This window comes from Platalea leucorodia (assembly GCF_965183815.1).
Source record: "Platalea leucorodia genome assembly, chromosome: 8".
In the NCBI taxonomy this organism is placed as follows: domain Eukaryota; kingdom Metazoa; phylum Chordata; class Aves; order Pelecaniformes; family Threskiornithidae; genus Platalea; species Platalea leucorodia.
In genome coordinates this window covers 41397577-41540915 of record NC_138830.1, presented here as the reverse complement: position 1 = coordinate 41540915, position 143339 = coordinate 41397577, and the positions used below count along the sequence as shown (strand labels likewise).

At 42.1% G+C, this 143339-nt stretch overlaps 4 protein-coding genes across 17 annotated transcripts; 3 read left to right on the top strand and 1 right to left on the bottom strand.

Moving 5' to 3' along the window:
- Positions 1-38952: 38952 nt before the first annotated feature.
- On the bottom strand, positions 38953-57994 carry LOC309594261 (uncharacterized protein). 11 transcript variants are annotated; one of them, XM_082319765.1, is made up of 9 exons: positions 57920-57994; positions 57318-57409; positions 54015-54098; positions 52204-52281; positions 50831-50905; positions 47154-47267; positions 41259-41354; positions 39462-39524; positions 38953-39210 (listed from the first exon to the last, which is right to left on the bottom strand). In XM_082319765.1, the coding sequence occupies exons 5-8, from the start codon at positions 50873-50875 to the stop codon at positions 39486-39488; spliced, it is 294 nt and encodes a 97-aa protein (XP_082175891.1). In that variant the 5' UTR covers positions 50876-50905; positions 52204-52281; positions 54015-54098; positions 57318-57409; positions 57920-57994; the 3' UTR covers positions 38953-39210; positions 39462-39485. The 11 variants fall into 11 exon arrangements, 7 of the variants coding, with proteins under 7 accessions (XP_082175891.1, XP_082175890.1, XP_082175885.1 ...); XR_014228994.1 differs by lacking the exon at positions 39462-39524 and adding an exon at positions 49560-49640 and having other exon boundaries at positions 38954-39210; XR_014228991.1 differs by lacking the exons at positions 39462-39524; positions 50831-50905 and adding an exon at positions 49560-49640.
- Positions 57995-58126: 132 nt separating this feature from the next.
- CNEP1R1 (CTD nuclear envelope phosphatase 1 regulatory subunit 1) lies at positions 58127-67466 on the top strand. Of its 3 annotated transcripts, XR_014229007.1 has the most exons (8): positions 58127-58239; positions 60576-60647; positions 62873-62946; positions 63291-63400; positions 63538-63592; positions 63860-63960; positions 65177-65341; positions 67333-67466. XR_014229007.1 is itself a non-coding variant. In XM_082319889.1 (6 exons), exons 1-6 carry the CDS (start codon positions 58215-58217, stop codon positions 63899-63901), a joined length of 378 nt encoding a protein of 125 aa, XP_082176015.1. In that variant the 5' UTR covers positions 58127-58214; the 3' UTR covers positions 63902-65125. The 3 variants fall into 3 exon arrangements, 1 of the variants encoding a protein (XP_082176015.1); XR_014229008.1 differs by lacking the exons at positions 65177-65341; positions 67333-67466 and adding an exon at positions 64387-65126; XM_082319889.1 differs by lacking the exons at positions 65177-65341; positions 67333-67466 and having other exon boundaries at positions 63860-65125.
- Positions 65727-89422, top strand: HEATR3 (HEAT repeat containing 3; the record flags this gene model as incomplete). The annotated part of the gene is made up of 15 exons (XM_082319888.1): positions 65727-65846; positions 67333-67505; positions 68301-68388; positions 69339-69451; positions 71262-71371; positions 72152-72292; positions 73057-73340; positions 74058-74148; positions 77177-77334; positions 78362-78444; positions 78703-78839; positions 81299-81387; positions 82228-82371; positions 82473-82649; positions 83587-89422. 15 exons carry the CDS (start codon positions 65727-65729, stop codon positions 83704-83706), a joined length of 2028 nt encoding a protein of 675 aa, XP_082176014.1. The 3' UTR covers positions 83707-89422.
- Positions 89423-91397: 1975 nt separating this feature from the next.
- On the top strand, positions 91398-134401 carry TENT4B (terminal nucleotidyltransferase 4B). Of its 2 annotated transcripts, none has more exons than XM_082320253.1 (12): positions 91398-92089; positions 113901-114024; positions 119243-119289; positions 122158-122278; positions 123323-123430; positions 126707-126835; positions 128105-128318; positions 129203-129329; positions 129434-129537; positions 131387-131433; positions 132003-132167; positions 133506-134401. In XM_082320253.1, exons 1-12 carry the CDS (start codon positions 91545-91547, stop codon positions 133683-133685), a joined length of 1911 nt encoding a protein of 636 aa, XP_082176379.1. In that variant the 5' UTR covers positions 91398-91544; the 3' UTR covers positions 133686-134401. The 2 variants fall into 2 exon arrangements, with proteins under 2 accessions (XP_082176379.1, XP_082176378.1); XM_082320252.1 differs by having other exon boundaries at positions 131246-131433.
- Positions 134402-143339: the final 8938 nt, after the last annotated feature.

Here is a 143339-nt window from a genome sequence, read left to right as displayed (position 1 = left end):
CCGGGCAGCAGCCATATGGACCGGTCCCTAACAGCAGCCAAAGAGCAGCCTGTCACCAGGGTCTAGCCTCTTATAAACATTTTACACGGGCAAGCACACCTTGCCTAAAAATCCCTGTATTGCCAAAGGCTTCCACGCTACTGGTATATTCCCAGTAAACTAACAGGGAGAAGCGACCTCTCCCCACCTCTGTTTCCTCATAAACCAAACAAAAATAATAATCCTTGATCACGTTTCCAATCCTGCCAGCATTAGCCTGTCACCTACTACTACCGCTGCTTCTTAAAAAAACATGCACCAAGTGGAGATGCTTACCCTTTGCAACAAAACCTTCTCACCCTTGAGATTTTCTCCACCATGAAAATCACCGACAGCTCTGGCAACCAGTGCTATGAGGCTGGTGCTCACAACTGCAGTATAATGTGCCCCCGCTCAGCCCCGTCCCTGCCCAACATCCCTGTCCCAGGGGAACAGCCGTGTCCCCTCTGCCTCTGCACCCCCAGAGCTGCTCACGGGTCCAGGAAAGTGAAGTCCAAACAGCAGCTTCACGTTAAACCAAGCAGCTTGAGGACGGGCAGCCAAACTGCTGCTGTCACCTCCTCTTCCAGTTCCTTCCCACTGCTCCGAAGAAAAGAAAACTGAAACACGAATCAAGTCCTATTCTACAAAATTAATAGTTTCCACTTGCTTCTTTTCTGTGTCTGCTTTCACTCTGTAATTACGCAAAAAGACATGGCGTACTGCGTGGTGCTATTGATTAACAAACCCCACAGCTGCACCGACAGACCCCCAGGCAGTTTTGAAAGCAGCATTTTAAAGAAAGTTTGTTCTTTAATATTGAGATATTTATGATCCCCCCTCTGAATCGGTGTGATAACGTGAACGAGCTTGTGGTGGGGAGCAGGTGGCAGTGTGAGAACATGCAGTTTTTATTATTGTGTGAAAAACTTCTGTAGAAATTAATAGAAAATTATCTCCTCGCTGTTGAATAATGTGGGATGATGCCAAAAACCCAGGGAAAAGATCTCATTCTCTATTAAAATCAGGAAGATTTGTCAAGTAGTTTCTATAGAATCTGCCCAGGTTTTTACAGATCTCTCTCGGTTTCATCTCTCCACAGGGTTTTGGAAGGGTCGCAGAATATTTCCCTATTATCAGCCCCACTGATGTCCTGTTTAAATCCTATGATTGGCAATGTTTATTCTTCTCTTATTAGGACTCCTTTCTTAGATAGAAAGGAATAAGCCTTATCAGCAATAAGGCTTACAGTCAGCTGGGCAAAATAGGAGAGGCCAGAGGGTATTCAGAGCGCTGCGTTTGTTTACATTTATTTTTAGGTTTTTTTTTAATCCTAAAGCATATTTTTAAATGCAGCAGTGCAAATTCTCAAAATATGTATAACTGTATAACAATACCACTTTAAAAACTGCCCTGCTGTTTGTTTATTTAATTTGGTTATCTTGCTACGCTGACCAATATTACTGTTGTGTCCTCCAACTGGGCACTGAACGCCCAGGGCCCCTGCGCGCAGTGTTGAGGCAGTTGAGGCAGGCACAAACATCCAAGAGATCTACGAAAAACTCCCACACCTGAAGCCTGCACACTTCCCTGGGCAACCACCACTGCGGTCTCAGGGCGAGCCTGTGCCACGGGACCAGCCTCCCGGGGACTGCTGGGTGGCTCTGGGCTTTCTTGGGTCAGCAGTGCCATGGGGGCTTTGCCGTGTCCCGGTGTGGCATGGCACAGCACAGCATGGCACGGTACAGCAGCACCAGGGCAGGTGGAACACCGGCACGCTGCTGCCCAGGGCGGTGGGGACAGTGAGGCAGGCTCTGGCCAGCGGCAGTGGTGGGCTGCAGTGCCGACTGCCCGTGCCTGCAGCCCTGGGGGGAAAACCGAGCCCAAAGTGGCCATCGGCTTATGAGCCATCTCCACTCAGGGAACAGCATGATGTGACCTCCCGGCACGTCTTCTCGAGAGGGGAAAAAACGCATCCCCATGAAGACATGCCGTGGGAAAGGAGCCCGGTGCATTTCTGAGGCCGTAGTTCTGGTGCCGTGCCCAGGCCCGGGAGGCAGCTTGGGGGGCTCATCGGCGGCACAGCCAGGGGCGCGGGGGCCACGGTGGGAGCAGCCGGACGGGCCACGAATTCCTGCCGGCGGCCAGCCCGGCGGGGCATAGCAACGGGAGCCGGGGGAGGAACATGAAGCAGCGGGAGCTGTGAGAAAGCCAGCGGCGCGGCGGGGCGAGGCGGGGGCGCGGGCAGGGAACGGAGGGAGGGGGCGAGCGGAGGAGGCAGGGGCGGCGAGGCTGGGGGTGCGCAGCGCCGGCAGCACGGGCTCTCCCGCTGTCAGCCAGGAACGGACAGCCTCTCTGAAAGGAGTTTTACACCATCCTAACTCACCGATTTGTGTACCGCTTTGATTTCTGCCAGCCCATGCCTGGGCTCAGTCCCCTTGGAGCAACCCACAGCCTCTTCTGAGCACAAAAGAGGTCTGGGTTCAAGCAGCACACACGCCTGCTGCATTTAGGAAACCCAAATGCTACCAACGCGTTCCCAAGGAAAGCAGCCGAAGCCAAGAGCACGTGATGGTGCTGGCGGCCGTGAGCGTCGGCCCGGCATCTGCCGCCAGCCCCGGCCCCATAAGAGGCTTTGCTTTCGCTTTGTGTGTGGGGCGGCCACGGGGGCCCCACGCTCGGGCTGAGCTGGCCGGGGAGGGAAGCTGCCTCCGAACAACCAAATGCAGCCCCCGGAGAGCCTGTGTCGCACACGCACGCTCGCTGCCGCCAGCCCCACAGCGGGAGTCGGGGGCCGCCTGCTGCTCTCCCCACCGAATCCCACCACTCCCAGCCTGAGGCACAGATTAAACCACCCCCCCATTTTTGGGCTGCCAGTCTTTCGCAACCCCGCTTTCTTGGCCAAGGATTTGTAACGGCATCGCTCCCAGGCGCAGACCGCGGGGGCCACAGCGCTGCTCCCCGTGCACACAGATTTCTTTGGAAGCGCCATGGCACTGGGGTAGCTCCGCTGCCTGGCGCAGCCATTGCTGTTTTGCACCGGGTCCAGCTCCCAAGATGAACTAGCCCTCGCTGGAAGCAGTCATTGCTCTGCCGCTAGATTTCATGTCAGAAAAGATGTTTTACTGCACGTGAGTGTTGTTCCTCTGCATGAAGAAAATGTTAATCAAACTGCAGAGAAGACAAAATAGCTGTACAGATACATTAAATACGTAGTTACTATATGATAAATAATTAATAAAGTTAATCTGTTTGACCATACTCTGCTCGAGTCATACCCTTACAACCAATCAATAGCAATAAGACATAACATTCTTATGAGGCTTCGCTTTCTCCAAGTGCTGTGTGATCATTAATAACCAATGGCTGAGTACTCCCAGTACCGCACAGGCCAGCGAAAACTTCGGGAAGTTTTGATTACATGAATGATCCTGCTTTTAGTTGGTGAAATGCTACTGAAGTGCCCTGGCATATCTAGCAGGCACATCGGCTGGGGTTTCCCAACCAAGTTGGGGAAGCTAATTGCCGAACTCCTGTTGACTTTCAGCAGCAATGAATTCCCAGCAAATTCAGGCCTTTCCAAAACCTCAGCCTTCATATTTTGAAAGCTACACATACATAGTGCCAGGATTTTAACACTTTCCTAATTTCATCCATGAACATGGTCCTTTCCTATATAAGAAAGTAAAAAGACGAAAGAACGTGGTTTAGGAGCTGCAGAAGTTTGCTTAATCGTATAAAGTTTACAAAATTTGTATAAAGTTTACAAAACCATGGCTACTATTTCTGTTTCAGCACTAGCAGACATCTGCACCTGAAAGAGCTCTCGGCTCGAGGCTACCACAGGGCTGCCAGTCATTTCAGAAGGCAGGACAACTGTCCTGCTTTCAGGAACTATTTTAATTTAACCCCTGAGGACACACAGCAGTTTGTTCCTTCTCCAGCAATTTGGAGAGGGAGATTTGCCCCCCACAAGGTGAGACATGGTATGTGGCACTGGCGCTCCTCCCAGGCCACTCACCTTGCTTCCCCGGCTGGGCATGCACACGGGGGCAGGAGCACCAGCCCCTTGGAGGCAGCAACCAAGCTGAAGCCAAGACACTGAGTTTTCCTGCAGACCACCTCCTTCCAGCTGGTCCAGGCTGCCCACGGCCACAGCTGCCCCCAGGCTTTCAGTGGGGTCTGCCATGCCTGCTGACTGCTGCCTCAGGCACCACCATGGCAGGAGGGAAAAGATGGATTGTCCCTCCGAGGGTCCCTGGCACCAGCCCTGGGATGGCCCCGGAGGTCTGCCTGAGGGTTTTATCCCCCTGCTCTCTGTTTCGGGGGAGCCATGCACCCAATCCAACACCACTGCCCTGCCACATTGCTCCTGTCTCGGTCAGGGTGGCATCGGGGCGGGGAGCTTGCCTTTCTGGGGCATTTTTAGCAGTCACCTGCCCAATGACTGCAGGATAAAGGCAGCCTGGCTGGATGGGAACAGGTCGACTGTTCCTAAACCCCAGGCCATTGCCCTGCTACAAGCCCATCCTTCTCCTCTGCAGTTAACTCCGACAGTGCACGTGAGCAGGCCCGCAGCGTAGCTGTGCTTGCACTCAGGTGCATGCCCTGCTGCAGCCCATCCTGGCTGTGGCTCTGTGCTCGCATGGTGCAGATGGCCGTTCCCAGCACTGAGCGCTGGGGCCATGCTGGAGCGGCTGAACTAAAGAGCCACAGGAGGAAGAACACAGGAGCTTTTTAGAAATATGTATTTTTACATCAGAGTTCTTTGTATATATAAAAAAATCCCACCCTGCTGTGCTAGGAGAAAAAAAATCCTGTGGGCATTTCAGACCTACCTATTTTATTAATGCAAACAGCCAGATTCAACATGCGAGCCAGCCTGAAAAACAAGAGGCCAGGAAGGAGGAACGTACCCACAGTAAGCACTCGGCAGGCCCTTCAGTCACATCGCCCCTAGCCGGGGATCAGAAATAGAGATGGGCAAGTGATAGCAATGCAAAACAAAGATGTCTGTAATTTGGAGTGGGGTTTGCCAGCTCTGCCTGGGGCTGTACTATACCTGCCTTCTACTTACTGATCAAATGACCTGAGTGTTCCTGGGCAAAACAGTAATGGCAACCATGTTTTGGACGTGGAAAATGTTCATGGCAACTGCTGCCTACATTTGCACACCTGAGCGCATACACTCAAAACACGGCTGCACACGCCTCATCCGGATCTGGCTGTGACGCTACAGGCTTTACACAGTCAGTTGCTAACTGCCCTGTAGAGTGTTGGTGTGAAATATTCATTTAATAGTCCAGTGTACAATTTCAGGAGATTTCAAACGATTTCAGAATAACCACGTTTCAGAAAACATCTGTAAAATGAACTCTAAAGAAAAGACATGTGAAAACTTTAAACCCCGACTCATTAAATATTCACAGTAATGTATTTGCTCAGCTCTAATCAGTGTCTGAAGAGGACTGGTAAACGCTGCTTATGAGCAATTCAAACAGCAGGATGGGTCAAAGTAAAAAAGAAAGTGAAATCCCAGGGTATCAGCAGTCAGTACAGGGAATCAGTTGTCCAGCAACAGGAAAAAAAAAAGGTTGAGATAAAAGGCTTTCCCAGATAAATACAACCAGTTCATTCTGATGGCTCACTCTGGAGGTCCAGACACCGAAGGTCTCCCAGAAAGAGCCAGAGCTCCAGGTGCACTCCCCAGGCACATGCAGCAAGAAGGCACCCGTCTGCTCTCGCAGGGTGCTCTCATCCCACCCCCCATCTGAAGAAACTGGGTGCCTTTGAGGTCTCTGCCTCTCTAATGCTGTCAGAAGTTGGTACAGATATGCACGCATGCAAAAAGGCGGCAGAGTCCTGTTTCACTACAAAACCACGCTGCAAAATCCTCTCTCTATTTTTAGTTAGTAGAAAATATGCCCATGCAGGCAGGGCACAGAGGACCAGAGCAATACCAGCAGAGATGGGAGCTGGAGCAGAGACAGAAGTTAGGCTCTGGAGTCAACAGAAGTGTGACCGGGTTTTTGGTGAATATTGTATGGCCTCGGGGCAGTGCTGCGGGACTCGGGCTCTGTGTCCATGTGAAGTGCAGTTACCTCTAAAAACTGTGCATTTGAGCACATGCCATGAGGAAAACAAAGCTCTCAAATCACTCTGACTCAGTTTCACCACTGAGCAAATGGAGCCGATAGCTGCTGCGTCTCTCTGGGGAATGCTCCGCAACTCAGGCTGTATTTGGGTCATAAGAGACTTCAAAGGTCCTTTGAGCAAAAGCACTAAAGTGCTGCAAAATACGACAGGCACTGGTAGACAGCGACCTGGCAGTAAGGCATGCCAGAACTACGAAGTTCTTCTAATCTTTCCTCCCCAACCGATTCTGTCAGCCCTGCAATCACTTTTGCAGCTCCTTGAACTCTTCCCCGCTCTCAGTATTTTTTTTTTTGTACGCGATGGGGTGCCCGGACCCATCATGCTGTGACCTCGATGAGATCCTGACACATGCAGGTGGTCTCAGAGGGGTGCGAGCCCCGGCCCCACTGGCACCCCCTGCTCCCAGCGCCTGTGGGCTGTGATGACGAGCCGTGTGTCCCTCAGGAGCTCAAGACCTCACATCAGGAAGAAAAAAAATCTGAAAATTATGGAAGAGGCTTGGACACTGTCAGAAACCAAGCCATGGAAAGAGCTGGCAAAGAGTTAGTTACTAAATATTTTAAGACCAAATAAACCTGACGTTTTAGAGGGCTCTGGTCCATTATTTTTGTTCATATTACATATGCATCCTCTGATATATACCTCCACAGCCATAAACACAAAACATGAGAAGGACAGAGAAAGAAAAATCTTGCTGAACAAGGGAGTTACATACTGTAGGAATGCAGGAGCCTGTGATCTGCGTTATTTCTTTGCTTAAGGCCACCTAGCAACAGCGCATAGGTTAATCCTCCACAGACTGAACAGACAGCATCAGCCAACAGGAAAACAAAACATCTCTGGTAGAAAAAAATCAGAACAAGAATTACCCATTTGCAAGAGGGTTGTAGGAACAGGCAGCAACAAATAAGAAAGAGGTATACATGACACTCCTGCAAAAGGAAGATTTCCCTGTAAATAGAGTTATTGTCCACCTTGTTATTAAAAATACAAAAAAGAGCTTTACAACATTTACAGAAAACCTCTGCGGGAGCTGCAGGAGCCCTGCTCCACAGGGAGCTGGGGGGATGAGCTGGACCGTGGTCAAGGCTGGTTGCCATCTTAGAGAGCGCCTTTAAATGATAAATAGAGTGTCCTCTAAAACAATAAATAAACCTCTGGAGCTCTAACCCTTCTGCTAGGGGTTAGCAGCACCTGCAAGGGCAGCTTCAGGTCTCTATGAGCATCTCTTGGACATTAAGACATACATACCATCACCTTAAAGCCATTGTTTGCAGTGGCTCAGTCCCCTCTTTGCAGCTCTGCCAGGCTCCCCTGCACCAGGACATTCTGCTAAAGGGGCCTGGAAATACAGAATTGACTCACCAGAAGATCCCCACTGTGCCAGGGCTGCCCTGCACAGCGGCTGTGCCCTAGAGAAACACCCCGTGGGGCTTGCCAGCACCAACACCCACTGCTGCTGCAGCACCTGTGCTTCGGCAGTGCATGGGGGGGCCCTGGCAAAGCTGCAGCCCAGGAGCTGTGCTGTCCCCTCAGCATTGCCCCTGCCTGCGCCACCCCTCCCACTCCTCCAGGGGGCAGCCACCAGGGATGGAATTTTGGAGGAAAATGCTGTGGGAGGCCACTGCTCCTCATCAGCCTGCTGCAGCGCACAGACTGCCTTCCCCTCCGCCCCGAGCTGAGCGTCACCTGCTGCTCATCAGTGCCAGCACAGCCAGCATTGTCCCCAGGGAAGCTTCTGACCCAGCTTTTCCAAGGGGTCTTTGTGGCACGGCACACCTTCCTGCGCTCGCTGAGGGATGGCAGCCAACGTGGTGCCGCGCATACCTACACGTCTGGGATGTGATTTATTAAGGGGTTTATTGTTGCTCCTTTTCTGCTGTTCGCCAACAGATGGTAGCAGCACTGCTGCTGTCATGCTGGGCCAGGAGCTGCTCGCAGGAGGAGAGGACTTCTGCTCTGAAAGTTTTCCTACCTGATGAAAAGTCATGCTTGCCCACCCCCTTGCACCTCACTAGCTGCGCTTCCAGAACCAGCTCAGAGAACAAAGCAAGTATCTCCCAGCACAGCATATTCTCAGTTCAAGGCTCTAGGGAGGGACATGGGCAGCTGACAGGGTTGTGGCTCTGTTCACTGAGGCTGGTAAATCAAAACGTGTTCAAGTACACCAGTGACACCTGGGCTGGATGCCCCAAATGGTGACTCCTGGGCTGTGTGGGGCTGCAGCAGCACACCCTGCCTGGCTCTGCCCACAACCAGCCATTCCCAAACGGTGAGCAACATCCAGCTTGAAGACAGGCACCAGCAAGGCCCAAATTAATTACTTCATTTATTATTTACAAATTTAATTATTGGGCAAAATCTGAGCATTTCCTGCCACTGGCTGCACTGGCCGCTCACACCGGACAGGGCCCCGAGCCGCTCGCTGCCTTTGCTGGGTGAGCACCGAAGCCAGCTGGAGCTTTGCCTAAGCAAGGTCTGGCTAAGATGGAGCTAAGTACAGACCTCAGGATTTGGTCTGCGGCGAAGCTGCTCTGCGGAGGAAAAACAAACAAACAACAACTCTGCTCTAGAGGCTTCCCCTAATTCTGTAAAGTGCTTTGAGGCTTGCGAGCGACTCTGTATAATCAATAACACCATTAACAAAAAGGTGGCCGAATGGCAGCTACCTCTGATTAAAATAGAGCCCTTGGTGTATTGCAGCAAACAGCTATGTAGCCATTTCTCTGATCAGACGCAGGTCTTTCCTAGTGTCATATAATTCATGTTAAAATCACAGCAATAAGGCAGACTTCCTTGCAGCTGTTCAGAAGTCTTTGGAGGCTGCCATTATACTTCACCTTTTCAATGCTTTATGTATTACAGCTTTATTTTCACCTAAGGCTGTGATCCTAAGCTTCCTCATAGCCTTATCTACAACTCATATTTCAAAGCCTAATTTTCCTGCCCCCAAACGTAGAATAAAATAGCTTGCAAAAAGGGCTGCAAGGAAGTTGCAAGTTCTGTGGTTTTACAGCGTTTCTTCATTGGATCTGTATAGGTACTATTCCTCACGGAGCCAAAAACTTCCTGGAGAAGTACTGTAGCTAGAAGATATTTCTTGACCTGGCGTAACACTCTGTCCACCCCAGCTGGTGGAGAGATTATGAAATTTTAATTGGACTGAGAGCAAGATATCACTGTAATTGGAGCCCAAGTGCCTGCATGAGCCCAAGAGCTAGGACTTGCTGGAAATCCTCGACAGCCGCCAGCGGCCCCAGTGCCTGAACATGCCTGTACCCCTGCATGGAGGCGATACGCATCCTCCTCTCCGCTTGTGCTGCAGCCACTGGCTTCCTTCCAGAAATAAAAGGTTTTGCAAAGGAAGGATGCTCAGGCCCATCCAGTTTTCCACCTCTCCTGCGCTGGCATGAGCAGCAGCACGAGGGACAATGAGAATATCCTAGCTCGTCCCAGCATGAGCTGCTGTCTGCCCTTGAGAACACACACTCCTCGTCACTAAATGACTCTCCGCTGCAGCGCTGGCAGCAGTCTCCTGCTCCGCTGAGCTGCGGTTCCCTTCTCCAGTGCCTGGCCGGCCAGACAAGCCTGTGTGGCTGTGTGTGTGAGGCAGCCCCACAGTGGGCACAGCTCGCCCCGCAGTGTGGTATTTCGGGTCTCCGCACAGGCTGCTTTTGTACCACCGTCTGGCAGGACATAAACCAAGTGCCAACTTCCACCACCTCTGAAAGGTAGGCAGGGGCCGTTGGTTGGCAAAGATGGGCATGCTGGAGGAATGCAAATGGTGGGATTATTTATTGTTCACATAGATGCTCAGCCCGTAGCATGTCGCCTGGCTCCATGTAATGGTACAAATCACGCAGCTGAGTCAGTGATCTAACTGTAGACCCCACAGCTCAGGGACTCAAATGATCCCAGAAAGACCATGTTCAAACATTCATGCCCAGATGACACTTGCTCCAGTGCATACTTTTTAAATCTTTGTCAGCCATGATGAGAGATCATTCTGCATATGTCACATATAAAATGAGATCTCGCTTTTACCAGGAAGACCACATTGAAGAATCTTCAGGAAAACAAGGTGCCACTACAAAATAACAGTCTGAATGCTTAGCAAAGATTGTCTTCATCTAAAGGTCAAAGCAAACTTCCCTTGCATAACATTCTTTTTTTCCAAGGTAAGTACAAATCCAAGCTCTGAGGTAGCCAAGTGCTCCCCCTTCCTAATAGCCATCTGCTAATAGAGTGGCATGCAGCTCTCCTCACTCTGGCCATCCCCGCTGCGATGTGCTTATCGCATTACTGCCACTCTGAGAAATCGTGACTCCTGACATCGGCGCTACGAAGGCAGCTGTTGATGAAGCACTGTCACTTTACAGTGCAGCTCAGCAAAAGCTTTGGCTTCATTTCTACCTGTAACGCCATAAAACCTCAATGGGCAAACGGCACCACATCAGGGCAATGAACCAGCTTTGCCTAATGATTTCATTGGCAATAGTCTTTGTTTATGCCAGTGTGAGGGACAGGATATCAGGACCTCCCCGACCCTCTGTGGTTGCTGTACCAAGGCCCCGCTCCGCATTGCTGTCTGCTCTGTGCTATTCATGGGATGGGCACTGCCATGGGAAGGCTCTGGCATTACTGACAGGCTGTGCACTGTCCTAAGAAAAGGAGTATGTTTGAAAACATAACAATGAAGCAAGGAAGCAGAAGGACAATTTAAAGTGGTTGCATTGGGCGGAGGCATCCTAGGGGACACCTGAGCATGCTTTCTGCTGCAAGCTGCTGTTCTGAAACTGCTGGGCAAGTTCCTGGCCCTGACTAAAGGCAATGGCACAACTGGGGTTTGCTTTGGTCAGATGTCCAGCACCAGCGCCAGAGCACGCTTGGGGACTAAGGATGAAATTTAATTTGGCTTATGATGGGCCTGGTCTCCTTCAGCATCAGGACTGCTGAACGGAAAAAATAATTTAAAACAATATGCACTTGAAGGATTGACTGAGATATAGCATTCATTGGGGCAGAGCTGGGAACAGCGTGTGTGACCTCAAGGGACGTCCTGTCCCATTTAGTGTCGGCCTCCTCCCCACGCTCTCTCACCTCCCCTTGGTCCACGTCTTCCATCACATCCCAGCAGAGCTGCAAACCTGTGCCCTCGTGCCAGGCATGGCCAGGCCATGCTCTGCCTGATGCCCCCAGCCAGCCTCCAGCCCACCTGCACAGGAACCACAGAGGGAAAGCAAACAAAATAACCTGTAAGAAAATGCTTCGCATTTTTGTAGCAGTTTTCGTCTGAACAAAGCATTTTGCAAGCCAAGCTGAATTCAATTAATGAAGCCTTCATTTCTTAATTCATTAAGAAACAGAGTCTCCTTTATGATCTCATAATTGAAATCAAGTTGTAAGATATTGACTATATTCACTTTTTTCTCTTTTGTGAGAAAATTAATAAAAAGGAATATTAAAAACCTCAGTCTGTATTGAGTGGGAAGGGAAGGAAATCCACTTCTTTGTTATAATAAGCTATTTATATTTCTGCTTAAACATTTTCCAGTTGTGCCATCCAGCAGCATCCTCTGTGAATCTGAAGCCAGAATGAGGTCCCTGTCCCGGGAGCGCAGTATGTCATTTGGGAAGAAAGGGGCCTGGAAACTCTGATCTGCAGCCAGCACTCATCCTGCAGTGCCGGGGTGGCCCAGGAACGGACCTGCCCAAGCAACCAGGGAGCGAAGTCAGACAGTACCAACCCCCCAGTTAGCATAAATAATTGGTTTTCCAACATGGAGGCCCCCATGGTGACTTTCCCATCGAGGAACCATGTGCTACTAAGAAAATTAAAGGTTGAAGGTTCATTACTGGGACAAGTAGAGCACGAACTTTTGCAAAATGCCTCATCGATTAGCATCATCTCTTGACCTAAAAGAGAAACTCTAAGGAGAGCTGATAAAAAGTTGATTCCTGCTGGGGTTTATTGCTATTAAGTATTATTATTATTGATTTTGGCTCATTATTTTCCTTTATTAAAAAAAAAAAGAGGAGGAAAGAAAGAGTTCAATGGGCTTTCCATCAGCCTGGCTCCAGGTAAGGCTATTCACATTGCAAGGCAAAATAGAGTTGCACATACAGATGCTATTAATACTTCCTTTCTAATTAAATTCCACAAGAAATTGTGCAGGATATTTCTGTCCCCATACTCATTCTAGTCCCATCATCTTTTGATTAACTATCCTCATGCACTAGGAATTAAGGTGTGACCTCTAACTTTTTTTGAGAGAGATGTGCTGTTTTTAATATTAACAGCTCCATCTTTTCATTGTTCCTTGAGCAGGGTTGGGAGGAGAAATATAATTACACACAATGGGGGTATAATTCATACATTAAAAGTGACATTAAAATGATAGGTAGCAAAATATAACAATATAACAGCTTGTCTGTCACTCTTTTATGGATTGCTGGCACCCTCCAACCCCATTACAAACACATCCCTGGAGGAAGCGCAGCAGGGAGACGTGAGTGAGATTAACGCCAGCGGAGACCTCATGGCGCTTGGTGCCACAGGGTTCCCTCGGCAGGGATATCCAATTTAAACTCGGGTTGGGTCTCTGCTTCCCACAGGCGCCCCATCCATGAGCTGGCTGCCGCAGCCCATGCCACTGACACCCGTGGATCCCACTCTCCTGGCAAGGAACCGCCCCAACATTGCAGACTCCTGAAGCAGAGTCCCAGCGCTCCCATTAGGAGATAACGTTATGCGGTTTGATGTATCTGGGGCATGGGAAGCCCTCCTACGAAGCACACAGGAGAGCAGCTCTGCTGCCCGCAACATTGCCTCCTTCCCAGAAAAATGAGCTAGCCCTGGCAGAAAGCAAGCCAAGCACCCATCACTGGGGAGGCACATCGAAAGGGCTGTTTGCGTGGAGCCAGGCTGTGGGTACCAGCTGCCCATGGGGCAGGGGATGCCCAGGCCCAGCTACAGCTCTGCCGCAGGCGACATGCCTGGCCTGGTGAGTCGTTTGGGCTTTGCCTGCCTGTGGAAGCTGCAGCCCAGTTTCACTTACACTGCCTGTACGTGGCTGCAGAGAAGCTGGTGCAAACCCCCGTACATGCAAATTTGGGGATTTTTTTCTGCTTAGCTGCAGGGTGCTCCCTGCCAGCATAACCTAAATGCAAAATGCTGTTTGGAAACTGAATTAGGGCATCATCTGCTGAACGCACCAATGTCCGGCGTCCTTCCCCTCCATGTGGCTGCCAGGCACCCCTCCGGGGCTCCCACACTGGCGCACAAACAGACGGGTTTGTGCGTGGCCCCAGCCAGCCTGACTTTTGATCTGCCCTAACGCGACCCATTTGGGCTGAAGTGAATTAGAAAATATCTACGCCGGTGGGAGCCGTCCCCCCTGGCAGGGAGGTGCAGCCCCCCCGCAAGCCCAGGGAGCTCCAGAGGAGGATGCTGCCCATGGGCAGGCAAATTGCAGCTCAAGCGGTTTCGGTGTATACCTTCCTCAGGCCGCAGACAGCTTTCATCTGAGCACAAGGGTTTTGGTCAATGATCACCATGATTTATCTAGTATGAAAATCAAATTAACTTAAGCATATGCTTATATTTAAGTGTAACTGACTCCTTGGTTAATCCCCACAAAGAGAAATCTGCAATCGCTCCTCTTGATAACCTTCTTGTGACATCAGGGCCACGCTACATTGCCTGCTTGAGCTTTGCAAAGTCCCGGTCTTCACATTCCTTAAACACAAACAGTAAATATTGCTTCTGAAAGCAGTTAGCTAACATTCAATTAAAATTTTTTTCAGGTCCAGTTTTGAGACCTGAAGATCCTGATGGATTAAATACAACCGTAAAAACATCAGTGGAAAATGCATCTAGGGCTGTTACTGGGGAAGTCTGAAAAGATGCAGCTCCATGTGGGAAGGAAGGTGAAAATCCAGAAAGATTCAGCCTGAAACCTTAACACAGCAGCCAGAAAAAGTCCAGCAGCAAGAGCTTCACTGGATTCACAATATTCTAGTTAAAATATGCAAATCGTTCATTTTTGCCTGGATAGTGAAATGTGTATTTTAAGATAGGCCTGTTTTGGAGAGCACCAGCCCTTCCTGCTCCCACTTCTTACACCCACAAGTCTCATTTAGACACCAGTTAACGAACAGGGAGGTGAGACCGTCAGAGGTCCCGCTGCAGCGAGCAGAGTTTCCTTGCCCTGAGTCACCCTGCAAATTTTACTGCAGGATTTTTGCAACCATTGTATTTGTTTTCAGGAAGATGGACAACAGGAGGCCTCCATGCCCGGGGTGCACACCTTGGTCTCTCCAAGCCCTTCCCAGCCATTGCCCCACACCTCGGGCCCACTGATACAGTTTATTTCTCAGTGCACAGGAGCTGGTTTCATCCCAGCTTTTTTTTTTTTTTTTCTATTTTGTCCCTTTTTTCTTTTTCCTTTTTTTTTCTTTTTTCTTTTTTTTTTTTCTTTTTTAAACATAGAATATTTTAGTCCATCCTTTAGCACTCCTCACTGTATAAACATAAGGAATTAACTGACACCAGAAGCAAGGTTTTGCTACGTTAATTACAGCAGCCCCAGTTCTTTTGGAGCTGCGTGGAGCAGCGCGCATCGCAGCAGCCCCTGTGGAAAACGGATCACCGACACCGCGCTGCGCTTTCTCAGGCTGCGGCACCGAAAGCAACCCGAAGGAATTAGGTTTTCTTGATGTCTAAAATTAACTGGAAAAAATAGTGCTTGCTCTGGTGGCTATCCCAAGTAAGAGCATCGGATGCTTTTTGTGGCAAAAAATTTAAACGGGTTTGATCTGTAATATCCACATCAAGGAAATCCACTGTCGCCACAGCGCAACAGCCTGCCCAAACAGCAGGACACAGGTGACTGCTTCAGCACCCATCCCTCTCCCGGGACCCCCATCCCACGCGAGGTCCCGCTTTCACTCTTGGCTCATCCTGCAGGCCCAGGCCAAGCACCCACCCTAAAATGGGGAACGAATCACTCATTAAATAAAATTGCTTTTGATGTCACCATAACTTTCAAGTCAGCTGGCAAACTGTGGTTATACAGATTAGAGCAGTCACAGACATGCCATTTCAGGCAGCACAAACATAGAAACTAAAATTAATTTTTACCACACCACATTGTGATAAACGGACGTCCTGCCAATTTCTGGAAACCTTCAGAATGGTAAATGTAAGTCTGAAAAATAATGCACTCCTGGAAAACATAGGACAGTTGGGATATGAGGTTAAATTTTGTGATTTATAGCCAGCTGTAATTTTACGCAGTCTTTGAGTTACATTCTATTTTCCTTTGGCTGCTGGTTACTGTAGCCTGCTTTGTTGGCTGAAAAAGTAAAACGAGGGTGGCTCTCATCTTGAACCTTTCTGGGAGTAAGCTGTTTTTTAAACAACAAAAATTTAAAATATTGGGGTATGCATTTATCCCAAAGTATTTGTTGTTCTTTTTCCCCACGCAGTCATACCCACAACTACCATTTCACACTCCTGAATGCTGCACAGCCTGAAGAAAGACTATTTAGTGGTACCCATACCACGGATAGACCTTCAAAGTGCTGTACCATCATCCGGTGCCATTGCCCCAGGAAGCTCTATGCGATGGGCAGCCCAGTATGATTGCACAGCACAGGGAGTAACAAACTAGAAAATCACCCCAACACCCCAGCTTTAAGAAGCTCTTTTACATTAAAGCCTAAATCTGTCTTTCTGTCTACCTAGTAATTATGCCAAGATTACCACCATGGCACTCAGGAAAACAGGCAGCTAGGAAGTCCTTGATAAATTTATATATTTATTATATATAATTATATATATATATATATATAAATATATTTATATATATATAAATATATAAATATATATAAATATATATAAATATATATAAATATAAATATATTTATATATTTATATTTATATTATAAATATATTTATATTTATAATAAATATATAATAAATATTTATAAATATAAATAAATATATAAATATATTATATATATTATATATAAATATATATATAATAAATATAACACTACCTTTTTATTTAAAAAAATTATATAGTTAAGATATTTTTGAGCCTCATGCTTTCATTCTCAATATATATATATAAATATATAAATATATAAATATATATATATAAATATAAATATATTTATATATTTATATTTATATTATAAATATATTTATATTTATAATAAATATATAATAAATATTTATAAATATAAATAAATATATAAATATATTATATATATATTATATATAAATATATATATAATAAATGTAACACTACCTTTTTATTTAAAAAAAATTATATAGTTAAGATATTTTTGAGCCTCATGCTTTCATTCTCCATGAAGCCTTTACCTGGATATGCACATTTTCACGTTTTATTGCTAACATAAGATTTAAGGGCGTATCTAAGGGTTTAGGCAGTGGAACTGGAAAGCTCTCCACGGACTGTGAGTTGTTAGCTGCAGCTTACAGCAGCCGAACACTGAGCCTTTGGAGTAAAAAACAGGGGACTGGGTTTATTGGGGGTGGCCCGCAGCGCCGGCGGGGAGCAGCGCCACAGGGCATGGGTCTGGCCCTGGTGCATGAGCCCCAAGGGGTGTGTGGTCATGTGGTGCCCTGGGCACCTACAGCTGCTGTATCACCACCATGCTGGCATGTCACTCCATAGCTTTATTTATTAAATAGCATCTTCACAATTGTTCTTTTTGCACATCCTAACGTCCTCAAATGACTCGAGAGGGCTGTTCAATATATGTGGCTTGGCAGAAAATAAAAGCTAGAAAAAAAAGATATAATGCTCTCTTTTTTCCAAGACAGCCCTGGGTCAACCTCTACGCTTGTTCATTCGAGGTTTTTTCTATACACCTTCCACTTGCAATCACCAGGCAGCACTCTGACATGGCCAGGCTGTTCAGCCATACACTTGCGAGAGCAATTTCAGTGCACAGATTTAAAGGCTGCTTTTGAAAACATGTCTAGCAGACTGAAATGTAATCTCCTCCGTAGGGCCAGGCAAAGCTCTTGCAAGCTACTGACAAGCACAAGCATTAGACTGAACATCTCACAAATGCAATTAAAATACGTCAGGGTTTCTGTGCAAGACGATGGTGCTGGAGCACCAGGAGTGTGAGAGCAGGAGGTGGCTGCAGCCTGCAGGCTTTGTACCTACATGACGCCCCGCTCCCTGCAGAGGGGACCAGATTTCTTTCACCTCTGTGCAGCTCTGAGAAGCCAACTCTGATGGTATTAACTCCAGCCACAGACAAGGCTGGGTCCCCTCACTCCCCGGTGGCGCAGGGCGGCAGCCAGCATGCGCCCCAGAAGCTGGAGGGTGCAGGTCCAGCCCTAGCTGTGCTCTCAGTTCAGCTGCTGGCGTTTCCTTCTGCTTGAGTGAGGTGAGACCTTTGAAAAGGAGCTTGAAGGAGGTGAGGGGAGCCCCAGACACAGTCCCCATCCCCTTCTCCCAGTTGGAGAAGTCAGCAGCGGAGTACAGCTGTCAGCAGCAGCAATGTGAAACACCAGCACAACCACCTGCCCACTGTGAGCCGCAGAAAGTCCAGAGGAGAACAGCAAAAACCATAAGCACCTTAAAAACATGACCTAGGAGGACAGGTTTAATAGCACGACTGTATTTGGTCTACAGGAGAAGAGGCTTGGGGAGGACATGCTTACAATCTCCCTGGAGGTTTTGCAAAGAGGAGCAAACCAGTCCTGCTCCAGGTCCAGGGCAAGGATGATGCACTCTAACGGCAGCAGGGCAGATTCGAGCCTGGTGTTGAGAAAGAACTTTTCCATCAGAAGTGCAGGAACAAGACATCTCCAGAGATGCTCCAGCCCTTTTCTCTGTTTCTTTTTCCCTACCAGGTAAGGCAAGGAGCTAGTGATAGTCTAGATACATCTAGTCCTGTTTCACAGCAGGGGGACAGACTGAGCTGTTCCTGATATCCCCTCCCAACCGGCGCTCCTGTGGTTATCTGGTCCTAAATCTTCCCAAATCGTTTCATGTCGAAGTTTGTCAACACAACTGCTTTAGTTTTAAGTGGATAATCCGCTCAGCCCTGCCAAGCCAAGTAGTGCATTTAAGAGTTACAGGCTCCTCATTTGGGAGTTTTTAAGACTGGCAGGGTTGTGTGCTTTCTGATTAAGCAGGGTGGCAGAGACAGACAGCCCTGTGATGCGAGGGCATTGCCAGCAATGAGCTCCAGAGCTCACCTCACACAATTTACATTTTCCTGCAAAATCTGGGTGCAGCCCCAGGTAGCCAGAGCACCCCACTACCACTGCCTGCCAGGAGCCAATGCTTCGTGAAAGGAAGGGATCCTGAGGTGGCTGGAAGGTCGCACATGCTCACAGGTGACAGGCAAACAAGACAAATCTGGAAAACAGCTGATAAATCCTCCTCTGCGTAGACAGCACGGTTTTCCATTTTGCCTTTGCAAGCTCCAGTAGACCGCCTCTCCCATACAGTAATAATGAGTCCGTCTTTTGGGGAGGATCACTGCAAATGAGCTGAGTATCTGGATCTCCCACAAGAGTCAATGGCAGTCACAGGCACTTGGCTCCTCTGGAAATGGATGGTGTTTTACCTTTCCTCTCGTAAGGGCAAGAAGTTAACAGGGAAACCAAGAGGATAGTCCTTACACTCTCCAAAGTGCATTTACAACCTGATGGACAGGGAGTGGACACAGAGGACTCCCAGCCTCTGCGTGCCTCCAGCCCCTGGGTGCCCGCAGAGGAAGAGCCACAGCCATCACTGCCAGCGGTCCTGCCGCAGGAGGGGAGAGCACGCTGCCCACCCACCCCGGCATTTCTCACGGCACATCACATTGCTGCTGTTAGCAACCCAGCCCCTGGGCCAGCACAGCCATAGACCTATTGGGCACATCCTGCAGCTTCTTCTAGCTGTGATAGATCTGTTCTAAAAACACATTTCCTCTTTACAGAACTGTTTAGTGGTTCTGAGTAATTATTCCCTGTGATACTATTTTCCATAGTTTTAAAAGTCACTGATTTATTTTACTGCTGTCCATCTATTAGGTTTTCATCTCCTTAGGAACACGAGTACCAAGAAAGGAGATGGTGCAGACTCCCTGTGATTGTAGAAGAAGCATCGGCAATAAAAACTTGCAGCAAGTTTTCATTTTCTGCTTTCTTGAGCTAAGTTTCTGGAGAACTGACATCCATTTGTCAAAAGGCATTATTATGAAGCAATACCTATGAGTGCCGATATTGACTTACTGTCTCTGTGAAATTTCTTCTCATCTCTTTCCAACAGAGCTGAACACAAAGCTGGCACCGTCTCCAGGGAGCAATTCAAATAAACTTTTAAGCTAGTACCAATGCCCAACACACCTCCTTCCAGGACAAACAAGACTTTAAGAAACTCGTTGGGAAGAGCTGTGCAAGCGCTGCTGCGGAGAGCTGCAAGACACCCCCTCCTCCTGTCTGGAGGGGATGCTGCTCTGGGGGCCATCGTATGACGTCTGGGCAGTGGTCACCCAGGGGACGAGTTATCGCTTTCACCCACACGCAGATCTCCCAGGAAACAGCTAAACACCTTCTGCAGCACAAAAACACCCTCTAAATTAAGAAGTTGAGCTGAAAAGGGACATAGTATTTTCAGGACGTGCAGCCAAAGGAGGTGACCATGCAGCAGAGGGCAGTCTGGCTCATGGCACACAGGTGTGTATTTTCCCCCCTTTTTTCTATTTGGCTGAGCACCCCAGTGCCTCGGCAGAGGAACAGAAAGCCAAGAGTCGGGCAAACCTAAGCATGCCATCTGCTCCAGGCAGGCCAGGCTACTTCAGGTGTGTTCTGTGCCTTCTGCCATGTCCTTTGCACGGGCAGTGCGGGCAGGCTGCCATCCCCGGTGGGCAGCGGTGAGGAGCCAGCGCACCCATGCACCGAGAGCCCGTTTTATGGAAATGGCGATCTGTGATCATAGGCAGCCTCCTGCCACAGGGGCAGGAAAAGTTTGGGCCATCTTTTTCCCTTGTCATCTCTGCCTGCCACTATCCCTCCTTGCGCTGGAATAAGGAGGTCAGCCAGACCCACACAATTAGAGGAAATTGTATAAGGTTGACCTCATACCCTGCCAGGTCCTTTCAAGCGTGGGCAGTCTTTATCAGTAGCAGCATAGAAAACACAGAAGAGATGTGCTTATAGTGGGAGAATGAGATTGTTAAGACATTTTTTCCCTCACTCTCCACAAACTAAGATAGTACCTCTGCCACTTGGGTGAACTTAGGTTATTCCTACTCATATCTGGCAGCCCGTGGTTTCCTCCTTCATCTTGACTTCTGCTATTTTCATTCTGTGATGTCTGTACTTTTGCACTATTGGGAGTGGATTGTGTGTGGATCACTAACTTTTGGACAGGTCAGCTATCTCAGCCTGAGCACCACTAGATGGATACTAATAAGAGGAAACGAATACATCAAAGAAAATTCTCTCTTTTTCTCCTCATATCCCTCTCCCAGGCACGCCGCTTTCTTCTGCTCTTGTTGTTGCTGCCCTTTCTTGCTCTGCGTTTATGCTCTGATTTCTGCAGATGGTGCTGTACCAAGACGAAGTGAAGATTGACTTTTTAGGTCTGCTGGAACTACCCAAATGAGCCCGCATGGAGCCTCCCCTTCAAAAGGGAAGATGTAAAAGAGAGAATGGATGCTACAAACCGCGCGCACAAATTTAACAAAACAATTAGAGCCGTGGCTGTTAGGAGACTGTGGGGAACACATCGTCAGAGTGTGGAAGTGGCTGTTTGAAGGAGAGATCTAAACCCTGGAGCACATGGGGGCCTCCAGTCCAATTAAGTCATTTGACAGCTGGATGTGGCCGTAGCTAATATTTGGCCCAGATGGATCTAGGTAAGCGTACCATGTTTGTGGCTTCCTTGGCAGAAGATGAGGTGCAGGAGCCCTGTAAGAGCTAAGCAAACACGCCTTCAATTTGTACAGCTTTAGGAGACCCAAAAGTGGAAAGCTGGGGGGTCACTGTGGTTGCTATAATAGTTTTTCTGAGGACATTGTCCAAACATAAGATCAATTCCTCTTTATTTGGAAGTGATAGAAGCAGGTACAGGACATAGCTGACTGTTTATCCAAAACAACTGTATATTTGCCCTACCTGCCAATAGACTGTATGTAACTCAGCCCAGTGACACTAGCAAGTTGGTCATGCAAAAGTGTTGGGGACCAGTCTCTCTGGCCACACTGATCGTGGCTGGAGATGTGTACGTGTCCCAGCTGCTTTGGTGTAGCTTGTCTCTGAAGGCCTAATTTGGCCGGCAAAATCTTTGCTACCGATGGCAATCCCCAAAAAGGAATTGCTCCAGCCTGACTGCCGGGCTGGCTCACAACAGCTGCAGTTAGGAAAAACCATCCCTTTACCAGTAAAAAGAATACATCGGATTTGGAATCAGCAGGATACAATAAATCTGGATTCCCAAAACACTTTCTACAGCACCATCACATTGAGGACTTCCAGGGCAAAAAGCAAGTGTCTCACATGGCAGAAGGACTGCACTGGGCAAGAGGTCCTGTTTCTGCCGCACTGGCAGATTACAGGAGACCAGGCTCTAAAGCTGAGAAATTTGGTGGTTTGGACCCATGAATTCAAAGTAGTTGGGCCCTGGGAACTTTGTGGAAATCTACTGTCATCGGGACTGAGGACGCTCTCCCAGAGCAGTTTGGGTTACCTTCTTTGGAAATACATGAAGCCAAAAATTCCCCACACAGCAAAGGTCTGCCAGACCACTGAGCATTTGGTATGGCCTGGGGAGCAGGGTGGCAAACCTGCTGATTTCCAGCAGCAGAGTCAGTTTGTGGGGTAGTTAAGGGTGCACAGAACACTTGCCTAACCCCTTCCTGATCTCCTGGCTTTTTCTTTTTTTTTTTTTTTTTTTTTTCTTTTCTTTTTATTCCCCAACTTAAGCATCAGCCATAGCAACAGTAGTGTGGCACAAGGAGTAAGGACACACGAACTCTGCACAGTCCAATCCAAAGTGCTCACCCTGCCTTGGCAACATTATTAACAGGCCTGGGCACAGCAAGCAGTTGCTGGAGGTGCTGTGATCTGCAAAGGAGCCCTGAGACATGGCCCACACCAGAGAGATGTTCCCAAGCTTGTGATTAGACACAGTGGAGAGAAGCAAACCAGAAGTGCATGACAAATTAATGGCTTTGCAATTTGTCACTACAGCAATGGTGCGAGTTCGGGTATGCAGACCAGCCTGGTACCAGCCTCAAGGCACTCTGGGCAGATAATGTACGCAACACATGCTTGAAAGACAGACTTTCAGAAATAATAGCTTTCAAATCTGTTTTCAAAAAGCATAAGCCCTTATTAAACTAATTCTTTAAATTAGTTAAGCATCATTTGTACTACCTTGGCAAACAAGTGAGTGCAGAAACACTAAGGTTTGGTGCCCAGTTACTTCCTAGACTCCTTTACGCACAGGATATTTGTTTAAAGTTGTTTTAATGACCATACCTGCCTGTGCTAAGTAAAACAGAATGATGCTTCCATTAGTGCAACTTGGAGATGGTATCTCACTTGCGGTTTCCGTTTTTCAGGTCCATTAATAACTACAGCCATATTAAATCCCAGCATCAAGGATGTACTCCAGGTTTGGTCATTAACAAGCCAGTTGGAAGCTCTGCCGACTCCTGCAAGGACAGCCTGACCCCCGTGCACGGAGGCAGTGGGAGATGCACCCAGGGCTGGTTCATGTAGCCCTGTGCCCCGGGGCACTGCCGGGGATGGGAACGGGCTGCCCAGGCAAGCTTGGGCATCTCCCCGTGGAGCTGCACGTCACCTTACAGACATACCCTTCAACAGGCAGCGTGTATATAATTCTACATACATGGGTCAAACGCACGCATGACCTGTGGCAGCACAGGCTGGCAGGGGCACGGCCATGGGTCAGGGCACCAGCTGCGCTCCCAAGGAGGGCACTGCCAGCATGTCCCATGGCCGTACGCTGGCAGATCCCAAAAACCTCGTGCCCATGCCAAGGCTGGCCAAGCAGCCGGTCACCAGCTTGTGCTGCGCCTGCCTGCCATCACCCACTTCAGCACAACGGCCCAGCAGCCCCAGCCTTTGCTCCATGCTCTTGGCTCATGTTTGGGTTTCCCAATACATGTTTCATGCAATATTTCAGAGACTAAACACCAGTCACCTCTGACACCGCTTGTTTTTAAAACCTCATTCAATATTGGTATGTGGGGCTGTATTTTCCCTGGTGGTTGTACTGAGAAATTATGGTAGATTTAAATTTTTCCAACACAATTATTTTCCTGAATGTTAGCTGAAAAGTAGTGCATGGGGAAAAAAGCAACAACAAAAAAAATCAAAATCCTAAAGACACTGGGTCAGGAAACATCCTCCCGTGTAGCAGGTTGCTCCCACCCTTGTGTCAAGGATCTCACAACCGCACGCCCACAGCAGATGTCTCAGCCCAGCCATCTTCCTTCGGTCACGATCTAACACTACCATTGCACCAAGTGTGAAATGAGGATACAACAGTTCGCTGAAGAAGGTGATGCCCAACTTTGTCAACAGCACTGGTGGAAATGTTTCCACCTCCAAAAGTTTTCTGTGCACATCAACCCTTCCTGCTCAAAGCAGGGAGGTCAATGCTGTTTTCCAAACATCTCTGGTGAGAGATGAGGCAGGTAGGGATGCGTAACCTGAAATGATTTTGGTGCAGGTGCCAAGGAGACCTTGCGAGGACTGGACCTCAGATGAAGAACCACCTCTGATCCCAGCAGTACCTGCAGGAAGCACAGCCGGCCTCGGCTGTCATCATGCCGCCGGGTCAGGCTGCCAGCCACCACAGTCCCTCTGTGCCCAGGCAGAGACAAGCCAAAACTGATGAAAACTAACCCGGACAACTTTGCTCCAAAACAGCATGGGAACACTCATATGTTCCCATATGCCATTGGGCCCCTCTGGGGGAGGGAAGGGACATCGGGGAGTGGGAACATAGTCCCCACTGCAAGGACATGTTACCTGGGATTTGTCCCCATCCTATTGAGCCACAGGTCACCATTTCCAGCAGTCATTTTTGGAGGAATTGGCTGTCTCGGGGATGCGCATAGCAAGCCCTCGCATCCTGCGGAGCCCCCACAGCGGCACAGCCCTCCCACCGGCCCGTGCTTGGCCACCCCCGCGTCTCTGAGCTCGCCCCGTTTGCTAACATCCCCATTAGCTGGTAATGACTAACATTTAGAAAACATATTTCCTCCCACATGGTTCCAGAGGGGTTTGCAAACTGAGCGACAAGAACTCGGCACAGGGACTGCTCTGCTCTCTGGGGCGAAGCGCCGCAGCAGCTCCAGGGTACACCGCAGCCCAGGAGAAGCCCCGCTCACCAGCACTGCTGTGGGGCAGCGGTGATGCCAGTGAGGGGCTTGGCACTGAGGACAGATTCCTGCACGCAGAGCCACCCCTGCAGGGGAGGTAGCCCCCAAACCAGGCCAGTATCTCCCAGGCATCAGCAGTTGCTGGTGTCCCCAGGCAGCACTGCATCATGGCGTGATCAGTGCCTGGTGGGTGAAGGCTGGCCAGGGACCACCAGCACCATGGGGGGCTTTGCACCACCGGCACCTGCTGCCCCACACCTGCCGCCCCACACCTGCCGCGGGGGCCGGGAAAGCCAGTGAGACAACAACCATGACAAACTTTCGCTACTTTCCCAATTTTCTAAATGTCCAGCCATTAAACGTTTATTTCGAATTCCTTGCCACGGAGTCATTACGCATTCAGGTGGAGAGGAAAGTGAGCTCCGCAGGAGGCTGACAGTAATTCTGCATTAGTTAAGCATTAGCTGACAGATGTACAAAGCAAAGCCATTACTCCCGTCAACCGCTCTGCCCTGACTCCTGCCCCTATTGTGGGGCTCCTCCAACCAACAGCTCCAGAACGCCGCATAAATGCGGGGGACAAAAGCCTGGTAAGAGGGGGGGTCAGTCGTAATTACAGGTGAATGAAATGGGGGGAAGGATTTTGTCTGGAACACAGTTTGGCAAAGTGTTACCGCTGCATTTATTTATTTCAGTGCTTTTCTGTTGAAGCAATGTCAGGGATACAAACCTTTCCAAACACACAGACCATTTGGAGTGAGCATGCCAGAAGTAATGCTTGCATAGACTTCAGGCTGCTACATCTTAACCAAATTTGAATTTCTTTGAAATCCAGCCCATTAGTAATGATACTGTGAAACCGCAAGAACTCCCTAGAAAATTTGGCCTCCAAATAGCTTTTACTAAATCACTTACTACATACTAATCACTAAGTACTATTAATAGGAAAAGAAATACATGAAGAGATCACTGGGTACATTGCACTGAAACAGCCAGGATCCAGAATTGTATAAAAGATCAATGCTGCTTTTCTGCAGAGTAAACTTTAAAAAACATTAAATATATAGAAAATCAATGCAAATTACAATTCCCTATGATTACTGTTGTTGGGTGCAAAATCAAAGATACTTGGAGCAAATAAATTAATTCTCTGTGGTATTTCTGTACACCTCCATCATCAGCCTGAGCCCCCACAAGCCTGAGTGCTGCCCCATCACCAGAGACAGAGACCCCACGGTTAAGAAACATTCTTAGGGCTCTGAGGAAGAAGTCTGCAGTAGAAAAATCAAGCTGGTGTCTCAGACAAGTCCTTGTCTGACAGGCAGACCAAGTCCTTCCTATCACATACTACTAAACGCAAGATTATACCCAGGAACCTAAATAGCATGTGATAAAGTGCTTAAAGATATCGTAAGACAAAAAAACCCCACAGCTCTCTATTCTTGCTGTTTACCAGATGATGTCTATGTTAAAGGCTTTTGCACAAGCAAGTGCAAAGACATGGTGAGAACAGGACCTGCACTACCTGCATGTCAGTCTGTGTGCGGTCCCCCACAAGTACAGAAAATAAGGTTCAGGAAGAATTAAAATTTACCACTTTTTGTGATCCTGATGAGACTCAGTTGAATACTTATTTTCAAACATCCGAACAAGATCTGCTGAAGTTTAAGTGCGATGAATTCCTCCTGGTACCAGTTATTGCTATTTTTGCCCCCAACACTGTCACCGCTGTGCAGTTTCAGCCCTTTTCCTCTCTGAGGATGGACAGCATCAGCAGTGAAAACGTTTCCCCTTAATGCATCTCAGAACAGCTTTTGTCTGCTTTTAGTTTCTTCCACAAACGGGCCATACAACGAGAAGGCAGTGAGGATGGCTGGCGCAGCACTGCGAGCGGGTGGTGCCTCAACAGTTGTGTGCGCCTGAGCCCCCAACAGCACCAGGCTGCCTGCAGGGCTGCTGTGGGGATGCCCTGCCCCAAGTCTAGCAGCTCAAGCAGAACCAAACCTTCTCTGTGAACTAAACTAATAGCAGAAGAAAAAAAAGAATGAATTTTGAGAACTAGAAACATCCTTTTGTATCTCTTCAGTTTTAAGTTTAAATCTAATTCACAGATGAAAGTCCCTATACGCCCGTTGTTCCCTTTAGGATCTGCATGGAAAGGCACAGAACAAAGCAGCTCACACCCACTGGACTTTCTAATGGTCCTGCAGTGCTGCTTGTCCAACACACGAAGCCTGTTTCACCTTCTCTCTCTCCCATCTTTAACAACTTGGACATCACCCACCTTTTAATGACTGGCTTCAATATTTTATTGCCCTGTACCACTTTCTGTTAAACCATCCTTTATTATTTCCCTCCCACCCGCTAGACGCTCCCCCTTAATAAATTATTAAAGCATGTATTTAGATCATAGGAGCAAAGAAATTAGATTACATTGATCCACAATAATTTGCTCCCACACTGTTTCTTCATGAAACAAACACCACCCCTGCCACGCTTCATTCACATTGGACCTCAGCACCAAACTCTCACCTCCACCATTTTCATCAGCTCAGCGTGTGGCTAACATGGGCGGGCACAGGGAAGGGAACACCCTGCATGGTGAGGATGCCTGGGGGCTGGCACAGCCACGCTCCTGCTGGGCTGGTGCTTTGCAGGATGAAAGGAGGCCCCCCCAAGAGGGGGGTATCAAACTTGAGAAGGGGTATTTCCTCCTTCTTGCATGCTTTTTCTCTTTGGCAGCATTTTTCTTAAAGAAGAGACAGATAGATTTTTAATTCTTTTCAAGACTTTCCTGAAACACCAATGTCTCCGTACAGCCCTGCGCCCGCACGGGCAGCTGCGGTACCCTCCAGGGACATTGCGTTGCCACAGGCCTGTGGTGGTGGCGGCGGCACAACTGCGTCCCATGGCGCTGTGGTGGGGACACGCAGCCATGGAAGGGTCTCCTAAATGCAAATGCATCAGGAAGAGATTGTAAGGGAACTTCTATCCATTTTTATCTGTGGACAAAAAAATTTTTAAACTCCCCCACCCCTAAATCTGGTCCTTTTCCAAACCACTCCAGTTATCTCATCCTGGTGTGTCACTTTTTTGACACAACAATTTAATTTCAAACAGAAACCAACAAAACAGCCAAGAAGTGTCACCTGTAGGGTACCACAGATAAACAACACTGGTACTAAAACCAGCCTGCGCCTCCAGTAAGCTCATAGTTCTGCCAACCGGAGGAGTCGAGGTACCCCATCCCATGGGGAAAGGCTGTGACTGGCAGGCAGGCTGGGGTGACCGCCGGGGCCCCCATGGCTCTTTCTGCACGGGACGGGGACCAGCGCAGGCACCAAGGAGCACAGCTGAGCCCAGCGCTGGCTCCCGAGTGGGGCACTGCCCTGCTGGCTAATTGCAGACGATGCACAACACGGGCAAAACGGCTTAGTTTAAACAACTTGCCTCTCTGGGGAAATTCATCTGGACCCAGCTCAGTGTATTCAAAGCAGAATAGCTATTTCTGACCAACTGAACCCATTATCATCCTTATTCCAAGTTCTAAAATTAGCCCAGGCTGAAAGTACAGATGAACGTTAACATTAATCAGGTAACTCGGTTTGTGCCTAAGCACAGGAGGTGACTTTGCACGCCAGTGGGATGAGGGATTGTTTTCCACAGTGAAAAACTATTCCACTTCTGAGGGGATGCAGTTTCCCAGGGCAGACAGACACAGGACGTTGGCATGAGGTGCCCTGCTCTGTCCAGGCCGGCATGCGGTACACCAGCAGCACGGGAAGGTCCTGCCTTCACAGGACTTTGGTGCCACGTCTTGGCCCTTTGCAAGGGGGATAGAGGATGTGTCAACCTCCCCGGCAGCCCCCGTGCACCCCTCGGCCAGGTGACCTCCCAGCCACAGCCACGCTCTACCCTGTGGAGAAAGGAGCAGGTATTTTTCTCTGCAGACTTCTCAGTTCCCCAATAAGATATTAAAAGGGATGGGTTTCACTATCAAAATTGGCAAGAATAATTGCACAGCTGTACAAAATAGCAACAGCCGGGGCACCTCGCTTGCACAGAGCCCAGCACCACGTGGCTGGCTGCCCCGCACAGCACTCGCACTGCAGAGCCTGCTAACGCCAATTTTGTTAGCTTCCCACATCAAAAAATGAAATTAAACTCTTTCCTTCAGAGCCTCACTTGAAGCTTGCAAGCAAATAGTTTTCAAGACCGCTTTGCCACTGCAGGAAGGCAGGAGAGAGCCTGATATGCAAAGGGGGCTTTTCCAACTCAGGAAAGTTTGGAAAAAAACAGCTGTAGTTTAAGTGCTGTTCCATTTATCGAATCTTTCAGTAGCATATTTGGGACATTCTTAGTAGATAAACCAGCCTGTGTTTGCTGCATGTTATCACAGCAAATCAAAGTAACACACAATTTTCTACAGGTTCTGTAACGTCTAGGTGGGTGCAGTGCTTTCCACAGGAGGTGGTGTGCTCCTGGACACCCGCCTGTTGGTCCCACTGCCCCTAAACACTGGGGTCACCCCTCTGGGGCGGGCTGGGGCAGTGGGCAGAGGCAGGGGTGTTTGTTTCTGATTTTGGGGCATTTTTGTTCACTTGTTTTTAAAACTCAGAGGCAGCTGGCAAAGAGCATTCCCCTTTCTGACACAAATCCATTTCAATATTGGAATGGAAATTTCCACCTTTTTAAACAAATTTTTAAACTCATTACATGTTCTCTTATAAATGCTCCAGGTAGGAAGCGGAACAAGGAAACGGCAAGGAAAACCAGAAATAACTCTCTGCCCCTCTCCTCCCCGGTTCCACCGTGCAAGCTTTCAGTGGCAGAACAGAGACGGAGCACAGATGCAGAGATAGAAGATCTTTGATTTTCCCCAGATAAAACAACTTTAAAACAAAACTCCAGTTTCATTCAAGTGAGGGCTGGTGATTTTCCTAGCCTCGTGGTATTACTGAGCCTTCCTGAGCCTCTTGCTGCTGAAGCACGGGTGTGGGCTGGCCTGGGAGCACGGCCCCGCAAAGCTGCTCCTCTGTGCCTGGCCTAAAGGCTGCGGCCCCCGTCCAGCTCTCGCCTGTCGCGCCCCTGACCCACCACACACAGCTTCGCTTGTTCAGATTGCTGCTTACAGGGAGGGATTGTGCGAGATACCCCTCAGTCTGGGGAAGAAACTCCTCTGTCATGCAGCTCTGCTTTTCCTTTCTGTTCTTTCCTTAATCATCTGCCAGAACAGGCTCCATCCTGAATGGATAAAAATACTGTAGAATTTGGTACTTATACAGACAGGTATCAGTGAAATGATCAAGAACTTCTGGCATATTTTTTCTGACATAAGCATCCCGATCTACATGACAACCATCCCGACCTAGCTCAGCAAGACTCAGACGCATTGTTTCAATTTCTCTTTTTGCCTCCCCCCCCGCCCTCCTTTCTGTTTTTGAAGGCTTCCAGCAGCAAACTCGACCTACAACGCCCGCACGGGTCTCGCTAAGCCTTCCTTCCCCGCGCCCTCTGCGGGCCCGCCCGACGCCCGCCCGCTCGGACACCCCTCAAACAGTCCTGCCCGACGCCCGCCCGCTCGGACACCCCTCAAACAGTCCTGCCCGACCCCCGCCCGCTCGGACACCCCTCAAACAGTCCTGCCCGACCCCCGCCCGCTCGGACGCCCCTCAAACAGTCCTGCCGGGAAAAACAACCTCAAACCGCGCGGGGCCCCGCCGCCGCCGCTGCCCCCCGCCCCGCCGCGCCGCGCCGCGCGCTCCCCGGTGCGCCGCTGCCCCCTGGCGGCGGGAGGCGGCAGGGCCGCAGCGCTCCCCGCGGAGGCGGGACGGAGCGGGGCGAGGGCTGCCCACACCGGCACCGCTCCGCCCGCCCGGGCCGGGCCTGGGGAGAGGCGTGCGGGGCCGGGGAAGGAGGCAGAAGGAGCGGGGTTCTCCTCTTTGCCCGGCTGCGCGGGGATTTCCCCCTCCCCAGGGCTGCATGCGCGGCTCCGGGGAGCCGGTACCCCGCCGTGCGGCTCGCTGAGGACACGGGTGGCCCTGGGTTTCATGCAGGGATCTGCCTGCACCAGCACCAGCCGAGGCAACTCAGCACCTCTGGGCTTTCTCCAACCCCTGAAGCAAAGCCGAGCCCACGCGGGTGCCGCTCCAGCCTGGGAACGCCTGTCAAAAACTTTTAAGATAACCCTCAAGCTTCCCATCTGTCCTAACGAGCCTCTCGCACCTCCCATTCGCTTTAGAGTCACAGCTTTCCTAACCCTCACGGCCCCTTCCCACAAAGCTGGGAAACCGGTACCGGGCCCCCTGCGGGCAGGTCAGCCAGGGGCAGCAGGGTGCGGAGGGGTACATTTGTGGGTGAACAACTTAAAAAGCGACGGAGCAGAGTTTGGTGTAGAAAGGGCTGTTTTTCCCTTCCCACGCCCCTTACGTCACTGCTTTAGGACTCAAGGCACGTGGCATCACTTTGAAAGAAAGGCTCAGCGCTGGAGAAAACAAAGGCACTGACGGAACTGTTCGGCAAGCTCCGGAGAGGTGCGACAACCCCAGCAGGGAAGGCAGGAGCTGCAGGCGGAGGCACTAGCTGTGGTTGCTAACCAGCGGCAGGAGTAATTAATAACACCACCTCCGCTATTGCCAGGGATGTGAGCCCGGAATCGTTAGATTATCTACTCTGCCCATTCATCCAGATGACTTCCCTAAAGCAATTAACCCCTTGGAGCTCTAAACTGTAGAAAAAGTATCAGCGAAACCAACGTATCAACAGTGGTTTCGGCAAGTCCCTACAAGGATGGGAGAAAAAAAAAAAAAAAAAAAAAAAAGTTGTTGATTCAATGGGTAACCCCCTGGAACCTGGGGCACATTACAACCTTGTCAGCAAGGGTAAAAAGCTTCCTAGTTATTAGATGTCTGTCCTCTGCCGAGGTACCTGGACACTCATATCACATCCAATCATCTTTTTGTGAGAAAAATCAATCTCTTAAAACTTAACAGCATGAGGCTTGTTTTCACAGCCACAGCTCGTTTCTGTGGTCTCTAATAGGCTCCCAATGTATCTCCAAATCCTCCCTAAAATATGGACTCAAAACAGGCAATTCTAGCATTTTTTTCTCTGAAAACAGCACCCGTAAAAATGTTCTCCCTTCTGCTAATGGAACCAGAAGAAAAATAAGCCATGCAAGGATTGTATTTATTTCCTCCGCTGCAGCACAGCACTAAGTCTTCCAGCTGCAGCTCCAAAGCACCACCTCCCATCTGAAGCACAACTTGCCTTCTCTGTACCCAGATGTGCAGCAAGAGCCAGCTCTTGCCTTTGGCTGTGTTTGCTGATTGAGTCCACTCAGCCAACAGAGTCAGACGGAAACAAAGTCTTTGTTATTTACTACCTTGCTGCTTCGCTGTTTGAAAGTTTCACCAGAAAAAGGGTTTCTATCATTTAGAAGTGCTCAATCTATGGCACACAGGCTGTGCTTGGCTTGACAAACCACTCATCCTGCCCACAGCTTCTCTTGCATCTGACCTTTCCACACAGTTGTCAGTAGCAGAAATTTCAGTAAGATTTAACCCAAGAGCCTAAATGCTTACAGCGAAAGATGAAGAGGACTGAAACCTCACAGCTTCCATGAGAAATGAGTTATCTGCTGTTGCAGTTTCAGTGTAGCTCACAAGAGGCAGCAGATACATTTCCAAGAAGAGTTTCTACTTCCATTCATCCCATTTGTATTATGCGTCTTGCTTCAACACATCTAATTACTTCACACAAATTACACAATCTAGCACTCTTCCCTCCAAAAGTCAGAGAGAAAACCCCCAAGCAGATGTTTCTAAACCGTTTCATAGCTGGTTTGCACTGAACTGCATAGAAAATTGCTACTAAATAAAGTAAAGCAATACAGTAAAGTAATACTGCTACTAAATAAACTAAAGCAATACAATGATGGTTCTGTTTGCTTTTCATACCCTGAGAAGCCTCACAAAGCTTTATGGATGCAGAACAGTGTTCAGGTGTTAGGACATGTCTGAGTTGAAGGTGTTGGTCCACCATGAGGTCTCTCCAACACCCATGTGCAGTATGGCACACTCTCCAATTACAAGATTGCATGTTTAAGTAAAGACACACTGCTTCTCTAATTGAGTGACTACCTGTTTGATAAGGAGCAATGCATCATTTTACTTACCATCAGGGGTTTTTTTACTATAGGGTGTATAACTAAGGGAGTGCCTTCAGTTACCGCCCAGCATTTAGCACACACTGCACGCAGCCTCCTGTTTCCTCTGACTTTTCTCTGACGTTTGCCCCTTGTCACTGAGGTCAAAAGAGTCAGAGGATTTGGGGTCCCCATTGCCAGCATACCAAATTGAGTACTCAAAATAAAGAAATCCTTACACAAACAGGACCCAGTTGCAGACACTTTTTACATGGTTTGCCTAAAGTTACACGGAAAAGCTGTGACAGGCAAGAAACTTCAGGAAGAGCATCATGATTTTTGTGATCTCTTAGCTCTCAGGCTTAGCACAGCCTTAGAGGATTAGAGTCTGTTGCTGACTTTTATCTATGAGGAGCCTTCTAACTTCTGCAACACCCTCTGCCTCTATTACATAAGGTGGCTTTGATTTTAAAACACCCCAGATATATCAAGACAAACATCCTGCGCAAATAACTGAACAATAATCAAAGACAACAGAATACAGCCATAACTAAGGAATATAGCATAACTGTCATACACATCAGGGGTAGGACTGAACTGGAACCTCAGTTCAGCATCTTCTAAATATTTGATATTGCAGCTTCAGCATTGTAAATGTGTCCCCAATACATAAAAAGAGCACTAAACACAGGTTACATACCTTAAATCAACTAGAACTTAACAGTTCTCAGTTACTGACAGTTGAGCCTAAGAGTTACCCAGGAAATCAGGAATTATAATTACAGAGAATGCCAGAATCTGGCAGCAAGCATTTCTGAACGATTAGTTCTCACTGAAGGGATATTAAGAAGCTGCTAAGACATCAAAGTAGTTTAAGTACTGTCAAGCCAACACTGTACATCATTTCATTCATAACAGACCTGAGAATGAAAATTTTCTTCCCTCTGCATGTTCCACTTACATCCCCAACAGTGTTACACCCCATTAAACACTATAAAAGGATGATGAGGAAGAAGTACCAAAGAGGAAAATACCCAATAAAATATGTACTTCTACAAACATCATTAGAAAGTTTACAACACACAAATGAGCACAAAAGAAAGGATAAGGGCTTCAGGCTCACACCATTTATTCAGCCCACAGACCAAGGAAAACCAAGCACCACATAAATAACTTGTTATCACAAGAGGAGACATCTTCTTGCCTGGTATCCACAGAGCACTCTCATCTTCAGCAAAACTCATTAAAACAAAAAAAGCAAACTAAAAACGTATCAAAGTATTTGTGTAACTCTGAAAAAACAGTTTGAGAAAGAATACAGAATTAGGAAATGCTTAAAAGAACTGTATCTAAAAACATTAAAATAGTTAATCATCAAGCTTTTATCATTATGCAGTCAGACACTAAAGCAATAGCACTCATCACTCAGCAACTAACAAGCCAATCAATATTTGTATTTTTCAACACATCTGTTGCAAAGACCAAAGTTTACTGCCACCATATCACAGTCAGGTACATAACCCCCAGCCTCCCTACTCATGCTCTCTATTTGGAGAACACTAGAAATCACCTTCATAAACCAGTAACCTTTCTCTCTCAATCCCACAGCTCACGTGAGTGCTTGAGAGGGACTGAGCAGACAGGTTTCCTCACAGCCCACCCAGGATTCATACCACACCTGGGCACCACAAGGCATGCAAACAGCTAAGCCCACTGCACCCAGCTTTTACATGCAGCCTTTTAACAACATGCACAAGCAAAACTGCAATAATTGAAGCCTGCTTTTGCAGTTTATAGATTACTTTAGACAAACGTATCACGAAGAAGCTCTTACCTGCAGCAGGGCCCTTCTCCCAACGTGCTGCCAGCAGCAGGCAGCCCTGCCAGGTGGAGCGGGTGAGCTGCCTGCCCCTGGCACAAGGCTCACCTGCCCATCACTCGCTGCCAGCTGGTGAAGCAACACGATAAAACAAAGCACAGGCAAAGGGAGCAGTGCACTTTCGTCCCTGGTCTGCAGTAGGCAGAGAGCATGCCACGCTCGTTTTGCCTATGGAAATAAAAGGCAAAGCAAGGGCACTGTTTCCTCTCCCTCGGTTGGGCTGCAGCGGCTACTGGGCTCTTGCTTCTCCTGCGGCACTTTGATCTGCTCGGGCAGGAGAACGGCTTCAGACGCCTCTTTGCCCTCCACGATTTGTGTTCAGTTCCCAAGGTCTTGGTGAAGGCTGGCAGCAAGAGCTGTTTTCCCCGCCTCAGCAGCTCTGACCAGCAAGGCGCAGCGCAGGCGCCAGCCGGGGAGCTGGGCAGCCTCCCGCTCCTCTTCCCGCCTCTGTCGCCTTAGGTGCATGGCACGAGGGAAAGCATCAGACTGAAATGCAGCCATGATGTTGGTACGCTGCAAAAAGAAGTTACGTGCCCCAAAATACACGTTTTAAATGAGGAAGTCACTTTCTCTTGGTTACTCGAACTTTGCCAGATCTCTGCAGAACAACTACAGCTTAACAACGTTTTCATTTACTCCAGATACAACATTTAAGTTCAAAAGCACGTCAGAGTAGCACTGGTGTTTGTCTGAAAAATACTTTAAATCCAAGTTTTCTGTCAGAAAAGTAAATCCAGCTAAAGATGTAAGAGCACAAGATGAAAAATCCAGTGCCTTTAAAATATATCACCACATGAGCCCTGAGGACATCTAAATCAACAGTAGTACTGGCAATATGAAAAGCATTCAATAATTCAAGCACTCTGGGCCATATGTCAGCCTTAACTACAGATGAAAGTTATCTTTCCTTTTTCTACTTGATCACTGGAGCAGGATTCTGGTTAAAATCTCATCTGATACATTTTCTTCTTTGTAAAACACGACATAGGCCTCAAGTGACTACTGCACAACTAAGCAGTTCAGAAAATAAACAGCGGATAGATCAAAGGATGCATTGAGAGTGATCTGGTGTCCACAACACACCTCCTGCGGGCCTCCGACACCGGCCACGCTTCGTATTTGTTCCCATCCTCAGGTGTAATATGAAGTTTTGAAGACCAGGAGACAAACAACTGTTAAAGTTTCAGTCTCCTCCACCCCTGGCCTCAGCGAGCCAGCTGTTTCACACGCTCTGCGCACAAGCGGTAGCTCTGAGGAGAACAGAGATACCTCCAGCAACACACAGGCGACTAACAAATGAGCAGCGAAAGCAGCTAAGTGAGAATTCAGTCTCTCTCCTTCGCTTGCCACCGCCAGCAGCCTAACTCTGCACCGGAGCCCTCGTACTCCAGGCCTGAGGAGACGCCTCCCCTCCCGGCTGCACTGTGTGGCGGGGGCCGGCGGCACCGACCCCTGCCGAGGGGCTGCGCTTCGCCTGCGCGGCGGCCGGCTCCGGCACACCGCTTCAGTTCGGTAACAGACGGATCGACCGGCTCCCCTACACCATGCCTCACCTACCCAGCCGCTTCTTCCATAATGCAGTAGGACTTAAACATTTACCTGGTCAAGGTTCAGTTTGCCTTTCTTTTTTTCCTTTACTCACCTGTATGGTGCTGTACATCATGACTGTTCTTGCACGCTCTCCAGTACTGTGAACGTTTAAGGACCATCGTCCTTTTTAACCAATTCAAAATTGAGCATACCTCACACAAACACCTCATTGAAGGAGAAAAGCGTTTTTATTTGTCTGTAATAGAGTTTAAGACCACTTCCAAGAGTGCAACTAGCAGATCAATGAAAGAAGTATCTAAACTACTCTAAGCTGCTTAGAAGTTTTCTCAGGAAAAAAAAATTCAAAGTTCACAATTCATTTAGTTGACAAAAGTTCTACAAGGCTTGGGTTCGGGTTTTTGTGTTTCAGGGTTTTGTTTGTTTTTGTTGTTGGTTGGGTTGGGTTTTTTTGCTGTATTTAAATGAGTGAAGTTTCAAACACGATTCCCTTTGTGCACAGGCACGCTGAGTTTAGAACTTTTGGGTTTTGTTTTTCTCTAACTTCACATCAGTAAGGCTACTAACTTAAACCTAATTCTCTTGCAAAGCAAACATCCACAGAAACGCCCCACTTGTACCCAAATGCAGGTGTGAATTGGTTTTGCCTTGGTTAGCTCCCTTAAACTTCCTTTTCACATGTGAAGTCAGAGGCTCAAGCTGACTCCTAAAATGGCAACATAACACCCCTTTTCACTTTCTTTTACACACCTCATTTCTGTTCTTCACAGTGCAGGTATATACGTCTTTCACTCTTTATTCTCTTAGCATATTTAGTTTTAGCACCTTCCCCGTGACAGAGGGATTAGGGCTCGTGTGTACAAGGTGCCAGCTCTCCACTCGTGGCTGGAGCCCGCTGCAGGGCCAGCAGGACCTGAGCAATCCCTGGGTGCGCCAGAGCGGCGCTGCAACTTCCTGCTCCCTGCCTTTGAATATGAGAGATTTTACATCATGACAGGTAACTCCTTAGCAAAGTTCACCTCAAAACCTCAGCCTCAAGTGTTAAAAAAGAAAAACCCTTAAATAATACAAGTTATTACATTTAATCTCTTTGGGGGAAGTGGGGAATGATTTTGTGATTAAGGACCTACCGTGGGGCTCAAGAGAATTAGTTCAATTCCAGGTTCTGAAACAAGCTTCCAGGTTCCCCTGGGAAAGCCTATGCAATCTCCTATCTCACATGGACACCGGCAGGGTAATTTGTAAGTGCGTGCAGCCTTCAGACATTGTAATATCAACAGCCAAATAAATGCCTAGGTAGGAGTTAGGTGGGCTGCAATCATTTTGAGGACTAGTTAGCTATCCAAGGAGGGCCCTACCATTAGATTATCACTTACCACAGAAGTCATACTTACGTTTTTAAAAACAGATATTAGAGGGAGTCTTGAAAAATAATGTTATATTATTACTTACTCTTAGGCTGACAGCTAGTTCCTAATGGTTTTAGCTAATGCATTAAGTGAATGAAAAAAGCTGCAAGATAAAAATAAGTTGGCAGACCTCGCAGAAAGACACCACTTAGTTCTCAAGCACAGGACTACTTTCCACAGTTTGCACTGCAGGGAAATTTTGCTCCGTTGAGATCTATAGTTGGTATCGCTTCTTGGCACAATTAAATTTATGAATTGATTTAATTCCTAGAATGAACAAATTCAATATTGAAAACTCATCTGACAACATGAGTTACGATAGAGCAAATCAAGCAAGCACTATCAGAAAAGCACAATACCGATGTCACTGTGTAACCTTCTAGACAGCAAAGTGGTCTACTACACAATCCAGTAAATACATTAGACAGCCTGTCTTGCAAAAACAACAAAAAGATTTAATTAATATACCAATAAGCACACAAATTAGTCAGTTCTTTACTATTCACTATCAGCAGAAATTTTCCCCTACAATTATGAAAAGCAGCTGTCATACATAGACCAATACCAGAAATATATAAAATAAAAACTACTTCTGATTTTTAAAGGCATTGCAATCAGTTAAAAATTTTACTCCTTTCTGAAAAAGTACTGTGCCTATTATGGTTGCAAGTAATACCTATGACGCATTTAATGCATTACAGAAGTTACTTTCAGTAACTTCACGTGTGTTTCATATACATCTAAACTATTTTCTCTATGAAAGTAACTGCCTCTCTGCAAAGGTGGAAAAATCCACGTGAAGTTTCAAGATCAGTGTTTCTGGTGTTGTTTCTTTATGTTCAATCTGTAAGCAATAATTTAACCTTGATACTAACTATTTTTGCAGAGCATCTACCATTTATTTTGCATGTATTAAATCCAAGTATATTTGATATTTCAGTAGAATGGCTGTTAAATATTTTTTAAATCTGGTATTTGATTGGCTTGTATGTAACTACAGATTAAGATGGTTCCTCACATTAATTTACTTGACTGCTTTTCTAACTACAATTATTTCAACATTTTCCTTAATTTTTCCATTGTTATAACTTCAGGTTATAATGGAAGTGAAAACAGTTGAAAATACAAAAACCCCAATCCCAAGCAAATTCAATATTCAAGAGATCAGTATAAAACTGTTTCAGAGCTGTTAGTTATTAGGTGAGTAACACCAACAATTCTGGTTGAGGCTAAAGTCAGTCCTTTCACCTTCATCTCTCTGTAGTGGTTTCCATGAATTTAGAGAAATTCCATCCATCCCATCCAACATGCACCAAAAGCCTGGTCTGACTGGACCCACCCATTCTAACTTGAATGTCAGATGAAGTTGAACCACAAAGTGAAATTGGTGACAACTGTGAAAAACAGGTAACTTTATTTTGTGACTGTTTAGCAGCTTCTAATTTGAGATTACAAAGGTACAACACTGACATTCATGAATATTTGTTTTAATAGAAAAGCCTTCTTAAATTTTTCAGAAGTTCTCATAGACTGGAGTGCGACAGAAGGTGCGATGCATATGTGGTTACAGGACTTCCACTATTGCCAATGGTGTCAACAGTGTCTTCTTAGTCAAGCTCCCCATTGGTGCTGTACCAGTTTACCACGAATAGCTGTGACAAAAATACAACAAATACTGTTAAGACAGTTGTAGTTTCTGTGTCTGGTCACCCTCCCCCCATCTACTTATATCTAAAAAAGCAGTTCCCTTCTTCCATCAGTGAAAGGCTAATTGCCATTTCAATTTTTCATTTTACTGTATTATCAAACCTAATGTTTTGCTATAAACTTTTGATTATTCCATGTCCTCAAATAGGTAATCTAACATGCAACTTCTCACTTCAATGCAAAATATCCTGCTTACCTGAATCAGGTTTCAGGCAAGGGCTCACTGCAAAGCTAACATATTCCTCCAGCTGATATTGTGCTGCAAAATATCGTTAAAATGAAAAGGTCTGTCCTGTCCTAACGTCATGTATACCCATGTTACCACTGATGGGTGCATGTCTCACCAACTCTCATTCCTGTCCAAGCAATGTGTTTCAATATGAATTGGCCACACACTTCTTCCTCATATCTTCCTCCTAAATCATCTTTATTACAAATTAAAGCAATTACTTATTATTCTATCTACAATGAACACAGAGAAAAGTTCTCCTCTTTGTAACCTTGAAGGAATCAACCCATGCCAAGAGGAAGAGCTTTGAAAAATACACAATTCCTCTAATAATCTTTTATAGTTCTGATAATACCTTTCAGATTACGTCAGCTCACAGCTACTGCACACACTCAGATAACTCCATAGCACTGCATGCCTAATAAGCAGTAAAAACATCCACTTCCATTTCGCAACTAGAGAAGCACATCAGTAGATTTTTATATATTATATTTTATATGTCTATAAAATACAGGGATTGCCAATTACTCACACATTTAACCATCATGCTTGGTTATTACTGTAACTCCTACCAAGAAGGAAAAGCTTCACTCCCTAAAAAAGGCTGAAAAATACACTCAAAGCAACCATCACCTTGCCTTGCAAATCAAATCACTGAAGCGTCACTTGTCGGCTCCTCTCTAAGCACTGGCTTTCTACTGCGTACAAGCTCAAGCTAACTCTAAGCCCCTTCCCTCCTCTCCATCCCCTTGTGACCATGGCTGCTCCGAAAACTCCGTTCTAACACAACAGACAACTTACTGACCAACACCACGAAGCTCACAAGTACAGAAAGCAGCTCTGGCAGGCACTGTTGCTAGATTACCAGAAGCCATTGCTTGCAAGAGATATAGGTCATCATGGGTCTAATCCCCTTTTAAATTAGTGGAGAAAATTGTTTTCAGTATCTCATTTTCTTCCCCCCACCCCTCTACATGTCTACAAAAAACAAAGGCAAAGCCCTACAGAAAAGCTAGCTAGCCTTCCTAGAGGCCAGAAGGTATTTCCCTCTCAAGGTCCGCAACCCTGCAAGCAGGGCACATGACTGCTTAGCTAGAGTCATTAAGTACTTCATTTAAACTGCCTGTGATTTACCTTTTCAAGTCTACTCTGAGTGAACTATGGGAATCCAGAAAATGATTCCCCCCCCCCCGAAGAGTTTAAAATGAGCACTTTAAAATGGTGATGTGAGAAAATTAGTATTTCCAGTTTAGCTTTCATTTGTTTCTCCAGTTTTCTTAGAAATCAGGCCTTCTTTCTCTCTCCCAATAAAAAAAAAAAATTTAAATCAGGAAGTATGCACTATTTTTATTTTACATCTACAGCAATATCTAATAAGTTTTCCTATCTATTTTAAATTCTAAATACTCTAATTATAAATTACATTATTGTATTTCTACTGCGAATAACGTTTCATTTTGCTTGGATGGCAACAGTAACAACCACACAGGCATCTATGTGGTAAGCACCCCAGTTATTATGAAAAAGCCAAAGAAACCCACTGCACTTGTACGCTTTAGAAAGCAGTATCTAATTATTCAATACAGAAACAGTATCCTTTAGGCCAAGACTTGCTTGAAGAAATATGGCCATTGTTTTCATTATTTAAATGAAATAAAGTTCTCCTGCTACAATAGATGTACGGTTGTAAGCACTGGGAAGGTTTTAACTAGAAGTGATTTGTAGTTATTAAACTAAACAGCTACAGAGCTTTGTCACTCTCACCTGGCATTGGCAAAAGGCCAGGTGTCCCTCCAAGCAATGGCCATTTTGCAGGTTGATGTCAAGATCATCCCAGAAGTCCAAATCCTTTAGCAGGTGCTAAAAGAAGAGGTGGAAGAATATCATTTGCATCTGACAGTCCTGTTTGGAAATGGTTTTTGTTTTTTATTGTCAACTATTTTAAAACAAACAGTAAAATCTGCTTTTGTTTGCACAGGACACTCTCTTAACTGTGTCTAAAAACACCAGGCTTAAGGAGTGCCACTTACCTATCTGAAAACAAATATAGAAACATATAGAAACAAGCACTGCAGACAAAGCAGTGACACCACACACCAACAGCTACAAATGCCTTAGCCTTTATCATTCATAGTGCCCTACTTTCAAAGATGTACAACCACTGAGCTAGCAGTATAACCTTCCTGTACGTATTTAACAGAGCACACTGACCTGCAGCGTTACCCATCTTAGCATGAGCACACTACAAAGTAAAACTCTCCCCGATATTAACGTTAGCCTGCGCACACAAGTTAAAACACAAACTGACAAATGAAGTACAATTGGTATGAAAAATTAAAGCCAGGTTTTATTTCCGAGTGATTCTGTCATGACAAACATATTAGATGTCATCTGAGGCTGGTTCTAAGCAAGGATTTAATCCATGACCATAATGTAGGTCACTAGTTTTGATACAGTTTGTGCCTAGTATTCATTCCAAGGAATCAGACTCAGCACTAACATCGATAGCTGCCTAGAGTGTACATGTGGTTTCTTTTTACGCTACCATTTAATAAAAGAAAATAATCCAATTAAGCAGATATCACAATAATTTTTGCTGACTTCCCTATTTATTTCAATCATTAAAGCAGTATTTAATTTACAACAAAGCACCACACTCTAATCCTATGCATCCAAGAATATTCACGTTTAAAACCTGAACCGCCCTCGCTGTTTCTGCTGCCCTTTTGGTTTTCAATGAGCTTCAGTAACTCAAAAGAATTGCAACCAACTTGGTAACTAAAAAAGAAAGCTTTGTAGAATGGGAAAAGTTCACAACAGGGGAGGAAAAAAAGCCTTTCTAAAATAGCCAGGTGTTCACCTCAACCCATACCAACTTCAAACAGATGCAAGGACAGTAGTTGAATCTGATTTCAGACTAAGGACATGAAAGATGAGCTTTATATTCTTATGCTTTTATAATGTTAGAATGAATTCATTTTTAGATAAAGAATAGTATACTCCCCTACTCTCCTATTCTTTCACAAAGTTTGCTCTGAAAATAGCATGGCTGAGTTCCAGTCTTTCAACTATTATTTGATCACTGCCAAATATTTGCAAGTTCAGATTTTTCCACATCCCACCCATCTACTTGATTGTAGTTCGCATAGTATCTACTATGTTTTGTTCTACTTTTATGAATAAATGTACTCTGGCAAGTGATCAAGTCAGTCATGAAAACAGCATCAATTACTTTGAAATACAAAACTGAAACAGTATTGGAAGAGCAGTCCCTGACAGTCTATCCCCCAAATGAAGGTTTAACCTGAGGAAGGGGTGACTGGCCTGAGAGAGCAATCCTGCTTGGCAGTGGAAGAGGTGGAGGTTTACTTAAGGTATGGGTGGCAATGCTCGTACATGGCCCTGCACCCTCATGACACATTGTGTCTTCAACTTCAGTTGAAGGCTCAGTTTGTTCAACAAGGCTCAGTTTAAATGAACAAAAGCGGTAAGCAATTCTTCAAAAGACATTAAGAGCACAAGTAGAAGCTTGCAACAATCTCACTATCCCCTTATGACAAGGGGACCCAAGAATTTTCCATAGAGTAGCTCCCAAGATCAAAATGGCATAGATATTCCAAGTCTATAATTTCTATATGTGGCTATTTTTTCTTTTTCTTTTACAGATGTTCTGCTGGATTTTAAACTTTAGTTAAAGTAAGTTTATACACCATTATATTACTGCATTTGGTTAAACCAAGACTTGCATTCTGCTTAACAGACTGATGGATATCACTAACTTAAATGCATTTAAGTGTACAGTGTTATTAAAACTTAAATACTCAATGGCATTAGCAGATGATCAAATACTCACTTTGCAACCATAACTTGTGAGAGAGCAATTGTCCATTAGGGGACTTGTGTATATGTCCTTATAACACGTCCAGTTCTGTGAAGGATATATGTACCCTACTTCAGGATGCACATGCCCTTTAACATACACACTGGCATTGATCTCCAGTGCCTATAATTTATTTACAGATTATGTGGAATGTACCCAAGCTTATTTATATCTGACTTAAAAGATGCTTGAAGTTGTATTTCAGTGGGAAAAAATATTAATACCCTCAATCATATCTTTTCTGGTCTTTCCATAGTCACTTACTGAGTTCAACTCCACCCAATCCAAGTGTTTCCCTGCACTTAACAGAACTATATCTAATGCCCAGAAGCACGCTGTACATCTTGCAGCTCCCAGGCTAGGCAGTCATCTACCAGATCAGCTGCCTCATGTGAAACCCTGGTACACTCCCGCTGCTCACACTCAGAAAATATATTACCAAAAGCTTTAACTAGAAGAGCCAGTGCATCCTCCACAGGCATGTTATGATGCACTACAGAGAAGAGATAGCTGGCTTTAAGCTTGTGTTTTCATCTACTTCACACATTTACAAAAAGATAGAAAAATATAGCTGTTAAGTCTGTGCAATATAACTGAGTGAGATTTTTAAAGCCTTCAGTTCAGTATTGATATAGCCCGCCTGTAGCTGCAGAGGTTAGTTTTGATTTAGCACCAGTATATGAACTTCATTTGAAATATAAATGAAAAGTTGTAATTTCTCCTTCCCACTGTCAAAACATTATTGGTCATTCATGATCTAAAGCTAAAACTGAGATAAAGATTCCCAATTCCATAGAAAGACTTTCATAAACACCTACACCTGAAACAATAGGATTAGTGCAGATTTTTTTTTTTTCTTCTTAATTTCAGAATATTTTTTACCTAACTGGAGAACAGGGCAGTTAGTTTCCCTCCAGGAGAAACTGCCTTTTTACTATTGTGTTCTTGATACAAGAAGGAAAATTCTTAAATTTACAATAAAAAGTTCTGAAACAAATACAGATAAAAACTTTAAAAAGGGTTTTGTTTTGATTCATTTACATAGAATCAATGCAAGAAAGTAAAATTTTAATTCAGCAATTTCTGTATAACTTCCTATCGTTACTTGTTATATGTGACAGTTTGTTGCATGCATTTTATGCCATTTAAGCAGCAATCCAGGACAGATATTCAATCACTCCATGTACTATGAATTATTGGAAATTAATTCAGTGAACTATTTCAAAGGTGTCTCATTTTAACGAGGTCAAATTCTGTCATCAAGAAGTGCAATGAATCAGCGTTTAAGATTTTAATGGGCTGAAAGAAATTTAAACTGCGGTTCTGAATGGGGACTACTTTAAGTGACATCTCTCAAACAAGCTAAACTTTCTTTTGATAGAGTAAAGCATGATTACAGTGCAAGAGGAAAGTGCTACATTGGGCTGTTCAAGAATACAAACCTGTCACTTTTAACTTTTCGGAGTGCATGTGTGAGATCTGACTTGTGGAAGAAACGATATACCTTACATAAGACTGGGTTCTTGTAACTGATTGCCTATAACTCTCACATATTCCCCTGAAGAAAGAAGTTGGTTATATACAAATAAGTCTGTGTCATTGTTTCCCACTGCTGTGCTGTCATCACCATCTTGTATGTGCCAGAAGCCACAAGTATCAAGTCCAGTGTTGTGAGGTGTAAAAAAACCCCACAAAAGTGTGTTCTTTGATCAGATACTTCCTCATATTGTAGAAAGTGTAACTATGATCTCTATTTTAAGCCATGCAGAAAAAAATTTGAAAGTATTTGTCAAAGTATAGTAGGAAGCTGTAATATACATAAAAGGAAGTTTTTTAGTTAGTGATTCCTGTTTGATCATGTTTTAGTGCTAGATTTGAGAGTGAAATACACTAATTGTTGAAATTACTTATATTTAGCATTTGATTATATCTCATCATCCTAGTATACTAGGAAATATTCAACTGAAAAGAATATAGTCTGTTATGAACTATTGCACTGGCATTAGTATAATTTTGTTAGTAGCCTGTTTTTTGAAAAAATACTGAAGATAGAGGGCACAAAAGTTAAGACTTCCATATGTTGATGATGCTAAACATTATCCTTTAAGAATTTTACTGATTATTTTAGTCTTTTAGACTTGGAAGATCGTGTTTCTTACTGAAAGCAATATGGAGACATGAAAGTCACAAGCTCCATTTGCTTCACCAACAAAAAAAGCTTGCTAACACTGATCCTGAAATTACCAATGGGACAGTAGACAGTCAAGCAAGAACTATGGCTTATTTTTCATATACTGTAGTACAGCTACTTTTTTTTTTAAACAGTTTTAAGTGTTTCATTTACATATTAAAGCAACATATTTGGGCTTAAAACAACTGAAAACAAATTGATTTGCCAGATTCAATTCTTTTTAGTTGTTTCAAAAAATTAGAAGTCAATTTATAACCTGCTCTGATTATCCCACATGATCTCTGCATTTCAGACACATAAACCAACCCAGCTGCAGCAGTTGTAGTTCTTCCTACCTGGATTTTAAGTCTCTCTACTACTGACTAAACATTTCAATAGACCACTAAACCATGATAGTGGCAGAGAATTTCCAACTCACATTTGAAGAGATTATGTACCACTGCACTTCCACAACACTTCATGAACTGAAACAGAAAATCTCTGGTGTATTCCCAATCATATTTTAGTATCGGAAGGGGATATGTCAAATAACAGAGGTCAGTGATGAAGAAGAGAATTAAATATTGCATTTACAGTACCAGAATTCAATACAAAGAAAAGCAACTGTCTCAGCTTAAAATAATTTTGTTCATTCTGTTATTAGAAGATGTATGAAGGCAGAATATATGGTCCACGTTTCCTATAAGTTTCAAATAGATTAAATACATAGGAGAGTGATACCTGTAACAAATTTGGTATAAAACACTTTGGGGAGGAAGAGAAAAATGAAAGTTAGAGTATCAAAGCAACAATAAGGAATTCAAAGGAGCTACAGTTTAGATGTCCAGTTCTCTAGATAGTCCTTTTACAAGACTGAATTCTGTGTATTTGAGTGGTTAAGATCTCCGGATTCAAGTTGACCCAGCTCACCTCCAGAAGATGAACAGCAACATAATGAAAACGAATGCTTTTCCAGGATTAGACACACTTGTGATAGAAGTTTGTCTTCTATTTAAGAGAATGTTACTCTAAGAATTCATTTTTCCAAAGTGTTCTAGTTTTGCTTCAAGTACTGAGAACTAGACACTAGACAAAACAAGTTCTGTGCACTTGAAAGTCTTTTTTTATATAGCCAACTTCCATCTTTCCTTCTGTTGGCAACTGTGAAAGGAATCTTTCACATTAGAAAGGTATCTGACATGCATCAAAACCTGCAAAGATTACTCAGGCAAAAATAGTATCTGAAACTACTTTTAGTATATCTAGATTAAGAGATCACAAAATCCAACCAAATGCTACAAGGTGACCTTTAAAACGGAAAACAAATTATGATGGGATTAAGAGCAGACTTCATTCTCAAGTCAATTTTTTTTTTTTTTAGGAACCTAGACAGGTCCCTCATGGCTGTCATACTTGTGCCTGGGAGATGCATAGGAAATTTTAGGACTAACTAGAAGTATTAAGGAGATCCAGAAACATTAAATAGGCATGATCTTCAAACATTATCTACATATTTGCAGGGTCACATTTCTTAACTGGGTTACACTTACCCATGTAATTACCATCTCTGTAATAGAATTAGCTGGAAAAAATCTTAATAGAAACCTACTTTTGCTCCTTGCTGATAGCAACAACGACAGTCAGAAGGCATCTCATTCTTTCTCCATCTGTTGGTAAAACTGCAGGTATAGCTTCCCTCTACAATCATCCCTGGTGCAGTCACCTGCAACCAAGTGAAAAATCAATTAAGCAACAGCACAGACTGCAAAGCTATAGAACATCACTGAGTCTTCATTACTTTACCATTTAACAATACTGTAAAAAAATGATAAAAATAGTTCTTCGAAGCAAGGGTTTTTTTCCCCCCCTTTTTTTTCCCTTGAGGAAATTTGTTACAGACATGCAAGAAGGCATAAGAAACATGGTTAAACTTTGCTGCAGACTTCTCAGAATTAATCTACTGAGAACAGTCCATTAATCTATTCCAACCCACAGAGGGTTATTTTTGTCCCATTCTCTCCTGAACTTTCTTCCATTTTGATGCTGAGACTCCAGTCTCACTCCAAGGGAAGGCAGCGAGAGACTAGGGAAAGCCACCAGACCGCTTTTTTTGCTATAGCCAGACACTAAGAGCTAAACTGCAACATTTTTCAGCTGTGTTACAGAACACCTTTCCTAAGTACTTTAAGAGCCATGTTGAAAGGATACCCATACTGGAGAGACACTAATGTAGGAGTCATGAGAAATGAGCTTGCTTATCTCCAACATATAGCCACCTTCCAATTCTTTTGGATCTGCAAAATATACACACAGTTCTTCCTCACAGGATGTTTTGCATTCCCTAACTCAAGAGATTTTTGTGGGTAAGCATTCATTCTCCTCTCTTGAGCTGAGCGTAGCATGTTCACACCACTAATTCTCAAACACGAACCACTTCTAGCTCCTAGTTCCCAGTCACATATCATATCTCACAGCCCCACCCCAAATAAAATGGACACTCATGAGCTCGAGCCCCGAGAAGCAAGACCTGCTGTCACAGCCTGTTCTACAGCCTCAGTGCCAGATAAACCCACCAACTGCCAGAAAAGATGATACTGTAAGCAAAGCTTTCAGAATTTTGCTTTTGTGCAAGGTGGTAGTCATACACACCATCTACTGCCTATTATAGTCCACACTGCTCATTTCATTTCACTTCTGCTCATTTCAATAACTGGCTGAATTTTTCAAATGCTGAACATGGATATACAGCATTTTATTGGCATGCCCTTCTCAAAACAAATTAAGAGGCAAAAGACACCAGGAAAAACAGTAATTGTCACATTTTGATAAACATTTCTCCAGAATTATTATACTTCTTAATCTTCTTAGCAGTCTTAAAGGAAGACTAAAACAATGAATATAATTCCAGGTCTATTGCTCACCGATCTGTCTGTGCAAAAGAGACAGGTAGCTAAACAAGCAATATCCCTCTTGTACCTTCTTGAAAGAACTCACTGACTGAGCACAGGTAAAATCATAAGTGAATCTGCAATTCAATTAGCAATTATTCCTCACCTAGATCTTCCCACATGCTACAACATTCACACCATTCATTAACTTGTCCTAGATATCATGAGATTAACAACTTCTTTAGATAGTGACAGAAAACTCATAACTATTCTGCTCTACCCTGAAGGGAAGTACCTACGCATTTTTACCATTGAGTTCTACCAGGGATTAAACTTATTTCTCACATTCCTACACTCAGCTTCTTTCTATTATCCCAGGCCCCTTTTATCAGGCAGATTTTCCCATACAGCTAATGCAAATAACTGGTCTCATTGTCAAAACCTTTTTCCCCTCCACCACAGGAATCTATGGTAAGCAACAGGAATTCTTAAAGTATCTGCCGTCCCTGAAGTTCCAGCGTAATGGCCTGTGATAAACACCTACCTGGTCTGCTGGGAAACCAAGAAACCCCTGGTGATACACGAAAATGCTGCAGCAGAAAACCAGACCAGAGATGATCTTCACCTAATCCTAGTGTAGCCTGTAACGCAAGCTCATCCGTAACGGGCTCCTGCCATACTCCCACATTTTATAAGTTCGCTGGATTGCATCTGCATATTCAAATGCAACTCATGTTCCCAAGCGTGCCACTATACCTGGATATACCTGCCAGCTTTCCCTGGGACATGGTACTCTTTATCCTACTGGCCGTGCCTGCCTTTTTGCTGCACTAAGAATGAATCTTTCCATCAGCTTTCAGAAGCCACAAAGCAGAAACATGCTTATTCAATAATCTAGACCACAATTTTTGTGAGCATCATTCAGCAATTCAAGCCTCAACATGTATCCCAGATCCAAAGAGTGGTACCTCCTGAGGATAACCAAAGAGTTATGATTTGTCTGTAATGATTTAAGGCTACTACCACTAGACCTTGAAGGGACACTGAGGGATATTATGAACCTGTCTGTCAACTATACACAAAAGTGCATGCTCTAAGAAGGAATAGGAACTAGTTACAATTCTTACCTTTTTAGGAGTACCGGTATCTCATACTAATCTTCTTACCCTGTCGAATGCTCATATTGCTGCCCAAATAGCTCTTCAAAGCTAAGGAGAAAACATGTTTTGAATGCACTCTTCTCCAAGTTAAAAATAAAAGGCCAGTTCATGCAAAATATTTTTTCTTCCATGCTTATGGGTGGGATTTAAGTAAATCAGACATAACTAAGTGTAAGGAAACACTGCTAATTGAATGTATATGTTTCACCAAGACTGAACTGATGCAGAAGACCCTTCCCCTCAACTCATACAAGCTCATTTTGCATTAGAAGCTAGTTGCTTTTCTTGCCATTCTGCATCTTTTGTTCCTCCCAGCATCTCTAGTTATCTCCTCTATTTATCTTGCCACAAAAGTTTTCCATATTTCATGGGGATATAAAGCATCCTTTCACTAAATATAGACCAGGCTAATAAAATGAAATTTTTGAAATCTATTTTGTGCTTTCCTAGAAGGGTAAAAGGCACATAAGCCTGACACAATGTTTCAACCCGAGATGTTAAATAATTTAGCCTTCTTTAGAAGACTACCTTCTTTAGCATTGAAACTTTTCTTTTAGCTTACAAATTCAAAGACTTAATCAAAATGAGAATATTTAAAACAACAGGCAAACTCATTAGCTGCACTTCAAGAAAACATTTTGGCAAGAGAGATTACTCCAACACACCACCTACATCAGACATCTGTGGCCTAGCCAGTTAAATTGCTAAAGAGAATATATATCTTAGTAAGGTCCTTTTGCTCTTGATATTTAAGTATGCGGTTTTGAAAACCACTCTCATACTTTGGATTGTAAGCACTTGCAAGATCTCTGCTAAACAGACAAGACAGAATGGGTGAAATAAAGCCTTATATTACATTCCTCTTTTTATATATGTGTATTTTTATTCCTATTCTACAGATTGGAAAACAATCAGCAGTAATTGACAGTTATTTGTTGTAACTATTTGTAGTAGTAAAAAATGGACAGGTATTTCATTTCATATGGTTATTCTTATATTTAAAGTTAAATTTTGAATAACAATCTAAGCCAAGAAAACCCATTTAGAAATGTAAAATCAAAAGAAAAATACTTTATATCACAGGTGAGAGTTCAAGTTGCAAATGGAAGTTGCCAACCTTTTAAAATTAGGCCAAATGCAAGTCAGTTTGGTGTTCAGTACAATGATATTCCTGTCAGGCTGTGCATCTCATTCTTTTAAATAACTCCCTAGTAGTTCATTAAAAAAGCGTCACTTACCTTCCTACAAGAGTCAGTATTACAAAGGTTCTTAGAGGACCACATCACCTAATCCCATTCCAACATTTTTCTGAACTGTATGAATAACAAATTAATAACATGAAATTTACTCAACCATAGCTTGAGCTGAGTTAGATGTAAAACTCTTGAGAACTTTTCTTCAACTTATTTCTACAAGTATAAACTATGAAAACCAGAAAGTTAGAAAAATAGTAATTTCCAGGCAATTTGATTATGCACTCAGCATCTTTTATATAGCTAGATTTAGTTTCTACTGGAAAGTAAGTTTCCCTTACCACTAATAGAAAGAAAAAAAATTAAAGGAAAAGGTAACTAATTACAAAATCCTCAAAAATCGCTGGATGACTCTAGAACAGATAAAATCTGCACATGTGCATTCTGAGAAAGAACAGGAGAAAAGTCTTGTTTGCTCTCAAAACAAAGCATAATATGGGACAATAAACTTTTCAAAAAATAAAATATCTAGAACCAAGCCTGTACACCATAAAAGTTGTCAATTCAAATCATTACAAAAACATCTACTCTTTTTGCCACAGACTTAAACTCAGTAGCCAGGTACCCATAACAGACAGTGCTTTGGAATTCAGTGTTGAAGAGTAGAGTCTAGAATTTGAGAGGCTTCAAGGCAGAAGACGTTTTTCTTAGATATTTTATCTATTTATATGACCAGATGTGCTGGTTTTGGCTGAGATAGATAGAGTTAATTTTCTTCGCAGTAGCTGGTATGGGGCTATGCTTTGGATTTGTGCTGGAAACAGTGTTGATAACACAGGGGTGTTTTCGTTACTGCTGAGCAGTGCTTACACAGAGTCAAGGCCTTTTCCGCTTCTCACCCCACCAGCGTGCAGGCTGGGGGTGCACAAGAAGCTGGGAGGGGACACAGCTGGGACAGCTGACCCCAACTGACCAAAGGGCTATCCCATACCATATGACGTCATGCTCAGCGTATAAAGCTGGGGGAAGAAGGAGACATTCAGAGTGACAGTGTTTGTCTTCCCAAGTAAGCATTACGTGTGATGGAACCCTGCTTTCTTGGAGACGGCTGAACACCTGCCTGCCGATGGGAAATAGTGAACGAGTTCCTTGGTTTGCTTTCCCTATTAAACTGTCTTTATCTCAACCCAGAAGTTTTCTCACTTTTACTCTTCCTATTCTCTCCCTCATCCCACCAGGGGGTGGGGAGCAAGCAGCTGTGTGGTGCTTAGTTGCCAGATGGGGTTAAATCACAACACCACATGACTATTAAATTAACATATATTCCTGCTATAGCCTTACAAATATTTTTCCGTTAAACATATAGGATGTTCAAAGCCTTAGAATAATTTGTATTTATACTACTGAAAGTTTCTTACCTATTCAGATCTTCAAAGTCCTTCGAATAATCATCTTGGGAAGGATGATTCTTCTGACATGATTTGTAAGGATTTATACTAAAAGATGTAAGAATATGAGGTTAGATATATGTTACCAGAAAAGTCTTTTAAAAGCTAGAATAATCCAAAGTGTTAAACAATGATAAAATAAGCACATTTAATAGATTTTCATACTATGTTTGTTTTTTAAGGAGTATCATTATATCAAAGTGATGTACTTTTTCTCCTTTACCACTCTTTCATTAACAAACTCTAGGGAGATGTGAAAAAGTCATGTTTCCTTGTTTGGGTTTGCCTAACAAACTGAATGCCTTACGATACACTACACAGCAGCTCAGTCAGTTCCTCCTGACATTGTTTAAAGAAAGCCTAAAAAAGTACACTGACATCACAACAGTTAACTGCAAAAATTTGCAACTGCAGCAGGACATTTTAAGCCAAGATTTCCACTTACACAAGATCCTTCTAAAGCTTTTGCTTCATCCATCGTCCCTCGAATAAAGAGGTACTGAACAGTTTACAGTAGGAAGTGCCTTCATTAAGCATCAGCAACCTACAGGATCTAAAGTGACTTATGTTAATATTTCTTTTATTTGCTTCCCATAATAAGATGTGGCACTTGTACATCACTTACACATTCTAAATTAAGCACGTTTTTTTGATTACAGTATTGAAGACAGACCTTACTGAAAAGCTACATCCCAAACTCACCGTAAGACAAACTTGTACGTACTTGCTTACTTTGACCTGTAGCAAGGGATGTCTTTCACAAGAATAGCTATGTTAAAAAAGTCAGTTTTATCTTTTGTTTTTTCCCCTCTTTTTATATTTCTATTGCAGTGGTTATAAGGATTGTCCAAAACAGAGCTGGGATATGTTGCACTCTATTTGTACTAATTGCTGGACTTCCCAAAGATCCTGTGTTCTGAGACAAGAGACATACAGAGGATGGTGCAGAGGAAGATTATTTAATGCATGTGTTACTGCAAACAAACACATGATAGCCCTAGGGGTGTTTGTTTTGTTTGTTTTTTATAGGTATGATAACCTAACTGAGCACAAGTACTTAAAGAATCCTTTTAGCTTCTAGATTTTATCTAGAAACCTTGTGTTTTTCCTCAAAAGACGATTAACCAAATGCCTCAAGAGAAATTCTCCCACTTCTCTGGTATAAGAGCAGTACTATAGAGAGAAGAGCAAGGAAAGATCACTTAACAGAGGAATTGTCACACTATTTCAGAATACGCTCTTTTGTTAGCAGTTATGGGATGGAGCGACATGAGACAAAAAAAACATAACCAGACTTGTGTGCTTGTGCTTATTTTGTTTGTTTTTAATAAGGAGCACTTATGCTTGGAAGGAATCACTGTTTTGCACAAGTAGTGTCAAACATTAAGAGCACAGGACAAGCAGACAGCTGAATGCAAACAATCCTCAAAGCAGCTGCTGTGAATAGGATCTCAGGCTGATCAAAAAAATGCCCAAAAACATGGCTGGAAACAACAAGAAATACAGCATACCCTGGTGAGCCAACAGGGTATATGGCTCATCGTTTCAAAAGCCAACAAACTTCCTACTCCCACGTCTAGCACAAAGCAGACTAAGCAGAAGAGTTTAAGCAAGTGATCAGATGCCAACTTTCAGGAAGCTGTCAGTGGTATGAATGTAGCTGTAACAGCACCACAACATGTCCTACTGTGCTCTGCACCCATCCCAGCTGGTATTAACACCTTTGGGCTACACGACTCAGAGGCTGCAGCTGCCAGCCAGGGAGGGAGATAGGGACATACCCATCGGGAATGACCAGGCAGACAGGAACAGTGGCCTCACCACCTCTCAAGGGTCCGTGCACCCACAGCGAGGATATGACACTGCTATATCCAAGAGGAAAGAAACAAGTTCAGCTTTCAGTCTTGGGTTCTCTACATTGTTAATAACACATTTGGTTTTCCTATGAGCCTTTATTATGATGGCGTAATATCTCTGCCATAAATCTAAGATTTTGAAATAACATATCCTTGTTCTAAACACATAACTTTCAACCTGAAAGTCAATAAAAGAAAACAACTTTGTCACTCAATATTATCATATGAGGAAGGATATTTGGAGAACTAAAGTACCCCTCGAAACAAGGAAAAAGCAGATGAATACATCTCTTCCCTCTCAGCTTTTCAGAAAGCAAAATACAAAGTGTGGAAGAGCATGAGGAATAAGAGAAGAGGCTGAGAAGACACTGCTTGGGAATTAAATAAGAAGGACTAGGAACTGGAAAAGTTTTAACACACGATTCAAGACTGAACAAGAATCCTATCATAATACAAAAACGTGACAAAGTAGTGAACAAGAAGTTGCTGAGGGATTTTTGTTTAAATTGATATTACATGCCTAATATCCAAAGATTCAGTTTCCCCATATACTACTTCATAGCAACATTTCTGTTACATACTATTCACTTCAGAAGACATGGAGTCTACCTGGATCTATGCCTGGGCTGAAAGTCAAGAAAGTTTGGAGATTAAATAATATTGAAGACAAACAGCAAAGGACAGTCACCACATATTAATAAAACGCTGTGCTAATTAGAGCACAGAACTTGCACAACATTCTTTTAGGCTAGCCTAAATGTGACAAATTAAAAAAAAGAATTAGGCTTCTTGCAGCCAAGGTAACTTATCTTCTGAAGTGCTGCAAGGAATAAGAGGGTGAGTTTTACTACTCCTGTCCAAAGTAGCTAAAAGTACATAAAAACCTCACTCACTTCAGGTGCAGAAAGAGAGCAGAGAAAGACAAACTAGCTTTACAGACTACCTAAATTCAAACGATTTTTAGCATCTCAAGCCATAACTTATCATATTCAATGTGGCAGAACAAGTTTTGAACTACCATTCTAAGAAATGAAAATTAATTTTGTATTACACCAGGACACACACGTTGTCTGTATTTCTACATCTCTACACAACATATGCATAGTGATCCTGTGGATTTTGCTCAGATATCCAACAAAAGGCTTTCTCTTTTCTACTGAAGATGCTGCTATTTAATAAAGTTCACCTTCCAGGATAAACTTTGAAATGTTTTCTATAGGCTTGCTATGAAATAACAGAATGGAGAGAAAAAAATTTTCTGATCAGAATTGTTTTGCTGTCTAAACCAAGAAGTCCTGAATATGGATATATGGATCTCCTTACAAAAAAAAAAAAACCACAGTAGTTCTGTGGATAAATAACACTTCTCAGGGAAAATGAGATGGAATAAGGAAAAAGGGACAGTTTCTTGATAAGATTTTAAGCTTCCAAAAGCTACTGAGAAAAGGAATATAAAGCACTAAACACTATCCACGTATCACTGAATGTAAGTTAGGATAATACTCTTCAAACTTGGGAGGTAGTTACAACAATAAACAGATTTATAAAAATACAGAATTAGTAAATTCAGAAAGACTAAATTTTTTTTAACGGCCTTAACATTAACACAATATCTCTGAAGTAATATGTTGCCTCAAGAGGGAGGGTATGTTTAGAGGAAAATGAGCAGGAGAAGGCTGGAAATGCAATCAAACTAAGAAACAAGTGACCCATCCTAATTATCTCTGATAGCAGATGCTGCTAACAGATGCTCACACATTATGCTCAAAGCACAGCTGTGAGAACCAGAAATAGATACCAAAGATGCTAAACTCAAAAAGATGCATCCCTTGCACCTCAAAAAGAGATACTTGAGATATCATTCTAGGTTGACAAAGCACGTTTCTTCCAGTCACCTCTGCATTATGAAGCAATCCAAATGTACACTAGGCCCTTTTGCTTAAGCTGTTAATTTTAAGGCTTCACAGGTGTTGGCAGAAAAAGATATCAAGGATTATTAACATGTACTAACCCTAAGAAACAGTTTATTCAAGTCATAGTTGTAGTATGATTACAGTTATGTCATCTTGTCTCATTTACCTTAGCTAGTCTCCAGTCAACAGAATTGTACAGAAGAGAGTAAAAGCTACTTGGAAAAAAATTAGGGAAATAAAAGCATCTTAAACTGCCCAAGGAGTTTTACATTACAAACAAGAAAGGAATTACAATTTACTTAAGCATCTCAAGGGTTATTGCTCTTGGAATTTTTTTCCTGATGTAGGTTCAGCTTTTAAGTACCATGAAAGCCTGAATAAAAGCCAGCTCTAAGATATCTGTATCTGTTCAGAAGCAAACCTAATAGCTAGAGCAAGATAAAAGAGACCAGCAGGAGATCTGCACATCAACAAACTCACAGAAGTATAAATAGCCTAGTGTACATTACAACTTTCTGATACTTTCAGGACATAAAAATCTCCAAGGGCTATGCACAGCACTCCATTTTTCAGAGTAGCATCTAATCTCCTGAGGTCTGATTAATTTAAGGTTCTACCAACTACAAAAGTACAGTTGTAGTAAGGAAGACAACATCTACTTCCCAGTCTCCAGTCTCGATTCAGTGAAATATTCTAGTGCTAATACCTACTATAGTCTTGATCAACAGCCAGAAAAAAACACCACTAAGGTGCTCAGCCTTTCCACGTGGCTGACTGAATTCCAACCACCAGCAGCGGGATTGTTTCTGTTGGTTTTTACGCTGGCAGAAGTAGTGTAAACTAAGTAGGCAAAACTATAGTAAGCTAGACTCATAAATGCTCTGAAGAAAATATTATGCCATCATCTACATTCAGTGGGCCATCACCAAAGCAAAAGTAACTTAAGACTTTCTAAAAGACACAATTTTTTGTGATTACACTTAAAACCAATGAAAGCAAAATGACTACAAATCATATTTTCACAGCTTTTCAAGTTCCCTTTAAGAAAGTCTTTACATACAAGTAACGCCCTGCCCACGCACCACAAAAGGAGAGAAGTGATACCGCACCCCGCCCCGGAGAGCCCTGCAGCTCTCAGCGCCTGCTTTGAGAGGGCAGCAACACAAAGCTCTTACTGGACCGCAAAATACCGGTGCAGCCTCCAACATCGGCTAGCTGAAAACAGATGGCAGCGCACACAGTCTTGGTCCCCCGAGAGCTCGCTCATCAAGTTACTCTGTAAGCTTTCATTTAGGAAAAATAACAGTTCGGTTACCTCTGCATCCTAGCCGGGGCAGCAGGAGACAGCAGTAAGGGCCGTGGGATCATGATGGCTGATCTCCGTACGTCCAGTGGGACACTTACAACCTATAAAAAACCCCAACCTTTAAACGCTGGCTTTGGATGCTCACTATTTCGGATGTTACCATCCCCTGGACGACGGTTACCGCCGAAGCACAGCCGGGAGGCGCGGGCCGCCGCGGGGCAGCACGGCAGAGGCCCCGCCGCTGCTACCGGCCCACCCGAAGGGCGGCCGTCCCGCCGGTGCCACCCCGCTCCCCGCCAGCAGGCGGAGGCACAGCCGCCCAGCCGGGACCCGCCGCCGCCTCAGGAAAACTCCGCTTAAATAAAGCCGGGGGTGGAAGGAGCGACGTGTGGAGGCACCTCGCACCCCTTCTCCCGCCACAGAGAGCGGCCCCACGCCCGCGGGAAGCCGCCCCAGGAGGGCCCAGGCGCTGCCAGGCTTGCGAGCCTCATGTCCTGAGGGGACCAAAACTCGGCAGAACGCCCAGGACCTCCCGCCATACATTACCACACGCACGCACGCACGCGCACGCGCGCCCGCCCGCCCGCTACCAGCCGCCGCCGGGCACTCACGGCCCCACCGCCGGGCACTCACGGCCGCCCCTCGGCAACGCCAGCACCGCCGCTTCCGCACTCTGCACCTCACCGCCCTCAAATGGCCCGAGCCACGCCCCTTCTCTCTCCGTAGCCAATGCGAACCGCGCTTGCTGAGGGAGGTGCGGCGAGGGGGAGGCTGGCCAGTAGGGCGCGGTGTTGTTGAGGGGCGGAGCTGGTCGGGGTGCGGGGCGGGCTGGGCGGCGGGCGGCCGGTCGGTGGCTGCGGGGCGGTGAGGGGCACGGCCGGCGCTGGCTGCCTCCGCCCGCCCGCCATGAACTCCCTGGACCAGGCTGAGGGTGAGTGCGGCGGCCCGGACCGAGCCCGGAGCTGCCTTTTCGGCGCGCCGGCAGCTTCCGGCCCCGCGGCTGGGCTGCCCGAGCGCGCCGCCTCGTCCCTCCGGAGCGGGCCCCGCCGCGGCGCTGCCCTGAGGGGGGCGAAGCGGCCCCGGGAGGCCTCGGCTCCCTCTCCACTGCGCTCCCGGGGCCGGCGCTCCTCCTCGGCCCAGACAGGCGAGCTGGGGCGGGGTCTCCGGGGCCCCCTCCGCATCCCGAGGCTCGGGGGCGGGCTGCTGCTGCTCTCCGGCCGCCCCGCGGAGGCGGAGAGCGGGGCCCGCAGGGGAGGCCCGTGCTGAGGGGATCGGCGCGCGGGCCCGCCGGCCGCCTTCCTCCCCTGGGGAGGAGGGAGCTGCCCGGAGGGCTTTGCCTTTCGGTGCCCCTTCTCGACAAGGCTTCTCGACTTTCGCTTGTTAAAGTCCGCTTGTGCTGCGGTAACTACTACTCCGCTCACGGGTTTTTCCGTGCAATGTATTCCTTACAGCTCTGAGTCCCATCTAGCACACTAGGCATTGCACCGTGCCAAGGCCCCTCTTGCATTTGAAGAACGTGACCTTAAATTGCCCTCTCTTGTCTGAGACCATCGATGGTTTGGGTTACAAGTTCTTTGAAGTTACAGTTTACAGGATGTCAAAACCCCGAAAGGAGTTTTTAGTGTCCAAAAATGAGACTGGTAGAGATTTTTAAAATGCATCAGTGTCTCAGACTTAGCAGGTGTTTTGTAGCAGACTTGTCAACAAAAAATGATAGTCTGGCGTTGTCACGGCTTTGTTGCTATGTCTGTACAAGCTGTAGGGATCTAAGAAGTGTGCCTTGCTAGTTACAGCTGCGAGGTGCCAAAGTGATAAACTCGGAGAAGGTTCTTAGAGCATGGATATCCAAAAATAAGTTAAAGCTTTGAGTTCCTGTTTTCTGAAAGGGGTTTTTTCCATTTTTTTATTTTAACACTGTCTACATTATAGGAGTGTTTTCTTGAGAACTTTGTTATCAACAGCTTGATTTTATGCCTACAGGGTGCTATTTCTCAAATAGCAGGTTTTCACGTGATGCCTCATATTCCCCCTCTCACTTCAGTGACTAGTTGTAGGGGTTTGTGCTAGTCAGGGAACGGTTAATTAGCTTTAATTGCTGGCAGTGGCTTAGCTTCCCCAGAAGGGAGGTGGAGGACAGGCCATAACTACCGGGCTGTTGGCAGTAATTAAGACTAGTTAGCTGTTCTGTGGCTGAGTCAAGATGCTGTAATCTTCCCCTATGAATTCACCTGCAAACCACTTAGGAGTAAATTTATGGTCTAGAAAACTGCATTAGTGATGATCATAATAGGTATATCTCCTCTAATCTTATTCTCTAATTGCTTTATTATGGTAAATAATTTAGCAATAGTTGCAAGTTGAAGGAAAAAAATTCCAGAGTGATGCTAACTGAAACACTTCAACTGAAAGTTAAGTTTATGCTAATAAAAACTTAACTCCAGGTAGAATTCTTGCTTTGACTGGAATGTTGTCAAATATTGACCTTGTTGAACAGAAACTTAAATCTAACATAGACTTCAGGTGAAACAGCTCCTTGTAGGCAAACATTAGGTGGTTGGCTAAGATTTTTTTTAAAGAAATTAGGAGTATGAACTTGAAATGCTGCTAGGCATTTAACAGCAATTTCAATGGAAAGACCATGGGAGAATAATGGCAATAAAAAGAAAGATCTATTTAAAGGAAAAAAGAATTAAAATCGTTTGGGCTAGTGTTTGCTGTGGGGTTTTACATATATGTGTTCCTGTGTGTGTGTATATATATCATGACACTAAAAGTTCCTACAAAACAAAGTCATCAAAGCCACACTGCTACAAATAATCCCTTGGACAGCTGACAAATGGCCAACTTCTTTTTTTAATTACCATTATATAGAGAATAGAACTTAATGGTTTCCTGATGTACTTAATACTCCAAAATGTGATACTTTTTTTCTGTGTGGAGGGGCGACTTAAGCTATTCTAAGTCTAACTCTCAGTATTTTTTAAAGATGTCTAAAATACACTGATTTGTCAAGTATATTGATTTTCTTTTCCATAAGTGGGAACATTTCTTGCATTTATTGTAACTCCATCATTGTACTTTTTAGCTAAAGTTGTGTGAAGCTACTTTGACTGTGCTTTTATTACATCTAAATGATCACTGCTTTGGTTTTCTCTGCCTGTTTAAGAAATGGGTGTGCACAGGGGGAAAGTTCATTCCTTTTCTTTTGCATTACAATTTGACTACATAGATGAAGATCTAATTATGCTTGATATACATCCTCCCCAGATCTCAAAGCTTTTGAAAGAAGACTTACTGAATATATTGCATGTTTGCAACCAGCTACAGGACGTTGGAGAAGTAAGTTTGATATTCCAAGGGATAAATAGGATTCTGTCTTTCAAGCTTTTTAGATTTACCAGTGTGTATCTTTGATTTATGCTTGCCCAAACAAAAATCTCTGCTTAAGCTCTCTTTAACATTTCTGTGGCATACATTCAAACACTCTGCAACAAGATAATACAAGATGACAAACTAATACTTTAGCTAGAGTTAAAAAAACGAGGTCAAGATTGAATTGGCTCAAGGCTGAATTATTCTGGAAATAGTTGGGACAGTAAGTTGTTGTATTTGTTTCTGGTTTGGTTTGTTGTTGGGTGGGTTTTTTTTGTTTGTTTTGTTTTGTTTTTGAAGGCTCAGACTTCCCAGTCATTCACTATAGTTACTTGAACTAAATATGATTTGGTTAGATAGTCCCTATAAAATTGAGGGTGAAAAAGTTACAGCAGTGTGCCATGAGGGCAGAAAATGTCCTCATCTCTGTTCTAAAAGGAAAGTTCGAAGGCAGGGGGAAGGCAAAAAATACCCCAGATATGCTGCCAACTTTGGGATCAGTAATCTGTGGTGGAAACTGTTCTAAGATTCTGCTGAAGTTTCCATACTCAAAGAATACAGACATTTTTTAGAACATGTAAAACAGCATCTTTTCTCCTGAGAGGCCAAGAGGTTAATTTCAAATGAAGGAACTGGAGGAATGACTATTTAAAAAGCAAAACCAACACCACCACCCCCCACAGCCCCATTTTTTTCAGAGCAATTGGGAAGCAAGCAGATATTTGTAAGTAGATCTGTGCAACTTGTGCGCACCTACTGTAGGAATGCATTTGGCTTCCAGAATTGCTGTTTACTGTCAGATGTAATTTAAAAAAAAAAAAAAAGTACTGGAAACTTCTAAGCATACTTGAATGAGGTTTGCATAAATAGTATTGTGTTCACTAGCTAACTTTTTTTCCTAACTGCTTGTTTTGCTAGTTTTGTAATTCATGTAAAAGAGGGACTTTTTACTTTCATTATAATGAGGTATTTAATTCAATGTTAACTTTTCCTCCTGTTATCCGGGGAAAAAAGTATTTACATAGAGAAGAAGCTGTGTGCCTTTGATAGATCTTTTCCAACTTTCTTTTGAAAAAAATAACCTGTTAGGGTTACTTTTTAATTTTGTTTTTAATTTTGTAATATCAATAATGAATATGCAACTCAATAGTAAATTATAGCAGTCTTACAGACCTGAAAGTAGTATTTAATGAACATCTGGGTTTTGTTTTCAGGTTCTTCCCTATGAGCCTAAAGGCTGGTGACTCTGTCTCTTCTCTTTTTGTGTGTTGTTTTTTGTTTTTCTTGCACTGCGCCCCCCTTCCCTCCGACTTTATTTTCCTACAGAACTTCAGCCTTCACAGAAAACACTCAGAACTGCCAAATGTCCAGTGAAAGCTGCAAGGCTTCATGGGTGTGGAACAGAATATGAGCTTTCTCTACTTTATATTGGTTCTGTTTTCTTTTTGCATCAACCTCTGTTCCCCAACCCTTTGTAGCCTCTCAAAATCAGTCTAGTATCTTGTATTACTCTAATACGTGTCTAGCATTATCCATTTACAGTGAATGGATTATTCTTCCTAAGCCATTCTGGATGCGTAGAGGCTTTTGTTACTCTCTATGTGCTAATGCTAACATGCCTTCTGACTCTTGTTTAAACTCTGTTTTTTTCTCTATGTCAGCTTTCCTTGCTTGTAAATCGTGTTGATTGGGGCGGGACAACTTAGATGTGCCACTGACGCTGGTGGTGCTAATGCCTCAGGCTTTTCTGATGTAGAAGAGCTAGCTGGCGGGATAGAAGCTTTAGTTTTGCTCTGCAATTTAATGGTGCTGCATTTCTGTTGCCCAGACTGCATAAGCTCAAATAGCATACTTGAACATTTGGTACAACTCTTACTCCAGTCTTCCAACTCATATTTTTGCTAACCATGTTATTTTAGAAACTTTCATTTCTTCAAAGCATCGGGATGTATTTACTTGACAGAATTTAGATTTTGGTACCTACTTGTCCCATCCAGGAAACTTGTACAGAATCTTTACAGTTTCACGCAATAGAAGCTTCTTTGCCTATTTTGATTTCTACCTTCCAAGTAGAAGCTTCTCCTCCCTCAGAAGTGGGAGAAGAAATGAACGCTTAAGAGCTGCTGAAAAATAAATGCTTTTTAACAGGAATGAGGTATACTGTTTATGACTCTCGTTCTTTTCTTTATCAGTGATTCTGATAGTGGTATCAGTCTGCACAGCAACTGGTGCTTGGAACTGGTTAATAGACCCGGAGACGCAAAAGGTAAAGATCTGGCTGATCCCAAACGTAGTCTGTTTCATAGCTTGGTGTTGCAGTCAAGTGGTATAGTATCTTGCAAACCAAACTGCTAATGGTGGTTCTCCTGTGAAACTGGGAGATCATTCTTAGTTAAGCTCTCAAGCTGTCTGGAATTGCTGTGGAATATGTTCTGGGATAATGCCTACCAAAATGCTACACCTTGAATGCTTATCTGAAGAATTGTTCACAAGTACTTAGAAATGGGTAGGAGCAGTATTTGTTTTTTTTTTTTAATTAAGTGAACTAGGCAGCAACTTTCTGTATGTTTTAGAAAGTATATGGTGGGACTAATGCGATTTCTTTCCTAGGTGTCATTTTTCACATCACTTTGGAATCACCCATTTTTCACAATTAGCTGTATTACCCTAATAGGCTTGTTCTTTGCTGGAATACATAAAAGAGTGGTGGCACCATCAATGTATCCTTCAGTCGTGTTTGTCAGGTTAAAAGTGTTGTAGTTACTGCTGTTATTGAAGCCTACGCTAATTTTGTTTTTTCGTTTTTACTTACTCTGTGTACAAGCATTAGCTGCTTTCCTTGACACAATCCACACAGTATAGCAGCCCGATGTCGAACTGTTTTGGCAGAGTATAATATGTCCTGTGATGATGTAAGTTTTAGTGCTTCATTGCATAAACGTTGTTTTTAAAAAAATGCAAATAATTTGAAAAGGCACACTTTTTTTTTTTTCTGAACGGCACTTGTATACAGCTTAACAAATTCTTTGTGTCTGTAAAACTGGAATGTAGAATACTTAGTATTGTTCCGTGTGTCGTTTTAAACTTAGCCAGTAAAATTGAAGTGCAATTGTTGGGCTGAACTTTCAGGGTCTAAACATTTTTTTTTTTTTTTTTTTTTTTTTCCTCCTGTCTTGCAGACTGGAAAGTTAATTTTGAAACCTAGGCCTCATGTTCAATAAGGGCTGTCTTCCTTCAGTTTTTTCCACTGCCATGGAAACCAAAAATGACCTTTTTCAAGGTAGTATGACAGCAAAAAAAAACAAACAGGACTGGTTGTCACTGCCTGGGAGTGAAAGTCTTACACAGTTGACAGTGAAAGTGTGCAATATTACTTTCTTGAATATTTATCCAAATTCTTTGTTATCATACTATCAGTGCTTTTGCTACTTCTGATTACCTCTTTTTCAGTATTAGTGTCACTTTTTTACTTCAGCTAGAACAGAACATACAGGTGAAGTACGTTAATCAGCTATGAAGTTGAACTTGAAAATCAAACCTCATTTGTGTTATGTGTCTCTGTAAGCTATTGTAAATAGCAGATCGATGCCAATGTTCAGGAAAAGAAGTAATACTTGCTGTACCGATTTTTTTGTTCTCTTGAACAGTATTGAAAGGAACACTTACCATTCCCATGATGTTTTACTAGCACACTTACTCATTACAGCTGTCCTTGTCTCCTGGTCATTCTTCTTGGAACTGGTTAAAAGGCTTGCAGAAAGACTGTCTGTCTGTGCTGGAGAAAACTGGTCTTACTGTTTAAGAACTTTGCAAATATATCAAGGGTCACATTTGTCACGTTGTATATATAGTGCACCAGCCACTTTCATTGTGGTCATACGTAGCACCTCGTTTGATCTGGTTCACAACACTGCTATTTTAAGATTTTAATATTTTAAAAATTGTCTTAAATATGCTTGTATCTTCTCGATTGTAAGGTTGTACTGTATCTTAAGTCCACATGACCATTCTGAGTGGATTTTTATGCTGCGATAGTCTGAATATGAAACTAGTATTGCAAATGTGTAACTTCAGATTTGCTGAAGAAAATACAGAGTGCCACAAAATAACAAAACTTGTTATTCAGAGTGTTAAAAACAAGGTGTGGATGTTATATGCATAAAGTGTAACTTCTGAATAGCTAAAATTGTAAAGATTTTTAACAGTTTAAGTTGTTCGAGGTGCCTTTTTAATTGTTTCAAACTCTTTTAATTGACTAAAACTGCAAAGCTGTTGCAACTTCAGTAACTCCTACTACGAGGTAGACTGGCTTTTACAAGCAGCCTATTGATGTAACTTTGTCAGTTGCGACATTAAGAATTGTCTCCTGTAATTTTTCCAGTAAGTCTTCTGCCCATCCATTATTTTTAACTGCTGTATATTTTGTAGGTTAATGTGTATAAAATAAATTCTTTGTATAAACAGATGTTATCTTCTTTTGTACCGTGCAAATACAGATCTCAAATGAACACAGAAGAGCTTCAGAAGCTTGTAGCTGAAGTCCGTAGCTTTCACACCGGAGCAGCATTTCCTATGTTTGAGGTGGTTCTTGCAATCTAAGATACTGACACCCGAGAGAAAGTCCTTCCAGTTTTCCATCCTACAGGTCAATCCTGCCTTCTGTAAGTGCCGTTAGAGGAAATCGTTGCATTCAACGCTTACCTCGTTTGAGTTTTTGACCTGGGGAAACATGCAGAGCAGACACGCTGCCCTGGGACAGACGGAAGGACAGGGCTGATGGCTGGGTTGCAGGGCTGCCGGGGCGAGGTGCGCCCGGGCACGGAAGGCGTTTCGCTGGTGTTGCGCGGTGTGCGCAGCTGGCGGCGGCGCCTCGCTGTCCCTGCCGTCGGACGGCGCGTCCGCGGCGGCGCGGGGGGCGCAGGGCCGCTGCGGGGCGGCGGCCGGGCAGCCGCCGGGGCGCGGGGCGGGCCCGGGCCCGGGGCCGCGCCTGCGCGGGGCCGCACACGTGGGTGCGCCGGCGCCGAGCGGCGCGGCGGCCGCGGAGCCATGGGGAAGAGCCGGGCGCGGCGGTTCCGCAGGGCCCCCTTCTCCCCCGCCGGCCCCGAGCAGCGCCGCGGCGGGGAGGGCGTCCCCGAGGAAGAGCCGGCCGCGGAGCTGCTGGAGAAGGTGCGGGCGAGAAGCGGGGGCGGCCGCCGGCGGGGCGAGGGGGAGGGTGGGCGGGCTTGGCTTGGCGCGACCCCCGCTCGGAACCGGGAGAGCGGGGCAGCCCCGGCCCGGCCCGGCCTGCCGGGGGCTGTGCCCGCCGCTGCGGGTGGGGGTGGGCCGAGGTCTCGGCCCTCCCCGGCGGTGGCGGGCGAGGGACCGGGTGCGGTGCCGCCCGCCCGCCCTCGGGCGAGGGAAGGAGCCGTGGAGCCGTGCGGGGCGTCCCCCGCCGCCCGTCCCTCCTGCCGCCGCCCCGTCGCTTCTCCGGCGTCACGGCTGCGCCCGCCGGCGGCTCGGCAGGGAGGGGCGGCGGCGGCCCTGCCCCGGGCGGGCCGGCGGCTGCTGCCGCGCTCCCCTCGGCCCCGGGCCCGGCGCCCTGTCCGGGCTCTCGTTCTCCTTCCTGACCGGTCCGGAGGGGCTGGGGCTGCGGCGGGGGCAGGGCGGGAGGCGGCTCTGTGCCCCGCGTCCCGGGAGGGCCCTGAAGCAGTTCTCGCAGTGCTTGGGTTCAGCCTGCCCGACTGGAGAGTTTTCCTACAGGTAGTCAGAACGATGTGTCCAAGATCCACACGGAAGAAATAACTGATAGGAAATGCTGAAAAAGGCTGGGTTTGCCCACTTGCTAGTTTGGGTTTAAGTATTACAGATTAAAACTAGTTTAAACCTCTTCCCGCGCATGTGACTTTAGAATCAGAAGTAAAAGTCTGTTTTCCTTTAAGTAAATAAATCCCCTTTGTTCATGTCACCTAACTGAACTCATTGAACAAATCGCTGCTTGATTATTCTTCTGGACTAACTTATTTAGTCATTAAAAAAAAGGGGGAGAGTAAAAAAAAATGCACAGGTGAGGATGAACTGAGAGACCTCTATCAGTTTCAGTGAGGCAAGATCTGATGTACCACTCTTTTCTACTCTGCTCTTCAGCAGATGTTTATCTTTTCTGTTAGGTTTTCAATGAACTCCATGACCTTCCAGGAGAGGCACTTCTGCTGTTTTATTATTTTTATGGTTTGCAATTCTTACATCTCACCTAAACCTCTGTTACAGCACAAGTCAGTGTCGTCTTGTGGTATGGTGGCATATGTTATGTCTGTTATACTTCCCTGATGGTATTTTTCCCCCCACTTTTGTCCATATTTTTTTAAACATGGTTTTCAAAAGTAGATATGAGACCTCACCAGTGCCAGCTATTGTCAAATCTGTGTCTGAACTACGGCTCTCACGTTAAACACCCAGATAAGCATTTATCTAGTCATATAGTTAACGCACATAACCCAGGGAAAGATTTATAAACTTCCGTGGAAGTTAAAAGCTCTTGATTCCATTCAGGAGCAGTAAAACGAGCTACAGTGCTGGGCCTGCAAATCGAAAGGCAGATCAGTCTTTTCACTCAATAAAAACTTCCAGCTACCTTTTCCCTCACCCCTAATCTGCCCTGTTTGTGTATCCCCAGCTGCAGCATCCAAGTGCTGAAGTGAGAGAGTATGCCTGTGCCAGTATTTCCAAGCTGTTGCAGCAGAAGCATGTAATCCCAGCCTTTCTGCAGAGAGACGTTGTCCGGTGCTTAGGACCGTTGTTGATGGATCACAGTTTAGCTGTTCGCGAGACAGCTGCGGGTGCTCTCCGGTAAGCAATTCTTAATAGTCGGTTAAAATGAGGTACTCCTGGCATGGTAAAGAAAAGAATGGGTTCTTGCTGTTAAAAGCTGTGAACTTGAACGCTAGCCTCTTGCTTCAGTTCCGTTCTGAGTAAGTATGCCTGTGTCGGTCAGAGTCCTCGAGAGAGGGGCTTTTCTTGCTCCGATAGGCTGCCATGAGACTTTAATGTCAGGAACAGGGTTTAAGTTAGTTACTACCGTTTTATCTACTCCCAGTGGAATGCGCTGCTTTCCATCCTTATGTTTAGAAAAAAAATGAACAGTAGTATGAAGAAATACAGAGAACTTGAATGCTGTTAGTATGGCATTTTGTGTCTTGATAATGCTGTAGGAGCGGTGGGTTAGTTACAGAATGCACATAGCTGGCTTTTTGAGAAGCTTGTAAATGTTGAACAGCATCATTTTGAGTTGGTATTCTGTGGTCAGACCCACAGCTTGCTTTATTTGTACAAAAATGTAATGCTAATACTTGCTAACATTCATGTTGTATCTTACACAGAGTAATATATGACAGAAGTAATGTTTTAGTACAGATAAGCTTTCTAGTTATGGTAGAGAAGTAAGTGAAATTTTTTTTTTTTCCCTAACCCCAAAGTTATTCTTTTATGTTAGGAAGGTAGAAGACTACAGTTACTGATGAAGCAGATTGATTTTAAAACAAAAAGTACCATAACCTTTAGAGAAGAATACCAAATGCATGGTTTTTTTTAAAACATTCCTGGAAAGTATTGTATCTGATCCAAAGCATTTATTTTTTTTCCCAGAAATCTGAGTGCTTGCGGAGGATTTGAAGTCTGTGATGACATGGTGACAAAAGACATCATGACACCTCTTGTTGCACTTCTGAAAGAGGTGTGTTTATTTTTATTCTGATTTTAAAACTGATCTAGCCATTAAATTATCCCATTTTCAAAAATAGTTCAAATTTTTGTAGCTATTATCGAGATAAGATATTTGGAAGATCTTTTAAAAGAATGTTTCAGTAGGTTTAATAGTACAAAAATTATTCCAGAGATTTCAAACCACTTGCTTCTGCCTCCTGACCTGCTAACTTGGGTCTGCGGCAAGATGTGCTGCCTAGGTTGATTTTTGCATAAACAGTCTGGAGATTTTGGGTCTGGAACATCAGTCAAGACAAATCTATTCTGTCAGTCGAGATCCAGATTGAACATTTATGTTGCAACATTATTCTAGTGAGGTTTTTTTGGTAAAGGGTTTTGTCTAAATGAAAGCTTGGATTTACAGTTGGATAGTTACTGCTATTGTAGAATAATCTGTACTGAATACCTGTTCTTTGTTTGGTCCAGGTGTTGCAGTGCAGTTTGGAAATTGCATTGAATTCTGTCACCTGCTGTCTTTGTATGAGCAGCCTTGAGCAATACCATCATTTTCTGTATGTTTCTTCCCCATTTTAAAATATGGGTAATAGCATTATTGTAAACCACAGCAAGATATTAGCTGAATTAATCTTTGTGATTAGAAAGAACTGTTGAAAATTGCACACAGACTGTATTAGTACGAAACAGCATTTCAGGTTCTAAAATTGCTAGTATTTCTTTATTAAAAAAATTGCTTCTGAAGACTATTGAATGCAAAGCAAGTACTGTAAGAGAAAAAAAAATATCAACGATTCAATTCCATTGTGGCCCAGTTTTCATAGAGAATAGGAAACTAGTCAGGTTTTCTGGTAGTAAACACTTCATGAGAGATCTCTCCATTCACTCTGCTGCTAATGTTTTAAGTTTTTGCTTTTCTTCTTGGCTGGTTTGTTTCCCAACCCTGCTTCTCTTGTTTGGTTGTAGTGTAGCACTGGACTAGATACTAACCAGCTCTCTCCAAAGAAATGCAGAGAGATGAACAAAAATTATATTGAAGACATAGCCAATGAGGCTATTAATTTGCTGTGGAATGTATGGTAAGTGCTGTGTAAACACTGGCCTTTTAGAAGAGCTGAATTAAATTGTTCCTGAAAAAGAGCATGGTAATTGAGGCAGAAAAGAAATGACTGTCCTTGCATGGGAAGATGTATTCAGTTGCTGATTCTGATTTCTGATTGTGTTGCTCCTACTTGTGCCTTGCTTAATAAATGGCAAGCCCTCATTTGATCTAAAATACAATTTTATCTTCTACCATAAATTACTTTTGTAAGTGAAGGATTCTGAAAGTGCACAAAGTTGGTCATCAGTTTTAGGAGAATGACAAAATCTTTTTTCTATTGGTTGTTCATCCTGAGTTCTGATACTGTTTTCTGAACATGTTCTGTCATAGTCTCCTGTACAGTCTGGGTTGTGGGGTCTTGCATGCAATTCCTGTAGATCCTTACCATGATACGGGAGATGGAGAACATTAAATTCTGATCAGTGGACTCCAGTGCTCTGGGAATATGAGGAGTTTTTGTACTACTTCCTCCCTCTGCAGGTCATCCCAAAAGTTAATATTAAATGTTTGGACAAACTATCCCTTAGTGACTGAGGCATTGATACAAATCTACTTAATTATGTGAGAAAGAATGTGAATTGTTCAATTAGTGGCTTACATTGGAAACATCAGGTGAAGGAAGAGAAATGGCAACACTATTAGTACAGAAATGGCTATGAACATTAAAGTGATACAAACCTCTTTGGAAAGTTCTTGAATTTTGTGTTGTTTCTCTTCGTTTTGTAACAGCTCCACATCATTATACACTTTGGTCCATACAGAATTTTGTTCTCTGCTGTACAGTATTTCAGTGGAGCTGCCTCTATGTCTGTCTGCATGGTATGGCTGCTAGCTTGAGGCCTTATTTGTAAATTTATTTTTTTTTTTTTAGGGATTGGAATCTAGAACAGTACAGAAACTGCTTGCTCAGCACCTTACACAGAATACATGACCCCTCATAATTCTGACTCAACAATGTTTTGTGTTCATTTTTTTTATTGCTTTTGTATACATAAGTGCTTTGGAACAGGAACGATAATCATTAAGTGTGCTATAAATCACTTCTGTATTTTGAACTTTGTGGCAATGACCATTAACTGCTGACTTCATTGCTAATGTTGGTACTGATAAAATTGGGGCTGGCATTGATGCTGAGACATAATATTTTCAAAAGTAAATTTTCGAAGGCTCCTGTAGCTAGTTAGGTTCCATGCTTTTTTAGTTTGAATTTGTTTTGTATCAACGTATTAGTTTAAAAACGGGAATATCTGCGAAAACTTGAAGAAACGCAAATCCCACTGTTAGGTAATTAAAGTAGATGTTGCATTTAGCATTGATTTAGCATGCACTTCTGAATGTTAAGAGCACTCATTTTCTGGAGTAAGCAAATATTGATGTGAGGGGCAACAGCCCGCTCTGTTGTTGGTGGGTTTGTGGATGAAGTCTTCCATGGCTGCAGAAAGCCCTGGGCTGGCTTGTAGCCCGTGGCTGTAAGCTGCCTTTTACACTCTGGGCGGCTCTGTCCACATGAGACTGTACTTAGGCTCCCAAATAAACTCCTGAATACCGTGTGTGAGGAAACAGCTGGCAGAAGCCAGCTTTCCTCAAAGGTGTCCAGAGTATTGCAGCTTCTCTTTCTTCATTTTATATAGAGTTGATCATAACCTCAATAACAAAGGAAAGCTCTTTGACAAACGTGTAATTCTTAAGTAGGTTTTTAAAATGTGAGTGAGTACATGTTACTTAAAATGTTGTTACAGTAATTTTTTCCTGGGAAAAGTGTTTTATTAATCTTTTTTATGCATTAGTGAATGCAACAATACCGCAGTATCCATATTCAATAAAGAAGGATGTCTGGAGGCTGTGTTACATTACATGAAGAAATTTTCCACAAATGTGGATCTGGCTATTTCAGTAGGTAAGTGGTAAAAAGAGAAGATAAGGATTTAAAGATTTTTTTTTTTTCTTACATATTTTCAGTGTTACATATGAACGTAACACTGATGTTGCATCCATTGCGTAATGCACCTGCCTCAGCGTTACTTAAACTTCACACTGAATAGAAGACTTTAAATTCCTTCCTGAACACCACATCATTCAGCAGTTGACATCAGCAACAGCAGTTGTGCTTGTTTTCAGTCCAAAGGAGAATGGTTTATTGGTGCTTACATGGGTGGAAAAATTTTGTGGAAAGAAAGCTTCAGACAGAGGCTATGTTTTTCATTTTGTTTTCTGGTTTTCGTAAGAAAAGGTTTAATTTGTAGAGCAAAGGACATAGTCCATCTAAAAAAAACACCCAAGCAACTCCTGTCACTTTCAACATGTTTTTATTAGTAGTATTGTTATTATAGTCTTATAATGGTCTTACAAGTGTATGTGCTCGCAACATTTTTGGTGTTTTCCCTAGTCAATATACAATGGAGAAATTGGATTTTGAGTAGCTGAAATTAATACGGCTAGTCCCATGTCTGATGTGATACTGTCCTCACCTGTTTCATGTACAGGTTTGCCAGAGAATGTCTTTTAATCTAAAACACAGTCTGTGAAGGACCGCGTCATTACAACAGGATGCTGTATGAAATGTTTTTTTCCTGTGTCTGTTTCATTACTCCAGCTTTCAGGAAGATAATGCTTTCTCATTAGGAGAGTGAAAGCTACTATTGGGTTTGTTAATTATCGTTGTTGTTGTTTGCTGCAGCAAACTGCTTGCAGGCAGTGACGGAAGATAATCCAGATCTTCTTTCTTCATTCAATGCTTCTGCACAACACGTATTGGAAACCGTGATGTTGTGTCCGGAGAGCACAATGAAGCATATCCTTCTGAGAACACTGATAGCAGGTGTGCTGCTCGAGGGCGTTTGCTGCTTTGTGATGGAAAGCACGGCAGGTAGAGGAGGGTGGGAAGGACAGAAGGCGTAGTCTTCCCTGCTGTAGGCTGGACATTCGATCATCAAAGTCTATGGATGGTTCATGAGGTTATTTGTGCCTCTTGGGATTGTGTTTTGAAGTAACCAAATACTTGCAACTAGTTTTAAAACTGTCTTAAATGCTTGATTCTGAATTCAGTACTTGCTCAGTGTGGTAACCCATTTTAACTGTTCATTTGGTTTTCAACAGTGAAATGAGTCAATAATAAGCAGTACAAGAATTGTTTTGATAGGTGTAGGTTTTTACTTCCAATTCTCTACCGTGCATTCTTCTTTCCACCTCAAATGGTCAACCATGGTGATTTTTGATACTAGAGTGTAATAAATTAGTTTAACTTTGAGAATCCTTAGAAAATGGTTCTTATGTGGATTTGTTATCACAGGTAAAAAGTGTCACCAAGACTATTCTGCATAAGTATTCTGTGTATCCTTACATGCTGAAATTTACTTAAGCTTAAGATGTAGGGCATAACATAGTTACTACAGATTAGTATATGAAATGCTAAACAGAAAAAAATACAAGTCTGTAGAGAAAAGACTTGAACATTCGTACTGAAATATAAGCACTGAGTATTTTAAGTAATGGAGGCTGTGTCCTTACAACATACATGGCTATTACAGAGATGGGAATTGAGTATTTTAACAGATTTTTATATTTCAACTATCTCATGTTTAGGCACTATCTGGAATATCAAGGATACCATTCCACCAGGCAGCCTGGGAAGCATGGTTAATGCAATCCTGAAGATTTTTTCAGAATCATTAGCAATAGATGCTGGTGAAACAATTATTCGTATGAATGAAGCTGAAAAAAACAGGTTAAAACTTGCTGCAGAGCCAGAAACTGAGGAAAACATGAGCGATGTTATAGACAACTGTGTTTTGAGTGAAGATGATGACATGGAAGAAATACCAAAAGGAAAAGTCAGAAGAGAAAATGACATTTCAGACCTACTTCCAGTAAGTGTGGCTGGCTGGCTCGCTCTCGGAAAGCTTAGTGCATTTGGCTGAGCATCTGACTGGTCTTGACTGAACGTTAGCCAGAGTAGCTACCTACTAGTGTTACTAACCCTAACTCCCAAATGGCTTGGCTATTTTAGCTAAAACTTCAAAGCTAAGCGTGGAGAATTTCAGCTCAACTTGTTCAAATGTGAGCAAGTTGCGCAGCACATCAGGAAAGCGCATTTCCATTTTTTTCCCCTAGTGGAAGGTATAGGCTTATCTGACACTTCTCCCTGCAGCTACTGCAGGAAGTTCTGATCTCGGCATAAGGTGAGTGAGACTTTTAATGGTTGTAACCATTCAGTTGTGAGTGGAGATGACACAGAGGTTAACGAATGCATTCACTGTTGCATACATGAAACAACATGAAATGAATAACAAATAAATGTTTCTGCTAGGGCTTTATCTAACATTAGGTAATCTTTTCTTTTACAACTTTAGTGCAGGTGGTGTTTCTTAAAGGTAAAATTTGTTCTGAAGCATTCAGCTGAAAGATGATAGGTTTTGTTTGCCTCTTGGTTTTGTTGGAGGCGCCCCCCCCACCTTTTTTTTAATATGGAGGGATGAGAAGAGGAAACGGCTGGATTATATTTTTAACTGACAGCCTGGGTACTTTAAATTGCACTGAAATGTTGTTTTACAAAATTAAATTTGGTTCGTATTTTTCTTTTTTAGTCTGATAAGTGGGAACTGAAAGAAGTGACAGCTTTACTGATGGCTCAGCAGACTGCTCTGGAAATCATTGTTAATATGTGCTGCAGTGAAGGTTTGTAGGAAACTCTTCCATTGCACGTGTTGCGGTGCATTTTTTTTCTGGAATAGGTCATGTTTGGTTTGCTGTTTGGTGATCTTAGCCTTTAAGGGTAAATAGAGTTGTTGTCCCTGATACCCTCATCGAGGGGGCAGATTGGATTGTAATTTCTATTAGTAATTTATGTGTTTTTTTCCTCATTTAAACAGTTTCTGTCACGTATTTTTTGCATGATACTACATGTGCTAATGTTTAAGAACAAACAAAAAAGCACTTGTGCCAAAGAGAGATTTCCTAAAAAGTATTACAGCAAATTCTTTGTTCAGTTAGAGTGTGATCTGAGTCTTCATCTGATACAGTATGGGTGTGAATCCTGTTGCAGGACCAGGGCATCAGTTTTTTTAAAGCAGGTAACTCTTCTAGTTTTGATTTAGTTTTGATACTGCAAGTGTCAAAAGAAGGAAGAGAGATGGCTTTTGCATGCAATCTGGTAGCAATGCAGATATAGGCTGTTCAGAGTTCCACCTTTATGAGCTTTTCTGGAGGAAAAAGAAAGGCTGTTACTCTGGGGGGAGTAGGAGATAGATATTCTCTGTCTTGTATGAGCTCTGATACTCAGTTTTGATACCTTTTCTCCAAATCTTCAGGAAAACAAGCAAATGATTCTGAGATTCTGTTTAAAACAAACAAACAACCCCCCCAAAACTCAAAAAACTCCTCCAAAACCTGAAAATTGTAATTGCTAGTACAGTTCGTGAGCCTGATGCAAAAGTAATTGTGTAGGAGATAACTTTCGAACTAAATCTTTCAGGTTCTAATAAAATCCGCAGTAATACCCAGATATTCCCAATGGTGATTTTTTTTTTCTCTTACAGCGCAAGGAAATTCTGCACCTAGTATGTGAAGCTCATTTCGTAACTGCATTTCTCATCTAATGAGCTGTAATTCATAAGCTCTCCCCTTTAATTGGAAAATCTCTTGTGGATAAGCTGCATATTCTGCCATTCACTCAGTGTAATGTAAGGTTGATTGTGTTGTATTTCACTACACTACTTTACCCATTCATGGGCAGACAGAAACATAGTCTGTAGAAATTAAGAGGAATCCAGAGGCAGCTGTTCATTTAATTTTCAAGTTATTTGAGGACTAAAATAGCTTTAGCCATTATGCTGAGTTCATAGAAACACTCAGCTTGCCACAGAACTGAGGGAAACAACCAGACTGGCAAGAGACGTGTTTACTGAACGCTGGCCGGCGTTTGGAAGAAGCAGAGTGCTCTCCCCTTAATGGGGACATGGGGGGGAATCCAGGAGACTCCAGCATTGCTGTCCAGTCCGTAGCTCGCAGGTTACCAGTGCTAGTTAAGATGGGATTGCCATTGGAAATGCTTCTATATTTCCAAGAACGTTACAAGAAACCTGATCTTGGTTATGGGCTAGTGTTCCAGAATCCGGTTCCTGCTCTGCCTGGTCACTCACTGTGAATGTACAATGACTGTTGTATTTGTTGTTGCTGAACTGCATGGTCAGCTCATATAGTTATCATTTCATTTTCAAAGGAGACTTTTGTTTGCTTTGCTTTGTAAAGATGCAGATGGAATTTTTTTAGAAGAAGCAAGAGACTGACTGAAAGGGGGTTGTCTGCTTTGTTTTCATGCTTGTTGCTGCTGTGGGTTAGTAAAGCATAAAAGACAACCGGTTTCTCATGCAAAGGCTATTAATACTAGCATATTATGGCTGTAGAATTAACTGGATATTGCCATAAGCAAAATAAGATGCCCACGTGATCAAGTTGCCACAGCCTGATGAGTTACTTTGCATCACATAAACAGTAGTCATCACCTTCAAATAAATTCTTAAGCTGCTGCACAGTGCAGGTGAAATGCATTCATTTAGACCTTTCTTGCTGTATTTTAAGTGAATGGATTTACCTTTTGCCACAGAAAAAGTGCGTGGCTGTTACCATAGTTTACTCCAGTACCTGGATCTCCCATGAATCTGTGTTTTCAGATAAAATTACTTGAGGGTGAATACGATATTTTTTCGTCACAGTAGTTAAATATCCTGACCTGTGTACGCAGGCAGGGCTTTCACCTGTCAGTGAAGAGGATCAGTCCAGCCTGGACTTGGGTAAACACCAGTGTCGCACCAGTTAAAATGTAACCAGATTTAAAACAACTTCAGATAAATCAGTGTAAACCCTGTGGATGTAGATATATCAGTTTAAATATAAATGATGGACTTAGCCTGTCAGGCCTTCTCAGGCCAAGTCTGCCTTAAGCCATGGACAGATTATTCACTTGACAGTAGCTGTGGCTGTTGGTAACACTACCTCAACCCCTCTCGCCGTGTCTGCCCTTAGAGATCTGCTAGTAGAGTAAATCATGTAAGTATAAACCTAGTTTAATTTACTTAAAATATGTTGCCTGGAATGGCTAACAGAGATGATCTGGCTTGCTTTGGGCTTGTTTTGCTGTTGTAATTTCCTTTCAACTGGCCTTGCTGTGGAGACTGTAACATCTTCATCCAGCTCAGTTACTGCCTAGTCAGAGGACATCTGTCTGTGGCTTCAGTATTGCCAGGGAAAACAGTTGCCTTTAAACTGATTGCAGTTGGTAAACAAGTTAAGTTAAACCAGTGTATTTGCATGCTTGAATCTACCTCAAAAAGTAAAATGGTACAATCCAAGTTAAAATCCTGGCAAATGCTTTATGAAATGTTTCTTCTATACTTTTTTTGATATCTTTAAGTGAAGCATAGTTAATATTGGAGAATGAAGTACCCCGTATATGAAGAACCTCTCTCATAAGAGTACTTGTTGCCTGAGTGAATATAAAATAAATATTTTTTTAAATAAAACAATTTAAACAAAAGTAGTGCAATATTTAGAACTGTGGCTTAATGGCGCTTGGTTTGTGTGGACTTCATTAGAGCCCAAGAGCTTAAAGACTCGTAAACCGAGAGCTGGAGCCAAGTTTAATTGAGAAGTAGGATACCTATGGCATGAGTGATGTTACATTTACAAGTCTGTCTTCTGTTCTCAGATCCCTCTGATGACGAATGGGAAGAACTCTCCAGCAGTGATGAAAGCGACTTGTTTATGGAAAACTCATACAATGAGGGGGGTGGGCTGTTAATGTCACCCCTGTGCCTCTCTGATGAGGTTAACTCCGCGTTTCTGAACAACCTCATTCCAAAGAAGGTATTGTCTTTATTTTATTTCCAACACACGGTAGAGTCTTTCCCTTGTGCCTGATTTGTATCCCAGGTTAGGCAAAAAAATTATCCCAATCCATCTGGAGAAAAGGCATATTTTTTTAAATGAGTTTAGCTTCACTTTTTTGGCCTAGAGGTGGAGCATCATCACATGAGCTGTCTTGACCTAAGTAATTTCTTCATGTATGTGGGAATAGAAGGTTCATGTGTTTCAGAAACCTTGTGCCTTTTTTTTTTTTTAATTTGGCTTTTACAAAATACAAAGGTTACTCCTTGATTTGGACATGAAAAAGATGATTTGCAAAAACAAAGGAAACTGAGTAGAAGCATGACTGCCAGATTTCCATATTAGCTAAGTGAGTTGGAAGTAATGCATGCAAATGGCATCAGTCAGCACTGAAAAAGTGCGAGTTCCTCTTTCCCCCTGTTTTATACATAGTGTCTGAAGTACAATATTTGACACTTAAAAGAATTCAGATGTTCTTTTTTCAGAGTTTTGCTCGTTCTTATTTGGGGTTGAAAAGATGAAGTTTGTCATTTGAATCAGTTATTATGCTAGTTTAGCAGTGTGGTAGAATTCTGACCCAAGACATCAAGGTGCGAGATAATTCAAGGCTTTTTGTGCTTAATAGCAAGCAGTCTAAGTTTCATGGCAAGGTCTTTTAGATTTGCAGCTATCTGAAAATTCTGTAGTGGAACCTGTAAGAAGAAAGATCTGAATAAAAAACAACAGCAGAGACCTAGAAAATCACCTTTTGTTCAGTACAGTTGCATACTTAAAATATGCTATGCTAAACCCAGTGTATAATTGCACCATTTGAGTGACGGAGGAAGATTCTGGCATTTTTAGCAGGTGAGACACTTGCTACCTGGAAAGGTTTGAAATATGTAGTTTGAAGTATCTGTTTGACATTAAGCTAAAATTTCAGTCTTCTCCCCAAACACACCTAAAAAAAAAGGAGAAAAAAAAAAAAAAAGCTTTATTGCTAAACGTTTCTTTTTCCCCTCCCCAGATTCTTGAAAAAACTGCTTTTCCGAACAGTGTTGCTCTAGACATCTGTATGCACAATCCGTCTTGGAAACCATTAATTAAAAAGTAGGAACTTCATTGTCTCTCTTACTCTTTTTCATGTATGTTCAGTTGTTTTAGAACTCTTAGAAGGATTGTCCATCTTTGGGTTGCTTTTAAGATCTGGACAATGGCAGATCTGATACGTGATTTTGAATAAAGAGATACAAATGTTTGTGTAAACTGCACACTGGATCACAGCCTTATTTAATTCAAGATCCTTCTTTGTATTTCGACGTCTGTTTTCAAAGAGATCTGCTAAGTGCATTTTTTTGTTTGTTTCAGACTGAATGCGGTGCAGTGTAGAGCTTTAACATGTCTTCATAGCATTTTGTTAGTGTCAGATGTGGATTGTCTTGGAGGAGCTTCAGCACTTCAGTCCCTTGCACAGCATCTCTCACAGCTAGTCTTTTCTAAAACGGGTAAGATGTAAAGGGGGCTTGCTGACCTATTTCATATAGATATAAGGTAACCATGTTCATTGTTAAGTTTTAATGCCATTTTATTACTAGCTTTATCCCTTTGGTCTTTCAAAATAAGGATACTGAGTGTTGGAAATGTGCTGACAAAACAGCGTATTCTGATAAGATGTATTTTATCAAAATTGCATCTTGAGCAAGTATGCTGCTAATGCAAGAATATGCTTTACGTCGGTGTGTGTGCACACAGAAAGTTACTAAGTTAGTGGATGAATCCTGCCTTGCTGTGAGACCAGAACTGTTTGCTTGATCATATTTGTGATAACAGCAGTTTTCTATCAATCAGACAAGCCATGAAGAAGACGAGACATTTTCATTTTAAATGTTCAAACTAGCCTAAATAGACATGTGAAAAAAGGGTATCTGGCACAGTCTGTCACATAATTTTTTCTAGGAATCTTGTTATTGCAAAGCTGGTCATTGCAAAAATCTCCAGAATGTACATGCTTATTACAGTAGGAAAGAGAGCAGCCTCCTTGTCTCCAGGATGTGCTTTATGCATATGATTGCATAGCTTTATTGAAAATATATTTGTAATAAGAAAATGTGCAAAGTTTTTATTACTAAATATTAAAGCTGCTTAACTTCCTGTTATGGTGGTGGTTCGATTTCAATGGAGAAGGCAATAAATTTCATTTTTCTAAAAATACTGTTTTAGAATATCAGATGTATCCTGGTAAACACTATAATGTAGCCACTGTAGTTCCTCCAAGGCACGTTATTTCATAGAGATACTGTGAGGGTTTCCCCATAGAGCTGCTAGTATCAGTATCATTGGATGGTCTAGTGTAAATATGCAGCAGTTAGCATTTCCAGCTACCTCCTGTAATCTTATACATCAGATGAGCAGCATTCCAATAATACTGTTGGGCGATTTATGCTATGATCTCTCTCTGTTACTGACACTAGAGAAGCTGAACTGAGATTAAAAAAAAAAAAAAAAAATGGTTCTAAGCTGATGATCTGGTTCCCTGACGGGCTGCTTCATTCAGACTATTTTGATAATCTGTTTTTGTTTTAAGGTCAGTGATGATGGCTTTTCAGAAAATAAGAGACATTCTTAGAGGCTGGAAAAGCCTGCCAATTTTCAAAATTGTCAGAAAACATTTTTCCAAAGACAGATCTGTTGAAGTCTAGCATATGCGTGGCTTTGTCATTTCTTGTCTTGTAGAAGCTTGAGAAGCTCAGTTTTCTTCCCGTCCTTCAAGCGTCTTCATTTGTAGCCACAAATGTGGTGTATGTAGTTCTTACTTGCTGTAGTGTATAGTATGACACTGCATTAATGCTTGAAAATGCATCTGCCTGCAAAACACTTTTTTCTCAATGTCATTAAAAGCATGTGATCAGTCTATGGGAACATTATTACTGCGAGCGTAGTGCTTGAAGAACTAAAATGCAGGAAATGAAAATAAATACGAAGATATATGCAAGGAAGTTCACATAAAATATTTGTCTCCTGCTTGAAGAGCAGGACGTGCAAGATTTCAGGGTATACATGTTATGCTTCGCAATAGTCAGAAAGTTTTAGATGAAACTGGAGAAGTGGCTAGCTGAAGACAGAGGGTGCTAATAAATTAGTTTAACGGCCCATGTCCGTTTTCATCAACATGCTTTTCTTTAATAGTTAAATGCTATGTAATGGAAACTGCCAGACAGAGTTGATAACATACCAACATGTGGTTAGAAGGAATTCTGTGGTTTACAGGGTGAAAAAGCGGCATAAAGATCTAGTTGCTTACATGGGAAAGGAGGAGACACACATGAAGTGGTCAAGAGTGTCTGCATCTGGAGTAGTCCAGAAAATAAGAACACATTAGAGGAGAATAAAAAGCTTCAAGGAATGCAGAACATGCATTGAAGATGATGGCTGGTATTGATGAATTTGTAGTTAACCAAGAATAATGCAGTGTTTGAATTGTACATTTCTGAAAGGTTATTAAACCACAGGAAAACATGCTTTTTATTTGAATTGGAAAGAGTCCAGTGTTCTGGGCGTCTAAAAAGCCAGCTTAGAAGACAGAAGAAAGGAGTTAAAGTACGCAGTCAGCTTCTGTAGTTTCCTCGGTTCCTGTATCATGGCTTCCATGTGATACCAGTTTTCAAGCTTCTCTTCTGACGGCGGTGGTTTTTACCATGCATTATGTCACACAAGTGTCTTAACCAGGGATGTGCCTGACAATGAGGACCAACTGTGGTCTAACCTCCAGATGCAGTTAATACTGAATTCAAACAAATCACTATGGTTACAGCCTACAAAGACCAGTCTCTGAAAATCTAGCTCTTCCTGTTTGTGGTAGTACCTGGAGGAACAATTTAAGGGATTAAGGAATTTGTATTTCCTTGCTTCTTGTATCCTTCATCTTCTTGTTTAACTTTTGGCTCTGGGTTCAATTCTTTGACAGAACTCCCTACAGACACAGAATTCCTGGAAGCCATAACCAGCGCTTTGAGGGCTCTCCTACAAACAATGGCATCAAAGAACATCTCCCAGGTAAAAGCTTTCAAACCCAAATGCTCTGATAGGTTCAAATTCATGTGAGATTGTGCTGGAAAGTTTTTTTGAAACAAAACCATTTAAATGAAGTGCTACTCATTTACTCATACTGCATTTCAGCAACTGTGAACACTGAAAGAATAGATTTAATAGCATTCACTCTTTGCATTTTTCATGGACCTTACAGGAATACTGTTTTTATATATCTCTTCCTTAACATGTAAACAGATGAAAGATATTTCAAAACCAAAATAGCAATAAGCCACAGGTAGTATCTTTAGGAGATGGATATAAAGACCAAGCATTTAGTAAATTAGCACTTAGAAATGTGGATTCTTCATTTCCTGGTGTCATCTAGTTGAAGCTGGTTGTCCTTCTAGAATCTTGGTTGGACATGAATGGGTGAGCTAAATATAGGAATGAAGCATAATAGTTTGTTATACAAGACGTAATACTAGATGGTCTGCTGGTCCTTTCTGGCTTTAAACTGAAAAATGAACGTTGTAATGAGCTGAAAATAGCTATTGAGCTAGGTAAATTTGTGAAAATCCCTTTGGGCTCAGAACTGTTTCCTTCAGTTTCATGACAGCCTTGCTTATGTTCTGGAAGAAACACTCTAAGAAGTTGAAAGGGAGAGTTTAACTGTTTTCTTGCTGATTTCATTTTCAGAATTCATGTAACTTTCATAATAGAGGACTCTCTGTTTCTCTGTTATAAATTTGCCTGTGTTCTGTAAAAGCAAATTATCTAAATGTCATATTTGAGAATTTCCATGAAAATGTAAACCTGTCTGTCTTACTCCCCTTTTTTTTTCCCCCCTTCCCCCTTGCTAAGCAGTGTATGACTTCGGAGCAGCTGTTGGCTTTATGTGAAGCTGGTATTCACAGCAGCAATGCCAGTGTTAGAGTGAACGTAGTGAGCATCCTTGGAATTTCTGGCAGCGTCCTGGCAAAAGGACAAGATACAGCTGAAACACTAAAGGTGAAAAAGCAAACTTTGCATTGCAAGTGTAAAACAGTTTTGATACTTCTTTCAATTTCCTTAAGCATTGCTAGAAAAATCAATTTTTCTCTCTATTTCAGATGATTGGAAAATTTCTTCTTGAGGTTGCTATGAAGGAATCTTCTCTTGTGGTAGCAGGGGAAGCCTTGGATGCACTTTTTGATGTATTTGCAGATGGTAAAGAAGCAGAAAAGGCGGCGGTACAGATCAAGTTGCTTCCAGCACTGAAAGAATTTCAGCCAGTGTTCAAAATGAGGGTAGGCATCAAATGCAGCCAACTCAGGGTCTCAACACGCAATGTGGGTTAAAGCTTTGAGATTTGGGCTGCTAGAAGAGATAATTAAGCAGGAATAACCTTTATAAGATAACCAAAGGAAAAAGAAAACAAATAATTGAATTCCTGCTATTCCACTTCAGAGGAAAGCAAATACACTTACCTTGCAGCTCATGGCACCGTCAAGGTAACAACGCAATGTCTGCATTACACCACGAGCCTTATTGATGTCCAAATCGCTGTATTGTTCTGAAACCCTCGTAAAAAAAAAAAAATAAAAAAATCCTGCAGATGTCTCTGAAGGAGAACAGCTAAATTGGTGGGAGAGAAGTCCCTTCTGAAGTTATATTGACATCTTTTGTTTTTAACTTGCCGTAGCTGCAGGTGGACATTTTTGTTCTGTTGTTGGTTAATTAAAATAGATCATGTATTCTCTATTTTCAAGAATCTCAAGGCCAAAATTCTAAACTGTAGTTTTGAGTACATCCTTGTCTTAAATAGAGAATGACCTTCAATACGTTGTTTTTTTAGTCAAATGAAGGCTGAGGAGTGTCTTTCGTAGTCTTAAAGCTGAGCACTATACACACAAAATACATACGTGACAGTGCTTCGGTTGTTTGGTTAGTTAGATGTGCAAGGTCTTTCATATGAAAAGCTACAGAAAATAAGTGTATGTTTCAGATTTATGAGTGAAATAGCATGCCAACAGTAGCCTAGTTTTAGGCAGGGATGTATTATAGTAAATTGACTCGCAGAAATAATTGCTACCTATGCATGTGCACACGTGAACGTGTCAGAGTTCCCAAAAGGCATGGGTAGCATGCCTTGATAGAAGACATATATACAATTACTGTAAACTTTAGGTGATCTACTAGGAGAAACTTCTCCCTTAGTAAAGCATGTGTTTTTTGGTTTTACAGATGCGAAAAGAAGGCAAAGGACAATATAGTACAGATCAACTGTGTGTTCTTGACAATGTGAAGATGAATTTGAGAAGATTCATTGCATATCAGGAGACACTAGGGAAAACCCCAGCTTGAAACATCGAGGAACTTTAAGGTTTCCCTTACTGAATAATGTTTTCCAAAAATATAACCGTTTTGAACTTCTAAAATTTATTGAGCAGAGCAGTTTTGCTTTCATGTTAATACTGCATTTTTTTATGTTCAGTATTTTTATACCTCTGGGTTGATGCAATATGAAAGTCACATCAATGTAAAAAAACATAGCATACTTTGAAATTAAGTGTTAGTAGTGATAAGAATGTGCTCTTGCAGTCCTGAGGTCTGTACGTAGCACCACTGTCATTGTTCAGAAATCCTCACGTATACTGGTGGAAAACTATAATTGCATGAAAAAGTAATTCAGAGAATGTTCTCGGTTATGTGCCAGATCAAGAAAAAAATTTTAAAAGCTCAAGATATTTTTCAGGGAATCGAGCAGCGGCAGAATTTTTGCGATTTGCTCTTACGTATTTCTAGAATTGCACAGGCACTTATGGCAAGCTTCCCAAGAGAAGTGTGTGACAAGTGTGTAGATTACTGTCAGCACTTGGATCTGTTACTTCGTGAGGTTTATCGAAAACTGTTTCAGATTAATTTATGATAAATTCAGTATGATAGGTTTTTGCCGTGGATATCAGTGTAAGAGGATCCTATGCTTATATGCAGCTCCCTGTTTTTACTTTATTGTGATTGGTATTTCTGAAAATCAAGTCTCCTGATTTACTTTATTCCTTGTAATTCTACATCAGGATGAATTTGAATTTGGGGAAGTAGTAAACCTAATGAAAAGTATTTTTTATACTGAGGTATTATCTAAAGTAACTTTATAATTGCTTAAAATATCTTTTTCAGATATTTGTGATAGAGATTTTTAAGCTGTAAAATACAGAAATTATTTTCAAAAAATGTCAATGATTCATGAAGATTGTATGTGAACTTCCATATATCAAAAGCTTTGGTTTTGTGTCTGTGAATGAGATCCTCTCATACACATTTTTTTTTTAAGGAAAAAAACCCACAACCAAACACGAAAGCGTCTTGTTATGCTGGTTTTTGAAATGGCAGGTTTTTTCCCCCCCTCTTCTCTTAACATGCTGCCTTAGCACAGGCATCTAGTTTTTGGCAAAGTTTTGCCCATGGTGTTAGGCATGGAATTACAAAGACCAAATTTGCTCAGTTTGTTAGAGTTCAGTCTCTTAGGTTGGAAAGGAGGCTCAGGAACTGACTGGATAACTTGCAAATGACTGACTTTATGAAATCCTGACATACGGTATTTTGCCAAATGCAAGAGAAATTGAAGAAAGAGTTTAAGCAGCTGTACTGCCTGGAAGTCCTGTTATTGCTATTACTTTACAGGAGTTGGATGAAAGGTGTTGATGTGATGCGATGCCTGCTAATCAAATGACTGAGTGAGAGTGTGGGATCAGGAAGGCTCAAGGGCCATTGAGTCTGGGCTGGAGAAGTCCAGGAGAAGTCCTGAGGGGCATGGAACGGTTGAAAGGTTATCCTGGGATTTGGCAGGGGCAGGCAGTGAAGAGGGCTGGAGTGTAACAGCTGAGGAAGGAGTAGCTAGGTGGATTACGGCAGATGACTGCACAGCGTGTGGATTTTAATCCCGATGTTAGTTATACTTGCTGTACACTGAGGATAGTATAATATTAGCCTGATAAAAGGCATTAATATTTGTTTGGAGCACTTAAAAGGACTTTCACGGAGAAAGTCCTGCTCTCATTTTCTGGGTGCTACATTGAATTGCAGGATGATCTAGATTGGAAAGGATCTCTGGAGGTCTCTTAGTCCAGTCCCCTGCTCAAAGCAGGACTTAATTTGGAGTCAGATAGGTTGTGCTAGGCCTTGAGCATCTCCAAGAATGGAAATCCCACTACTCTGGACAGCCTTTTCCAGTGCTTGACTGCCCTTGCTGTGAACACTTTTTTTTTTTTTCCTTTTCCCCTTGTACCTAGTAGGATTTCCCCCTGCTGCAAAACGTGCCCCTCGTCCTTTGACTGCACACCACCAAGAAGAACCTGCTTCCGTCTCGTCTAACAGCCCCCATTTAGTAGTTGAAAACAACAATTATATTCCCCTCTTCTCCGGGCCGAATAAACCCAGCTCCTTCAGCCCATTCTTGTATATCGTGTGCTCTAGCCCTCTAACCATCTTGGTGGCCTTCTGCTTGACCTGCCCTACTGTGTCGTATGCTGGGGGGCCCAAAACTGGACACAGTATTCCAGATGTGATCTCATGAGTGCTGAACAGAGGGAAGTAATTGGTTTTCTTGACCTGCTGGCCATGCTCCTGCTGATGCAGCCCGTTATTTGTTAGCCTTCATCACTGCAAGGGTGCACTGCTGACTTCTCCTCAACTTACTGTCCACCAGGACCCTTAGGTCCTTCTCTACAAAGCTGCTCTTTTGTCATTCAGTCTAGAGCCTGCTCTGTTTTATAGGATTACTCTGTCCCAAGTGTAGGACACTGCATTTTACATCAAGTGTAGCAGTCAGAATCTTGTTCCTGGGGACTGTTAGGACAATAAAGTATGTTATTTTTTGTTTAGGGATTTTTTTTTTTTTTTTAGGTTACTAATGAGAAGGAACATTTCATCTTCAAATATGAATCTGAAAGTTGCAGATAAATATATAGAAGATAGGGCATCCACTAGAAAACCTGGTTTTCTTAATATAATCTATCAGACCCTGTTTTTTTCCTTCAAGTGAAAAGACAGACTGTCATTTAGATCTTAAACTATTCCAGCAGTAGGAATGCATGGACTTTGGTTTTTTTTCTTTTTTTGCTATGCAGTAATCAGTTGAATGTCTTTAAAAAAATCATTTGTATCATAAGAAGATAGGTGCATAGTATGAACCATATCACTTGCAGAAGTATATGATTTTTAGTGCTTAAAATACTTCTATCTTCTGGTACACATGCCATTTCTAATAGCTGAAAGAGAAATAAGGACATGCGAAGGCATTTTGGTTTCTTGTGAGTTTGTCCTAAAACTCTTAACATACAGAAACTAAATCCCTTCACTTTTGTTTCATCTGAGGAGCCTGGAGCACTTTAGTGGGCCTGTTTGGCTGAGGGCATGAAACACTGGCAAGCTGGCAGCTCTGTCTCCAGCTCACCAGATATGTTTGGGTTGATAAGAGGGGTAAGCTGTAGCTCTTGGGAGGTGTTTCTGTTGTTTTGTTAACCTCATCGCTAATATTAATGAAGCTTTTACATGTGATTTCCTAACATCCCATGTTGTAAGGTCTTTGCCAAAGTCTATTGCCCTTACCAGTGGCCCACAGCAAAATGGAGCCCTTGTCTTCCTTTGGGGTTTCTATGATATTATAGTTATCTAATAATCATTAGCCAACTATGTATTTTGATGTCTGTACTCTTATTTCTCTGAATGAGAAAATCTTACTCTGTCACCTGCCTAGCTACCAGTTTAGTTTAACTTGCTCTTGGTGTCTAATGGAGGGCTTGTGACTGAATGAGAGGTAATAATTTCATATGTTAATTTAGAGAGCATGTTCTGCTTGTAAGAGACAAGATAGAAGTTAATAGGAAAAGCATGGAAGACTTTTGAAGACTTTTGTCTATGGAAGACAAGGCAAGTTATCGGTGATTTAAAGAAGCGTCAGATTGGGGCCCAAAACTAGAAGAGATTTTTAAGTAGAGAAGAGCTAAGCTGTAGGATTGGGACATAAAAGTTGTTGTGACACAGTTAAGGAAAATTAAGGCAGCAGCAGAAGTGATGATATGGTGTAAATTAAATGTTTTGGGGGCTCTTTTGGCACTTGTTTATTTAAGTAGGTTTAGGGTAAGCTTGTGACAAAGACAAGATCCTTGACAGCCTACAAAGGCAATGCCAGATCTGGGAGATACTTTGAGGGTGGCAGAAATTGGACTGATCTAGACAGTGTGCAGCAGAAGTAAGTAGATGCTAAATAGATGTAAGTGATCTTCATCAGTTCATATAATCACACAGATAAGACTGGTATCAAAACAGGTATCTGAAACTGAATTTGTTTGCTTATCCTGGTCCCTAAGGCATCATCTGTCTGTGCTTCAACTAAAAAAACTGCAGTCCTTTGAAAGTATGGATTGCTTCTTTATTTGTCTCCCTGTCTGACACCTAGCACAACAGAATCTGGCTCTGGGTTGAGTTTTTATACCAAAATAGGTGCTGAATTTAAGTCGGTCTATGGTATTGCGTAAAGAGTATGAAGAGGGCTGCGCGCTCCTCACCCTGTGCAGAAGCAGTAGGACTGGCGGCATTTGCTGCTGCTTTGGCCTCTCCGCAGCCTGCAAAATGTTGAATCCCCAACTGTGTAGATAAGGAGTCATCATTGCTATGTGGTTTTATTTTTGCTCTCTATGAAAAGAAAGAAGTGGCAAGATTTAAATAAGCATTTGTTGTGAAGTACTTTTTATACATCATGCCTTGACATTCAGAAGATGGCTGTATACCACATTATAGTCAATAGTTTAACTGGGGTTTGTGGTGTGTGTTTAAGGTATTTTTTTTGTACAGTATGGTTTTTTTAAAGAGTGTCCCCTTAGAGGAACAAGAATAACCAGTACTACTTGGCTTGATTTTACGTTTGTATTTTGAGAGAAAATATTAAAAAAAAAAAACAGAGTACAGTAAAATTACAAAATGAAAACCGTGTCAGAGAACGAATTCATTTAAAATCTGTTTGTAGTATTATAAATGAAATGCGTATCTTGTGGAATATTAACGTAAAACACCCAACCAAAAATGCACATAACCTCAAGTTCTGTTTCCTTAGTAATTTTCAGTAAAAGCATTCCCAGAGGACTGGATAAAAACGTCTAGCCTTACATTTACCATTGCAAATTCAAATTCAGGCAATGGTAGTGGTAATTGAGAATAATGGAATTGTTCCTTTCTGGCACAGATGAATTGAGCAAACAATCTAAATATAGTTTGTGCTGGACATACTGTTAAGATATATAACATTAAGATAATTGGCAAAAACTGAAAACTCTGACAGTCACAGCAGATTAAGGAACTTGAAGTTTTTCCACAAGGGCTGAAACATGGTGAGCCTTTCTGTTTGAAGACGCTTTTAACTTGAGTGGTGGGGCTTTTTTGTCTAATTTCCAAATAAATTCAAACCGTTCACTTTTGTACCTTCCAGGAAAAATAGCATACATTTAAATCAATTCACTCTAATTTCATTTTGTTTCCGTATTATTTTCATAAGTTCCTTGTTTCTGTGAGAGGCATTTTGTCAGACATAATTCAGTGACCACATAAAAACATAGGTTGAGACGTGCACACAAAGGATATGGTGTAAGACACAGGTTTTTTTCTTTCAGATCTGGGTGTCAGGAACTCCTTGCATTACTGTTACATTAAGGGCTTAAATCAAAATGCTTGTGAACTGAAATAAGATACCGTTGTAATGATCTGTACGCGGTTAGAATGACTGTGGCTGCTACGTGGTCTCTACAGAACGGAGGGTCCTGATGCAGCCCTGGGGTTGCGAGGCACTGATGTAAATACATATACCACTTTTAAAGATGGATTGGGGTTTCAGTATACCTTCTCTGGTTTTGTGTTCCTTTTTAGACAAAAATCCCGGCGAGGATTCTTTGTTTTCTTTCTCCTCTGACGTGAATTTTTTTGAACTTTTAAGGAAAATTGCATTGGCCTCTTCTCTCCTCCCTGCCCCTTGATGGAGAGGGAAAGGCACTTCCAGAATTTAACTGAACAATGTCTGATTCAGCTAGAAAATGCATTATGTTTCTAAATAACCTTTTCTGAGAATTTATCTTTTCAGTAAATAAATGATTTAAAGTTCAAAGTCATGATTAAAAAAAAAATCACTTTGACCATATTCAAGTAGTGTTTTTTTATTGGGGGGGTTGCTCTCTCTCTTTTTTTTCCCCCTCCTTTTTTTTTCTTTTTAATACCCTGTAGGTATACTCCCTAATCTAAACCTTTGTGGTACCACACCACCTGTGTGGTGTCCTGGCTTTAATTGCTTGGGACTAGTGTTGCTACTGAGGAGTCCTGTAAATTAATAAACCTCAGTCCTAAAACAAAACTTGTTTACATTTATGTTCTAGGAGTGTAGAACTAAACACTTTTTTTCAGAATTAGCTTTAAAAAAAAAAAAAACTGATTTTTTTTTTCCTGTTATCTCCTTAAGGATAACATGAAATTAGTTATTAGATTTACACTCACTTTTCTGTGTTGTTTTTTAAAAAAAAAATGTATTAATTGAAACCTTTTTATTTGCATCTTTGATGTAAGAGGAACATCAGGCTAGTCATTTTCTAGTTACCTTTTTCTGGTATAATTCTCAAAATAACTGAAGAATGAGGGGTTTGGAAAATGGGGTTATTCAGGGCAGTTTTCCTCCAATTGCAAGCTGTGCTTAAGTCCCACCAGTTTGGACTTGGCTTTTGATAGTAGTTTTAGGTACAGATCCTAATTCTCAAAGCAATTAAGTCTGTCAACTCAAAAAACAAATTTCACCCTGCAGCTTCTTGCTGCAGTTGGGTTTCTCTCGGGCAACGCATGTCGGACGCCCTGTGACAGAACAGAGGAGGGCTGAGGACAAAACGCCCTGCGCTGGGATAGTGGGGAGAAGCCCGCAACCTTAGTCTTTGGTCGTCATCAGGAAGCGGTGCTAAGACTTTTTCTTTGCGAACTGTCCACCTCATGGAATACTTGGAATTGAAATGCAGCTTTTTAATTCCAAACCCTCCACCTCCATCTTCCGAAAGATAAATCCTCTCCCATGCAATTCAGAAACTATGGGAAACACCAGGCCCTCCCTGCAGTACGCCAGAAACTTTCTAGCTGGTATTATATTAAAGATGTTTTAAGGCTGTAGTATGAAAAGACTAAAAATAAAACCAAATCTGACCAGAACTTGTACTACTAAATGTTGCTGTTTGCCATGTTGTGTATGTAATGTGTTTTTCCATCTGCAGAAGCGTTGGCTATACAAGTATGGCACCTCGGCTATCTTTTCCTCTGCTTTGGAGCTGAATGAAAGGCAGGAAGACCTACAAGTACCCGTAACAGTTTTAGGGCAGCGCGGTGGCAGCTGGCGGTGTACGAGAAGGGTAACGCGACCGCAGGAGACGCCGCGCACCGCAGAGCGCTGGTGCTGGTGCGCCCGCCGCCCTTACCTACCGTACCCGTGCCCCGGCCCCGCGGCTTGCAGCGGCAGCGCCCCCACAGCGGCGCCGCGCCCCGCGGCTGCTCGGGCGCCCGCCGCCCCCGCCCGGGCCGCCCCCGCCGGCGGTGCTGCCCGGCGGTGCTGCCCCCTGCCGCGGCCTCCGCCTGCGGCCCCCGGCCCGCCCCGGCTGCACCTGCCGCCGGCGGGGCTGGGGGAGCCGGGGCCGAGGGCTCGTCCGCCCGGCGCGGCCCCTCCCAGCCGCTGCCCCGAAGCGCGGGGCCGGTGGGCTCCGCCGGCGGGTCTCCCTGCAGCCCGCGCCCCGCCGAGGGCCGGGGCCGCCCCGGGCCCCGGGCGGTTCTGCCGTGAGGGGAGCCGCCGCTCTCGCCCGAGAGCCGCCGGGGCCGGCAGAGGCGCGAGGGGAGGCCGGGGCGGTGGGCGCCGGGGCCGCGGGAGAGCCCGGGGGCGCCGCCCGCCCGGCCGCCGCCGCCGCCGCCCCCCTTTATTGCGCGCGGCCCGTGTGCCGGCGGCCCAGCCGGGCCCCGCCTCGCCGCGCTCGCCAGGAGGGGCGGGGGCTGTGGAGCGACGGCAGCGAGCAGGCAGGCGCGGAGCTGCCCTTCCATAGGAGCCGCCATTAGCGCTGGGACCCGGTGACAGGGTCTCGGCGTCGGCGGCCGGCGCGGCGCGGGGAGCGGAGGCGGCCGGGGTGGGTCCCCGTTTGATGGATCCCCGGATCGCCTGGTTCCAGCCAGAGCAGCTCGGCCCCTCGAACCGCCTGTGGATGCAGATCTGGGAGACCACGCAGGGGGTCCGCAACCTCTACTTCCAGCAGCAGCAGCAGCAGGAGCAGCAGCAGCAGCAGCAGCAGAGCGCCCCCGCCGGGGCCGGCCCGGCCTCCCCGCCCGGCATGTACCGCGCCCCCCGCGCCGACCCCCAGCCCGACTTCCTGCCGCTCGAGAGCGCCAACAACCAGCACAACCGCAGCCACCACCAGGCCTCGCCGCCCCCGGGGGCCGCCGCCTGGGCCCGGCCCGTACGGGGGGGGCCGCCCGCCGCCGCCGCCGCCGCCGCCAGCAACAAGAGGAAGCGCGACAACAAGGCCAGCACCTTCGGGCTCAACTACAGCCTCCTGCTGGGGCCCCCCGGGCAGGGCCGGGCCCCCGCCCTGGGGGACGAGCCGGCCGCCCGGGCCCAGGCCGGCCTGGCCGAGCCGCTCTACACCGGCACCCCCTGGAAGAAGAGGAACTACAGCCAGGGAGTCGTGGGGTGAGCGGCCGCGGCGCCGGGCCGGAGGGCGGGCGAGGGGGCGCCGGGCAGCGGCCGGCGCCGGGCCCGCCCCGGCCCTCGCAGGAGGCGGGGGCTGAGGCCCTTCCCGCCCCGGGGCCGCACGCTGGGGCCGGGCGGCGGTGGCGGGGCGGCCGCCGCGCTGCGGCGGGGGGCGCTGGGCCGCGGCACCTGAGGAGCGGCGGCGGGGCGCGGCCCAGGCCCCGGCCGGTGGCGCAGGGCGGCCGGGCCGGGCCCGCGGGGCACCGCTCGCCGCCGGCGGGGAGAGACGGGGGCGGGGGGCGCCGGGCCGCCGCTCCGGCTGTCAGTGCCCGGAGCGGCCGTGCGCGCCCGCCGGTGCCCGCCGGCCGAGCGGCCTGCGGCGGGGCAGCCCTTCGTGCGCCGCGGCGCTGGCCGTCCCGCCCTGCGGGGCGAGCGACCGGCCGGGGCGGCGACTCCTCGCGGGAGGGGGGGGGGGTAAACGCGCTTGGCGGCGGCGGGGGCAGCGCCCGCCGCGGGTGCCCGTGTGCATGCTAATGGTGCGGGCACGCCTATCCGCAGGGGACGGGAGCTCCTCGCAGGCTTCTGCTGTCACCGCCCGTGCACGTGGGGCGCGGTACACGCTCCGCGCGGCTCCGGCACGGGAGTTCCGCCGTCGCCCTGCGCTCGCCGGGCGGTGATGCCGGTTTTCGCTGTTGGTGAGGCGTCTGATGCCGTTGCTGCTCACGCACAGGCTGCGGGGCTGGATGAGGCGCTTCCCCCGGCTGGCGCTCAGGGCGGCCGGGCTGGGGAGGAGGGAGGGCGGCAGGCAACACGCTGTCAGCTCTGCAGGTCCTGCACCGCTGTCCGCCGCCGCCGCTGCCAAGCACGCTTTGTGCATAGTGGGAACTATAACGTGAAAAACCTAATAATCTGCTACATGTGGATCAAGTGCATAGTAGGAACTATAATGTAAAAAAATTAATAATCTGCTGCTGTTAAAAGAAATTGCATAGACTAGGTAATTACAGGGAGAGTGTGTTTTCTAAGACCTGACAGAGAAGGTATGCACACATGCTGGCACCCACTCTCAGAAATAAACTTGCATGCATGTATAGAGCGTTATGGATTTCAGTATGGGATTATTAATGGTTTTCATGGAGCTCTGACTGTGGAATGCGTGTGCTGATCTGAGTATTTTGTCCGTAGTTTTTTTGTGTTAGCTTAGGTCTCATCGGTTGGCGTTGCATGAGCCCACAGAGATCGAGGGCAGGCAAACACGTACCTTCTGTCCTGTTTACCTGAAAACTGTTTTGAGCCCTCCCTCCTTCCTTTTTTTAAACATGGGGATGGCTTTGAATATGGGTGATGCCCTGGATAAAAGGCATTTGGTAACTTCTGTGGCTTTTTTTTTTTTTTTTTGAAGTTCATGCTTTTCAAAATATGACCTTTGCCTTGACCCATAGCATGCCCCTCCTCCCCGCGGCAAGAGCATGTTGACGTGTATTTGACTGGTTAAGTATGGATTTCTCGCGTGGTGTATGCAGGTGTAATACCCTTTCCAATCCTGCTCCTGTGCTAACAAGTCTGGCTTCGTTCCAGAGTTCAGATGGCAGAGGTGTATGGTGACAGTCGAAGGCCGGGAAGAGCTCATTTTAGAAATCGGTAATGATTTGGGTGCGTCAGGTTTTGTGTGCCCAACTTGCACCTGAGGGTCCTTCAGCCCCCTCCCACCAGAAAGTGTTGACCTCTCTGCCTTCCGACATTGCCGTTCTCTAAGATTTGTCAAAATGACTGTTCAAATTTGCTGGTCGCTTTGGAAAACAAACTCTTACCACCTCTGGCTCCCTCTTTGCTTGCCAGCTCCTATATTATCTTTACTGCTGGGGTTATAATAATTCATAAAATGACACTGCAGAAGTGTGCTATTTTAAGTTCTGTAGTCACTATACATTGGAACCTTCCATAAGTTTCCTCACAAGACTTGAAAGTAATGTGTGCAAAACATACCAAGTACTGAATTTTTTAAGTTAGTTTTTGGACTCTCTATCTTCTAGCTTGTCACTTATTTACTTGAAGGCTGAGGAACATTTTTAGACGTGCCTTTCTCTCTCTCTCTCTCTCTGTCTTGTAAATCCATAAACCTTTTCCTTGTATTGAAGATATAGGGGGAAAAAAGGGTGGGCTTCAGCAAGAGATTAATAATGATAGTAATAACAACAACAACAGCAACTGTACGAAAGTATTCAAGGTGATGTCTGGGGCTAGAGTAGAATTTCGATTGAATCAGTTTCAAACTCCAAGTGGAAGCACATTGTGGACTTGTTTTTTTAATAGTATCAAAAAGTACTCAAATATGTTGGTCTGTATTTGGCTTGACTGTCTCGTTTGTGGCATATATTTATGTGATGCTGAGATTCTGTTTTAGCTATTTCCTTTGTTCAAAGCAGAGTAAGGTAGAGTGTCTCTAAGATACAGCCCTACATTGCTTTTCCTAAATTATGGAAGTGACTGATGTTTGCTATTTATTCCAAAGGTATTTAGAGGAAGACGGCTAACAAACGTTGAATGAAAAACTGTGAAAACAAGTTCTAAAAGGAGCTGAAGCCTCTTAGGAAAGCATAGAAAATGCTTAGGTCTTGCGAAGGTTGCAGTGTGACCGACTGGCTGCTGGCAAGGCCGCGTGAAGCCTCCCGTGTAACTGCCTATGGAGTGCACTAAAGTGCTGCCATTGCTCCCTCAGTACAAGTTTCTTTTGAATAACTGTCTTGTAAGGCATCTGTCTCAGGTCTTGAGACACTGGACAGTAATGATGGATAGAGAGGTTTGTAACCTAGCAAATGAGGTTGTTGGTAAAGTAAATATTTTAAATTAATTATTTCCAACATGAATTCCCAAATTTGTGCTCACTAGCTAATGGGGAAAAAGGATACCTGCAGTTCTATTACAGCATTACTTGTGTGTTAACAGGTACCTTTTTCTTCCCTAATTGTTTAAGTGCAAATTGTGAAAAAATAGTAAAGGCTTGATACTTTTCCCTATGTACCATCCTGTAATTTTGTTCAGTTAATCACTTTAAATTTTGAGTCTTTTGAATACGAGAGTGTTGTGGAACAGTCCCATTTTCAGAACGATTAGGCCTGATTTGCTGGCAAACACAGCTGAAAGCAGACATGTGGCATTCATTTTTCCAGTGCAAGGATGTCACTTGTGTGTATGGCTGTGCAAAACCAGCTCTGAACGTGCAATTATATTGATCAGCTGTCTGGAAAAACAGTCCAATAATTTTTAGCTAATTGGACAGTTTATGTAAACACGTAACAGTGTGTAACTAGCTGTCTAAAGATTTAGATAAGTTAAACATGTTGAAATAATGGAGATTTGGGTTAAAAGCTAAGTATCTGTTCAGTCAAATCTTTGAGTTTTTTCTTTTCAGGTTTTTTATTTTTATTGAGAAACAGACTTCCTTAGTTAATGCTATTGATATATACAGAGAGATAACTAAATAATTAAAAAATAACCCACAACAGTATTGTTTTTGATTTCAAGATAGATTTCTTATAAAGCACGCACAATATTTGCTAGCATTCACCAATGCTGAAATTCTCACCAACGCTGACAGTTCAACATGTGGCCAGTTTTTACTCCTGCAGGTTAATGGTGCTATTGTATACATTGTATTCTGGCCTGTCTTTTATATTTTCCCTTATTCTAAGTTTTCAGACTTGCAGCTCTGTTAATAATGTAGATGTTTGCATTGCAGGTACCCTGCTTTGTTCTGGCACTCTTAACTCTTTGACTTCTGAAATATCACTGTAGATCAGTTGTCTAGTGCTGCCTGCAAGTTGCTTTGCACCAGTCGGATTCAGCTTGTGTATCTTACATCCTCTGGGGACTTTGTCAACAGACAGGGGTGCTAAAAAGAACAGATAGCGCAGAAAATGAATGAAAAGTTTTACAGCATGTGTATGATGTTACTGTTGACTTAACACGTAGCATACCTTAAAGAGTTTAATAGGATTTGTCTTGACAGGGTACTTAGTAGCAAAACTTAAGGATGCAGGAAGATGTGGGGATTGGGGTTTTGGAGGGATTCTCTGTGTGTCTGTGTGACCCAAGGGCAACAGTAATGTTAGTAGTGTCACAATTAAAAAGGAAGAAAAAGTATTTGGGATACTGAAATGGATGTTTTACAGCTTTTACTGAGTTTAGATTGAGCCTAGCTAAAAGGTGACACAAGAAGAACTGCTTAAGCCAGAAGCCTGAAGTGTAACAAAACCCAAAAATAGAGACTTGCACTTAAGTTTGGCCTGTCTTGTTGTAGGTTTCTGTGATTCTTGTGCCAAAGGAAAGCATCCAGTTCGTACGCAGTTCCCAGGTAGGAGATGTGGATTTTGGGACTCTGTAGGGAGCTGGTTAGTTTTCACAGGAATCTGCAGCCAAAGGCAAGAACCCAATCAACGTGTGAGTTTAAGGAGGGAAATTGTGTAATATGTGCTCCTGAGGAGGAGCCTGGGTTCGATAGAAAACTGTGTTTTGAAATTTTGAATGCACAGTGTTTTGAAGTACTAATGGAAACTTTAATACGAAAGGGAGAGAATCCTACGACCCCCAGAGGAGGGGTGTGCACGCAGATGTGCATGCACTCGCAGGCTGCCGAATTGGGTGGTACAGAATTGAGCAGGCTTCAGCTTATTTGATGTAAGGGTTCCCAGCACGTTGCTCAGGATTCCAGAGAATACCATGAAATAAAATCATAACTACATTAGGAAGAAAATAGCTTAAAGCCATACGTCTTTGCTACAGAAGTCCTATTATGATTCTTTTTCATGTGAAATTTGTCAGCTTCTCAGGTCTTTTAATCTCTTTTTTGAACAAAGCTAAGTACGTTAAGGCAGGTGCAAGCTCATTCTCCACAGGCTTTGAGCTGACCAGAGGGCACGTAGCTACAGTAACACAGCCGTCTGCCTGAGATAACTTACCCTGTGTCTCTTTAGCTCTTACTTGCTCAGGCCCTTACGTGGTATCAGCCACAGTAGGATGATCTCCCCGTGGGTTGGAGTATGAACAGAAAGAGCTGAGTGTAGAGCAAGCAGAGCAGGTGTAGAGTCATAGAATCATTTAGATTGGAAAAGACCTTTAAGATCATTGAGTATGTGTACCTGCAGCAAAACCTTGAGCCAGACTGAATGCCTAACTTAGGGAAATCTGATAAAATCCTAATCAATTGTGTTTTTCATCATGTACTCTTAACTGCTTAAATCAAATGCATGGGTGGTGCTTGATTTGCTGTTGCATTACTGGATACATACAAATGCTTCACCTAAGGAAAACAAGCACTTTTGTGCACAGGCTTCTGACTTCTGGTGAAACAATGGGGTGCGTGCACGACTTCTAAATGTATCTTCGGTTAGAGTAGTTGCATGCTTTTTGGATTAGTGAAGACATGTACGTTAAAACGCAGGTTGCAGTTGAATTCACTGTACATCATGCGTAAAAATGAATTATTCGGGAAAAATGCATAGACACAAATCTGGTTGCTCCCTGAAAAAGCCTCTGAGAACAGTACTCTCTCCTCACCGTAGCGGCGCATGTAAGCTGTAAGGTAGAAGTGCAAGGATGTGACTCGAGTGCAAATCCTTTTCTTGTATCTGTCTGATAAGATCCACTGCCGCTCTCCGTCTCGTCCTGAGTCATGCCACAGCACAGTTCTGGCAGTACCCTTGTGACAGCTTGTGCAGCTCTTGAAGGCGGTCATCTGGGTTCTATGGAAGTGAAATCGGATATTTCCCCACAGCCTCCTGTAGTAAGAAATTACTTTTTTTGGAGGGCCTGGGAGAGAGAAACAAGTTTACTAGGGGATGAAGATGTTGGACTAAAGGCAGTTTGAGGAAACCTTTAGGAAATATACTGTAAATATTATATAACTGTATTGTTTGAGCTTGCAGAATTTCGGAATGGTGCCAACATTTCAGCATGTTTTGTTTAAACAATTTAAGGAGGACTTCAGAGGCCTGCTGGTTTCTACATGTGCAAGGAAACAGCATGTGAATATATTCTTGTGAACTGTTTTGTTTTCTCCAATTCTTATCTTCTCTTTGGGACTCGGGCACCTATTTACCTTGGAGTGGCTATATAAGGAACAGAAGTTTGGCGGACTCTTTTTGGTAGATAGGGATGTCTATATTAAGTAATAGGAAGAGTGTGTCATTCCCTCTTGTGTGCTTGCTGATTCCCAAGAGCTGATACATGCTTTCTGTAGCAGTATGCAGTTGAAAAAAGAGGATCTCACCCTGGATCTTTATTAGTATTATATTAAACTGTGGGGGGGTTGTAGCTCTTACTTTTTAATTGGCAAACTGTTATTATAAGGTTAGTTTTAGGAAGCCTGAGATTGCATTGTTGGTCCTAGCAAATAGGTGGGGACCCGTATCATGAAAGCATATTGTTGCATTTTTCTCTCCTTCAGTTTTTTTTTAACCATCTTACTGTTATACTTCGTTCCTGGGCAGCTTATACTCACTTATTTAAAGTTGGAGTATGAGGTCTGGTTTTTACTTTGGGAATTTGCAAAACTTTGAAATGCGGTTTTGAGAAGTTGTGTATGTAACCTTGCTATCAAAATAGGCAATAATAGAATACGTCATATTTTGTTTTTATTGACCTCATAATTTGGTCGTTCAGAATACATCTCTGAATATGGGGTATGTGCTCCAAAGTAATGCATGTGCCCAAAATTAAAGAGCTGACTATTGCGTCAACGTTTTTTGTTTTATGTTGCATGTGATGTACAACAATGGTTCCTACCCTCTTTGCTGGATGTTGGAGCTGGCAGCAGTAGCAGAATGTGGCCCAGAGCCAGGTTAGGTATTGTGCTGAGAGGTGTGTGTGCTGGTAGTGACATAGTGACATAACCAGTGAAAATCTTGTGTAATACATATTATAAGCAAATAAATACTATTGTTGTTCTTAGTGAGCATTTTGCATGCTAATTCGTTATTTGAACATGCTAGGATTTCTTAAATGATGAGCATTCGTCTTTTTCAATTGTCTTTTTGGATGTACTGCCACAGAGTGCTCAAGATGTCAGTTGTATTTGAATATTGCTTTCTGTCCCTTTGCCTAGAAATTGGGGCTAAATAAAATATTCCTATAAGCAAGAAAGGGAGAGGAAAACTAGTAAACTGGATGCAGGCTTCAGATATTTTTCTTAGACTGCAAATACCTTTACAGAAGGAGCAATTTGAACTTTAATCATTTTGTAACTTTAACCTACAATAGATAACACAGCAGGAATTTTTTCCTGGAATACTAGGAACTTGTGATGTCAAAGCAAGAGATAGACATGGATTGAGGCAGCAGACCTCTCGTTTGTAAGTTTGTGCAAAAGCCTCTCCTACAGATCTTTAGAGCCTGTTTAAATCTTTTCAGTAACTTTGTATTGGTGATACTCATGTGTTGTGTCATAATCATGTAATTAATGTATTAGTATTGCTGCATTCAGTATAGGTCTTTTGATACTAGCTGTCCCTGATGATTATCTTTCTGACCCTTATAGCTGTGTCACAAAATTTGTGTGAGACTGAGCAGCAGAGCCCATGAGCTGATTGTGTACCACAGCCGCTCCCGGGGTCACGAAGCTCTGAGGGTAGGTCGCAGGTAGGAGGCAGCTGCTCCAGGGCAGTTCTAGCACATGGGCTCGGTGTGAGGATGAACTGGCTGCACGACTGGCTCTGAGGATGTCTTGTGCTGGTACATCAGCAACATCTGTTCATTTTCTTCCTCCCATGGTGACAATTAAGATTATTTGGCAGCCCTGATTCCAGATCAGCCTCTCTGACACTCTCGTAATGTCCTCCACGGCATGAGAACTACATCTGAATTATTCAAAAGCGATGTGCAGCTAAAGTCTTGCTACAGTTTTACAGGCTTTACGGTGTGGAATTCTCCATCACCATACTGTATTGCATACATCTTGCAATTTTTTTTTGCATTGCATTTTACAGGATTTGTACTGGAAAACAAAGGTAGCAGAGGCTCAAATAAGCAGACGCTTAGGATCAAAGTAGGTGTCTGTGCATCTCCACTCTTCCGTCTTGTCGGTGTGATTTATTGGGGGGGGAAATAGTCAATACTATACTGAAAATATTGTTAGACAGCATGGAGGAAACAGTTTTGTGATTCTACAAGTAATGGGGTATAACAATGGACAAATGCAAGCATTAAAGTCCCCTAGAAACTTCCAAATCAGGGAAGTGAGGGTAGTAGAGGAAGAGGTGTGTAGGTGAGTAGGAACGTTGGCTGATCACCTTCACTCAGTGTAGATTTACTTCCAAGTAGATTTAAGTACACAGCATTTAAAGTGCTTTCTTACAATTACTTTGTTTATGGACCCAGTAAAATCTGAAAGAACTTGCATTAACCTGTCACAAATATTAAGTATAGATAAACCCTTCATATAAAGTTGTACTGTAATTAGAGTAAGAATACCACTAAAATACAGCATGCAGGTCTATCTTGCTGTAGTTTGATGACTAAGGTGTTGATCTTACTGTTATGTGTCAATGTGTAGTCTAAAGATAGTGAGTCCTTAACCAAAGCTTGTTGACCTTGCCTGACCTCTTGATGTTGCGATCGATCTAGATTGAGGAAGTGTGATAACGTAACTTTCTTTTCTTAAGTTTTTGTCTCACTGTGTTAGTTTTAAAGCTATTCACTTCCTCTGTTACTTTAGGAACAGCTGATATTTTCTTACGTATTAGAAAAAGCAAAAGTTTTTTTTGTTCTGGTTCTGGGTTTTTTTGTTTGTTTTGTTTCAAGGGGATTGTTACAAAAAGCATACTCCTTTATACGCGTTTACATTCCTCCCCCTTCTCCCTCAGTGAGATTTTGGCTTTCATGTAAAATAAGTATGCATATCATTTTTGAAAATTGTGTGAAGTTTTACTCTGGACTTGCCTCTTGCACAATGGCTTTATCTCTTATGTATTCGGAGGTACTCCTGGTCGGCAAGCTTTCCATAACTGTCGGTTAAAGTATTGAGTTACACATAGTGCGGTGAAGGAACTATCTTGATCTGAATAGTGATCATGATTGCAAATCACACAGTCTTGGGTCAATATTGAGCCAGGCTGAAAAAATGAGGTCCTGATAGTTTATTTTATTTAATTTTTGCTTTGTTATGTCACGCTCTTCTTCAGCTGGGTGATTCAACTTGGGTGCTTGAGGATCTTCTATTTACTTAGCCTTCTGGTTGTGTGTTGGACTCAGTGCCTTGCTGTCATTCATCCATGGGGATTTTTCCTTGTAGTTGTCATACTTGGCAGGTACTCACAGGAGAAAATGTTCATGTTGATTTTTGCCTTGAAGAGCTAGTTTGTTATTTGAGGTAAGCAGCTTCTTTACGTGTACCTCTGCTTCCAACATCAGGTGGAAGAGAAGTTTGCTTCATTGAGCTGTTGGATTTCCTCTTATGGGATAGTTCTTGAGATTAGGCAGAACAGACAGTACTGTCTTGCTTTTGTTGCTGTCTTGTAATTACATTATACATCAGCTGCAACCGTTTTCTTAGCTAAAATCTATCTAAATTTGAATTAACTAGTGATCTTCTGAAGCTGCTCTTGTTACAACTTGGCCAAATGTGGCAGGGCATATACAGGTGGTAAAAGATAATGTCTCAGTGGCAGTAAGTAGCAGTGTCAGCTCCCGGCATAACAGCACCTTGGAGCAAATGAAGAGAATAACTGTGTAATAACAAACTTCCTCTCTTGTTTCTTGTATAATGTGGTATTTGCCCGTAGGCATTAAGTCACTGAACATTATAGGCTGGAATAGTTCATTTCAGCCTTTGCTCCTCTGAAGCATACCTGCTTCAGGCATGCTGAAACGTGCTCTTTCTAGTTGCTATTGATTCAGCAGTTTGTAGAGCTCACAGCGAGCCTCTTGCGCTTCTCTGATAGCTGGTCTCCACTGCTGCATCTTCTAGTCACTTTTTTGGTACGCTAGAAACATTTGCGTAATCTTCAAATTATTATTGAAATGATTTTGAGAGAGTGGTTTCAGTGAGTTGAGTGAATTTTGAGTGGGTTTCTGAGAGCTCTGCACAGGCCCTCACTCTCCATTTGCTACTTTTTTTGGAAGACTGTGCCCAAATGTATTAATGCACAACATGTGGACGGCATGAGGTGTGCCATGGCGGGGATGTCCCATCCTAGAGCAGGTTCTGGCGTTCACCTATGTGATATTAGGCCTGGGTTAATTGTGAGGACTTAACTCTCAAACCATTCAAAGTCCCTTTTTTCACCACGTGCTGATTCTTTTGTCCTTATGTCCAAGCAGAACCCAGCAATTGAGGTAGTTGCATGAAACCTTTTATAAGTCATCTTTCAGCGTATATTGGTGTCTCTGAATTTTAAGATTTTGGACTCATGAAAAGTGTTTCAGAGAAGTATTTTCTAGGCTTATATTGGTAGTTTTCTGACAGATGTACTAGCTGAAGCTTCAGGGGAAAGAAAAAGATAAAAACCATGATTAATCCACAGGGTTAGTCAGAGACCGGCTTCTCCAGATACTTTGAAGGACAAGACCAGTCACCCACATTGAAGGGGGAAGTATTTCTTCCAGTTCCTGACACTGAAGCTCTTGAGTGTGCATCTCTATCACTGGGCTAATAGAGGTGACCTCAGGAAACATTTTTCTGTGATCTGCTTAGGCATTGTCCTTTTTTGACAGTTACTGTTTGTAGCTTTCTAGCCCGGAGTGATAAGCAGAGCAAAAGGAGGCTGGTGACTCTCCAAAATATTTTGCAGGTTGAGTGCTACTGCTCCTGGCCCATGGTTTTTGCGGTACCTGTGCATCCTGCCTTGCAAGTGGGAGTATCAGCACAAGAGAACAAACCAGAATATGAACAGATAGTTTCTAATATGTACCTTTAAGGGAGCGTATTACTGCATCATGAGTCCCAAAATGAATGCTGCGTTGTTTAATCTGAACATAGTTCACTCTGCACACCCTTACTGTAGAGATAACCAATCATCAAAGTAAAAAGTTACCTGAAATGTTCCTTGTACCTTGCCATAGTATGTGTGATTATTGTTCCTCTTCCTCCTTCAAAATGCACCTGCTCCAGTCACTTTTGAGCATTTGGAAGTGAAAGGGACAACTGCTTCTGGGACTTGAATTTTGCCTGGATATGACAGCAGAGCATCTAAACTTGTATTAATATTGTAGCAGAGTGTCACCAAAGTACAGTAGCAAGCAATAAATGGGTGATAAGCTGGTTCTGAACATGTGCTAAACAGGTAAGTTGGGGTCACTGTCCATTTTGCTTGAAGAACATAAATTTAACACACAAACTTAAAACCTTGTGGTTTTAATAGTAAGTGCTAACTTCAAATCTTTTCATAAGAAGTTTTGAATACTTCTAATATTGGAGATGCAACAAAAGTGACTTGTGGCTCACTTTTATATTCCTTGAATGTTCTGAAATGCTGTGCAAAATCCTCTCCTCTCAAAAAAAAAAAAAAAAAAAAAAAAGAAGCCACCCAAAACTGTCAGTGTTAGAAAATGTTGGAAAGCTTTAGGAATCTGCGTTGACTTTCCAGGTGGCATACTGGCACTTCAGATTTAATTTGAAAACGTTCTTATGCTGGAGCTGAAAAGATGTTAACAAACTGCAACTGTGGCTAATTATTGGACTTAATATTTTTATATTAAATTATTTTAAGTTTGATCTAATGAGGTACTGAAGCAGAGGTGTTAGAGTTTTATTCTCGGTTCTTCTGCCTACTTAGCAGCTCAAAAGCAGGCTTGCTGCACAGATGGACGTGAAGTGGCTTTCTGGAGTTAGCACAGTGCACTCTCAGGTGCGTGTTACTAATTTGCAGGGACAAGAGTGTAACCAGTACCGGCTGCTTACAGGAACTCGGACTTTAAACAGCTTTTTGATTTGGCTTTGAGGTGAACAGCATAAGCCTGGGGTTGTGGTAGCGTCTCCCTTCCTTCTTAGGGACTGATGTGGGCTTATTTGGGGTGGACATTTGAAAGTTTAAATCAACTCTGATGGAAGGAGACGGGAGTTAATAATTACATTGCTCTCCTTCTTTCCATTTAAGTAATCTTTCAAGTCAAATAATTTATCAAGTCATAAGCAAGAAGAGTATTTGCCAGGCAGGACCCGCTGCGTGTGTGAAAGTACAGGACTTCACTCTCTGCTGTGTCAGAAAACCCTGTTTTGAGCCCTGCACGACGCTTGCCTGGCTTCACGTTGGGGGACCCTCCACGCGCGCAGCCGTTTACGTGGTGACAAAGGTCTGTGCTGCGAGTTCTTAGCTCCGATCAGAGCCTTCAGCTGGAGATTTTTTTCCCAGCACGCATTATCCATCGGAAGTGCTCGTCAGCCTGCAGGGAGCGTGTTAGTCTTGCCTCTGCCCAGATAGCATGAGGTGTCATTTATTGGCAGGTCACAGATTGTTTGTTTATGTGATAGTATTTACTACACTAACAAAATAGCAGCAATATACTAGTGATGTATAAAGAACTGTCCTGATAGCCTGGCTTTATGAAGACAAACAGAAGGGCGTAGTAGCTGACCTGCTGTATCCCTCTGTTCTGATTTAATAGTAACACCACTGGTGATATTTGCAAAACTGATCTAATACTTTTGTTTTTTTTTTTAACTGCCTTCTCCTGGCTGTTGTGCTGATACAGAAGGGGTCTACTCGCAAGCGTTGCGGTGATTTTCTGGCTATAGCTTTTGTTACAATCCTAACACAAACTCAAACATCACTGTGTTATTGGGAAAGTTCAGCTAATATAAATTGAACTACTACTGATACCGATAGTTATTTTTACTTCTTGTTGAGCTCTTGTTTAAAAAGAACTTAAAAACTGTTGTTCGGTCTTTTTGAGTGAGAGCTTTTTAAGCAAGGGGAATTGGCAGGCTGAGGAATTACTAATTCCCCACTATAGGAAAAGGATACCTTTAACTTCTCTGTGGTTTTAGCTGTTTGGAAATTTACCTCAAGTTGTAATTACAGAATGTATGAAGTGCATGCTAACAGTTGCACTTTAAACTTAAAGGCTTTTAAAAATATATATCCATATTTTAAATTATGACTGCGTAGTTGGTCTGTATATGTAACTGTTCCAACAGACTAATACTTTTCTACAAGTGAGCTAAAGAAAAACCTTGTGGTAGTATTTTATAGGAGATGTTGGAATTACTGGTGTGTTTCAAGATAATTAGATATTACTAGAGTTGAAGCCTTTTTGTCATTTTGAAATAAACCAGCTATTTCCCATCTCTGCTCTTCCCACTTTGTTTTTCCTGCACAAAACCTTTCTCTCCTGCTTCATCTTGTTCTTTTGTTAGTACTTTTTCTTTCAGCTCATTTGAGATAGCAGTTTCTCTTAATATTTTTTTTTTCACTCCTCTGTTAGCAAAACGCACGCCTTACTTTGGCAACCCATTGCCTGGGTGGAAAGAAGCAGCAGAGTCTCATAGCACTTGCTTACAGAGATGGGAAGGAGGGAGGATATGTAGATACTTTCCAGGGAAGAAATAGAAGGCTGTTCCCACACATGTAGTGATTCAGCTAGATTGTTTTTATGTACAGCATGATAAAAAAACCAAACCAAAACAGAACAATGGGAAGTAAGGGTACTTCTCAAAATGGTCTTTCCAGTTGGCATTTGATGTTTTTGCTGGAAATCCTGTAAAAATAGAGAGCAAAACTGAGTATGTATATGGCATGGGTTTAAAAGCCAGTGGATCAGTTGCAGAGTTGTACTTCAGATTGCCTTTTGGTAGGGCTAATTCAAGCATCTGATTTGTAATTAAAGTTCAGTAGGACTTTTTTTCCTCTTAAAAGACAAATTTCTGTAGGAAAAATTCTAGTATATCTGAGTGTATTTTAGGAAGACAAGGCACACATTGCAATTTATAAGCAGACAAAAAATGCTCGCTTCTACCTTGATAGGAAAAAAGAGTCTCTTATATTACTTCTTGACTAAAGAATGTGCTTGGGAGTTTTAATTAGAAATAACTTGAAGCAGTTTAAGGAAGACAGCATTCATCCTGATGGAAGCAAAGGATCTATAAAATAAATAAAAAACTGAAAAGATGGAGATAACAATTTAAATAATTGAAAAGAACTGCCCACATTGTTTCTTTCTCCTGTGTTTTAATATGTCTCTACTACACTTTGGTAATTTCCATAAGGCAGTGCTATTTTAATGCTTTTTATAATGCAGTTAAACCCATAAGTTAATGTTAAATCCAGAACATAAATAAAAAGCTACATTAATTTGAGGGGTTTGGAGGGATGGGTGTTGATTTGGAGCAAGAAAGAGGGGACTATGCTATACACTTTAAAATATTTGCACAGGATAGAAATTGTAGGTCTTAAAATGTAAATTTAGTGGCATCTTTTTTTACTCCACAGCATCTGAAGAGATGTGCATAATCAGCCCACCATATATTGTTGAAGTGAACAAACTAACTCCATTCAGGAAAGTGTTTTCAAACTCAGTATCAGAGTGCTTAGATTAATCCCGAAAGACATTAGTCCTGAAAACAGGATCTGGGTTCCCGAATCATTTATGTATTTGTGAAAATTTTGCCCTCCCTCAGTCCTAAAAGGCAATTCCGTGAATTACTCAGCAGACGACAAATGCTAGTCAGGAAGGTCAAACTGTTCTTGGGTAAATACCGAAAGCTACTCAAATATCGCGTGGTTGCTGGAGGTGGCCTTCTGGATGTAGATATGCCAGTTGAAGGTGTTTCTTCCATTGGCCTCTTCTCGCCCCTTGCCATCTGGGTGGAAGTGACTGCTGCTGCCGTCCTTGAGGGGTCCTCTCCGGGCTCTTAGGAGAAGTCAGTTGCTTTAGCTGAACTGATGAACGTGGTGGGATTTAACCTGGCTAACTTTGCCGTAGGTGGATTAGGAGGGCTTGTGTAATCCTTTTATAACAGACCTTGTCGCTGGGAAGCCGGGGAGTGGTAACAAACACCTAGGCTGTAATGGAAGGGGACAGAAATAAATCTCATTTGCCTAGCTCTCTGCTAAGTGCAATTCTTTATTTGCATCTTAGGAAACTGTTTATACAGTAGATATCCTGATTTTTAGTGATGTTTAGTCATATGGCAGTGGAATACCTGTTTATTTTGTATGTCTGTTTTTAGGTAAACTGTGAAAAGATGGTCTGTGAAGCTGTATTTCAAACGGGTGAACCGAACTGAAGAAAAGTGTGTGATATCAAAACCCCAGCTCCTTAAGCTTTCCTGGTTTTGTCAGGTTACTAATACGGACATCTTTGGGATATTTCATTTTAAAGCTCCCATAGAGCATATGTGGCTCAAAATGTGGTTACTATGTGACCTACAATATATTGATATGGTTCAGTAACTAAGGATATAAAAAGTGATGGTCAAAGTCTCTGAGGCTTTTGAAAATTGTTTGCTTTATTATGCACAATTTTAGTTTCTTATGAAGTCTGATGTATCAGTCACCTTGAAACTTAACTGCCTATTAAATCACCTGCAGATGCAGTTACGTGTTTTTTCAGTAGTTTAAAACCTAGCAAATATTAAAAGAATTTGTCTGCTACAGAGGCCCACGTGGTAGGGAGAGAACCTCAGCAGATGCTTCATATTTACAGTTCCCTTCACCGCTCTAATGTTTGGTTTTGCTTGAGTTTGTAGGTGGGAAAATAATTTGTGATCTTTACAGTGTCTGCTGTTGCTCCTGCTTTGTTATTCAACATAGGTAAATGGTAATAGTAATCTAGAAATTATTTTATTAAGCTCGTGGGAGATTAATGTTAAAATTGAAAGTTAATTTGGGAAGCTGTTGGATTCCCCATCTTGTAGAGTGTCAATGTTGCTTTTAAAATAAATATAAAAAAAAAAAAAAAACACAGATGTGAAGAGGAGAGGGAGCATTGGGCTCCCTGTGTCTTTCCTTTATCTTAGTTACAGTTTTGTTCAAAACCACTTCAGGACCAAGTACGTCGCAGATGGGAGAGGGAAAAGCTTTGTTTAGTTCATGAAACTTCTGAAGGATCAGAATTTCCTGCCATAATTCTTTTTTTTTCTAGAGTTGCAAAACCAGTACCATCTTTTTCTTAGTAAAACACCTTGGGAAGCTTCAAACTGAAGTTATTCTCTCTTCTCCTTCCTGTGCAATGCTAGCTTTCCTCTGCCTGCAGTTAGGACTCTTTAAGTATTGATGCTTTCAAGAAGCTAAAATACCTCAGGTTCCTCTTTCACATTCTTCCCCAAAGACGATTATAACCATGAAATCGACAATATTTCTCTTTATTGCCTTTGATTTTTATTTTTTTTTCTCCAGATGAGACTTAAAATGGTAAGGGCAACTAAACACTGTCCTATAGGAATTATTCATCCAAAGAAAAGTCAGATACAAAAGGCTTATTTAGTGCTACGGGGGTACATTGCAAATATCCCATCCAAGTGTGGATATAAAATCAATAAACTCTTAAATAGGAAGTGATTCATCTTAAAGCATAGAGTTTGGGAAGGCAAAAGTCACTTCTGTGTTCATTGCTTACTTTTACCCACCGTCTGCAGAGGTTCTAAATAATTTAGATTTTCATCGTTGTGAAAACGAAGCTTCCTCCAGAAAATCCTGCCAAAGAATAAGTTGTAGTGCATGAGCACTGTATGATTTTTTTTTTTGCACATGGTTAATATCCATTGTTTTAAATTATCTTCAGTGATGTTGCAAGTAGCATTTCCTATGCAAAGGAATATATATGCCCAAGGCAGAGGAAGCTCTTTGGGATGGATGAGCAGAATTTTTAACCCGTCATTTTTAATAGTTGGAGCAGAAGCTATGGGTAACACCCTGATGAGAGAAATTAGAACATGCATGCCTGCATAATTTCTCCTGTGAAATGAAGAGTGAAGAAGAGCCAGAGGAAAGTGGAAGTATAACACAATTCCAGAATGACAAAAGGAGGAAATTTTTCAATTAAAACTTATTACTCTGGTTAGTATAATACTGCATGTTGGCACGCAAAGGCAATACTTAGCTGCTATCCCGTGATTAAGCAAAACCAGTCAGAATTATCTTCATCCTGCTGTCTGCTCTGCTTAGCAGGACGGTGCTCTGCTTCTCAGCTGCCGGGGGCGGGCAGGGAGGGCCGGGGTATGGTCCCACCCGGGGCCGCCGCTGGTGCGGCTGGCGAGTGCTGGGCGTTGGTTGTGTCGGGCTGGCTTCCTCCGCCCTGCTGAAATCGGTGAGCACAGTGGGCTGGTCGTTTACTCTGCATCAGGCTAGCGCAGAGAAGTGAAACTAGCAGTATCTGCAGTTACGTTTCACAAAGCGGCGTGCCTCCCAGTATCACTCTTGGTTCCAGTTCTGGGCTTAGAGCAATAGCGAGTTGTACTGCTTTACGTGTCAGGTAACTGAAGTGTACGGTCAAGTGTATGCGCTTATCCACCTATCTGTCTGTGTGCTGTGCATATAAAACAGAAATAACATTTTGTTTGTACATTATTATTTTTTAATTGATTGCCAGAGGTGCAGTAAGATTCATACTCCAGAATAACAACATCTTGGATCTTTGTAAACTAGTTTGAGAATCCTGAGTTGCACATTTAGAGCTCACAAGTTATGCTACAAAATAAAGTAAGGTGTGATCAAGCTAAGAAAGAAATGTAGTGCACTGTGTTCCATAGTACTTGCGTCTGCACAAAAGCTGCGGCTTTTCACCTGAACGGCTTGAGTCTAGCAGACTTGGGTTCCTCGGGGTGCTATTCAGTGATGTTACAGGGGGAAGTCCTTGTGATTACAACTTTGCAGCCATAATGTATTTTTTAATGCCACATCACTATCTCTGTCAGGTAAACATAACAGACACTATAATCTGCTAGATTTAGTGGCTTCTCTTCTCTATAATTCTGTTCTGTCTATGAAATTCTGACGGAATCAGCTTAGCAGGCTTGAAAACAGGGTGTGATGGCAGCTAGTGCTTTGTTTTAAAACATACTCAGAGAAAGTGTAAGAGACTTATTTTATTTTTCTTTTCCCCGCGTGTTAAGATTTCCTGAAGTACAGGACAAAGACCCACTTGTTTACTGCTATTTACTGTAATAAAACCAGTAAACTAATGCTCTTATGCATAGCAGAGAACTCTCTCCATGCATCGTAAGTAGGTCTTGGGTGTTGGTGTGCTTCAGTATAACCATAAAGCCAAATGAGATATCTCTCCATAGTGAAATCAGGTTTATTACAGTGTAATTTCCTTCTAAAAACAAGTCTCCTTCTAAGGACTTTTATCTAAAATAACTAATGAATGTAATGGCATTAAATAATAAAATACTGTTATGATGCCAAAAATAACTCCTCGGTCTCTTTGATCTTAATTTCGGCTAAAGATATAAAAGTCCACTAGAGACTCTTGTAAACAGTCTCCATTAATCCAAACAAATTGTTTGAAAAACAGCGATGATAATAGGTGTTGATTAACACAGTGAATAACCTTGACTTGTAATTTTCAATACTGCTTGAGTTAACTCCACATTAATTGGAGTCACGCCTCTAAGTCATGTTGTACTGCTCTGAAATCTGCATGTGGCTACTTCTGTTTGTCTTGGCTTTAATTAATCATTCTCTTATTTCTTGGCAGCAGCCATTATTGGGCAGGGAAATACGGTTCCAGGTGTAGTCCTGAGCTTTTATGGCTCTGCCTGCCCTCTGCGTGCTGTGGCTCTGCGCAGCACAGGCGGTCCTAGCAGCATGGAGTCTTGCAGCAGATGAAACACAGATATGTCTGTAGTATTTCCGACTGGTGTGCTGATGGGAACTTTCTCTAGTAGTTTTTAAGCCTTTCTTCTATCATTGAAAAAGTTCAAATTTCGTTTTTTCTACATCTGCATTGTTCAGTAACATTCAGTGCATGTGTAATGTAAGCTTCTGTGTGTTTGCATGCTGCTTAATTTTTTGTTTTGCCATAAAGCTTTGCATGACAACCAAAGAATAAGAAGGATCCCATTTAAAGAGATGCAGACATATGTTATTTATGTTTAGAAAAAAAAATACATCCGGTTCTGACAACACATCATTCTTTTCTGTGCTTCTAAAGAATGCACCAATTGATATAATTACCTCGATTAAGACTGTCAGTGGAGTTAATAAAGAGAAGTGCCCTGAGAACTGCAGTGTCTATATGGCTTGGCCCTTTGTGCACTTTGGGGACCTCGCTTCTGATTGCCTTGTTCTTTCAAAGTTCTCTTATGGGGTAGGGGAACAATTAACTCCCGCAAAGCCCAGGAGCAGCTGGGCCCAGTAATGACGGGCAGTATGGATTTGTGCTGTGCCATACATGAATTTCTCCCCAGGGACAGTCCCTCGATATTACCCCAGCACATCTTGTGCCATTAAGCGCCCTCAGACAACGTGGTGCCGCTCCTCATGGCACGCAGTGCATGCGTGCACTCAATCTTACGTTACTAAAAACATTGCTCTGAGGCAAATCTTGTGCCTTGTGGATGTAAGCAGTCTGTTCCAGCTAGTCCAGAGGAGCAGAGGCAGAAACGGGGCTGTGTTGCTTGATCAGTTCCCCACAATGCAGCCCGCAAAGAAAGTAGAGAGTTTGCCAGACGTGATAGGAAGCCTTGGGCTGACTCCCAGGTCTTCCCATAAGCTGGTTCACCAAATTACAGTTGAAAAATAATTTGTGTTTTCTAGAGTTTGATTATCCGGTTTTTGCCTGTTTTCCTTGTTGCTTCTGTTTTTGAATGCTACCTTAATGGTCAAGCATGTGGAGATTAAATTAGCAATTCAGTATGTGTGACTGGCAGTGGAGATGGAGAGTGAACTTGGTTGCTGGAGTGCTCAGCTTGTCCTTTATTGTATACTTCTCACCTGGATTCAGTTCCTGCAATGGGAGGATAGCTGTAAGAAGGTTTAAGTGCCAACACATTGAATGGCAGTGAAGAATAGAAGAACAGGAGATGTCTGAAAAGCTGAAGGCAGAGGAGTCAGTGCCCGTGTAAGGGATGGCGGTGGTGGTTTGGAACGTACATGTTGGCCTCAGGTTGTAAGCTTCCAAGGAAAAGCAAGAAAGCAGCTGTACGGGGAGGTAAGAAATTTCCTAGCAATGTCAAAATAAATGCTGAAAACAGCATTTATGGGTATGAATATTGCAGCTGCGTTGTGCAGAACATCCTTGTGGTACCTAAGATGATGTGTGTGAATAGGGCTTGATGCCAGTGTGGCTGTAAGGGGGGAGAGGAGGGAGATGGCACCTTGTATTTTTGCAGGAGGTGTTTTGGGGGGTGTGTGTTTTATTTTAGTTTTTAGTTTAAGCGTTTGTAAGGCTCCCTCTGTAGGTGTCAAAGGAGGAGAAGCTTCTCCAAAGGTTGATTTAGAACGGCTAAATCGGGTATCTGTCTGGATCTCCCTGTGGAGGAACTCTGTCAGAGGAGTTTTTCCTCTTTGCATTAGCTGGAGAGGGCTGTGGTGATGGCCGCCACAAGTTCCTAGGCTTTTTTGACTATTCCCCTAACTCTGTGGGGGGGAAATTCCAATAAATGCTCAGTGAAAAGTAATGTAAATATTTCATTCCTCTGTCTCTGAGAGAAAGAAGCTTGTGTTGTTCATAACGCTGCAGTATTGGAGAACATAATGCAGATGGTTTGAGTTCTGTCCCTACCCTGACTCTGTTAAATACAACTTTCAGATATTTTAATCTGTTTTGTTGACACCTGTATACAACTTCCAGTTATTACCATTTGATTTATTTAAGTGTGTGTGCAGTGGGGAAGTATTAGATTCCACATCTCATCTAAGGGCTTGCTCTTAATAAATTGCTCTCTTCTGATGGTCCCTCAGAGCTTTAAGGAGAGATGCAGTTGTACTTGGTAACTAGAACCAACATATTTTTTAAAAATAACTAGCTATTACTGTAATGGTCATTGCAGGAAACAAATGAAATTAATTTAGCTACTCTGTGGCTGGAATTAAAGGCTTGTGTCTGTTTTATTTAAATATGCTGTTAGTCAAGACAATGATGTGTTTATGATATTACAGAAGCATAGAAATTTGTGGCACTATATGAAGACACTTTTATTTCAGCTCTAATCATAGGCAGTCTAAACATAACTTACTGACTGTGAGAAGCACATGTAATATGGTAAACTGTCAAATAGATGGGTTAACTGTCTGTCAATCACTTATTCTTCTGAGCCACCACTGCTCTGTGTGTGCTACTTATTTTCTTGTTATGGGGAGAGAGTGCATATTTAGTTTATGCATCTTCTCTAAGCAGTAAAAGAAGCAGTTTTTCTAGCTCTAGTACTGGCACAATTACTATCAACTTTTTAAAAAGCTTGGTACTGAATACAGACTGATGCCTGAAACTCCCTCGCTGGTGCCAAGGGGCTGACTAGGAAGCGTTGGCTGAAAACCTCCTGTTTAAATTTTTGCGAAGTGTGTACTCGGAGCTTACAGCTGCGTTCGTAGCTGAAGACTGAACCATTTCTGTTGCACTGGCATTAAAATACAGAGTGTGACTTTCAATGTGAATTGAAGGCTCTTGGATTTAGGCTTGCTTCCACACCTTTAGCAAATGCGGTGCAATATTGACCTATGGCATAAGAAACTAACATGAAACTAAACGTTACTAAGTGTTGTGAATCTGGATTTTTTTTTTTTTTTTGATTGCGTGCTACTCTTAAACTGCCTCTTAACTAAATAGGTAACTAGGAGCTTAAAAAGCACGTTTGATTGGAGTAGTTGCTATTTCATTCTCTTGTGGGTTTTTTCCTGACTTTCTGTTCTTTTTTTTTTTTTCTTTTCTTTCTTAGTCTTCATGAAGAAATCATTGACTTTTATAAGTATATGTCTCCCAGACCTGAAGAGGAGAGAATGCGGATGGAAGTGGTGAACAGGATAGAAAACGTTATAAAAGAGCTCTGGCCTAATGCAGATGTGAGTAGGACACAGTTCTATTTGTTAATATATAAAAGTAACGTTTTGTGCCTGTTTACTTTGTGAAGTATTGAATAATGAAAATACTGTTTATTTTTCCATATTAAAAAAACAAAACAAAACAAAACAAAAAAAACAAACAAAAGGATTTCTGGTCAAACGAGAGAGGTGATCTTTATTTCTGGAATAATACAGGTCAACATTTTCTATCACACGTAGGAACAAAGACAAGTTAGACCTACTGTAGTCAAAGAAAGGGCATAGGTGTGGCAACATGTAGTCTAATATTTATTTACTAAGATTAATGGGAACATATCAGGCATCCATACATGCTTGTAAAGTATTGTGTTAAAAAAAAAAAAAAATCTTCTGAAACTCATAGCTTCACTAGTAGCAGGGCTTCTGGTCCAAAGACCTGTGGTCTTGAATAAGTCTATTAAGGTGGAATGCCAGCAATGCCACATTACGTAGACCATGCTGTTTTTAATGGGCAGTTAAACTAAGCTGATATATCTTAGAAATTTAAAGGAGCCATTTTTTTGTACAGGAACAAACAAGTCTGTAGATCTGTGTATTGTGCTTAAAATCTGTAATGCCTCTTTCCACTGAAGATGGGTTTCTGGTAGTACTTCATTCAGTTGAAACAAGAGTTTCTCCTATGCAGAGCTATGCTTTTTTTAATAAAGGTTGGATTAAAGAGAAGCCAGAGAAGTTGCTTTTACAACTCAAGATGGTTTTATGGGGACACAGTTGGATTTTTAGCATAATTGAATCTAGTTTAATTTTATCCCTCTACTAACATGCTGTTCATTTCCAGAATGCAGATTTGTAGCCGTAGTCATCTATCTGTAGATAACAGTAGCTGAAAATAAGGACTTGTTAGCCAGAATAGCAAACCAAATCCAGATAGCAGAATCTTTAGCATAAGGAACACTCTTTGATCCTGCCACAGTAAAAGGTAGCGTTTTGACTTGAGTGACTTAAACCCACTGTTCATTTCAGATCTTCTTAGCCTGTTTTTTGGAATGTGTTTTTAGAAATTGGCAAAATATGACAGAATATGAATTCTGTATAAGTTTGTGACGTGTGGTTTTGTGTGTAAAATATACTCACATTTTCAAGGTGGTTCGTATTGTTATGGACAACGTATTGGTGACACATAATATGGAAGGAGCACTCTCCACTCAGTGAGAGCTGCCTTTGCACAGTTATAGGGAGTTGACAGAGTCAGTACTACACGGGTCTGGTAATTTTCTCTTTGAGCAAAACCAATAACCTTTCCAAGGGAACCGTGTAAGAGACTTCAGCGTATCTCACAGGTGTTGTATAGCTCTCCTCTAACCCAGTGAAACAGTGTTGTAAACCCTAATCAAGAGGAGGTAGTGGGCTGCCAGTCTGACAGGCAATAGTATAGGAAACAGTGTGGGTATGAAACAGTGCTTGCTGTATGCACCCTGCCAAGGTCTCGTAGTAGGGGATTTCACCAAAATAACTGGTTGCTTCAGCCTAGAGAAAGTGCCACTATTTCCTAGACAAGTTTGTGTGCTGCAGACTTAACTAGTGTAATGGCGTGAATGGATTTATTACCAGGGGATCTTTCTTTGTTACCACTAACACTTTGAATGGGGCACAAGAACTTAGTGCTTCCAGAGATACTCTGTTTGTGGGACAGACTTGATCTGTAAAAGCTTGGCCTTTTGTATTAAAAATAATTTTTATATATATATATATATATATATATGACTTCGGGGCCATGAGAAAATAGTCTTTCTTTAAGCTACTGAAACTGTTTTTTGTAACCACAATCCGTTTAAGAAGGGGAAGCAAATTACAAGCCCTACCACAAGTGACAGAGTGACAGCTGACCACTGGGCTTAGCTGTAACGTGACTGAGAGGAAGCGCACACCGTGCAGCTGAAAACTGGAGTTCACTGTCCAGTTAGGGCCAGTTAAAACTGCCGTGACCGTCTTTCCTCACTGTTCTTGAAAATGTTAGAGAGCAAGAACATGCCAGTTCCTTTTTCTCAGGTCAGTAACTGCTCTTCAAAGCCTAACTCTGCATTTTGTCTGCTGTTGTTAATGTTGAGGAAGAATTCTCCTCTTGTATGCCCTTCTGTTTTCTGGAGACTAGAAGGGAGCTGAACAGTGACAATAGCACTCCAAGTTATAATCTGGAAATTACTGTAATGTTATTTTTCTAATACTTACTTTACAGATCTGCTTGGGAACTGAACTGCTGAACTCCACTGTGTTCAACTTTGACAGTCTTTTGTTGTAATTTTTCAGTCGTTTGAGTTAATCACTAACCTTTTGGAAATTTGTGTTGGTTTAGCTACTTGTAAGATTTAAGTTTTGAGTGCATGCTCTGAGAAGGTGGAGTGTTATCTGGTCCAATGTCCTCAGCTTTAGCTGTAGTGTAAAGCGATAAGTTAATGTTTAAGCTGTTCATTTTGAGTCATAGATGCAGCAAATCCAGCTAAAATAAACTTGTAAGTTAAACATACACATTCAGTTTGTAGTTTTTCACTGAACACGTAGGTAAGACACACTCTATAAAAATCAGATACCAAGAAAAGGAAAGTCAGGCTTCATCAATCTAAATGTATAGAGAGTGTGTGGAATGTGTCTGTGCACATACTTTTTTTTTTCCTGTTCCACTTAGGAAAAGGCTGAAAAAGCAGATGGACGGGGGTAAAACTAGGTATCCTAAACTGTTACTTTATTTATAGAAGTTAGCAATTGTGTCATTTGCTCTCTTACTCAAGGGAATGTGCTTAGAAGGAAACATTCCTAGTAAGTGAGAACTGTTCTTGGCATCAGCAAGACTCTGACCCTAAGAAAGGCTTTAATTACACTGAAACTGAACAACGCAAAACATTAAACGAAAGCATTTTAAGACAAAGTTTTTTGACTAATTGAATATGAAAATTTGACTATTGAACAAATAAGTACTTATACAGTGGGATTTAGGATACATTTGTCATAATGTCCTCAGCTTCGTGTCTGAGTATTATGTGGCTCGTAGATCTGAAAAGAGGTAACGTTGCATACTTCACACGCTTCAGTTATGAAAATACTATGATTGGGAACGGAAGTAGAAAGATGAACTCTATTTAGTGTCACAAACTTCAGAAGATTCTACTTAATGATGTAGAAGAAAGGGAAATTTAAATTGGCTACGGATAGATTGTTTTGTTTTGTTTTGATGGAGAGATTTTGGTAGCAAGGACTTTCCAAGCTTTTATGGGTTTCCAAGTTCTGTTGCACATAGTGAGGACATATTTGGAAACATACCGTAATTAAAGCTCCTTCAGGAACTTTGGAATTTAATATGAACAAGTTCGCAGAAATGTGGGATAAGTAGTAACAATAACATACAAGAGTAGGAGGAGTCCATTACAGTACTGTGAAGTTTTGAGTTACCTTACGAATGCAAATACATATCTGTGTCCACATAGAATAAAAACATAATTGGCAGTGTTGGCACACTGCAAAAACTAATGCTCATGTCTCTCAAGTCATAATAGTGTCCTATATTTGGGATGCTTTAAATATGTACATGGCTACAGAGCTTCAACAGTTTAAATTCTGGTTTGATAGTAAATCAAAATCCTTTAAAATTTCTGTTGCAATTTCCTCACTCTTCCATCTTTCCAGATTTGATGAGAGAGGGATTGAAGTCTGGGTGTGGGTTTCTTGTACAATAATTTGGAGTATGAGAAACACTGAATTATTATAAAACAGCAGATGTTGTCTCATTCCTTTTGGTAAAGGTCATATATGTTGTATCAGTAAGTTTATGAATACTTTCAGGGTTGTTTATTCAATAAAGGCACTCTCTGCTGTTCAGCTGAACAGACTATTTTGTTTGATAATATGAAAACACATTTATGTTTTTCCAAACCCATCAGTGGTTGTTTCTCAGACATTTTTGGTGGCCAAATAAATCCGTGTTTGACTGAACCCAGTTTCACAGAGGATGCTTTTATTACTATCCTGGATTAAAAATAGTAATAACTATTATTATTACATTCTTAGCTTTGTGATGCCCTTACGCCTTTGTCAAGATGTAGGACAATATTGATGCTAGTTCTGTGGCGTCTCTTGCAGTCTTTTCTAGTTTGAGAAGCTATGAACTTTCAACATTAAATTTACTGCCAGCATGTGCTTTTTGTTGGGGGTCGGGGTGAGGGGGTAAAAAGAGTGAAGTGATACAAAATAATCAAGAGGAAGCATTCATACTGCTTCTTAGTCTACTAAAGTATCAAGACCCTTACTTGCAAAACATCATCTTTTCCGGTCTCCCCCCTTTTTCTTATCCCAAAGCGGAAAAACATGGAAAGTGACATACAAATAGGTGGCAATCAAGCTAGTGTATGGGACTCATTAAAGCAGAATACGCTAGTCTGTAAGGTGGCTCCAGGAAACACATCAGAAGACTGGTTGAAAATTAGTCCAAATGTGTAGATACTCTTACTTTGAAGTCTCACCAGTCCCCCTTTGAGACGTGGTGCATGAGTCCGACCTCCCTGCAAGGCTTGGCTAAGTTAATGAGAACGTGGTTTCGGACAGCTTACAATGGAAACCTGATAATTTAAACTTCCAGTGCTAGTAAAAATCCAGCATGATAAACTAAATCTGTGGGATGTGAAACTTTCTGAAACTTCTTTTGTTTGTTGTTTAAGCAGGAATAAACAGAGTTGTGCTACTTGCTCTGTAATTCAGAAAAAAAATGGATTGTGATTTAATTTTGTTATTGAAAGTATGCAAAGCAACAGAAATATATTAAACTTAGAAAATGTGTTTAAAAACTGAGGGGTATACTTTGAGATATGAAAGCAAAAAATAAAGTGAACTGATACTGGGTTTCTTTATGTTCTATCATTCTTAAGTGCTTTAAAATCTTTTGGTTTATGGGTTTTTGCCAGATTTGGTCATGGTGAAAGTTTTTACATTACAAAGAACGTTTTGTAATAGAAAAGTCAAAGTTGTTAATGTTTTGTGGATAGTAACAATGAAGATTAGCCATTTATACTACACTGAAGATGTAAATACTTTAACAGAAGAGAGTACTTCTGTTCAGAATGTGCCTGTTAGCAATACCAAAATCCACCAATGGAGGGTAGCAATAACCAGCCTTTACAAGCAACTTAATAGAACTTGTTTGTCTTCTGAAGACTGAAAATTTGTTTTCATGTATCCTGTTCTTGTGTTTCAGGTGCAGATATTTGGAAGTTTTAAAACTGGTTTATATTTACCTACAAGGTTAGTAATTTTTTCAGTGTAAATTCCATACAAGAGACAAGATAGCCTGTGGAACCTGTACCCCTGTAGTGATTTATCTGATCTCCCAATATCTGTGTTACTTGCGTGTGTACTTGTTATATTAAGAAAGTGTTAAGCTATTAGTACTCTGCAAAGTGTACAGAAATATAGTAATTAAGACTATTAACTCTAATACATGTGTCTATATAGATTTTGCATGTATTGGTAAAAGATCTGAAATACCATGTTGTCAAAAAAGGCTTATTTTGTGATTTGGCCTCACTAAATGACTGAACCAAAATAAGAGGTTGGCCTTAAAAGAAAAGCTAAATTTTATCTCCATAGACGATTAAATTGAAACAGGTAACGTTACCTTGTTAACGTTAACGTCAGCACCGAAAAGATTACGTACAGAACTGGTTTTTTTCTTTCAGTCTTCTTTTGTGAAATCTGCATAATAGTCAACCTCTACTTTTTCCAAATTTATTACTAGTTTTCATAAAGAAAAGTCATTACTCAGTGTCACTGGTATCTTTTGTGTAGAAATTGTAAGTATTTTTGACAATTAAATAGAAATAGGATGAAAGGCGTAAATGGCTGCAGGGGATAAACACACTTAAATAGCGTAAGTCTGAGGTTTACGCTTGAATGGAGTTCCGTACTTTGGGAACATGAGGAATTAATATCTAGTACTGACTGCAAGTGATGGACACCCGAGTCATCATTTCATCTCTTTTTGAAAAAGAAAGTATCTGACAGATCCTTTAGTATCTGCTTTAGTGTACGGAGTTGCAGGAAAGCTGAATTGCTCAGTTTCTGTTTGGAAAGTCAGAAGTAAGGTGTACAAATACACATTGTTTTCCCATTTGGCCTCATTCTTGGCCTTTTTTTCACTGATTTTAAATAGGCTTGATTAAACTTGGTTGGATGTTGGTAATGCAAGAGAGATACTCCTGTCCACGTGACTGATAGCAATAGTTCTTTACTATATTTGACTGATTGTTTTGAAACTGATGCAACAGCAACGCTTTGCTGTTGTCTGTTTGATTTCATGTACTGCCTTTCTTCCATATTTGTTTCAGCTGAGTTTTTGGGGGAGAACAGATGCAGATAGTCTAAAAACAGTACATAAACCCACAAAAAACCTTCCTATGGCAGTACTTGCCATACTTCCAAAATAACCAGCATTTGCATGTTGGTAATTCATTTACCGTTGCCTTGTATCAAAGCTTCCCTTTGCCCTAGGTTTTCCCCACCTGTCAGTAACTGTATAGTTAATCTAGATTTCAGATTCAGGGATTCAGAAGGATCTACAGTGTGTTTTTAATTCTGTTACTCTGTGTTAGAATTTGCCTTTTACTTAAGCTGATATTGAAGGTTTGGGCACGCGGTTGTTTAGCTGCTGGATCTCTGTGTTATTTTGCAGGCAATATCTATCTTCAAGGTGACAATGGAGATGCTTTTTCTCTCTTGCTGTGCATCAGAAAAATGTCTCCCGTTGTCAACTGTCAGCATCAGTAGTGGGTTTAACCCTAATTTAGTTTAGAAGAGAAGTGTCCAGCAGCATTTCCTGCTCTCCAGGCAGGTTTTGAACATAGTTTTCTGGAAGGGGCTGAGTGCTGCCTGTCCTTGTCAGCTGAATGGTATGCAGCTGAACTGCTGCTGAACTTGCCTGCTGCCGACACTACTTGTCAGCAAGAAATATTTCATCTAATGCAGATGTAGTTTCTTTGAGATTGTTAAAGCAGTGTAGTTTGTGAATCAGCAGACCTGTAGAATCTATGGGGGGAAGAAAACTATTCCTAATTTTTTTGGTGTTTTCTGGTATGCAGTTTTCGCTATTACTGAAATTGCATGCCAGTATAACTATAGGGTTATACGCTTGCCTCCTTTGTCTTCCCAGCCAAGCAGGGGAAATCAAAGAAGAAGCTGGGGAGCAAAGAGAAAAAGCTCAGGATCTCACAGTGGCCTTCATTGTCTTCAGTTTGGACACCGGTCACCTTTTGAATTTGAGTTTAGGCATTGAATTAGGATGTCAGCTCCCTGTGTAGTCAGATGAAAGTGTATGTGCATGGGGAGGAACCATAGAGGGATGGAGACACCTCTTCAAGCAGCTAAGTTAATGAGTTAAGTTAATTAGATGGTTTGATCTTATTTAACAGCTTGTTGCTTCCTGAAGTCAAAGTTGCCACGTTTTCCTCTCTCCTTCCCTGCTCCCTGTTCTTGGCACTACAGGCCAGCTGCTTACCATGTGCCCACTGGTGCTCTGATCACCCAGAAAACCAACTCTGAATTGCAAAGAAGCAGGAAATGACCCCAGAATGTTTGGGGTTTTTTTAAAGGGGTGGGGGGAGTTGCTTTCTGCCAGGCCCCCATTAATAGGTTGAATTGATTTGCTGTGGATTAGACAAATACCAGACCTAGAGTAAAGGAGGGAACAGGGCCATGCATCTGGGAGGAGAGGATGAGGAACAGGACTTTCCCTTTCAGTGATAGGCTGTTGAATTGGTGTTACTGATTAATGCAGCCCAAAGGTGGTGATTCACAACAAGTTCATTTCTTGCTCTGAATCACTCTGGAGAAGCTGGTCCCTCTCTGCTGACAGTATGGCCTGAGGAGACTCATCTCTGGCTTTGCAACCCAGTTGGTTTGTATGTGTATCTGTCCCCGCCCCTTGGTAATCTGAAATGTTCTGTATTTCCCCAAGTGTAAGAGTTCATCTCCATCCCTTTCCTCAGAAAATTAAGAATAAATTATTTGGTTAAGCTACAGTCTGTCAGCTTTATTCTAGTTATGTGTGGATGTCAGTTCTTTATCTTTTTAAGTGTTTTGGTCTTTTAATAAATCTATATTTTCCTTCCCTTTCAGTGATATTGATTTAGTTGTGTTTGGAAAATGGGAGACATTACCTCTTTGGACCCTGGAAGAAGCTCTTAGAAAGCACAATGTAGCAGATGAAAACTCAGTGAAGGTTTTAGATAAAGCAACTGTAAGTTTGGGGGAAGAGGGTATTTGCTTGTTCTAAGCTAAAGTTTTAATCAAAGCAAGATCTTGGTTAAAAGGGTGAATTTTCATAAGCAGAAACAATTTTATATATGCATTCGAAATAGAACCAATAGGACCTTTTTATTTAGTATGGTTTTTATTATTGACAAAGTGATAGCGCTCCAACATAAGCATTTCTTCTGTTGGGGAAAATCATCAGATTTTTCCATACTGCACAACATACACTTGCTTTTAAATGAGGTTATACTAGTCATTGTTGTGAATTTATGTGATTAGACTTGTGAATTTCTGGACTGAGTTTGTACATAAGTAAAGGATTTATTTTTTTGTTATTCCTAGTAAGCAGACATAATACATTTTCACATAGAAGCAGTAAGTACAGCCTTGTATAAATATGTACTGGTATGTCTTGTGCAGGATAGGGTTCATTCCATTATAACTTCCTACCTGTTGCTAATTGTAAGAGTATGTAAGAGTGTTGGGGTTTAAACAGGTGTGTAATGTTGTTAGTAGAGAGAGGTAATTTGGAAACCACTCAGGTGGAGATGTATCAGAGTGCTCTCAATATCTCGTGCTTCTTGTTTGAAGGTAATTTTGATGAGGAATCAATGACCCACAATGACACGAGTGTGTCTTTTCTTAAGAGTATCTGTCTATTACCTTTTATCTTTATTTCTTAAGCATTTGTCTCCCTCTGGTGTTTGTTTTTCCCACTAGCACTATGCTTCTGCACCAGGAACTGACTAAAACCAATTTAAAATTAATCACTTTGAAGATGAAGTGTTAAGTTCTGTTAACAGGATAGTAAATGGAAAATAGCATTCGTGAGTTAGAAAAGCAAGGTTTATGTCAACAAATTGGCAAAGAGCGTGAGTTCATAAATAGACAGGAGTCCTGTTTTCTCTGTCGACCTCCTCTCTACAAATTCATAAAACATTTCAGTGTTACTGGTGCATATAAGTATGAATGAAACCAAATGTGTCTTGGAAATCTGTATTGACTTAATCTGTCTGTCTTTCTTTTGCAGGTACCTATTATTAAACTGACAGATTCCTTCACTGAAGTAAAAGTTGATATAAGCTTTAATGTACAGAATGGGGTTAAAGCAGCCCAGCTCATAAAAGATTTTATCAAGGTTAGGCAACACTATAACAGAACTACAAAGCTTAATATTCGATGACTTTAATTTGATTTTCTGTTTTACTTAGACTGCATCCTTACTAGAGATACGCTTTCACTCTGTTATTTTTTGCTGTCTGATACTATTGTGTGATGTTCTTAGGTTTTGGATATATTGCCCTAAAAGGCATGAAGATAGTAAAATGTCCAAAGAAAGTATGGAGAAGTTATAATGATACGACTAAGGAAAATACCTGTCTTAAATGTTCTGCTCTTCTAACTGTGGTTCCTTGAATTTAAAATTAGTAATAACCACACATTCCTGCAGAAAGCAGGAATAATCTTGTTCTAGATTGAATATCGTTTCAGCATACAAATGCTAATTAAGTAGAATAAGTTAAATGTAGTAAGTTATTGTTCAGGGATCCACTAATACCTGTATCATAGATACATTACAGTTATTTTTTGTTTAATATATAGGATCCTTTTTTTAGGATTAATGAGCTTTTGTATTTAAAGTTTTGAAGTATCGTTACACTCTTTTCCTTTCCTTCCCTTCCCCTATTCAGTGCTTTGGACACTCATAGTAAATGTCTCATAAAAGCAGTAGAAAATTTTTCTTGGATTTTCATGTTCTGTGTAGGGAGATGAAGTGCGGTTCAGTTTCACTTGAGTGCTTAGCTATTAATGTTCTACTACTAACTACTTTGTTTTTTTAACCAAACTAATGGACTGCAGGAGCATCAAAGTATTTCAATAGCTAGAAAAGTAAAACTCCTTCAGAAAACTCGGTAAATCTGAATAAAGCAAGCACTTTACTTTCAATCATTGGGGTTACAAATCATGTACATCTGCATTAATAATGTTGTCGAGTTGCAAGAAGTCTTCCAAATTTGGGGGGATTTTCAACTGCTGATGAGTTGAATGTATGGCCTTCAGCTTGTTAATCTTCAGTTCCTTTGTGTATGTTTAGTAGCAAGTTTGCTTCTACAGTGTATTTCTTTAACCTGTAGAAGGACACAGAAGACAAATCTCTGTCCTTAGTTCAGTTTCAGTAGAATAGTCTGAGTTCTTGTCTGCGTGGTCTCACCTGTGTGCTTACATAAACCTGGTGCTGGTGAGGCCTCTTGCGTCCACATTCAGAGTAAGAGGGTGGTGTGGGTCCAGAGAGCTTTCTTCTCTCAGCCTCTGTCTGATGAACAGAAGTTGATTGTGTTGGCCAACCTTTTGCTGCTAAATCAAGACGGATAGTTTCGTGCTATGTAGCTCCTTGTTAGGGAAGGAAGATGCCCAGATTCTCTGTCTTAAGACACCTAACTGGACTTCGCTAACTAACTTTAGTTTTTACATCGTGTGCATTGTTGCATTGCCTTGTGGAGGATGGGCTGTCCATATTTGGTTTTCTGCCACAACACAGGCTGTATTTCTGTTACACTCCACATATAAATTTAGTTTTAGCTAAGTCCATAAAGCCCTGCAGACTTGCCCAAAACTGCCTATGTACTTCTTAATTTCAAGATAGGAGGTAGTCTTCTCTTGAGAGCCTGAAGGCATTTTTGTGTCCTTAAGAAATAAGTGTTAGTGTGTTCTTGTTGCCTGGGTTATTTGTAACCTTTTGGAGAGGCTGCTTTGGACTTGGGTCGGGGCATGGCGAGAGCAGGCTGTGCCTCCGGGGGGGGAGCGGGAGCCGCCTGTGGCAGCTGGCCAGGAGCAGGGCAGAGGCCTTGCCTGCCGGGCTGCAGCCCGTGGTACCCCAGCCCGAAGAGCAGAGCAGGTCTGGTGACGGTAGTCGGGGTCAGCTCCCAGCCCGGCCAGCGGCTGGCAGACAAGTCGCCAGTGAGGAGGTTGAGGCTGAGGATGCCGAGTCAGTGGTTAGGGTCAGTATTAGGGTCGGGGTCAGCATCAGCGCGCAGCAGCATGGCTCAGGCAGGCACCAAGGGGAGCAGCTGAGACAAAAAGCAGCTTTCAAGCGGAGGGACTCCCAGTGAGGCTTCCCACACGGCGCTTTCCCACACGGCCGTTTTTCCAGCAGCCCAGGCCAAGGCCGTGCAGCTGTGCCGTACCAGAGCTGGCCTTGAGCGCGGGCGGCTGAGCCTGGTGCGGCGGGGAGGGGTGGCGCTCGGTCCTGACACACGGCAGGTAATGGCTGCGCTACCCTGGAGGGTCGTTTGTTTAACTTGGAGAAGACTTGATGTGTACTGGCCAAGTGACTTCGTTGGCATTCTTGAGGATCTCTCTATAAAACACTTCCAGGGCATTCTCTTGCGTCTTATTTTGTCCCACAGAACTTTGAATACCTAACTAACGTGTCGTGTTCAGTGTTACCCTTGGAAATGCCTGTTTCTCTTCATCCGGTTTATTTAGGATGTCTGAGGCAGCTGAAGCCTTAATTAAGGGTTTGCAGTTTCCTGAGAAATTTCAATTTTGGTATATACTGATATTCAGCACTTCAGCTTGTGTCTGTAAGTTCTTAATAGTTCAAAAAGGTGATCTTGGGATCTTTAGTTAAATAGGGCTCCCAGTACTCACCGTAAGACTCGTGCAGAGAAGTTCTTGGAGAAATTCTTCTTCTCCCTTTGATCTTCTGCAGTCACAGATAGCACGATCCACATCTCTTCTCTGACACTAAGGAACTTTTTAGCTCTGTGTTGAAAAAAGGAGTGATATTACCGAGCCTCTTTTGCCCCCTCCCCTGTGAGGGGGTGTACAGAGTGCAGGCGTAGCCCCCACCTCCACTGCTGTCCAAAAGGCCCATGTTCTCCGCATGTGCAGCATATGCACACCTCTAAGGGAATCCATGCGGACAAACCTATTGAAGGACCAGTTACCCAAAGGTAAGTATTTGGCTCCTTTGAAAATGTTTTCTGGGCGCAGTAATTTTGAAGGACCATTTTGAACTCTGGGCATCTGAAGTACTTGCAGGACAGAAGTCTCAGTCTGCTTTGGGACATCACCTTGGTCGTAGCAGGAAGGTTTTGTTACAGATGTGGAATATCTCCATAGTTCTTCCTTGGCTTTCCTTTTCACTTGTATGAGAAAAGCAAGGGTATTTATATATTCAAACAAAATCATTCTGATTTTATGAGGTAATAACTTTTTTCTATTGTTAATATCTGCCACTGGAGTTGAAGAGGTAAAATAACTGTCTTGATCACAGGCAGAGCACTTGGCTTCTCCCCTGTTACTAAAAATAGTAAGTTAGAATTATACTTAGCTTTGAGACTTAATATAACATAGCTTCAATCGTATATATGCATCACGGTATCCTAACACCTTTGTTTTTCTCTTTCAGAAATACCCTGTGTTACCGTATCTTGTTTTAGTATTGAAACAGTTCCTGTTGCAGAGGGACCTTAATGAAGTATTTACAGGTGGAATCGGTTCTTATAGTCTTTTTTTAATGGCTGTCAGTTTCCTTCAGGTAAGCTTAATGAAACCTATGGATGCCATTGGTGCAAAAGGACATTAGATTAAGAGGGAATTTAATCAACCTTAAATGTAACCATTTAAGCTATCCTGTTTGTGGCTTTGCACCCCCTTTTCATTTAAAAATGGACACATCCCACCTGTCTTCTCTTCTTTCTCCCATATTGGTACTTTTGTTATTAGAGATGTTTGGAACATCCGTTGGTGTATCAGTACCTGTGTCACTCATGGTAAAATAACCTGACTGTTGTGTTAACTTACTTGGAACAAGCTACATAGGCTGATGTTAGATGCAGCTGTCCTTTATAACACTTGTTTTCCAGCTCCTACACCCTGTGTGTGCCTTAATGAACGCAACGTAATTTTCTTGTCTAAGTCTTTAAGCTGGTATCAAATAAATGTGTTTTACAACTTTCTCTTAAATCTAAGAGAACAAAATGCATGAGCTAGATCTATGTTGTTGTGCCTGGGGGAGAAGAATATTGTAGAAATAGAAAGTAGCCGAGTTCTGGCTTTATCAGCCTTGTTCTTTTTCTTGTACCAAATGTTCTTGTATAACTGTGTGCGTATGTGTATGTCTGTACTTTTCCAGATTGTAGTTAGTTTTAAACCTGAGCCTTGAACCAGAGCTCGGTGTTTGCTGAGTGCTGTTGCAGTTGCCTGCTGAGCACAAAAGAAATGAAGGCAACATCAGGCATATGTTTTTGAAAGACACCAAAATCTCTCCCAACCCCATTTTTTTCTTATATTGACTAACAGCATTTCCATTTGCTCCTGCAAAAAAAACAAGTCGAGTTTTGTATCTGTTACAATTATGAACTGGTTTTGTTCATAATCTCTCAGGCCGCATACTTAACAGTGGAGCGGATCATTTATATGGCTGTGTACGTTAAAAGCCTGTATTTGTATTGCAAACCCTGGTTTGTGAAGTGCAAGTATCTTTGCTTTTTTACAAAAACCCTGCCATTAGTGCTGGAAGTTCACTTACTAAACTGAAAGTTCAACTACAAAACATTAATACTTGCCAGCCTTATTTTTAAGAGGTAACTAGCTTATAAAAGTTTTGATAGCATCTTGTTTTAAAGCTGCAAAACTGCTCTATTAAGGAAAAAGACTACATTTAGACATGTTTGCTTTATATATTACATTTTATTATTATTTATTATTGCATTTAGACATGTTTGCTGTGAAAAAGAAAAGGCACTTAAAGGCACTTGAAACTTGAAGTCTTAAGAAAATGATTTTTTTTCTCTCTTCTTAATAGCTGCATCCCAGGGAAGATGCCTGTGTGCCCAATGCCAACTATGGTGTTCTTTTAATAGAGTTTTTTGAATTATATGGACGTCACTTCAATTATCTGAAGACTGGAATCCGAATAAAGGATGGTGGCTCTTATGTTGCCAAGGATGAAGTGCAAAAAAGCATGCTGGATGGCTACAGACCATCAATGCTGTATATTGAAGATCCATTACAGCCAGGTATCCTCATAAACCAAGATTTAACATACTGACTAAGACAGAAAGTTAGGGGAATGCTTAATCCAGAGGAGTTAAATAGAAGAATAGCATAGAATGACCGCCAAAACCCAAACAGAAGCACCTCATTCATGTCTGTGAACACAAGATGCACTCAGAACACAATGATTTTCTTTAAGACATGTTCCTAGCAGAAGTTCCCGTGTCACCCAAGAGCGTGCCTGTTCCGCCGTCAGGAGGCAGGGTATGAGAGGGCCCGCCAAACAACTCCCACGTGCTCTGTGGTAACAGCCATAAAGCTACAGCAGCACGGCCCTGAGCGCGGGCTGGATGTACCTGTACGTACGCGTGGTCCCCTTCTAGCTTGTGCTTGCCTGTATCACAGTTGCACCTTATAATGTGCCTGTGCTCTTACGTATGCTCTCCCGTTTGGTTCTGTGAAGTCACATAAATACGTAGTGGTTTCATTCTGTACCGTTACCTTTATGTTAAGGTTAATTGTGGACTTGAATGAGTGGCTTCTGAAATGGTGAGTCAAGTGCTGTTCAAAGAAAAGAGTTAATATATTTCTGATCTAAAAAAAAGTCATCCAGGATAGTACTGTTATATGTGTAATATATGCAGTACGTTATTTTATTTTTTTTCTTCAGGCATTGCACTTTTACCCAGAGCATTGCCATTTTGGATTTCTGTGTATGTAAATATCTATAGGTCTTTGAAGCTCTTTCAAATATTTATGATTCACTAATCTTCTCTGTTCCACAAGAAGTAACTGCAGAGAGCTGGGACTTAAGGGCAATTTTAAAAAATATTACTGTCTCCTGCCTGAAAGGAGGTAACCACAGTTTCAATCTTATTTATTTAATTAATTATATTCTTATTTTAAGGTAATGATGTTGGGAGGAGTTCCTATGGTGCCATGCAAGTGAAACAGGCTTTTGATTATGCCTATGTTGTTTTGAGCCACGCAGTTTCCCCAATAGCTAAATATTATCCTAACAACGAAACAGAAAGGTAATTTTTATGAGTCTAAATGTCAAACATTAATTGCTTATATTTTTGTGTACCTAAAAATTAATTGTGTTGACGTTCATTGGTTTTTTCCCCCTGGTTTACAGTATATTAGGTAGAATAATTAGAGTAACGCAAGAAGTGGCCACATACAGAGACTGGATATCAAAGCAGTGGGGAATGCAAAGTAGGACAGAGTCTTCGTGTAATGGTAAGTTTTGACTAAGCATGGCTGATAGTGGGAAACTTCCTGCGTATTTTGATCATATAAATTTTATTGTTGGTTTTGCCCCACATAAGGCAATGTATGCATCTTTATATGAATTTACTTTTTTGCTCAGTAGTGATGGGCTTTTTCTTGTGCTCTCATCCACAAAATTTAGATTTGTACAAGAATAACATGGCTATACCACAACTTCTTAATTCTACTGCAATAGATTTGGTCAGCATAGAGGTCCGTAACGAGTGCGGGCTTGCAAAAGGAGGCTTTTCAGAAACTTCCAATTTAAATGACACGTGTTGTTACTGTCACACTTCCTTTGTCCTTTCAATGTGGACGAGGTTTTAAAAAGAATTACTGGGAATTCTAGTTTAAATCTAAATCCTTACCCTCCATTGTTCTTCCATTTTTCATTTTCAAGCTTAACATATTGTATGTGTACAGAAACAATATTGAAACCAGGATTGACCATGTAAGTGGAATAAGTCTTTAAAACAGAGAAATCCTGAAATATCAATCAGAATTCTTAAAATCATCTTTATTTTCATTGCCCATCTTCTGACTCCACCAGCCAGTTGGCACCCTCTTTTGGTGTAGGTGTGTCTGCTGGCTGGAAGTTTTCAAATCAAAATGAATTTTAATACTCTACAATTAATTTTAGAATGTTAGCTGCTAGAAGTCTTCTCTTGTTAGGGATTAATCAAAGAAGATGACACAACTACCCAGTCTTTAGGCTAGGTTGGGATTTTGTTCATTTGTTTTTAAAGCTTTTGTTCGTGATTTCCCTCACCGTCCTTGTAAACTGAATGTGCTTCTTGGCCACTCACGTTTTATCGATCTGTAGACCCGAGTGGCACTGCCGTACCCCCTGCTAATGGCAGACGACGATGGTTCAGTCCCGCAAGCTCCAGAGTAATACTAGCTACCTGTTGTGATATATGTATTAAACTGTATATATAAATACAGCTGGGGGGGCAACAAGTGTTTATTATATAAAACAGAGGTAACTCCTAGGTGTCTTATGTAATTAAAAAGATAAAAACAACCCTGTATCAGGAAGATAATGGTGACAGAGTGGTTGTCTTGTAGATTTAGTTTAGATTTCAGTTCCAATTCTTGGGTTTTTTTTGTGTTTTTTTTTTTTTTTTTTAATTAAGGTAGCAGTTAGTGAGTTATGAGAGTTCTGTATCTCTTATTTTCAGTGCAGGGTATCATACAAAGCAACCAGACTGATTTGGAGTTCTTACGACCCTAGCAGCTCCAGCAGAAGAAAAATGGGAGTTGATGAGTATTGGGCATATAGGAACAGAATTTAAACCCATGTATTTGAGTGCTGTTGAACTGTGTCATGTTATTAAGCAGTACATCTGAGCTCCGTCACTACCTTCTTCCATGTCTTATCTCTCTAATTTCCGTCTTGAGCTGTGGGTAATGCGTGGTGGTTTTCATAGTGCATCTTGTCAGGAAACCACCACGCCCTCTGCGAGGTGTTGGCTTGCTGCGTGCAGTACGTACATACGAACACATGCACACACGTGCCTGCACGTATTAAAAGTGTGTACATGTGCAGATGCCTGTACATGTCCTGCTGGATATAATAGGTACATAATACCTGAGTGGGTATATTGAAGAAAAAAAAAAAAGGGCAACATATTTTAGCAGTTGATGTGTGGTGATGCTTCTGTTTTGTTTTTAATAGGTAATGGAGTAACCTTGATAGTAGATACTCAGCAGTTAGACAAATGCAACAATAATCTTGCTGACGAGAATGAAGCACTGGGAAAACCTAGAAATAAAACTTCAGAAACACTTAGTAAACATTCTTCAAATTCTTCATCAGGTCCTTTATCCTCATCATCGTCTACACTGTCCAGCTCTAGTGACGTAGTAAGTGCTGGAGGTTTTCTGATTTTGTTTTTTCAATTTGTTTGGGTTATTCTTCCTGATTTGTATTGCCACAGAATACATTTGGAAAGCTCGGAATCCTAGTTAGTTATTTCATCCAGAATCCTAACTTGCATAAGATGTTACCTCTTATGCAATTTCTACACGTGTAAGTTGCAGTATGTTTTTGACACAACACATGTAGAGAGTGAATACAGTACATACAAAGTTACATAGCCCTCTTTTCTCTGGGAAAACTGTATTTCAAAAAAAGGACTGGTAGTTCTAAGCCATATGCTTAAAAAAAAAGCCTTTAAAAAAAAAATCTGTTTGGGATTTCTATTTAAAAAATAAAAGGCAAATCCCAAAATCAGGATCATGCATCAATACATTTTTAAACCTGTCTGTTTTACTCAGTAAGAATTCTGGATTGAAAGAATTTTAATATCTAATAAAATAAACACATTTTAAGTTTTGTCCACTGCTAGCTTTATTTTTAAGGGAAAACTCACTTGTAGAAAAACTCACTTACTCTTAAGAAAAACTCACTAATACTTTACATTTTCCTGAAGGATTCTGATGGAACACCTTGCAAAACCTCTAAACAATTGAGTTGTCGTCAGTCTACCACAAACAGAGTGGGGTCACAAGAAGTGTCACTGGAATCCTCCCAGTCAAGTGGGAAAACACAAAATAGCCAAACAGCCAATACATCCAGCAACACGAACAAATCTCAGGTTTGTGAAATGTTTGGAAACAACAACTGTATAGATTATTTGAATACTACAAATGCCCTCCATGGAAGGGTAGCTTGTTCTGGAAAGGAAACACTGCGTTTTTCTCCTCCCCTTTACCCCACTAGAAAGCTTTGAGCACAGATTGTATCTAAAATCACCTGGTTCTCTGTTTAGCTTAGAGAGATGAGTTTACAACGGTGGCTTTCCCAGCCTTAAAACAGATGAAATGGAATGGACTTTATTTTGGGAAATCGAGATTTGCCAGAAGTATACAGCTGTGTTGCACCCATTTCCTTTTTGCAAAAAGCTCATCAGTCCAGTCTTCAGTGCAGAATTTGAGAACTACTGAGACTTGCCTACACTTAGTGAACAACAGTTAGCAAAAATACATGGTTAAAACTATGACTGGCTGCTCTGTTAGCTGTTGATACTTATTGAACTGTCTTTCATTAAGGGACATGAAGATTCGTTGCTGAGAGATGAAATTCCCTCTCATTTCCCCCTAAAGACAAATACCTTTATGATGAGACCTACCAGAGCTTATGCATTTAGGGGATTTCTCATGTTGAGGAATGCTTCTATGACGACTCAGTGATCTGGAAATACTGTATGCCTCTATATACAATATACTTTGGATATATGCAGTTGAAATTTTTATACTTTTTCAGAATTTAGGACTTCTTTAATGTATGAAAAATAGTCTGGAATCTTCTGGAATATTATTTCTGAAAAGTAATTCTGAAGACTTGCTGCATCCTACTTGCTGATGATCTCTCTAGCTAGTAACAAGACAGTTTACAAACTAGGCCTTGGATATACCATGAATGTGTGTTTGTGTTATTATGCAGAGCTAATTCTGGTGCTGGAATGTGAATATGCACAATCCGAGATGCTCTACGTCTGTAAAAAGATGTGGTATAAAATTAGTCCTGGTCTTAAAAGAACGTTGTCTTACTTTTGCACAGAAGACAAGATCTGAGCAATCTTCACCTGTCATCTTGGATTATGGACTTCTGTTTCTGTAAAACACTTTTTTGATGGTTGTGAAATGGGAGCGATAGAACAGTTCTATCCTTTTCAAAATTCAAAGTGCTCTGCTCTTCTCTCTTGACCTGCATGGTTTTCGGTCTAGAGGTGAACATGTTTGCACCTACCGAAGTGAAAGATTCGTGGTACTGTGCTGCTGTCCAAGAAATGGCCTAGCTTCTTTTGCCAATTAATTTTTTCAAGTGTGACACTTTCATGAGTTGACATCCTCGTTATCCAGAAACAGGGTTGTGTAATTGCCACGCTTTTTTCTTTTTAGCACTGATTTACCATGTTCTCTTTCTTTTACAGCATGGATCTGCACGGTTATTTCGCTCTTCTAACAAAGGCTTCCAAGGTCCAACAAACTCAAGCCACGGTACCTCAGTCACAAACAAACAACATCAAGGCAGCAAATCACACCATCAGTTTTTCCACGGCAAAAAGAGGAAACACAAGAGGGATGCGGCCCTTTCAGACCTTTGTAGATAGTTGCCTATTTTATGACTGTTCTTCTGTGTGCAATGATCTCATGCTACAGGATAGTTTGATAGTGACTCCTTGGATCTCTTCCGGAGCTTCAGACTGTTCAGACATTGATTAGCAACTGCATTTTTTTTTCCCAGCTCGCCACGGAACGGATCATGAAGATTGATCACTGAAAAAAAAAAAAAAAATAAAAAAAAAAAATAAAAAAAAAAGATTAAAAAAAGATTAAAAAAAAGAAAAAAATTTTAAAAAGAAAAAAAATTTAAAAAAAAAAAGGAAAAAGGCTGCTCATTTGATAAGTCATATGCTACAACAGGGTCATTTAGGATATAAAAGCTTGAATGTAAAATAAATGTATTTCCCATCAGCTCATGCTGACCTGTAGAGGTAGTACTCAGTGTGTCTAGGGGGTGGTAACAAACAAATAAAACAAAAAAATAGGAAAAAAAGGCAAAAAATTGTATTTTGAGGGAAACCCAGCCTTTAAAGGTGAAAGTAATTTGTGCATGATTTTTTTATTATTTTTGCATATACTTACCATTTTATTGTGTATATATAGATGACCATATAGGAAAACTGACATTTGTAATAGTGGATTTGTTAATACTTTTTACATAACATTACTGTTTAAATTGTAAACATAAATTTTTCTCAGGATTAGTTTCGAAAATAATCTGAATTGTCATCTTAACATCCATATAAAGAGACGTTACTAGTTATGTTGCTCAGAATTTCTTTTCTCGGCATTTAAAAGATTTAATAGAACATTTGATCTGCAAAAGCTGTTCCTCTGAAAGAAAGGTTTATGGTGGCAAATGAAGTTTTTCATTTGTATAAAGCGTACATGTACTTTGTGTAGACAGTGAGCTTGTCATCTCGGAGAAGTAACCTTCACCTTGTTTTCTAGAGTGCCATCATTTCAGGCAATGGGGTTTTATAGTTGCATCCTTCTCTTCCTCCCCTTAGTGGTCTCTCCCCGACCCTTTCTTTTTTTTTAAAGAAATACAAAGCCACTCGGGGGTTTTTTGTTTGGTTGGTGGTGGTGATAGTTTTCTTCTTTTTTTTCGGTTTTAAAAAAAAAAACAAAACTCAGTTTGTTACAGACGTTTGCATTCCTGGGCTGCTTTAATCCCATGCCTCTTTGTTTGTGCCTTCCCTCCCCCTTCCAGGTCTGGGTTTTTTTGTCTTTTATATTTTTGCTAACTCCTGTAGGAGATGATAACTGTTGAAGCTTTAAGTAAATTTTACAATTGAAGTATTTTTTTCTCACTCCCCTCTTAGGCGTTTTTATATTTACACTTAATTATTTAAAAAAACCAAACCAAACCAACTTCAAATAATGATATATATTTTGTATTGCCTTAAAGACCCAAACCTCTCATATCTCATAGTATTTCTTCATTGACCTAGTTATCTTTTAATTTAAACTCCACATTTGTCTGGTTCAGTCGCATTACAAGTCTAGGTTGCAGTAACTTTGATGCCATGAATGTGAATTAAATGTGTAATTACACTCACAGGCATAGCTTGGAACAGGAGTTGGGACACTTCAGTGGTAGAAAGTTAAGTGGCATTTACTTTCACATATTTCTTTAAAGAGGAAAGTCTGTACTCTGCATACGTGGCTGTATTTAATGCAGCTGTTCTGGAAGTGATGCTTTTATAAAAAGTACTGTTAGCTTTTAGAAACTTTTTTTAACATTTACAGACCATACAGACCAACCTGACCTTTAATGGGCACTAATGAGTGCAATGATTTTTAAAGTAAAATAATGCTAAAATAAGACCAGAACTGATGTCATCACTTAAATTAATAAACATTTTCAATGTGTTAAAGTGTTTTACTTCAAAAAAGAAAATACATATATTTCAATAATACAGAAAGTCATAACATTTACTCAAACACTAAGCTTAAGCGATGTTAATTTGACAATGTTTTTTTAAATTTTAGATTCATATTTTAATTTGATCAGATAATTTTATCGACAAGATGTTGAGCTTTTGTTCATAGAAACTAGTAAAAGTTGTACCACATTATGCATAATCACAGTATTTATTTTGTTTTAGATTATTGTGAATGTGTAGACTTATGTTCACCGCTTAGGGAACAATTATTTATAAATTATATTAATCCAGTATTGTTAGCTGCTATTAGCAAAACTGTTCCAAAACTTAATACTTGCAAAGATCTGTATCGCATTTACCACACTGAAGTGTTTTTAAAAGAATCACCCTCATCGTTGAAAGCAAGTGTACTCTTAGGGTGCAGATATTAGTGTTCCAATAAGCATGTGATAATTTTAAGGTGGTGGTAGCGGGAAGATAATCTTGATTCCATTGGGAATCTTAGGTTTGCCTCAATTTATGGTTTTCATAAATTTAATGGAAAATAGCTTTTCCTGGACTGCTCAAGTTTCTTTTTGGTAAACAGTATCTTTCTAAAAGAAAAAAAAAAAAAAAAAAAGGCAAAAAAAAAAAAAGCATGAAGGAAAAATTGAGGTGTTTTACATTGCCTCAAATGACCAGCATTGTATTCATAAAATACTGTATATCTTGCAAATCTTTATTTAAACAGAACAGTGGAACTGTTCGTTTTTCAATCTGAAGTAAAATACTTTCAAGATCTTTTAGTTTGCCTGCTCATTTGTCTTGTACATTTCATCTCTGTATTTGACTCAAGTCTAATTCCTTTTTGAGTTTCAATACTTTTGTGAAGATTTTGTGACTATATGAAAAATAAATGTTTAATCTAACTACTGCAGTTTATCACCATTCTTGACACTTACCCTGTATTTTCCTTCACAGTATTGTGGCAAGAGCAGACTACTCAAGACGCTTTGTAACGTTTTTGTAGTAGCCGGGCGCTTTCCCAGCTGAGTGCTGGGCCCCCCTGCCTGGAATTTGGAAGCTTATTTTGTTCAAGTGGGACTGGTCTGCCACTTTTCCTTCCAGGAGAGCTGCAGCAGAGTCTGTATGCCTGAGAATAAGTGGAAGAATATACATGTCTAGAGGGTTCTTAATGTGTTATTTTTCTCTACCTTTCCTCTGCATGGCACGCAGGAACCCTGTGCAAGGATCCGTTTACTTTGCCCACTGAGCTTGGGTTAGGGGGAGTGGTCCTGCTGCAGGGCAGCAGCTGTTCAAAGCTGCCGCGCGGAGGAAGGCATTGGAGAAATGTGCAAAAGTTAATTTGAGTTACCTTCAGCTAGAAACCTTCTTTAGTGTAGTTCCTGAAGCACAGTTGATATTACTGAAGTATGTTCTTAACTTTGCTTATATGCCTTCCTTGCATAAATCAGTAGGAAGACGTACACATACTAAAAGTTCTTGTAGTCTTGCTGCTGGTCGTCTTCCAAAGACCATCCGAAATACATAAATAAGCTGAAATGTTTATATATCTTCCTGTTTGACATTAGATTGATCTGTTAAGGTTTTTTTTTTTACTTTTTTTAAAGAATAGTTCAAATGGTGTTTGTAGTTAAAAGCTCTGTATTTATTAATTATTTTTTAATTGTCAGTCTTCTACCTTGTGGCAGAAAAGAAGCTGAAATGTAAGTAAATCTTCCTGTTTGTGAGACATGGTGTGGTTCTGTCTCGTGACCTCCATGTTCTGTGCAGCTTCCTCAGAATTTTTTAAATGTTCATAATAAACTCATAAAAACCTCAGGTTTTAAAATGTTCATAATAAACTTTTTCGCTGGAACTTAATCTTTAGAAAATAATTGGTAGTCCAATGGCTGGTGGCAACTTTAGTGTACTTTCAAAGTGGACCTTTTCCATTTTATATCTGGAGTCATCATGTGTGCATCCTAAACACCTGAGCAAGTGATTAGAAAATAGTCTCATCTTGAAAATGTATTGTAAATAAAAGCAGCCAGCCATTTGATATCTTGAGGGCTGTTAAAACTCATGATAGGTGTTAAAACTGGATGTATGACTCCAACTTTATTTCCTGAAGAGTAAAAGCTGTAGATTACAAAGTACATAATTACTCAAGAAGGAAGTATGTTTACCCACTTAGGGGCTGTAACAAAAAAGACATTTAATTATTGCAACTACTGTTAAAGTGCAAAAAGTAGTGACTGCTTACTCTGCTGATTCCTAGAACTTGATTCTTTTGCTTAACAACGCAAAATAATTTTCCAAGAATCAAGTTCACCATGTCTTGAAATAGTGTTTATCTTCAAAGTGCAGAATTTGAGAGCTTTATTTTCTAGCTGATTTGTAGTATTTCCACAAGTTTTCCTCAAAAATATTTTCCAGTTGCAGTGACCTAAATGCATGTCTTGACTGTATTTCCGTGAGTCCTTTACCAGCATATGTATTCATGGTTTCATCTAGAAGTTGAAACCAGCCTTGCAGTTCTTGTGGGGCTTAAATACCTCACAGTTGCAGATTTTTCTGTGCCAAAGTTACAGGGCTCCTCCTCATAGTAATTTGCTCTGAGCCTAAGGAACTAATCTTCAAAGATTGGTTGTTAGGATGTTTGAGATGATCCCAGAGAAATTATCCAACACCAAGAATCCTTTGTAAGTTACTTAATGAACAATGCCCCGAGTAACAGAAGAATTAAAATGCAAATGGCCTTATTGGGTCTTTACAAGCCCAAAGTTTGTGTCAAGTATCTACTTGAAAAGGAAATAGGAATGAGAGAGCCAGAAAGTGGCTGCTACCTGTGCATTTTAGCATGGCAGCGCTAGATCAAATAAATCTAAATTTTAGATTATTCTAAAATTTACGTCAGTTAATTTTGAACAGCTTTGATTTTAACTCTTAGTATATTGAGTGATTTCCCCATTATGACCATTTTATCGATTTGTGGACTCCAAAAACTAACAAACGCAAGTGCGGTGCCTTCGTTAGACACCTTGACCATAGACATGGTTGGTGTGCCGTTCAACAGGCCTCTCTCTTGGCAGGAGCTAGCTTAGAAATGGCCTGTTCCTGTTTGCTCCTTCCTACAGCAGTGCAACCAGCGGTGAACTTGGATACTTATGAAGCTTGGGGAAAAAAGGAATGTGAATTTTTAGTTTGCTGTAAATTAATTGGTAAAAGCTGATGGGATCCTGAAAATCACTTATGTACACAAATAAGTAAGGGAAGACAAAGAAGAAATCTTGGAGATCCTCCTCATAAAAGCCATTTGGAGGAATGCCATCTTTTTGCCTTCCGAGATGCATGAACCGTGAGGTGCTGCGAGTCTTCTGGTGAGTCAGTTTGCTCGGACACTTCTGCTTGTCGGATACTGAATGACCTGAGCAGTGGATCTGCTCAGCATCGAAGTACGTTGAAGGTTTCTACGTTCTGCAGCAGGTTTAAATACCTGCAAAGGTGTTTATTGGCAAATAGACTGATACCGGTATGGCTTGGTTCTGCTCTCTCCTGCTGGGAGTCCTTCAAAAGATGTCTTTTTAATCCTTGATGGCTTTTGGTATTTTAAACTTGCTGAATTGAGTCTCCTAATCCTTTTTTAACCCTGAGCCAACCCTTTGGTTTTTGTGGCCCAGAGATTTGCTGTTGAATATGGCATTTATCAAATCCTGTCCAACAGGCTATAGTGAAGCAGGAAGGAGATGGAGATTGATGGTGCTTTAAAAAGAATATTTCCTGCTGCTACAGCTGCTTTTTAAAGAAAAATAAAAAACCACAAACCTCATTCATTAACTGAGCAGGCTGAAGTAGGAATATGTCTCCCTGGCCCTCATACATCCACACTTGATGCTAGCTTCTGTGTAAATCATTCAACAATCTAATGTTTGGATGCTAGGCTGATTTTTTTTTTTTTAATCATTCTGTATAATGAAGTCCTAATTTCCCATAGTACAAAACACCTGAGGAAGAAACCACTTGGCTGTGTGCAAGAGCTGGCTTGTAAAGAACACATTTGTGTGGTGCTGGAGGAAGTCTGAGGAGCCACGGGTGCAGATTTGGTGAGTGTTTTGCTTGTTTAAAAGAAAAAAATGCTCTTGTACAGGTATATAAAACTACTTTTGCTTATGTATGCAGCAATGTTTGACTCTTGAGCTGAAAGATCATTAAGCAATCAAATGCTTCTGAACAGTTATCAGAGAAAGTAATCTGTGCTCTCAGCTGCATTTTCCCAGGTCTAAAGTTCATTTACTGGACCAGATGTGGTGACAGTGAAATCTGAAAATAAACCTGGTTCAAATTGCTTGTTTATGCTGCCTAGCAATGTAACACAACAATGTTTTTCCTGAACTTAAAGCTTCCATCTTAAAAAAAGAAAAAAAGAAAAAAAAAAAAAAAAACAAACAAAAAACCCACACAAATCCACCTTGCTGGTCTGTATACAGCAGGTTGTTACACCAGGAGTATGAAGAAATATTTTTCTTGCAACAATAACATTATGTGGTCTAGGTGAAATATGCATTAGTGGTTGCTGTTTGCATTTCCCTCCTTCTGTGGCCTATTTCCAAACAAGACTGTTCATTACCTTACAGTAAGTAGGGGACTGATTAAGGCTGGGTTGGGTTTTTTTTCCTCTTCACTATAGGGGATCTTGAATCAAACTCATTTGTGGTTGCCTGGTAATCACTGACGATGAAAAGACCATTCTCAGAAGAATCAATGGCTAGCCCAACAGCAGGTAGAAATCTTTCATATTGTCTTCCTTCAATGCTAGTTTTTCTTTGCAAAATTTTTGACAGTGCAAGGGAGGAATAACTTGTAAAATAACGTAATCTTTTCTATAAGATTTTTAGTCATCCCAAAGCATGTCTTACTAAATCCATGTTATGATATCAACTTTTACCCATCAAGATAACATAATCCAGCAATCTAATTGCTGAAAACTTCAAGTATCTCTGAGCTGGAGTGTGTGCCATTTAGTGAATCACTTCTGTGCAGTGTCTAAGCAACATACTGCAACTACAAAAGGTAGTTTGAAGGCTTCTGTTTTATAGCGTTGTTTGTATGCAGACACTAGCACCTTCAGGTAGTAGTAACTTACCTGGTATTGCTCAGGCACCGCCTGCACTTGTGCATCCTAAATCCCACAGAATCTCACTACTCTAAGGATATAGCTGAGAAAACTGAATTTTGTTGCCTGAAAAAAAAAAAAAAGGTTTAAACAATATTAGTAGGGTCAAAAGCCAAGGGGGTAAGAGCAGTACCTGCTACTAGACAGAGGAGCTGGTGCAGCCGGTTGCCCTGGCACCTCCGGCTGTGCAGACAGGCAGCTTTCACCTCCTGTGAAACGGGCCAGAGACCACCATGGCCAGCTCTCGCTGCCCCGGACCTCTTTTTCTACACAAAGTGCTTTTATAAGTACATTTAACAACTAAGTACTTCTAAATTCTTCAGAACAAAGTCACATGATGGTCTATCAAAACCAGAACAAACTTCTCTGAGAGTATAGGCAAATACAGAAGTTGGGAATCGGGAATCTGAAGCATTAACGTAAAAGTGAAGGAATCTGACTTTTGCCATTACAGGCTGCTGGTCTGATAACTTTACCATGCATGGATAGTCTGATTTAAAAAAAAACAAACAAACCAAAACAACCCCGAAATCTTCAAATGGCATTACTGGACTTTATTTCTATTGAATAAAGTAATATTTTAGATTACAGTGGTGATTTTAGAGGAGTATTTTTGAAATAAAAGCAGTACAAAACAATAACAGGTCATGTAATAATGCTAGTTCTATAGTTCCTGTATTATGTACTTTTTTTCTAGCTATCAACACTTAGACATAAAAATCTGTCTATGAAAAACAGGAGTTGTAAACTCTAATTACTGTATTTGTACATTTGGGAGAGTCTGAATGTTCTGGTGCTGCTTAGTAAGGGAAAACTACAATTAACAATTGTAATGAGCTGGTGCAATACTAAAAGGACATAAATTAGAACTGATGTTTACTTTTCTGATGTCACTATTGGTTATTTATTTTCATTTTTTGTTTTGTGTCTTCATCAATGTCTCAATTTTTATACACTTTTTCTGCCTTTGTGCCTCATCTGGCCTGCAGAAGAAATCACAGATGTCCTGTATTCTAGCTGGCTGCTGGCATCGGTTAAGACAATTTTATGAGCTGAAGAACAGCAGTTATCCATTTCTGATACAATCGCGTTAGAAGCTAGCTAAGTTTCTCCCCTGTTTGGTAGTCTATCCGCATGGAAAAATTTTATCATAACAATACCAGTACAACCCACTATCATGTGGACATGCTGAAGCACTAGACTATCCTTATTCTGAAATTAATCACTTCCCAGCTGATTTCAGTTAATAGTGTCTTGTGCTGGAAGAGCGAAGATGCAGTATGGACACAATTTTAATGTTGCTGTATAAATAAAGATTCTTAGATTTTATTGCAAAGGAGAGAAGCCTTTGCTGTTGCAAATTTGAGGTTACTAATTTGCCTTACTCTAAGAATTACCACTAAAAGCCTGGTCCTGTTGAATTTAAGAGGAGTTTTCCTACTGATTTCAGTGAGGAATTTTATTCTGTTTTTTCTCTGATTTTTCAATCTCTTGATTTCAGAGCTTCAATGACTTTTAACTTTTTTTAGGCAAAAGCAAATGTATATACGTCGGTAGAGTGATTAGAACTATGCATACATCTTGCTGAGTTCTAGACCACCCATTAACACTTAGTGACTTGTTTTCAAAGTTTCTTGAGAAGAAAACAACCCAAATGCCAGAAGCCATGCCAATCAACAAAGTAACTGTGCACAGGTTGTGGTTTCCTAGAGGCGGGTGGGTGAAGGAGAAGGTGGGGCGAGAGGCCCTTCTGCCAGTTCCTGGTGAATGGGGAAGGACTTCCAGTACCACGGACTCCATCAGGGATCGGGTCACAAGGACTAGACCATGCTTGCCTTCACAAGCTTGATTAACCAGTTGCCTGCTGTTTGAACTCCTGAGGTGAGACAGACTCTTAAAACCTCCTTGCCCCACATTTAATAGCATCACGATGTCTGGTGGTATCAGGATGGTTTTTGATATTGGTCTTGTGAGCAATTACATGACACCATCTGTCACTGCTGCAGCAGAACTCTGTCATTTCAGGATAGTAAGAAACTAAAACATTTCCCATCTTAGTCCCTCTCAGCGTTGGGATAGTTATTTTATCAGTTTGTTTGAAAATACCAACTATTTGGAGGAAAACAGTCCATTTCTCAGCATAAAGGAAAATAAAGGGAGGGCTATATACTTGCTCTGTTTTGTCTCTTGCCATCTAAATAATCTAATCTGCAAGAAGTCAGCTACTTCCTTGAACTCAGTAAGTTAATATAAAAGGCCAGATCCTCAGGTAATATAAATAATTTTTATTCCAATGGCTTCAAAATAACAGGGCAATGTTGATTTAACCAAATGAAGTTTGTCCACACATTTTGAAAATTGCCTTGTAACAGACTTTTTTTTTTTTTTTTTTTTTTTGTAAATCCATGTTTCCTAGTGGATTCTTTAGGAACCTTCTGTTCTAGAATTGTATGCCGATTTACGTAAAAGTGTTTTTTCCCTAATAATATACATGGTCCATTTGTTCCTTACTGATTTTTCCAAAGTATTCTTCTTTTCTTTCCAATATGACCGCCTGGCTACTAACACAAAGATATTTGAAGTGCAAATTGAAAACAGTTAGCTAAATAGTTTCATCATTTGCTGTGAAAATAAAATGCTGTGTTCTTTTCTGTGTT

Bases quoted from the DNA above. Each gene is read 5' to 3' on its own strand.
- LOC309594261 (XM_082319759.1), bottom strand. From the start codon at position 50,875: ATGTGGTCCTCTAAGAACCTTTGTAATACTGACTCTTGTAGGAAG. The intron at 41,355-47,153 runs GTAGGTTTCTAT...CTCTTCTTTTAG, and splicing joins GCTATCAGCAAGGAGCAAAA to CACCTGCTAAAGGATTTGGA. The intron at 40,408-41,258 runs GTGAGAGTGACA...CTAATTTAAAAG, and splicing joins TGGCCTTTTGCCAATGCCAG to GGGATTAGACCCATGATGAC.
- CNEP1R1 (XM_082319889.1), top strand. From the start codon at position 58,215: ATGAACTCCCTGGACCAGGCTGAGG. The intron at 60,648-62,872 runs GTAAGTTTGATA...TTTCTTTATCAG, and splicing joins AGCTACAGGACGTTGGAGAA to TGATTCTGATAGTGGTATCA. The intron at 62,947-63,290 runs GTAAAGATCTGG...TTTCTTTCCTAG, and splicing joins TAGACCCGGAGACGCAAAAG to GTGTCATTTTTCACATCACT.
- TENT4B (XM_082320252.1), top strand. From the start codon at position 91,545: ATGGATCCCCGGATCGCCTGGTTCCAGCCAGAGCAGCTCGGCCCCTCG. The intron at 114,025-119,242 runs GTGAGTAGGACA...CTTGTGTTTCAG, and splicing joins AGCTCTGGCCTAATGCAGAT to GTGCAGATATTTGGAAGTTT. The intron at 123,431-126,706 runs GTTAGGCAACAC...TTTCTCTTTCAG, and splicing joins TCATAAAAGATTTTATCAAG to AAATACCCTGTGTTACCGTA.